Genomic DNA, 103,144 nt, shown 5'->3' on the forward strand with positions numbered 1-103,144 from the left:
GATAACCCCACTTGGGTATCCAATAGACATCTCAAACTTATCACGTCTCTAACAAAATTGCTGGGAAGAAGGATGTTGAATAACATCCTCTGAATTGAGAAGGAAGTTTAAGGCTGAAAAATGCAGCAAGCAACTCCAAAAGGTGCAACAATGAAGTCTATTGTGGGTAACTTACATACAGGCAGGACGGTGTGGACCACAGTCCAGACATTGATAGCTATGCTCCACACCATACTGTGGAGGGAGTACAGGAAGATTTAAAAGAGCCAAAGCTAAAAATAGAATCTGACTATCAAGTGGGAAGCATGTCAGCACCAAGGGAAACTGGGCATTTTTCATCTCCCCCAGGGATTTCATGACCATTAACCATCTGCATCAGCAAAAGGCATTCTTCCAGTTTTCATATGAGACGAAGGCAAGGGTAAAAGTTGACAGAGAATATATATGGCTTGTGCAATTCCTTATGAGTAGGTTAAATCTCAGTCATGCAGAAAGAGGAGGGGGTAGACTTCAGGCCTAAGATGAAGCTGATAAGATGGAGTCAGTGTGGTTCAGCCACACAAAACACTTCGTCTCATCCTCCTACCAGCTTCCCCACCATAGTAACCAGCAGCCCTGTTATCCAGTTGCCTAGACCTTAACTTATTTCTTCCATGCCCTATATCCAGTTCATCAGGAAATTCAGTCAGCTCTACCTTTAAAATGTGTCCATAAACCAACCACTTCTTACCACTTGGTCCAGATCACCATCATCTCTGTATTACAGCAGTAGCCTCTAAACTGCTTTTCTGCTTCTGCCCTTTCCCCTTTTATTCTGTTCTGAATATGCAAGCCAGAGTGACATTATTAAAACATTAAGTGGGATCATATAAACTCCCTTATCAAAATCTTCTAATAGCTCCCTAACTGACTTAGAATGAAATCCATAATCTCTTTGCATCAAACATTCTTCTACAGCCATACAAGTATCCTCACTGCTCCTCAAATGTGCAAACATGCTCCCACCTTGGGGAAAGTTTTAGAATCAAATATTGTAAATCTTACAACTTTGTTCTTCCTCAAAAAAAATTTTTACTATTATAGGTTTTTGCATTTTTATATATATTTTAGGATCAGCTTGTCAATTTTTATCCAAAAAAAAAAAGGCTGCTGGTATTTTTGCTTATGGCTGCATTGAATCTATAGACAAACTTAGGAATAACTGACATCTTAACAATGTTGTTGTTCAATCCATGAACATGATACATTTATTTATTTAGATCTTACTTTGGTCTCAGCAGTATTTTGTAGTTTTAGTGTACCGATTTTACACATAATTTGCTGAACTTATCCATAAATATTCCATGTTTTTAGGTCATTGTAAATGGTTCTAAGTTTTTATTTTCCAGTTGCTCAGTTCTAGGATACAAAAATACAAATAACTTTTGTACACTGACCTTTTACCTTGTGATTTTGCTAAATTAATATATTAGTTCTAATAGCTCTTTTATAGATTCTTTAGGACTTTTTACTTATATGATTATATTATCTGATCTGTATATAAAGACATTTTACTTCTTCATATCTAAATATGTGACCTCTTTTTCTTTTTTACTGTGGCAGTGATTAGGACCTCAGTACAGTGTTGAACAGAAATAATGAGAGCAGACATCCCTGTCCTGTTCTCAATGTGAAAGTATTCTCTTTCAGCATTAAGTATGATATTAGCTGTAGAACTTTCATAGATGCTCTTTACCACATTTTACTCTTAATTTTAATAGAGCTTTTCTCATAAATAGATGGTGAATGTTATCAATGCTCTTTTTTGTATATATTGTGATAAATTATGTTTTTCTCCTTTATTTTACAAGATGGTGATTTTCAAACGTTAAACTAATCCTGCATTTCTAAGATGAACCCCACTTGGTCATGATATACGCTTTTTATTTGGAGTTGGTTATTATTTGGTAACATTTGTTAAATGTTTTTATATCTATTTTCATAAGAGAAAGACAGTTAATTTTCTTTGTACTGTCTTGTTTTCCTTCTCTCAAGGATAATAGTTCTGCGCTAATTGTTGTCCAATGCCTAAAAAGTTCTTCCATATATTTGTACAGTTTTCTAGTTATTTATGGGCTTCCCCCCATGAGGCAGCAGTAAAGAATCCATCTGTAATTCAGGAGACTCAGGAGATACAGGTGTGATCCCTGGGCAGGGAATATCCGCTGGAGGAGGAAATGGCATCCCACTCCAGTATTCTTGCCTGAAAAATTCTCTCCAGGACAGAGAAGCCTGGTGAGCTACAGTTTGTGGGGTCACAAAAAATTGGACATGACTGAGTGTGCACACCCGTACATGCACTAGTTAGATATGCAGGACAGAAAGTCCAGCACAATTTTAATCACGTACAGAAGCTAAAATTCCTCTCCCTTGGATCTTTTTATTCAATTTTCACTTCAAAAGCTGTAATCACTACAACAGTACTCCTCCTTTACTGCTTCATCTTTCTCCTTAGTACTCATTATCCAACACAATGTATATTTATCACCTTATTTGTGAATTTTTTCCCTTCATTAGAATGTAAGTTCCATGCAGGCATGGATTTCTGTGTGTTTTATTCCTTGTTATAACTCCAGCACAAAGAATAGGGCTTAGAATACATTAAGTGTTCAATAAATATATGCTGGATGGATGGATGGATGATTGAATGGATGAAAGCTTACTTCATTTCAAAACCTTTCCCTAATGCCATCCCTACCCTTTCTGCATCTTGTATCATTCTGCTGATCACATCTTTACTGTTCATCTTTATTGTTCTCTGTCTCTGTCTGTTGATCTGTCTCTCTCACACACACACACACACTCACACACCAGACGGTCTTACACAGCAGGAGTATGATCTTGTCTATCTTGTGTTTCCCCATCTCCTGACACAGGAGAGTTACCATTTGTGGTAACAAGAGAAATTGTCCCCATTTAAAAGGTGCAGTCAAGGAGATCCAACCAGTCCATCCTAAAGGAGATCAGTCCTGGGTGTTCATTGGAAGGACTGATGCTAAAGCTAAAACTCCAGTACTTTGGCCACCTCATGAGAAGAGTTGACTCATTGGAAAAGACTCTGATGCTGGGAGGGATTGAAGGCAGGAAGAGAAGGGGACGACAGAGGATGAGATGGCTGGATGGCATCACTGACTCGATGGACGTGAGTTTGAGTGAACTCCGGGAGTTGGTGATGGACTGGGAGGCCTGGCATGCTGTAGTCCATCGGGTCGCAAAGAGTCGGACACGACTGAGCGACTGAACTGAACTGAATTGAACTGAACTGAACTGAAGAGGTGCAGTTCTGCAGGAAACCTGCAGAGGGCAGCATGAGGCAATATATGTCTATTGTCTCCTAGTGCCAGTCTTCTCGGTAAAACTGGTCTCAGATGGAGCTGAACTGTAGTCTCAGGCTGATTTAGACACACAAAGCCAGTGCTATTCCCTTACAAAAGAACTCAGGATGGTCCAGACAGCCTCTCCATGTTGTCCCCCACTCCCACACCTTGCTGATTCAGCATCACCTGTCATTTACTCCTTCATCCACCGCCAGCATTGGAGGGAGCACACACACACACACACACACACACACACACACACGCATACGCATACACACACACACATACACACATACACACACACACACAGCCCTTTCTCAGTTAGAAGAGCCTTCCCTTCACGATCCCATCACCTTCTTTCCCAGCCTGCACTAAGTCCCCTGCTCCAAATAGGTATCTCAGAGGTCTGTTTCCCAGTCTCCCTGTCCACTCAATGCATTTAACAGTTCCCTTGAAGCCCTCTAATGCCCACCATTTAAATTTAATCCTCAGGCACTGCCAGGAGGTGCACATAGTTAGTTCCAGTTTACAGACGAAAAAACAGACTCAGAGAGGAAAAGGAACTCATCTAAGATCACACACTCAGTAGGTGAAGAGGCTGAGACTCAAACCCGTACAATACTGTACCCAGACTCAGGGCTCCCTCCTGGTCCAGCTGCAAGTCCATTTCCAGTTCAAGCCCCTGGAAAGGCGGGCAAGAGCTGGTGGTCTGAAGGCCATTGTCCATTCTTTCCTCCCAGGATTATTGTTCTCATCCTAAAATAAACTCAATCATTCCAGGCTTTCTTTTTGTCCCCCAATATAAACCCTGGGGACCACTGCCTGCTTCCTGGGAACTCTGGCAGTTCAGAACCTGGATATTACTGGTGTATTCCAGGACCACACACAGGACTTGGCATGTGGAAGTAGCTTCCTTAGGGCAGGATTGTTGGATGGATGAGTAGATGGATGGAATGAATGGGTGGGATCACCAAAATGAAGAACAATGCCTAGAAATTCTTCCAATAGCTCTCTTCTGCTCTTCCAATAATTTAATTCAGCAAACACTGCCCAAGATCCTTCCAGCACTGGACGCTGTTCTGGGTGCTAGGATAATCAGTAGATGGGGAAACTGAGGCTACTACACAGCCAAGGGAACAAAGGTTGCAGCAACTCAGAGGAGACTGTGCCTAGAATAGAAGGATCCCAGTGGGGGCAGCCCTTATCCCTGCCCACAGTGATGCTGGGAACCAGTGCTGCTTCCTGCTGCTGGGGACCCACTGGGGGAAAATCATTGTTTAGCAAGAAAGCTTGGCCCCTCTCTTACCACCAGTCCTTCCTCTTCCCATTGTCTTTCAGGTGCCGGATGCAGCTGCCGGCACAGCAGCGAAAAGAATGGGGAAGGGGCTGGGAAAGCAGATGAAACCATCCCAGGAGAGGTAAGATGCTTCAGCTGGTGGTCCCTTTCCAGATGAGCTGCAGACAAAGGCCCAGGCAACAGGTCCGCCCCCATGGCGCCGGGCACCGGGTGCAGAACTCAGGCTTCCAAGGCTCAGATCCAGATTCAAGTCCCAGTTTCTGCCACTAATGTGCTGTGTCCCTGGGCAAGCCTCTTGCAATCCCTGGACATCCATTTTCTTCTCAGTTAGAGCAAGGATAAGATGCTTACCTTGGGAGGACTAATTTATCACAGTGATGATTAACACCAAAAATGCCTAATATATGAGTATTTTTAAATGTTCATTTCTCTTCCTTCCCTACAACTTTAACCATAGAAATACACCAAGAAAAATGATGGCAGAGCAGATTCTTACCTGAGTATTTTTAAATGTTCATTCCTGTTCCTTCCCTCCAACTTTAACCAACAAGAAAAATGATGGCAAAGGGAATTCTTGTAGCAGATGGAAGCAGCATTTTCTATTAGGTAAATGAAGATTAATTACCCAATGGGTCACCATGAAAATTATACTTAATAAATCTATAATAAATCACATTGAATAATTAATAATCACATTAATGGAACAGGTACATTTATTGAGCATTTACTGTGAGTCAGGCACATTGCTTCTTCACACAGCTACTCTGTGAGTTACATATTATCAGGGTCAGTTTCACAAGTATGTGACACAGAACCCCCGACTCAGAAGGGTGTGCCACAACTGGGGCTTAAGGCTCTGTGGTTACCATCTTGAAATTCTTAATCATTTTATTTTTGAATTTGTGTTTTGAAAGTGAAGTCTGATGGAGCAATGGAGCCTACACTGGGGACTTGGAGGCTCTGTTCACACATAGTCCTGCCTCGCCCCACCTTCCTCTCCCCTTCCCCAGGAGAGGTTCTCAGCTGCCTGTTCCCCTGTGCCATCTCATCCTTGGCCTGGGTACAGACACAGGGAGGGCTGGGTTGGGGTGCCTGAGGAAGGGCCCCTCACCCCTGTGAGTGTCCCCATGTCCAAGGAAGCACAGGGCTAACTAGTGAGCAATGAACAGCGTGACAAGCTAGGTAAGAAATCATGAGAGAAAGGGGAAAAAAAGCTTTTTTCCTGATTTTTGAACAAGGGATCTTGCATTTCCATTTGCACTGACCCCCACAAATTACATGACTAGTGCTAGGTACTATTATTACCACCACTTCACAAAAGTGGAGACTCAGAGAGGCTCAATCATTTGCCCAAGGTCATACAGCTGCCAACTGGCAGAGCTCAGATGTGGACTTAGACCCCAAAGAAGAGAAGATTATGAGATCTTAAAGCGCTTCAGCCTAGGAATCAGAAGTCCTGGATCACATTTCTGCTCATTGTCCCTGCGCCAGTTTGTCCCACTCTCTGCCTCAGTTTTCCCAAGTGAAAGCATTCTGTAGAGTCTTCTCAGGTAGCAAAGCATCTCAAGATGTGACTTCGCCACTCACACAAAATGGGATTTTGTGTTCTGGGAACTCAACTTTGCTTACCCTCCGCACATTGTTGTAGGAGAATTCAGCGGGTATCATTCGCCCTATATAAACACTATGATGTTGCTCCCTTCCCAAAAAAGCATGGAGCAAAAAACTGGGCAGGGAATATGCTTATTCCCATTGTACACACAGAAAAGCTAGAATACCAGAACTGGAAAGTGACTCCAGTTCAGTTCAGTTCAGTTCAGTCACTCAGTCGTGTCTGACTCTTTGTGACCCATGGACTGCAGCATGCCAGGCCTCCCTGTCCATCACCAACTCCCAGAGTTTACTCAAACTCATGTCCATTGAGTCAGTGATGCCATCCAACAATCTCATCCTCTATTGTCCCCTTCTCCTCCTGTCCTCAATCTTTTCCAGCATCAGTGTCTTCCAATGTGTCAGTTCTTCTCATTAGGTGGCCAAAGGATTGTTTCAGCTTCAGCATCAGTCCTTCCACTGAATATTCAGGAGTGATCTCCTTTAGGATGGACTGGTTTGATCTCCATGCAGTCCAAGGGACTCTCAAGAGTCTTCTCCAACACCACAGTTCAAAAGCATCAATTCTTCCACACTCAGCTTTCTTTATAGTCCAACTCTCACATCCATCCATGACTACTGGAAAAACCATAGCTTTGACTAGATGGATCTTTGTCAGCAAAGTAATGTCTCTGCTTTTTAATATGCTGTCTAGGTTGTTCGTAACTTTTTTTCCAAGGAGCAAGTGTCTTTTAATTTCATGGCTGCAGTCACCATCTGCAGTGATTTTGAAGCCCCCCCTCCCCCCCAAAAAAAGCCTGTCACTGTTTCCACTGTTTCCCCATCTATTTGCCATAAAGTGATGGGGCCAGATGCCATGATCTTAGTTTTCTGAAAGCTGAGTTTTAAGCCAACTTTTTCACCCTCCTCTTTCACTTTCATCAAGAAGCTCTTTAGTTCTTCTTCACTTTCTGCCATAAGGGTGGTGTCATCTGCAGGTCTGGGGTTATTGATATTTCTCTCGGCAATCTTGATTCCAGCTTGCACTTCATCCAGCCCAGCATTTCTCATGATGTACTCTGCATATAAGTTAATAAGTTAAATAAGGGTCGCTTGGGAAAGTTACTTACCCAAGATCTTAGTGCATTCCAAACAAGTTTTGAATGGGTAACAGGGCTGCACAGACACAGAATCATAATGTGAACATCCCCAAATGAACAGATGGGTCACAACCTTGAGAGGTCCTGGTGTGGGAAGGCACATGGCTCCTTAGTGCAGGAGCCCTTGCTCTGAAAGGGTTGGCTTAATTTCTGGCCTTGAGGGTCCAGGTTTGAGGGAGAAAGATAAAGAGTACCAAGAGCTTCTGAGAGAAGATAGACACCTGGCCAGTAGTTTTCAAAGTCTCAGTATTTCATGGGATGTTTGCCCAACACCGAAAGTCATGTTATCTAAAGAGCAATAGACAAAAAGGCGGACAGTGGGACTGAATCACAGATCCTCCTCCAACCTCCCCACCCATGACTGGTCCACTGCATGAGAGGGCAGGGCCTGGCTGACCAGATGTCATTGCAGCTGGGTGAAACAGCTTTGGCCCCACCTCACTCCCTTGGGTTCCTCAGCCCCAGGTTCCCTTGGTATATATGTAACATCTACAACACAGGAGGGCCATGGGAAGGGCCATCCTGAGCCAGTCACTCCTTGCTGCTGCTACTGCTGCTAAGTCGATTCAGTTGTGTCCGAGTCTGTGCGACCCCATGGACTGCAGCCTACCAGGCTCCTCCGTCCATGAGATTTTCCAGACAAGAGTACTGGAGTGGGGTGCCATTGCCTTCTCTGAGTCACTCCTTATGCCTGGGCTTCTCATGACCACAGCACGTGTTTGGGAAATGGTTCTAGAAGTCGAGACCTTTTCCTGTGCAGTACCACACCTTCAAGGAGATGCTAGTGCAGAGCTGTCCAACAAAACTTTCTGTAACGATGGAAATGTACTGTTCTGTTGCTGCCCAATAGCCAATAACCACATATGATTATGGAGCACAGTGGCCAGTGAGACTGGGGAACTAATTTAAACTTTTAATTTTAATTAAGCAAAATGTAAATTTAAATTGTCATAGGTGGCTAGTGACTACTGACTACCATATTGGGTAGCACAGCTCTAGAAACAAAAGGAAACGAAAAACCAAAATAACTGCATCACGTTTGGGGGACATCAAAAGCACTTTCACAAGTATCTTCTCATGTGTCTGTCCTGTGAAATAGACGTTAATCCTCACTTTGCAGAGGGGAAAACTGAAGCTCAGATTTAAATGGCTTCCATGTTGACAGAGCTAGTAAATATTCTAAATGATTTCATCCCAGATCTCTTGATTCCAAACCTCCACTCATACCTCTATATAACTCTGCCCACCTACATAGATGTCACATATATATCAGATCTTCTACCTCTGGACTTGACAGATAAAGATAAATAAGAAACAGGCCCAGACTTTGGGTGGGTATCCCTAGACAAAGGCAGTGTGATTGACACAGTAAGAAGTGTCAATATATAAAAAATTACTTTAGGGCTATACTTTAGGATATAAAAATTACTTTAGGGCTTCCTGGTGGCTCAGTGGTAAAGAATCTGCCTGCCAGTACAGAAAACATGGGTTCAACCCCGGATCCAGGAAGATCCCACATGCCACGGAGCAACTAAGCCCTGTGCAACAACTATTGAGCCTGTGCTCTAGAGCCCGGGAGCCGCAACTAGTAAGTCCACGTGCCACAGCTACAGAACTTGCAACAAGAGAAGCCTGCGTAACACAACAAGAGAGTAGCTCCCGCTTACCACACCTAGAGAAAAGCCCGCATAGCAACAAAAAACCCAGTACAGCCAAAATAAATTTTAAAACTGTATTTAAAAAATTACTTTAAATGACTTTTTTCCGAGTAGTTCAAAGCACTTTGCTTTAAATACTATCTACATGGGAGACTCTCAGATTTATATTTCAGGACCCAACCTCTACCCAGAATTCCAAATAGATGTACCAAACAGTCCATCTGAGTACTGAATTGGCTTCTCAAGTTTGCCGCAAATCTGTTCTTTCCTATCTCAGTAAACAGCAATTCCTTTGTTCCAGCTGTTCCAACCTGACTCTGGAGTCATCTATGACTCCTTGTTTTGCACACACCTGCTCTGTAAACCATCAGCAAATATTGTAAGCTCTATGGTCAAGAAGCATCCAGAATGCTCACCATCTCCACTATTGCCATCATATTTACTTGTCCTTTTCTCTCCTAATTCTCTTTTCCACACAGTAGCTAGAGTGATCTTTAAAAATAAATCTAAGCCAGAGCTTAAAGCACCAATGGTTTCCCAAAGTCCTCACAGTAGTCCCTCAAGCCCTACAAGATCTGCTCCTGATGCTTGTCTGACCTCATTTCTTATAGCTCTCCTCTGGCTCTTCAGTGGAGAAGGAAATGGCAACCCACTTCAGTCTTCTTGCCTGGAGAATCCTGTGGACAGAGGAGCCTGGTGGGCTGCCGTCTATGGGGTCGCACAGAATTGGACACGACTGAAGCAACTTAGCAGCAGCAGCAGCTGGCTCTTCAGGTCCAGCCACACCACGTTTTCCATGTCACTCCTTCCTTGGGGTCATTGCACAACTCGTTCCCTCACTGCCTCCCAATCTCTAACCAAAGGTTCCCTTATCGCAGAGGCACTCCCGGTCCCTTTATCATGTTTCCGTTTCCCCCATAATATTTATCACCTCCTTCCACTCAAGTATAAACTGCAGGAACAGGGTTGGCAGATAAAACACAGGACGTCCAGTTAAAATTGAACTTCAAATAAAATAACTTTTAAGTATGAAGATGTCCCAGACGTTACATGAGATAAACTTACATTTTTAAAAAAAAATCGTTGTTTATCTGAAATTTAAACTTTCCTAAGCGTCCTGTATTTTTATTCCCTAAATCGGGCAACCCTACCCTGGAAGGCAGGGACAGTGGTTACTTTGTTTATTGCTGTATCCTCAGCGGTAGAACTGTTTCTGACACATGGTAATCAATAAATATTTACAGAATGAATGAATGAATGTGTTCAACCCGGTCATTAACCTGTAACACGCCTAAACCTTTAATAAACAGCTGGAAAGTCAGAGGGTTGGCACCTCTAAACTGGGTTAGTCACAACTAGGGGCCCATGCGGTGATGAACTTCCCAAGCAAATTTATCCAGCTGGGTGCTTTGCCTGGCTCATCCCTGCTCCTCTGGAAACAACACACGGCCCAGAACAGGTGAGAGACAGGTCCCCTGGCACCCTCCTGGGGGCGGAGCCTCCTCGACAGGGGAGTCTGCCCGCGCCGGAGCCTGCGCCTTTTAACGCCCCGCCTCCCCTACCCTTGCGTGACGTCAGGGAACATCCGGCCAATGGGAGTGCGCCTTACTGGCAGGCCGTGCCGGCGGCCGCTGCCAAAGGGGAAGTGAGCTGGGGCTGAAGCGATGGCCCGGGTCTGGAGCCTGCGGCCACAGCCGCCGCCGCCACCAGCGACTTGGGAGCAGCTGCGGTCGCAGCCGGAGCGGGGGCCGGAGTCACGGCTGGAGTGGAGGCGGCGCGTGTGAGTTGCCGAGAGTCGCCGTACCGGAACACCTCAAACTCGGCGGGAGCGCTTCAGGTGGGCTGAGCCGCGGTCACCCCTCCTCACCGCGCCCCCAGGCCCAGACAGCAGGGCTGGGGTCTTCCCAGGCGCGGGACTGGCTCCTCTCAGGCCGAATCCTCCAGGCTGGGCTCTGGGTCTTCCTTGGCCTCTGACTCCCTTAAAACTTGGGACGGAGGCCGGAGGACGGTGATCTTCTCCGACTCGGGTATTTTCTCTGTCAGGGTTGTAGTGGCTGGGAGCCCCCTCCTGCTGCCATCTGGGGAGAGACCAGCGCGTTCCCACCGTCTTGCTTTGCATCTCCCTGTGTGTTCCCATTCAAGAACCAAGTTTCTTGTTTTTCTCTTCATTGGAAATCCTGCCCCGGAAGTCCAAAACACCTATCTGTGTGTCCTTTCCAGCTCCTGGAGTACCTTTAGAAATATTGTCTGCTTACCAGGGTTCAGAATCTCTTATTCTTGACTTGACTTTTTATCCTGAGAGACAAAAGTTGCTCCGCTCCCCAGTACCCTCTTAAGTAACTGGCACTCCATGCATAGGCCTTTACCCATTTGGATCACCAGCTCCCTGGCCGTCTCTATGTGACTTGCCCCATTCATCTGAGTTCCAGTTTCCTCTGGAGTCCAATCTCCAGCCCCTAGCGTATCTGGTCAGTCCCACCCCTGGGTGGGAGTGACCAGAGGGCTCTGGCCCAGGCTTCCTCACCCTGGAAGGCAGCTCCAAAGCAGGGAGAGAATTGGGTGTCGGGTACGAACCTGGCAGCTCAGGAGTGGGTGCTCCACTTACCCCACACAAGAAGATGAAAAAGCGCAAAGAGCTCAATGCATTGATCGGCTTGGCTGGGGACAGCCGTAGAAAGAAACCCAAGAAAGGCTCAGGCCACCGCCTGCTTCGCACGGAGCCTCCTGACTCAGACTCCGAGTCCAGCTCAGAAGAGGAAGAGGAATTTGGTGTAGCTGGAAATCGCTCTCGCTTTGTCAAGTGAGTAAAGTGCTGAGGCTGGGATGGGAAAAGGCATCTCCTTGCACCACCAAGGGGGTGAAGGAAAGGAGAGGAGAGGGGAGTTCTTAGGAAGAAAAAAGTGTATAGTCCCCGGAAGGCACAAGGAGGGAAAAATGTTAGGGAGAAGATGTGTTCAGGTTCTGAATGAAGTATAAGTTAGACATCTGTCTCTAAGTGTACAAAGAGCTCTGAATCTAGGGTGGAAATGTGGACTTGGGGATTGTGCCAAGAGCCCGGTGAGAGTAGCAAAGAGGCTAAGAATAGGGACGTAGGGAGAGAGAAATTTGAGAGACAAGGTCTTGTTAAATTTAGGAGACACAGGGACCTTAAGACTGCAGGGTTTTTTATTTGTTTGTTTGGGTTCCCCCCCCCCCCACCACTGTTGATGGGTCTGAATCTGGTAATGGGGGATATGATGAAGGACATTCTGTAAAAACTATGAACCTTGAGAGAAATGGAGGGTGGGAGACAGAAAGAAAAGGCAGCTTTTTTCAAACCACTTTTAGTTGGTAACACCCTCCAGTACTGAGCACAAGTAAAAGTGTTATTCACTCAGTGGTGTCCGACTCTTTGTAACTCCATCGACTGTAGCATGCCAGGCTCCTCTGTCCATAGGATTCTCCAGGGAAGAATATTGGAGCAGATTGCCATGCCCTCCTCTAGTAAACACAAAGACGTTGGGAATTGAGGGTTACAGTAGGAAGGGGGTGAAGGGAATCTTTAAAGTGCCCTTGGACTCTCTTAAGGAGCACATTAAAAGAGTATGCTGCTGAGGATGTGAAAGCAAGATCTAGGCTGAAGCTTAGGATGCTAAAAGAGATCAAATCCTTTGAGACTTGTTTGTTTGGAATGTCTTTGTCCTTTTATATTAAAGGGAGAGATTGGTTTCTAATGAGCTTTGCCAGGTGAAGTAATTCAGGGCAATCCTGGGCTTCAGCTATGAAGATCTGATGAAGTGGAATAGTTAACTGGAACAGGTACCCTGTTGGTTTAGTTTAGACCTTGAGTGCTGGTTGACATTTCATGTGAAATCTAACTCCTTCCTGTGTTTCCTTCTGAACCAATCAACTGGAGTGTATGAGGTGTCCACTTTAACCTACTGTTCTAGTTTTTTTCATTCCATTTTCAATAAAGCTTACTCAAAAGTTTATAAAGTTTCAATAAAGTGAAACAAGGTCCTCTTGAATGACTATATATTTGAGAGAGAGAACTAGATAGATAAGTGAATTCAGTACAGTAATAAATGGCAGAGAAAACTCTGATCTTTACACTTCCCTAACCTGAGTCAGTTTCCAAAGACCTGAATTGATGATGATGGCAGTGAGCTGCAGTGCCCACAGGTGCTTCCTGTAACTCAGAAACTCCCTCATTTCATGGGAAGTTTGTCCCCAATAGATGAACTCTTCCTGGATCATATTATCTTGACATATTCAACCTGCTGTTCAGATTTAAGTGTGTTACCCTATGTTCCCTGGTAAATGGGTTGGTTATTCATTAGAGATGCTAATTGCATGCCCACACATGTGCTATTTGAAATCAAACCGTATTCATAATCCCTTTCATACTCCTGGTTGAATTTGTTCTTATGATCAGGGGAGACTATTTACGATGCTGCAGGATCTGTTATCCCCTCTGTGCGTTTGTCATCCTTGCCGCCTGTGTCGTGGCCTGCGTTGGCCTGGTGTGGATGCAAGTCGCTCTGAAGGAGGATCTGGATTCCCTCAAGGAAAAGTTCCGAACTAGTAAGTGGTCACCTTTTCAAAATATAATTTTGGACTCTTTGCCAGGTTCTAGGACAAAGTGAACCACACTGAATTAAGATTTTTGCTCACTCTGATGAAGCAATTACATGTTCCTTTCAGCATTTTTTAAATTCTTTCTTAGCTATCGGCTTGAATGCAATGTTTATTTTTAAATGCACAAACAAAACACAGCGCTTATGCATCATTGAGACAAATAGCATCTGAAATAATGGCATTGCAGGCGGTGTTTATAGCATAGAAGGGAAGGGCCGAGATCCAGGATTCTAGAACCTTGGTTAATTTCCACCTGTTGCCACTTCATGTTTCCCAACTGTAAAGTGGCAGTAGCAACACTAGGCTGTTTCCTTCCTTTTCACAGGGCCATTTGAAAAAGAATGTGGGCGTGTCTATCAGACAATATCCTCCTTAAGAAAGACCTAGAGAAGCATAGTACTGAGCAGTAATAATAATACGCATTGTGTATGGCGTGCTTACTGTGTGCTGAGTCACAAATAAATATTTGTCTCATGAGTCAGTGTCTCTTAAGAAACTTTTGAAGTTGAAGAGTTTTATATATTCTAAATTGTTAAACTTGTATTTTGTATCCAACGTCCTTTTTCTGAGAGATGTGCTTACATGGCAGCTTCAGCCTATTTTAGCCTAAAGATCTTTAGCAACACTGAGATCTTTGGTTCTAGGTTACAAGGGTTAATTTTCTAAGCTAATAAAAATCTTAAAACAACAACAGCAAATTACAAAAAAAGGAAAGAAAGTTATACCCAAAAGATACTTTAGTCAGTCTTTGTTTTAACTGACAAATAATGCATAGCTATAATTACAACCTGAATTTTATTAAAAGTAATAAAATCAGTTTGTTTGCTTTTTTTAATTTCTAAGCTAAGGAACCAGTTTCAGGTTAATTACAAAATCACAAATACCCTAACTTTAGCAGTTTTAACATTCCAGCAAACTGACCACTAGGCTTTCTCAATAAAGAAATCTGTCCCTAGAACTAGAATTAGAGTTGTTTCCTTACTTCCTAGAAGTAAGCCCTAGGTGATCACAACACCCTAGCTTTCCTTCACCCCAGTTTCTCTTTGTTGCCTGCCGTTAGTTAAGTTCCAAACTTAACCTGCTGCTGCTGCTAAGTCACTTCAGTCGTGTCCAACTCTGTGCGACCCCATAGAAGGCAGCCCACCAGGCTCCCCTGTCCCTGGGATTCTCCAGGCAAGAACACTGGAGTGGGTTGCCATTTCCTTCTCCAGTGCATGAAAGTGAAATAGACCTAACAATCTATCAGGCAACGAATATGTTTTGAGCACTTGTTAATACCAATTCCTGGAAATACTCTGTTCAGGAGATGCCAGGAGTTGTGCCCTGGACTGTGAGACCTGCTTTCTACCACTGAGCAGCATTCCCCTGGGACCCTGGCTATACTTGCCAGCCAGCTGAATGAAGCAGATTTGGAATTGTCAGTCCAGCTGCTCTGCAGGCTTTGGTTTGCTGCAATAGATATGCTAGCACCTATACTATCTAAAGCAGAACTTCTCAGAGAGAATAGACGTGCGGCCTGGGGCTCTATAAGTCAGTCTGTAGGCTGAACCTTAGTGGACTACTTGGTAAGAGGCTTTTTGGGAAAACCATTCTCTTAGCTAAATGACGTTAGTCTTGTTAAACTGACATAATCTTTCTTTGAATTATGTTGCTACTTTAAATATATTTCAATAAGTTTATTTCTTGTTTTTCAAGAGGATAGTAGAAATAAGACTACCTGCTGGTCTGGCTTAAATATCTTTTTAAAAAATTCAGAGCACCTTGTCAGTTATTTCATTATCTTCCAAGACACTTGTGAGAAAAGGAGGCAGGATTGCTGAGATATCTGGAGCAGAAAGCAGAGCAGATAGGCTAGGTATTTTTTCCTTGAGGCCAACGAGTAATTTGATCCTTAAGCTAAAAGTGCTGTCTGGCCTTGAAACTCTTCACTCAGTTTTCTTTTTCTAGAACCAGGTACTCCAGAAGACCTCCTCAGTTATTCTAAGGAAGATTCTATTCCCAGCCATTCCACTCTTATCACTCAAAGCTAGACGGAGGGGAAAGAATTTGGAAGAGAAGGACAGTATTGATAAGTCAAACATGTCTGTTTCTGGTCATACAGAGTAGCAGGTTGGTCATTTCATGCAGAACTTAAAAATGGTCTTATGCTAATAAGGGTGCTAGGGTGTAAGCATCTGTGACAGCTGAAGTGTTCTAGGAAGAGTGCTGGTCCTTTCTAGCACTTTCCTTTCCAAACTTTCTAGAATCAGTTTGACTGTTGAATCCTGACTTACTTATTACAAGCTACGAAACACAGACAAGTCACTTATTCTTTCTGAGCCTACATTTTCCCATCCATAAAACATAAAGATAAATTTGTGCTACAAAAGCACCTTGGGCATTCCTGTGTCATAACATCTGTCACACTCTATAGTAATTCTGGGCTGATGCCTTGTTCCCCACCAGACTGAGAATTTCAGGTTCTTTTATATGTACCAGTGCCAGGTACATGGCTGGGCACATAGTAGGGGCTCAGTTACAAGATGAGTAATTACATAAAAGTATCTTGTAAACTGTAAAGATGCACAAATATAAAATATTACTATTGGCATTATGTGTTGTATCTAAATGTGCAGAAATCTTCATTTCCTCTTCTTAAAGATCAGGAAAAGAGTTAACTAAGTTCTTTTGAGTCGGATTATACTAAATTTTAAATGAGTTGCTTCTATGTTGAAAGAACATGAGTTAGTAATCGTAAGTTGTTTTATTATTAATCGTAAGTTTGTTTACTGTATTTCATTCCGTGTATGTAATCAGAGTGCCTTTATTTGTCTTTTCTCTCCTAAAAATCCCCAAATCAGATAATGAATATAATCCCTTCTTGGCTCACACAGTCCTCAGGATTTAAACCGTTTGCAGAGCTTGTCAGATTTATATGTTTATTAGTTAATAATTTTAATCCAAGTTACTTACTTGTTTGTCTTACTTCCTTTTCTACTTAATGCATATAGATTGCAGGAAAGAGAGACTTTCCCAGCCTTAGAGTGTTTTACCGTGTGACAATGGCAGATATGTGTGGGATAAGCTTTTCTTTATAACCTAACTGAATTCAAAATTCAGTTGGGTGCTAAGTGCTACGTTAATTTAGACTGGTAAAATATTCCTACTAAATGAGATGAATGTATTCCTAGAAACTGTGTAAATCAAATGTTACATTAAAAGCACTTAGCCAAGGCTACTATTTATAAAGAACTCCTTCACATATTTTTGAAAAGTGAATAAAAATGTCTAATTTCTTTTAATAATTCTAAATTTTCAGATAGTGGGTTTGTTTACAGTGAGGATACCACCACCACCCCCTGATTTTTGTGGGGACTTTTGTTTTATTTGTTGAGTTTTCCTTGTTTAACTTAATTAGGATAATATTAACTCCATTTTATACCCTATAATCATTTCACTGGACAAGCATTTAAATGCTTCCATGGACCTGGGACTGTGCTGGTCCCTGGGAATACGTGACTAAATAAGACCTGATCCCTGCCCTCAGGCAGCTCTTTTCAGTCTGATGGAGGAGACAGATAAGTAAATAATTACAGCACAGCATGTTCAGTGCTCAGTAGAGTTGGGAGTTGTAAAGAAGTACCAGTGGCCTCAGGTGGGGGCCAGCTATCTGTGCTGAATCTTGAAAGGAATCAACTAGGCTAAGGTGGAGGAAATGAAGGGGCAAAAGTCAGCTAGGCAGAGAGGCTAGGGTGTGCAGTCGCTGAGGCTTAAAGAGGTTGGTGTGTCAGGAAAATCAACTTAGCTGGAAAGTAGACCGAAGTGTAGCTAAGGTGATGAGAAATATGGTTGAGAGGTAAGCAAAGGCCAGATTTATCCAGTCATTAATACTTCCTGAGTGCCTGAAGTGTGCCGGGTGTATTCTCAATGCCAACCTACAGAAACAAAAAAAATTTGCGAACTTAAGATTTTAGTAAATAGTTTTATATCTGTCCCTTTATGCCAGTTTTTTATTTTAAAAAGAGCACATGATAACTAATCAAGCAGTCTGTGGCTTTGAAAGAAAGACATAGGTTTTATTCTGGAGGACCAGCGTTATCAATATTTTATTTTCCATGAAAATAAAGAATACTCTAAAGAATGAAGAGAAAGCACTCTTTCAGGCCTCTGCCTTCAGGCTGGCAAATCTCTAAACCATCCAGAAGACGCTGTTTCTCAAAAGAAAGGCCAAATTCACCTAACATTTTTCTTTATCTTCTATCTCACTTTGAGCTTTTGGGTTGATTTAAGATTTAAGAAAGCACTGTTTGCGGTTTATGAAAAAGATTTAAAATCTTAGTTGTCAAAGCAGCACTTGAAAGGTAATAAGAACCTACCTTGCATTTGACCAATTTGAGGTAGAAAAAATAAATTTAATCATTTAGAGATATAACTTAGGCTGTCACCTTGAGCATTAATGGAGTAAAGCTTATAAATCTTTGTTGACCAATTAGAAAGTTTCTTAACTGAGCAGGTCAATACTTAACATTTATTTATCACTTATTGTACGCCTGGCCAGCTGTGTTTAGTGCTTTACAGCCTTCTTTCACTTAAAATATTTTCACAGGATGGTTAGAATTATCACTGTATTACACATGAAGAAAGTGAGCTCAAAGAATTTGAATAATTTGCTCAAGATCCAAGTTGCAATTCAAATCTAACTGTTTCTGCTGATGTTGTTTGTTATCATTTTTAGCCACCTGGCTTTAAAAAAGTTGTACTGCCAGTAGTGAGATAGCCCCAGTTAAATAAGCTTTAGTGTTAAAGATACACATTTACAGAAATAAAAAGAACAGTGGAGTTGATAAATAAGATTTGTCATTATCCTCCCAGAATTAACTTTCATTAATCTGGCTTCTTTCCTGCTGTATGATCATTTTTTCATCTTGGAGCCATGAGGGAAATTTATGGCTATTTATGATTGTTCTTATGTTTGCTTTTAGTGGAATCTAATCAGAAAAGCTCATTCCAAGAAATTCCCAAACTTAATGAAGAACTACTCAGCAAACAAAAACAACTTGAGAAGATTGAATCTGGACAGCTCGGGTTGAACAATGTCTGGATAAACATCACAGAAATGAATAAGCAGGTAGCAAAAGTGTGATTGTCTTTCTGTATAAGCTGTGAATATTTCATTTTGTCTGTCTAGTATGTATCAGTAAGTGTAGGGAACTCACTTCAGATTGTTTTACTTTTTGAAATGGTGCTTTGCATACTGTGATCCCAACACCTTAAAGTCAGTTAAAATAGATAATAGTTATGCATTTACCAAATGGTTAAAATGTTAACCCTTTCTACAGAGGAGCAGAGATTTACCAAGTAGAGCAGCTTAGAAGGAGTTAGAAATTCATGAATCAGTTTTTCCTAAGGAGCAGAGTAGATATTAAATTTAACAATGTATTGTCTAACCACCCCCCCAGGAAAATTGGATAAATGGTTTTTATTAGATCATGAGAGCTTATTTTGCTTAATAGAATTTGAGTAATTTGCTCAAGATCACAGTAAGATACTGAGTTGCAATTCAAGTCTAACTCTTAAGAACTTACAGACAGCCTTGGGGTGTAGTGCTGTTTGCCACACTGGAAACTTATCAGCAGCTAATGATAATTATTATTCTAGGTTAAATACCTTGACCAGGCAAGTAGGCTTAGAGCCAAAACTTTTCTAGTCCCTAAATTGGCCAGATCTCACATTGATGCTGAAAGAGGGACTGCCAGAGGAAAAGAGGGTATTCAGAGGATGTTGATGGAGCATCTTATGTGAATAAGGTATGGCAGCTGCAACTTGGTGGCTCTAGCCCTTGTTCTCAGTTTGTGTGCTTTAGTTAAGAAAGACAAGCATTGACTGAAAAGAAAACTCAAGTGCCAAGTGAATGGTCCCCGCACAAAGTCCTTAAAAATAGCTTTGTCATTCCTGTTGTGGCTAAGAGGATGTTCTGTTCTTCAGAGTGGAGTCACAAAGTTCAGAATCAGTCAGGGCAGAGAGCACTGTGCTAGAATAAAGTGCTTGCCAATGTTTTTGAAGCTACCCGCTCCTTTCAGCAGTAGTTTGGGAGTAGCACAGGCCAGCACTTGTGACCGGAGATCAATGGCCTAGGGCAGTGGCTTTTAGACTTTTGCCTGGAACCTACAGTAAGATATATTTTCCATAATTATGCAGTAAACACATACATGTGTGTGTGCACACACACATTCACACACTTGGTCACATCCAACTCTTTGTGACCCCATGGACTGTGGCCCACCAGGCTCCTCTGAAAATGGGATTTCCCTGGCAAGAATACTGAACGGGTTGCCATTTCCTTCTCCAGGGGATCTTCCTTACTCAGAGATTGAAACCTTGTCTCCTGTATCTCCTGCATTGGCACTTGGATTCTTTACCACTAGCGCCACCTGGGCGTGACTGAAATAAAAGTTTCTGAAAACAATCGCTTGTCTTAATATAATGCTGCCTTATGATATTTTATTTTTTATTTAGTTGTCTTTCATTTTTATAAATACCATGAAATAATTGATGGGTTAGAGCACCTACTATTGACCATCATTTAGCCTTGGACTCTTAGTAATAAGGAAAAAGCAGGGATTCACTCCTTTTTTACAAGAAATATAGGATAGACTCTGGCCTTGCTTGTATTCACAGAACAAATGAGCAGTTTGGCCGGAGAGTACAAGTGAAAGTAAACCACCATGAAGCACTGAGAAATAATTAGCGTCTCTCTCTGGGGCAAACTGTGGGTTCTTTGGCAGTTCTGAGGCATCTAATTATACCAGAAGGTTGTCCATTGTGTTCTGAGCTTTGCTGCTCCTGCTGCTAAGTCGCTTCAGTCGTGTCCGACTCTGTGCGACCCCATAGACGGCAGCCCACCAGGCTCCGCTGTCCCTGGGATTCTCCAGGCAAGCACACTGGAGTCGGTTGCCATTTCCTTCTCCAGTGCAGGAAAGTGAAAAGTGAAAGGGAAGTCACTCAGTGTCCGACTCTTTGCGACCCCATGGACTGCCCCCCACCAGGCTCCTCCATCCATGGGACTCTCCAGGCAAGAGTACTGGAGTGGGGTGCCATTGCCTTCTCCGTCTGAGCTTTGAGCACAGAAATAATGATGATGGCACGTAAGATAGTAACTGCCACCCATTAAATTCCTTCTTTATGCAGGTCTCTATTAGATGCACTTATGAGATATCCTGTTTTGCTTCTGTAGCTCTATGAAGTAGGAGGTGCTGTCTCCATTTTACAGATAAGAATACCAAGGCTCACTGAGGTTAAGAGGTTTACCCAAGGTCAACTGCTGTGTAGCAGTGCTAACAAAATATTCAAGTTGTAGAAACCTATTTTCTTTCCAATTTTCTATTCTACCTTCCATCTTTATAGCTTCTAAAGGATGCAGTTGTGCTTAGTAGATAAAGCTGAAAGAATGTGAAGTCAAGTCCATATCAGGGCTTATAATCAATGATGATCTGTTTTAGTAACTTTTTTACTTACTATTTAAAGAGCACTTAATTTTAACCCCAAAGCAGAAAAGCAACATTTCAGACTTTATAGTATAAAATGGTCTAATAAGCAAATGGTCTACAGTAGCTATTTTTAATTTCGCTAATGAAAAGTCATGTAATATCCATGAAAGTCATGACTCATCTTTTGGCTGGAATGTAGAGGCTTTTTTTCTTAGTGGTTTGTATTTAATTCAACTTTTTAGACTCTTTGAATTGCATTGTGTGATGTTAGAGATAAGTTTTATAATGCTCAAATCCAACCTAACATTCTAGAATTCTTAGGTCTATCAGAGACCTAAGCAGCCTCTGATGTCAGTAATGGGAGAGTGTCCCTTGCCTTTCATTCTAGTTACACATACAGCTTTGCAGTAGTTTTCCACAGATGTGAGCATTAGTCCACCCAAGAGAGGAGTGCTGAAAAACAGAATCCAGGTTTGCGGTTTTTGGGACTCTAGTTGAATCCTGGTGACCAGTGTGTGATCCAGGTCATATAAGTGAGTATGAAGTCCTCTAAGTCCTCTAACACTTAGAGGAGTTGAATGGTCCTCTAAGAGAACACTTAGAGGAAAATGAATGGTCAGGTCTCCAGAGCATATTCTTTCTGTGAGTCAGCTGATAGCCCAGGCCTAGAGCACTTGGGGCATGGGGAGAAGTGGATAGCACCTCATCTTTCATTGCCTTGGCTTTCAGCTGTTCCTCTAGTTTTGGTGAAATGGTAGCTGCCAGTTAGCCACACTGGCCATTTGTGAGGCCATGACCATTGTCCAGATACTTGTGATCAGGATAGTTCAGTACCTGGGAGAGTAGCTCTACCCAGATCACTTCACCCAGAACACAGCTTGTTGTCTGTTTAAAATCTGGCCACTTGTCAATGAAAGGAGTTGTTCCCTCAGGTGGGAAAAAGGTAACCACACAATTGATACGGTATTTGGAATAATCATATCCTTGCTCGTCAAGACAGTATAGAGCCAGTTTTGTATGTGCTCTGGGACATTGAATAAAACAGACGTGGAAGAGACCCCTTCCCAGTACTTCAGGGTTGAGCATGTTAAGATAGTCTTGGAAGGCCCAGTGGAGGGCATGGGGAAAGGGCTAGCCAAGGAAATCTGTCATGCACCTCCCAAAGCTTTGTGATGTGTTTTTCCTATGTGTCTATTTCCTTCCCATCTTTTGTCTTTAAAATTTCACAAGTAATATGTGAACATATTCTTATATAAAATTTAATAGTAAGATACACATAAAACTCTTAAGAAAATTCTTCACTGCCATCTCTGTACGTGCCCCCATCATACACAGATACACACATTCCCTGTCCCCATAGTTGTTGTCAATAGTCTGGGCTACATTTTTACAGTTCACTTTATATGCATTTACAAAATCGTAATAACTTTTAATTGGAGACGGCAATGGCACCGCACTCCAGTACTCTTGCCTGGAAAATCCCATGGATGGAGGAGCCTGTTAGGCTACAGTCCATGGGGTCACAAAGAGTCGGACACTTACTGAGCGACTTCACTTTCACTTTTCCCTTTCATGCATTGAAGAAGGAAATGGCAACCCACTCCAGTGTTCTTGCCTGGAGAATCCCAGGGACGGGGGAGCCTGGTGGGCTGCCATCTGTGGGGTCACACAGTGTCAGACATGACTGAAGTGACTTAGCGGCAGCAGCAGCAATAGCTTTTAATATGAATTAGCTTATAGGTTTTTGTATACATGTGCACACGTATATGTGACTTTATAAATGGAGTCATTAGGTATATATTCTACAGCTTTCTCTGTTTACTCAATATATCTATATCCTTAGTAATAGACATTTAGATTGTCTTCTAGTGTTTTGCTGTTACAAATAAGAAACCAGTGAAAAGTCTTAAGCATACATCTTTATGCTTGTGAGCATAATCCTTTTTTAAATTTACGTTTTCTTCCAGTTTTATTGAGCTATAACACTAAGCACTGTATAAGTTGAAGGTGTACCGCATAATGATTTGATTTACATCATAAAATAATTATCACAGTACATTTACTGAGCATCCATCATCTCATACAGATACAAAATTAAAGGAGTAGGAAAAAATATTTCTCCTTGTGATGAGAACTCTTAGGATTTACCATTTTAACAACTTTCATGTATAACATACAGCAGTGTTAATTATCTTCATTATGTTGTACATGACATCTCTAGTACTTATTTATCTTATGACAAGAGGTTTTTATCTTTTGACGATCTTCCTCCAAATTTCCCTCCCCTCCCCACTACCACCACCATCTCCAACCCCCCCCCCCCTTATGGTAACCAACCACAAATTTGGTCTCTTTTTGTGACTTTGTTTTTGAAGTATAATTGACCTGTAACACTGTTAGTTTCTGTTACACAACAAATGATGTGATATTTATTTTCATTTCAAAGTGATCACCAGTGTTACTTATGTCACCATACAAAGATATTACATAGTTATTGACTGCCTTCCCCAGGCTGCCCATTTCATGCCTATAACTCATTTATTGTGCAACTAGAAGTTTGTACCTCTTTATCTCCCTCACTTAGTTCTTTCCTTCCCCCACACCCCTCCCCTCTGGCAGACACCTATTTGTCCTCTGTATCTGTTTCTGTTTTGTTATGTTTGTTTATTTGTTCTTTAGATTCCACATATAAGTGATTTCCTACAATGTCTTCTCTGATGTATTTCACATAGCATAATGTCCTTTGGGTTCATCTGTATTGTCACAAATGAGAAGATTTTATTCTTTTCTATGGCTGAGTAATATTCCTTTGTATGTATATGTGTGTGTGGATATAGTACACACCACAACTTCTTAACCCATTCATCTGTGATGGGTGCTTAGGTTGCTTGTATATCTTTTCTGTTGTAAATAATGCTACAGTGAACATAGAGGTGCATATTCTTTTTTTTTTTTTTTTCTCTTTTTGATGCGGACTAATTTAATTTTTTCAAAAATTAATTTCCTGACTTAAAGCAGGAACTTTTATTTAAGCTAAAGCCATTTCACGCATAGTCATTTTTTTTATCATTTTATACAGTGATTTGAAACTTATTAGGGTACTCTGGCTGCTTTTATCACTTTTATTTTTGATAGTGCGTCTCAACTTTATGTTTGCTTAAGAACTGTTTCAGGGAGTATTTGAAACATACGTCTTTTCTAATGTTTTCATTTTCATCAGATAAGTACCCAGGAATGAAACTGCTGGATGATAATGGTAGTTCTGTTTTTTATTTTTTGAGGAATCTCCATACTGCACCAGTTTACATTCCCATTAGCACTACAGGAAGGTTCCATTTTCTCCACATCTTCTCCAATACTTGTTATCTGTTGTTTTTTTTGACAGTAGCCATTCTGACAGGTGTGAGGCAATATATCATGTAGTTTTCATTTGCTTTTTCCCTGATGATCAGTGATGTTACATCTTTTCATGTGCCTGTCTTCATTGGAAAAAAGTCTGTTCAGATCTTCTGCCCATTTTTTAATCGGGTTTTTTTTAGGTGTTGAATTGTACGAGCTCTTTGTATATTTTGGGTATTGATTCCTTGTCAGATATATTGTTTGTGGATAACTTCTCCCATTCGGTAGAATCCCTTTTCATTTGGTTGGTAGTTTCCTTCACTGTGTAAAAGCATTTTAGTTTGATGAAGTCCCGTTTGTTTTTGCTTTTGTTTCTCTTGCCTAAGGAGATAGATTCAAAAAAATATTACTAAGACCAGTGTCAAAGAGCTTACTGCCTGTGTTTTCTTGTAGAAGTTTTACGGTTTCAGATCTTTTTTGTGCATGGTGTGAGAGAGTAGTCCAGTTCAATTCTTTTGCATGTAGCTGTCTAGTTTTCCCAACACCATTTGTCAAAGAGGCTATCTTTTCCCCACTGTATAGTCTTGCAGTATTTTTCTGTAGATTAATTGCCCCGATAAGTGTGGGTTCATTTCTAGGCTCTCTGGTCTGTTCCACTAATTTATGTGTCTGTTTTTGTACCAGTAGTCCCATACTGTTTGATTACTGTAGCTTTATAGTATAGTTTGAAATCAGGGAACATGATGCGTGTAGTTTTGTTCTTTCCCAAGAATGTTTTGACTTTTTGAGGTCTTTTGTGTTTCCATATAAAATTATTTGTTCTAATTCTGTGAAAAATGCCATTGGTATTTTGATACAGATTGGATTGAATCTATAGATTGCCTTGGGTAGTATGGTCATTTTAACAATGATTGATTTTTTTCCCAATCCATGAACACAATATATGTTTCCATCTGTTTATGTCATTTTCTGTTTCTTTTATTAGTGTCTGATAGTTTTCCAAGTACAGGTCCTTTACCTCCTTAGATTTATTCCTAGGTATTTTCTTCTTTTTGATTAAGCAAGTAACCTCTAGGATAGATATTTCTAGAAATGAAGTTGCTGGATTAAAGGGTATAAACATTTCAAGTTGTGACGGATACTGCTAGATAACCATCTAACAAGTGTCTCCAATTTACATTTCCATTAACAATGCATGAGAATACCTGTTTCCTTATTGCTTTTCAGACGTCAGTATTATTCATACCTTTTTAAAGGCATGGTTAAAACCTCCTTGATGTAATTGCTGCTCTTAAGAGTTTGTGGTTTGCTGCAAGTATCTCTCTGGGGCTGAGGTTTCTCACTCATTTTATTTTTAAATGGATAAAGTTGGAATGTTGATGATTTGTCTGAATATTTTGAAACACTTACAGAGAATTCCATGTTTAAGTGCTTATTAAATTTCATTATTAAAGAGCTAACATTTATTTGGTATTTTGTTTGTATCAGTTACTATGCTAAGAGTTCTAGTTATCTCATTTAATCCTCATAGCCTGTATTAGTTATCTGTTGCTGTGTTACATTTGTCTCAAAACTTGATGACTTAAAACAACACACGTTTATCATCTCACAGTTTTTCTGGGTCAGAAATTTGGAAGCAGCTTAGTTGAGTTGCTCTGGCAAGGATCTAAGGTTGCAGCTAAAATATAGTATCAAGGCTGCATCATCTGAAGGCTTGACTGGGACTGAAGGATCCTCAGTCACAGGGCTGTTGGCAAGAGTTCTCAGTTTGTCCCATCATGCCTTCTCCATGGGGCTGTTTGGGTGCTCTTACAACATGGCAGCTGGCTTGTCCAGAGCAAGTGGTCTAAGAGAGAACAAAAAGAAAGACTTATTGCTTTCTTATGACCTAGTTTCCAAAGTTGCCCATTGTCACGTGCACTTTATTCCATGGACCAAAAATGAGTCACGAGTGCAGGCCACACTCAAGGGGAAGGGAATTAGTGTCCACCTCTTGGAGGGAGGACCATCAAAGAATTTTTGGACGTATTTTAAAACCATCACACATCCCTATGAGATGGTTGTTGTTATACCATACTCCCAGTGAGGAAAATTAGTTCACACTTATGTAATTTTATCTCTGCTTCCTATCCTCCTCCCTCTGCTCTGCTCAGACTCGCCTTCTCAGTGTCCATCTCAGCCACAGAGTGTTCATTCTTAGCCATTCATTCATTTGGTAGATACTTATTGAAGGCCTATCTTTGTGCCAGGTGTGTTATGGAAAATAAAAAAGAGGTGGTCCTTGATGACATGGAGCTTACAGTCTAGTGGAGGAGAGAAATCTTAATTTAAAATCACACACGTAAAGAAATCATTGTTACTTTGAGAAATGCTGTGAAGGAAGAGTATTCTTGTTGTTGCTTCCTACTTACTCACTGATGCCACACTCACCCTTCTAACCTAGAAAGGAAAGCTGATTAATTCTATATATAAAACTCTTACTTCTCTGGCAGAGTCTGATTGAGTCCTGCTTCAGTGAAGCTTGTCCCTTTCAGCCCACAGTGATAGTCTTTTCTCAGACTTTATTTGGTATCACATTTAGTACTTGTTTCTTTAATGGTACCTTCATCTCCATCCCTCTCCCCTACCTCTGCCTCTCCATCCTCCCCTGTCTTCCCCTCCCCTCTCCCTCTCCTTTTCTCACTCATTTTTCGCTCCTGCCCCTAGGCCTTCTTTCTATCCTCCAAATATGCCAAGCTCTTCCCCACACCGGGACCTAGCAGTTCCCTCTGGCTGAAATGTACTTTTGATCTGGCTGGTTAATTCCTTATTATTTGTATCTCATCTTATATTTCATCTTCTAATAGAGGCCTTCTCTGATAGTCCAGTCTGAAGTAGCTACCCAGTCATTCATCAAGTCACCTTATTTTAATTTTCCTCTAATGCATCCCACTATCTAAATATTTTTCTTATATGAAATTCTGTGTCTCTTTGCACTAAAATGTAAACACCAATGATCACTGACATCTGTGTTGTTCACCACTGGAATAAAATAGGGCTCAATAAATATTTGTTGCAGGAATGAATGAATGAGAAGGCTTCCCTGGTGACTCAGTGGTGAAGAATCCACCTGCTAATGCAGAAAGCACAGGAGATCCAGGTTTGATCCCTGGGTCAGGAAGATCCCCTGGAGTAGGAAATGGCAACCTACTCCAGTATTCTTGCCTGGAAAAATCCCATGGATGGAGGAGCCTGGCAGGCTGCAGTCCATGGGGTCACAAATAGTTGGACATGACTGTAACTCAGGACGCATGAATGAATGAGAGAATGAATGAAAGCAAAATGGTCTGACACCCCTGAACATATCCCTCCTAAAAGGAAAGAGGGAGAAAAGTTCCAGGGCTCCCCACTGCACTCCCTTGTTCAGAACATGCTGCTGCTCACTGCAGGAGCTCTCTTTAAATACTTTACATAGTAGTTGTTATTATCTAATACTTTTTTTCTTTGTTCTTCTATCACCTTTCTACCAGGATGTAAGCTCCATGAGAGCAAAACCTCATGGTCTTGTTTGCTACTTTCTCCGCAGTGTTGGGCACAGAGAATGTGCCAGATATGTGTTGAAGAAAAGAATAAGGGGTCAGGTTTACGCCTACCACAGGGTTAGGCATGTCACAAGTGCCCAGAACCTTCCTTGATTACTCTGTGAGGCCACTCTGAATATAATTGCTATTGGTAGGTCTGTGTCCTCATCCTCGAATTTGGGACAGGAAAGCAGTGTGGAACTGCATCTTCAGCTACATTGCAGTTGTTGGAGTATGATCTCTGCAACCTGAAATGGCATATTACACAGGTTCCCCCAGTTCTCATTCAAGAGAGGAGTCCAGCTATTTAGAATTTTATCCCTAAATCACAGAAGGGAAGATACATTTTATTTTGATTCAATTCCTATTTTAATACATTCAGTCTTATCAGTCAGCCAGCAAGTTAGTGGGTATTTATTGAGCCCCTTCAGGGTCCAAAGTAGTGCTTTGGTTGAGCAATTGAGTCTGAAATATTAATCACAGTGTTAAACCAAAACTAAATCCCCAAGTAGTTGAAAGTGCCATTCAAGTTGTCAGGTTCAGTTCCTGTCGACTATATTTTGTGATGATGGGTTTTTACTTTATGTTCCCACTTGGGTAGGAACAAAAGTTCAGTAAGTAACTGAGGTGGTATTTTTTTATCAAAATGAAATCTTTCAGAGGTCCTTGATCATTAGCTTTCTTCCTGTACAGTTGTTTAAGGGTTGTATTATAATCACTGCATCTTTTGGGTAATTTAAGATTTTTGGATCTTGTAGCTGCCAAGAGTCGGGTAAAGAATAATACCTGCCTTTCCCTCTTTGGCCTGGCCAGGAGAGAAGGGGTATTATTGCTGCCTTCCACACCTCAGGTCTGTCCAAGGTACTCCACAGAGTTCCTCTGTTCCTGTGAGCTGACGGGGCGGAATGTCTGGATTGCAGAATCACGTGGCGTCCAAAGGTGCCTTGACAATCCTCATCAACTGCAGTGTGTGTGAAGCGATCATTTGTTCTACAGATTCTGTTTTCACTGTTTATTACTCACTTCCTTTCAGATTTCTCTGCTGACTTCTGCAGTAAACCACCTCAAAGCCAATGTCAAGTCAGCTGCAGACTTAATTAGCCTGCCTGCCACTGTAGAGGGACTTCAGAAGGTAAGTGCTGTGTATAGATACTGAAATTAACCAACTGTAATTCTACCTTCTTGCAAATTTCCTTTGAAAGGCTGGTATTTGAAATCAGCTACTCGAAGAAGAGTTCAAGACATCTCTATTTTGGTGTGGTTAGTTGGGCTTTTGATTTGCAACAGGTGACTTTAACTATGGTTTATATGTATTCACACCATTTTATTTGGCTTTCCAAATCCCAGGAGTGCTTTGCTGGGACTCTTAATGTTAACGTGTGTGGGTTTGCTTTTCATTACTTGCCTTTTCAGTTCATCAGCCACAGTGTCTTTATGAAAGTAGAGCAGTTGTACATGAGAGTTGCCCTAAATTGCTCTTATTTTCCATAATTGAGAAAGAGAGGTGTTTTTGGTGTCTGTGTTTTTATTGGTTTTGGTTTAAAAAAAAAGATTTAGAGAAGTACAAATAAAATTCCGGGATATGATAAATGTTGACAAAGATGTGGTGCAAAGAAAACTTTCGAACACTCCTGCTGAGAGTATAAATTGGTAAAAAAACATTTTAGAAAACAGTATATTTTATTTTATAAAGGTGAAGGGGCACACCCTCTAAGCAAGTCACTCTTCAGTATGTATGCTAGACTCTAGGCCCTAGGCAAACAGTACTTTAGAATTTCTGTTTACTTGATCCCTAGGATTCAGGCCGAGAGCAAGAGGCAGTGACCAACCAAATGAAGAATATGTGAGGATCTCTAGACCTGGGTGGGGAGAATGGGTTGGGAATGGAAGGAAAAGAGGGCACACAAGCGAAATGAGGCCCTAGGGCAGGAAATGAAAGAAGAGATTCTGGAGCAGAGAACCCCAGACAATGGTATCAAATCTAGAATCTTTGACTTTTAAAAGTCAACATGTGATGAGTTTGATTTAATTATGTACCAGGCTCCTGTTTTTGTTGCTGTTGATACTGTTTAGTCTCTAAGTTATATCTGACTCTTTTGCAACCCCATGGACTGTAGCCCACCAGGCTGCTCTGTCCATGGGATTTCCCAGGCAAGAATACTGGAATGAGTTGCCATTTTCTTCTCTAGGGGATCTTTCCGACCCAGGGATCGAACCTGTGTCTCCTGCGTTGGCAGGTGGATTCTTTACCACTGAGCCACCAGGGGAGCCCCACACCACCCTCTATAAATGTATAAATCGTTTGCAGCAAGGAATGAGAAATTCCTAAGCCAGAAACGAAACTTTTACAGCCACAACACTGTGTGTGCACAGTCTCTATAGTCTGCTATTTGTCCAATATGGTCATCTGCTTACAACTTAAAAAAAAAAATTAGGGACCAGATGAGACCAGATTCTTTTTGCCATTGTTCCAAAGGCCAAGTGGGGAAAAAGTAAGCCTCTGTAGCCTTCAATACAGAAGCAATTCTGGCAGTCTCGCATTCGAAGAGGAAATTGATTTATTCTCACATTCATTAATTCAATAAATATTTGTGGGGCTTCCTCCAGTATGTGCCAGGCACTTTGCAGTTGGTGAGAATACTAGGTTCAGGGTTTTACTGTGGAGTTCACATGGTGCTGTCAGCTGCTTCCTTAAAAAAAAAATCTTAAACAAGAGCTTACTATCTTTTTGCATCCTGATGGGCTCATACATCCAGTCAGTGAGGATTCTCTAACAGTGGATGTCTTTGAATGCTTGTAGCTTCTGTAACAACAGAGCTTGTATAGATAACATCCCTGCTTAGAGACTTCTGCCCAGCATTTTGTCTCCTTGCAATCCTGTGCATTTATAATGTCAGGCACTACTTTTATTACAAGTGGCTCAGTTTTGAAGTGGTAGGTCTTCTCAAAAACATAACTTCAATGTATCTCCTGTAATTTTTTTTTTTTTTTAATGTTGAAAATGACATTTCTTTTTCTCTTGGATTCCTGACTGGCTATCGGTATAATAAAAATACCCTTGGTTAAAAATACTAATGGGACACTATAAAATTGTCAGTATATCTTAATGAAAGGCCAAAACCTACCAAATTAGTAACACTCTTTGGTATGATCCCTTAGAACAAGCTGTTTTTAAAAAGACAGTTTCTGAATTACATTCCTAAGTCCCCAATCCACTTGGGCTCCTTACACATAATGAAAGCAAATAAGCTACTACCCATATCAAACTCTACTCAGTAGTTACTGATGGGATTCTAAAGCAGAAGAAAACATGCTGTCAAATGAAATTTTCCCTTCATCTCTGCGATGTTGGGTTTCCCAAAGCCAGAAATAGCTCCACCTATTTTTACTCAGAAGTCATCATTTTCTCCTGAGAGTGGCAATCTACCGTGTTACCTCTGGTCATCTGCCTGCAGGGCTTGATAGAGACAGTTTGTGGGAGAACTTTACCTACGAGTCCCAGGTTTATAAACTAGTGCTCTTTTTTTTTTTTTTTTTTTTTTTTAGGAAAGCTCTGGCTTTCCTCTATGAAAATTGTGTGTGTGTGTGTGTGTGTAGTTTCTGGTTAATTGTGTCAGCACAAGCTACATGGAATTCATAGTTGGAAGATATTTGAAATAATCCTCCATTAGGTCAGTGTTTAATGTAAAATCACAATGGTACACCACTGCACTCCCACTAGAGTGGCTAACAAAGAACAGACTGAGGATAGTAGTATTGATGAGGAGATGGAATAAACAAGTTAAGAATACATACCATATGATCAGACATTCACTCCTGAGTATTGTGATAACAAGAAGGCATATGATGAAGGGAAATGAAAACATATGCCCACATGAAGACTTGTATGTGTATGTTCATAGCAGCTTTATTTGTAATAATCAAATGTTGAAAACAACCTAAGTGGCCATCAACAGGTCAGGAGATAAACTGTGATGTATCCATACAGTGGAATGCTACTCAACAACATGCTGAGTAGCTACAGCGTATATAAATCCCAGAATAATTATACTGTGTGAAAGAAGCCATACCAGAACAACAACAAAAAAACTACATGCTCACTCACTGTTCTATTTATATAAAATTCTAGCAAATGCAAACTGACATATATAGATAAATAGATAGGTAGTGATAGAAAGTGGATCAGTGGTTGCCTGGCAGTGGGGAGGAGTGAATTACAAAGGGGTGTGAGGAAACTTGGTGGTGATTGATGTTTATTATCTTGATTGCAGTAATGGTTTCACAGATGTGTGTGTGCATGTGTGTCAAAATGTTAGCAAGTTATACATTTTAAATATGTTCAATTTATTGTTTATCGGTTGTGTCTTAATAAAGCTATTAAAAATTTCAAAAAGGGAAAAACGCGACCCTACTCCATGTTTCTATTCAGAGTGTAGCTTCCATTGGCAACACTTTAAATAGTGTCCATCTTGCTGTGGAAGCAATACAGAAGACTGTGGATGAACACAAGAAAACCGTGGAGCTGCTACAGAGTGACATGGTAAGGAAATCTACAAATGCTACGGAAAGTCAGCACACTCCCGCCTGCCCTTTTCTGTATTATCATGTGATACCAACTTTCCACTTACCTAAACAGACCACACTAGGCACCTTTTTAAAATAGACAATAGACAGTGTTTATTGATTTTTCTACAATCTGTAAACTAAGTTAGATAGGAAAAGCCGCATTTTTTGCAAATGTGGTGAAGGAGGTACAGCACTAAGATACCATTCTCAGAGTGGAATGTGTCAGAAATAAAATGGAAAAGAAGGAAAGAGGGTGAGGAAGTGTCTTATTTATCGCTACATTAGCAAATCACCCTAAAACTTGGTGGCTTAAAACAACACTGGATTATTTCTCACTCTTCTGTGGATCAGGAGTTGGGGCTGGGCTCTTAGACTGTGGAATGATTAGAGGTCAAGCAAAGAGGAGCTCCAGAGGGTGAAAGGCCAGCTTGGGTGTTCCAGCTTTAGCCAGTCTCCCAGTCAGATTACAGCTGCATGGATGACCTCAGCCTACAGCATGTGAAGCAGGATGCTGCCCCACCCCGTCTGAGCCCAGTCAACCCACAGAATCATGAGAAATAGTAAACTACTGTTTTAAGCCACCAAGTTTGGAGATGATTTTTTATGCAGCAACAGATAACCGAGACAAAGGCAAAACCCCTGCAGTGTTCAGGAATTGCTTTCAAATTTCTCTTAATGCTGTACCAATGTAAGCTGTCTCAGTCCTTCAGAAGCTTTAATTTATCTCCTAATGGATACTCAGCTCCACAAAAGGTTTATGAAGGATGAAAAAGGATGGCACAGCCCTCACTGTCCTGCCAGAGAGAAGAGTTATCCATACGTGAAATCAGGATGGTTCAAGGCACACAAAAATTCCCTAGCTTCTCCACCAATTTCTAGATCTCCCCTGCATGTTGTTTTCAAGCTTTGGAGTTTCAAGTTTAAACTGAGCAGTTTGTACCAAGGAGACCTGGACTATATTAGAGCTCTATAAAGGAGGGTTTTTCATTTTCTTTGGAACAAGTACTCGTCATTTTCATTTAGTGGGGCTGACCCAGAAGAAGAAGCCTTGATCTGGGTGTCCACACACCCTGGATTCTAATTCTAGCTCTACCCTGTAACTGTGTGATCCATAATAATAAAGACTTCTCTAACCCAACAGCTTTATTATTATTATTATTATCATTATTTTAATAGCTTGAGCATTTTCTCAGAGTAATTATTTTCTAAAATACTTTTTCCTAACTCAAAAATTCATACTTTATAGAACCATGGGATTTTTTTTTCTCCTCCTCTCCTTTTCTTTATTTTACCATTTGATTATTATAGAAGCAGAGTTGACAATGTCTAGGATTTCAGATTTCAAGGAAAACAATTTATTTTGGCCAGTTGCATACTCTTATCATTAAATTTGCATCTTTTAAACTTCCATGGTTGACAGTGGTAATCCTACTACTGAATAAGCCATACAGACATTTTCTGTTAGAGGGAGAAGTATAGATAAACATGTCATAGTTCAGTCTCTTCAGAAAGAGTCTTGAGCACTGGGAATGGGATGAGAAAGAAAGGGTAACCTTCAAACATAACTCTTGGCATGTGCTGTACAAACTGAAAAGTTAATGATGTGCATGCTTGATTATGTTGCTCAGTGCCCAAAGCCAGTGGTTCCATGACTGGCTGTTCTTTGAATATACAGATCTCTTTAGTCCTGGGAAAATGGTGACACTAACCAGGTTCAGACCAAGTTGGTCCTGGGAGATATAGTGGTTCTATAGTTTCTCTGAGAATAAAGGGAACTGGGAGAGAAGACCTAGTTGTTAGGGAGTTCATTCTTAGTTTCTCATTCTGAGGCTAAGAAACAGGACCTTAGTTCCCTGACGTAGTCTGGGTGCTGCTGGTCCAGTCCAGGCTTTAGGCCAGGCCTCCCCAGAAGTACCAGGTGCCCTCAGGCCTAGCACAGGACTGGTCACACTGAGGCTTTCAGGAAATAATTGTTGATTAATCTCTGAATGCCCCTGTGAGAAGCTGGAATGTTGCAGGGCCATCCCTGATGAATAAGTAGATGTAGTTATTATTAGTACTCATTGCCTATACCAACCTCTGTTCCTGTTAACAGAATCAGCACACCTTGAAGGAGAGCAATGGAAGCAACCAGATCATTCCATCACCTTCTGCTATATCTGAACTTGACAATAAAACCCACAGTGAGAATTTGAAACAGGTACTTTTGATTCTGTTTAACTCCCTTGTGACCACACTATAATCTGAAGGTGACCTGCGTAGTGTGGGCTCCATGTTGTGGTCCCTCAGCAGGCATCTCTTGCACACATTTGCCTGCCTGAGAGCTAAGCAGAGAGAGGATACGTGTGACTCTGTCAGGGATCCAACATGCTGCCTGTCTCCTCCTTGGCACACTGCATTTTTTTCCCCTACATGTCCATCAGTGGAGTAAATTCCTTTTTACATCTTGAAAGTCATAGAGTGATCAGATTATCCTGAAACTGTTTTTGAAAAATAGCAGTCTGGACAAATTAAAGATGGGTGAATAGTAGATTAAAATGATAGCTGTTTTGAGTCACAATTCAGAACAGTAGAAAGCATATCCTTGAAAATGAAGAGTTTCTAAAGACTGAAGACCAGAGGAGGGAAAAGGATATTGAGTTCAGAATCACATTAAAGAGAATAAAAGAAATCTTCCTTAAGAAGAATTCCTGTACTGAGTTTAATGCCCTGTAAAGCCTGTAGTCATCATTCCTTTTTAAATAGCAATCAGTACTGGAGAATGTCAATAAAAATAATTGAATCTTATACTAAATAATGCACTACCTGTTATGGTTTTGCTACATGAGCCAATTCAGTAATTGGTATTGTTCCGATGGTGGTTTCATTCTGACAAATTAGGTTAATGAGCATTTCAGTTAATAACCCAGCAAGCTTTCTCACCAGTAGGTGAGGTAAACATTGGGAAATCAATTCTCAAGCTCTCAGCTTTCTAGGACCAGAGAGTGAAGCATGTAGGTAGTCTCTTCCCTCTTTCCCCCTCCTGTCTAACTGAGGTCAGATAATTCCAGAGGGAGTCAACTGGGAGCAATTCTGAGTGGAGGGACAAAGCAGAGACAGATGATCAATGGTCTAGAGCAGGGAAAGGAGTTTACTTCAGTAACTTGGACAAAATAAGGGTTGTTCACTGCTGCTTCCCTGCTTGTTTAGTACATGTCTTTAGCCGGATTCCATAACTTGATTTATTTCCACTCTAGGATATCCTGTACCTTCACAGCTTTTTAGAGGAAGTAAACAGTGCCCGAGTGGGGTACCAGAGACAGAATGATCTTAAACTTGAGGGGATGAATGAGACCATCAGTAATCTTACCGAGAGAGTCAACTTGATAGAAAGAGATCTGGTTGCTATGAGCAAAGTAGAAAAGCAGGCGAACCTGTCCTCCAGCATGGTAAGCCTCTTCCCCTCTTTTTGACGTGTTCTCTGTTGCAATGTGTTTTGTCTGTACATGGATGACAGTCCACCACCTTTTCAGACACCAACCTCTGGCATACTTGAGAGGCTCCACGTTTGTGTTGTGCTTAATCCTGTCTCCTCTAATCCTTATACTAGCTCTGTGATGTGAATGGTACAGACAGTGTTAGTCCTGATTTGGAAGGGAGATGTGGAGAGGTCCAGTTGCTTGCCAAGGCCTCCCCACAAATTATTGGCAAAGATGACAAGCCTCCTTTTGTGTTGCCAGTGACTCATCTGATAGGGAAGCTCCAGCACATATTTCCAAGGAAAGTCTTCTTGATCTTTTCATTTTTAAGTTACTAAGATGGAAAAAGTCTGAAAAAAAAAATATGTACATGAAATGGAATCACTTTGTTGTACATTGAAAACTAATACAACACTGTAAATCAACTATACTTCAGTTTGGGACTTCCCTGGTGGCTAAGATGCCATGTTACCAATGCAGGGGGCCCCAGTTCAATCCCTGGTCAGGGAACTAGATCCCACGTGCCACAAGTAAGACTCGGCACAGCCAAATTAAAAAAAAAAAAAAAAATCAGGACTTAAAGAAAAAGTTATTAAGGGTGGGAACAATGACAGTGACAATAACTAGAGAATCTTGTTTTTTTAAGCCCAGACTAGGCTTTCAGACTTGTCCTGTTTCAGTCTTCATCTGACATTACAGAAAATGTCAGGAAAGCTGTTTAAGACACATCAGGTCAGACCACCTCCTCCCCTAAAGAGATCGTTGAGTCCATCCTCTCATTTTACACAAGAGGAGCCCAAATGATGTACTGAGTCACTGATGCTGACAGATTGTATGGTTTACTGGTTTTTATGTTATTGTAAATAAGATGTGGTGAGTTTTTTTTTTTTTTTTTTTTTCCTTTTTTAAAAAACCACCTTTCACATATGCACTGTTTGAAATCCATGTGGATTATCTTTTAATAGCTGCAAGTCCCACCCTTAAAAATTTCATACAGCAAAGACATAGGCATATGTAGAAATAGAAACCAAATACAGGACATTGTACTGTAAATCAAGTAACCGCCAAAGCTGGAAGCAAGCCCACAAGTAACGTCAAGCTCTGGCACATAGCAAACAACCTTTGAACTGGCTCTGCCATGGTGCAGCCTTGGCAAGTTGCCTGGCCTTGGCTTTGAGATTAGAGGAGGAGAACCCATTCCTCCTCCTCCTTTCCAGGGGTATGTAATTTACTACAAAGCTGCGAAGATTAAAGGAGCCTTCTTTCAAAAAGCCCTTTTGAACTTAGCTAAACTAAGGACGGGAGAAGGCAATGGCACCCCACTCCAGTACTCTTGCCTGGAAAATCCCATGGACGGAGGAGCCTGGTAGGCTGCAGTCCATGGGGTCGCTAAGAGTTGGACACGACTGAGCGACTGAGCGACTTCACTTTCACTTTTCACTTTCCTGCATTAGAGAAGGAAATGGCAACCCACTCCAGTGTTCTTGCCTGGAGAATCCCAGGGATGGGGGAGCCTGGTGGGCTGCCATCTCGGGTCGCACAGAGTCGGACACAACTGAAACGACTTAGCAGCAGCAGCAGCAAACTAAGGATGGTAGAGGCTAGGAATTTGGGGTGATTTGATAAGTATTAGGCCTTGAAGGTTGGTTTTCAAGGCTTATTGTGAAAACTCACCGGCCCTAAAGCTCCCCATACGGTGCCTCCCCTCCCCACTCTATTTTTCTCTAGAAGAGGAAATTACCAGTAGTACCATCTGTCCTACTGTTTTTTCCAACTGAATCATACCCAGCATGGTTTTGGGTTAAAGTGCTCTCACTTTTTGAAGTTTGTGATGGAAACAACTAGAAACACGAGTTTCAGCTTTGTCTCTCTAAAACCTTTCTCCCTCTCCTCTTATTCTCCTGCTGGTATTTCTGTTGAATGTTCTGAGACCCTTTAAATAAGTTTGGCAAGTTTGTTTAAAAAGTCCTAAACGTTGCTTAAGTTTTCATGTTTTCCTTTAATCTTCTCTCGTTTTGTTCCTTTCACCCTTTAAGGTGAATGATAGAGCTGCCACTCTGAAGAGAGAGTCTTTGCATCAAGTGACCAACAGAATAAAGTCAGTAAAATCCCAGGGCATAAAGGTAAATAATAAGAGGCTTTCTCTGAAGTAAGAGTAAATGCATAGGCATCTGCTTCTTTCTCAAAGGGAGCACTTCAGTCTTTTTTGCTGAAACTTCAAGACACAGTAATTAGCATATTAGTAAATAAGTAAATACTTTATCAGGCACCTGCCCCATGCCCAGCTCTCTGCTAGAAGCTGGGGTGACCACAGTGAGCAGGATAGACATGTGACCGTTCTTGTGGTGGAACTCATAAAGTCCATCAATCCAAAGATCAACACATAATTGAGTGAAATATAAGTGCTACAGAGGAAAAGTATAGGATATCACAGAGTGTTAACAGAACAGGAAGACTTCCCTAAGGAAGGGAGTTTTAAGCTAAGACAGTAAGTTCTCTGTACTGTTGATGGGGAACAGAGGCATAAGTTATCTAAAAATGGTATCTAAACCAAAAACTATTCCTTGTTGTTAAGATTACAGTCTTTGGGGGAATGGAAAGGGGAGAAAAGATTGTAGTCTCAGTGCATACAAAGTCCCTTTAAGCTTCAGTCAGTTCTCTTCACCTTGTACCTTCCCATTTTTCCTTTCTCCCAGATATATTGTCTAGATAAGACAACAATCTGATATGTTTTGATATCCCCAGAAGGAAAGGGTGTTTTCAGCATTCTCTGTGATTAGAGTATTGTGTAATATTATTAGTATTATAAGACCTGGGTTAAGATAAAGGAAAAGCCAGGAAGATCATGACTGAGTGACTGAAATATCATTTCATATGCACATTACATTTGATAAGCTCAAGGATGTGAGTTCACAGGAAATGAACCATATGTCAGACAGTTTTCAGTGTAATGCTTTCCATCTATACTTGTTCTTAACAGTTTTGTGTATTATCTAGATAAAAATCACATATATTAAGATTTTAGTGCTTTAAAAGCTAGGTTTTTGTTGAGTTTTCTAACTGCTACTACCAAAAAAAAAATTGAACTTCACCTAGAGAATAACAAGAGAAATTTAAGATCCACATAAAAATGTTGAGCACAAAAAAAGTAACAGATGGTTACTATTGGAAAATAGTAGTGATTTCAACAACAATTCAGATTTTAATAGTAAATATCAGAATAAAATAGAGCTAGTACACATTTTTGCCTGAATTTTTTGGCTTTACTTTCCAACACTTTGTGATTTTTAACTGTTACCCCAGTGTCTTAGTGCTGCCTCATCTAAGCATCCTAGCAAAATGCAATTTCTCCTTGCCATAAATTATTCAAGCATTTAGTACCTAGTTTTAGCTATATATATCCATATTTTGACTCCCTAAATAAACTAAGAGTGATCCATGATGGTGGTTTCGTCGCTAAGTTGTGTGTGACTCTTGTGACCCCATGGACTGTAGCCTGCCAGGCTCCTCTGTCCATGGGATTTCCCAGGCAAGATTACTTCTACTATACAGTAACCATTTCCTTCTACTATACAGTAACTGTTAGTGTAGAATAAGGATAAGAGAGGAATAAGTAAGTCTATGTTGAATGAAAGAAACATATAGTGGTCAATATTGTAATTAGACATAGGATCAGGACCTTTCAAACTAGCCTATGCCGTTAGAAACTGACCTCACAGAAACCAGACTTCTCTCTTTTTATAATTAATTGTATTTTTTATATGCCACTGTATCATCTAGGAATGAGACAGAGGTGGGGGGGGGATTTTTTTTAAAGATACAAGTAAGGCCTTGAATTAGAAATACTATAATTCTTTCATGTTCCTAACAATTCCTGCCACCAGTTAATAGTTATCATGGGGGACGAGAAGGCAGATCAAGGGAATACTTGTGGTCTGGTTGCTTTTTTCTTTTTTTTTTAAGGTGATAAGAGCATGAAACTCTGCCTAAAGTGGTATAGTCACAAGGTGAAGTAAGCTACTCAGAAAAATTATTTAGTTAGTATGAAATAGTTCCTAGACAACAGGATCCTGCCCATTTCGGAAATGGGTATCATGAAGGCACCTGAGCAAGTGTGCATTCCTTTACTGCTGGCATATGCATGCCTTCCCCAGCTGCCAAGTGCACACGGCGAATCAGATCATCTGTGGCATAATGTTCCCTGAATGGTGTAGGCTCAAATCCAGCCCAGCCCTCATCAACACTGAGTACTAAAGATGTCTCTAGTAATTATTGATTCATTCCTTCGTTGCCTTCAGAGGGAGCCTATTTGGGGTCAAGAGCTACAGGCTAACTAGGCTTTGGGAATATCATGAAGAATCAGATGAGGTCCTCCTCCTGCCTTAAATCTTCTATGATCTTTGTTTTGGACAGAAAGAAGATAGTTCAGATTCTCAGGTATCTAAGCTTAGAGAGAAGCTGCAGCTGATAAGTGCTCTCACAAACAAACCTGAGAGCAGCAGGCCTCCGAAGACTGCCAATGAAGGTAAGATATTCAGGATTGGCTTCTGAATATTTCACGCAGGCTTGGGCAGCTCGCCTCCCACACAGGGAATGGGGAAAGGTGTTCTGGCAGGACTGATGGCATGGAGTGAATGATGCCTGAGCGCACCGAGTTGAAGCTGCTACACTTTGCTTTCATTTAGAAAAAGCCCATTTTGCACATGATTTGTACTCCAGTCTATTAAGGGAAGAATGGGTAATGTTTAGCTGGAAATAGACTTCTCCATGCTGTCTGCATCCAATTATAGGCAGAAACATTACTGTCATAGTATGTATTAAACCAGCCCTAAATGTTGTTTACGGGAGTCTTCATTTCTGTAAGTGCATAAAATTTACTTAAAAATAAATATTAGTCCTCCTGAAAAGCCATTAACAAGTAATAACATGGGATCATTGGGTTGGAAGGGCCTTTGACTTTAGGCAGGGACATAACCTAATCGATATTAGCCGTTGCATCAACCTCTGCTGGTGCTGCTTCATAATGTAACCAAGGCACTAGATTATGTTCATTTTGACCTCTACCCACCCACAAGTATTTTTCATTTTGGGGAAAGCAATGCAACTTCCGTTACTCTTTTACATGGGAGACAAAAGTACAGTGGGAGGCCTTGCCCTGACATTGTGCTACGTAATTGTATGGTAGCGTTCTTTCAGCACAGCTGGTCTGGTGACACGTACCCTCAAATTAGGCTCTTAGCAGAGTTCCTACGATGTCAAATCCCCAATGCTTTTCTCATTGCAGCTTGAACTCTCAACTTCTAAACATGTGTAAAGCTAACTTGAACTGTAAGAGCATCCAGTTGGGACCACAGCTTCAAACTTAAATATTAAAGTTTGAAAGTGACCTTCAATATTGGTTTAATTTTATGTCAGACTGGTAATACTAAAACTGTATATTGTTTGTTACAGAGCAAGTACAGAATTTCACATCACAGCCATCAACATTGCCAAAATTCCCACAGTCTCTTGGAGACCAGATTGAGAAAGCTGTCCAGCTAAGACCTGTTTCCCTTCCAGGAATTTCTAGCATTGAAGGTAAAATTTTTATATTATGGAATGATAGAGGAAATAGCTCAAAGTTGTAACTTTCTAACTGTTTTAACTTGTAAGATAAAGATTGATATCTAACACTGTTGAGCACTTCCTGTGGGCCAGATACTTGATATGCATTATATTATATAATTCTAGTAAAATCCTGGGACCATCAGTAGTCGTGTATTATACCCATTTTACTGATAGGGAATTGCCTAAAGTCCACACAGCCATAACTGATGAGGCAAAATTCACACCAAGGCAGTTTGACAACGAAACTTTTACTCTTAACCACACTGCTGCTACTGCAGTCGTGTCCGGCTCTGTGCGACCCCAGAGACGGCAGCCCACCAGGCTCCCGCGTCCCTGGGATTCTCCAGGCAAGAACACTGGAGTGGGTTGCCATTTCCTTCTCCAATGCATGAAAGTGAAAAGTGAAAGGGAAGTCGCTCAGTCGCGTTCGACTCTTAGCGACCCCATGGACTGCAGCCCACCAGGCTCCTCCATCCATGGGATTTTTCAGGCAAGAGTACTAGAGTGGGGTGCCATTAACCACACTACACTATGTTATGTCTCTGTGAATGTTTTTTAGAGTCTTCAGTCATTCAGTGAGTACCTAGTTAGACCCAGTGTAAGCAGTAAGAATACAGTATAAGAAGATACAGTCTCACTTTCCCCACGGATATAACAGTCCAGTGAAGAAGACAAGCAAACATAATACTGTGAGACTAGCAGAGTAAAGTAAAAGTCGACCCTGTTTGTCAGAAGTCCTTCAGAAATGAGGGGTCTTTGGCTGAAAATCGGCAAGATAAATGTTAGTAGGAAGGATCTGATTCACAGAGAAATGTGTTTGTCTTGCTTCCAGCAGTGTATTCCATCCCTCTTTGTGATGTTTGGTTTCCTGATTTTGCACTTGCTAACTGCCTGGAAAATCACCCATTCCTATCACCCTCTCTGCCTGACTCTTCACCTCACTTTAGAAACCTTTCCACCAGGAAACATTTTCTTACCTCTCAGGACTGGACTAGGCTCCTCCTATGTGTGTACTCACAGTATCTTATGTTTGCACATGTCACACGGTTGTAATTTCCTAGGGAGCTATAACATTTAACTTCACTCCCAGCCCCTATCCTCGTGCCTGGGACATGTGAATATTTGTTAAGTGAATAAGTTATCTATAGGTTACAATTAATTCTTAAAGCATAGGAAACCTACATTGCCATTAAATGGCAATTTACAATGGCATTTACATTGCCATTTAATTTGAGTTCTAATGAGGTGGATGAACCTAGAGCCTATTGTACAGAGTGAAGTAAGTCAGAAAGAGAAAGATAAGTATTGTATACTAACGCATATATATGGAATCTAGAAAGATGGTATTGATGAATTTATTTGCAGGGCAGCAATGGAGAAGCAGACACAGAGAACAGACTTAAAGACATGGCGGGGGGAGGAAGGAGAGGGTGACAGGATGGAGAAAGTAACATGGAAACTTACATTACCATATGTAAAATAGATAGCCAGTGGGAATTTGCTCTATGACTCAGGAAACTCAAACCAGGGCTCTGTGACAACCTAGAGGGGTGGGAAGAGGTGAGAGGCGGGAGGGAGGTTCAGAGGGAGGGGACATATGTATACCTACAGCTGATTCATGTTGATATGTGACAGGAAACAACCTAATTCTGTAAAGCAATTATCATTCAATTAAAAATTGTTTTAAAAAATATGTATTGCCATTTAAATACTTTCTTCCCTATCCTCATTTTTTTTCTTTCTGTTTTCTGGGGAGACAGGAGCATGTTAAGTTGTGTTTGTTGGCAACACAAGTTGCCTCCTCCTGGTCTTCATTTTTACATCAAGAATTGATGAAATAAAAGGAGGAAAGACTGTTAGAGCAGATTAAGAAATAGCCATCTTAACATTTATACTTTAATCCCTAATATAGGTGGTGCACACTTTTGAATGACTACATTTTTTAAATGACCTGAGGCAACAATCTGATTTTTATTAGAATTCTCTTGCAGAGTGTGCAGCACATTCTATAAACTCATGCCCCGTGTGTACACACACGCACACACACAAAACATTTTCCAGTTGACCACTTGGTGGCAGGAATTGGGAACAGGTGTCTCATTGCTTTCCTGGTTTTCAGAGAGCTTTATATAGCTGCTTTGCTGGGGCTCTTAGGACTGAAAGTAGGGACTTACACAAGAGGTTGTCTACAAAATTGCTTGACAGTACCGTCCTCTGGTATTAGAGACTAAATCTATTTTTTTTTATTGTTTATGTTTAATTGAAGGAGAACTTCTTTACACTATTGTGTTGATTTCTGCCATACATCAACATGACTCACCCATAGGTATACATATGTCCCCTCCCTCTTGAACCTCCCTTCTGCCTCTCACCCCTTCCCACCCCTCTAGGTTGTCATAGAGCCCTGGTTGGAGTTTCCTGAGTCATACAGCAAATTCCCACTGGCCATCTACATGTTTCCATGCAACTATCTCCATTTGTCACCCTCTCTTTCCCCACTCCCCCATGTCCATAAGTCTGTTATAGAGACTGAATCATTAATACTAAGTCATTCAGTGGGGACACAGTCAATCCCTTGTTAAACATTATATAAACAGTTGGCCCTCCTAGGTGTTCATTATAGAGCCCACTCTTGGGCAGGGTGGGAGAGTGGGGAAGGTCAGTCTCAGAAAGAGAATAGTCACATCCTATTATCCCCCTTCCCCTAACCCCTGGCAACTACTAATCTCTCAACCACTTTCTCTTTGGATTTGCCAATTCTGGGTGTTTCATGTAAGTGGAATCATGTAATACATGGTCTTATGTGTGCTTCTTTCTTTCAATATGCTTCTTTCACTTAGCACAATGTTTTCAAGGTTTATCTATTTTGTGGCATGCAACAATACTGCATTCCTTTTTTGACTGAATAATATTCCATCCTATGGATATACTACATTTTGACTATTAGTAACAATGAAGCTATGAACACTCATTTACAGCTTTTTGTGTAGACACACATTTTTATTTCTCTTGAGTTTATACCCTAGGAATGGAACTACTGGATTATATAATAACTATTGAATTGACAATATGCCATAGTCTGTTCTATAGGCCATCAGAGCTCCTATCAGTTAACTCTTAAGGCTTCTGCAGTCCCTTCTACCCCTTCAACATAAGAATAAAATCTGGAAAATCTTAAAGAAAGACCCTGCATAGAGAGAAAGCTAGTCCATTCACTTCTCTTGTGATTATCTGTCACTGCTTCTATTTTGGGAGGATGGTGCCCTTCAGTATTCTCTCATCCTTAAAGGATCAAGAATTAGTCTTTCAGGGACTTCCCTGGTGACTCAGCAGATAGGAATCCACCTGCAGTGCTGGGGCACAGGTTTGATCCCTGGTCCAGGAAGATTCCACATGCCTCGGAGCAACTAATCCCCATGTGTCACAGCTACTGCAAGTACTGAAACCTGCACTCCACAAGAGAAGCCCCTCAGTGAGAAGCCCACACACCCCAGCAAAGAGTAGCCTCCACTTGCCGCAAGTGGAAAAGTCTGCACAAGGCAACAAAGACCCAGCACAGCCAAAAATAAATACATATACATTTAAAAAGCAAAAACAATTCCTCTTTGAGATTTAGTGAGACCTTAAACTTTACCTTTGGGGAACAAAGTCTGCAAAGTAGCTTTTCTTTTAGTGCTTTAAATTCAGTTGAGACTACTTTTTAAACTGTTAACTAAATTTAGCTATGCATATAGGTACATACATGTTTTTGTGATTCCTTTTTAACAGATCTTCAGGGCTTATTCCATAAGACTGGCCAGGATGTGGATGGGAAGCTGACCTACCAGCAAATCGAGGACACCTTAGAGTCTGTTGGGCCAGAACCAGAGCGTTTAAGAGAGTTTGATTCTGATGGAGATGGAAGATACTCATTCCTGGAGCTGAGAGCAGCTTTAGGTGTCTAGCCTCATCAGGTTCATTTCAGAAGTGGATGTATGCTGTGGACTACCTATTATCTGCTCAGCTAACAAAAACAACCCTTCTACCTACTGATCAATCCTCCAGTCCTCCAAACTACAGTAGCAGACACATTGTCACCTTTTAACTTGTTTGAAAAAGCTATATAAAAGTTATTTTTTTAAAAAAGACCATTTTACTTATTCAGAAATCTATGATTTCCTGGAACCAGTAAGATCTTAATTTTAAAATTGCCAGAAAAAAAGTCAAGCCCTCTTTTTTTCTCTTTCCTTTTTCTGAGGGGAGGAGACCTTATCTTTTAAAACTGGAAAATGTGTATATAGAGAGACTAAGCCACCTTTTATATTTCACATAAATTTGCCTTAAATTAGCTGCACTTTATACAGACTCAGAAAATGTCTTTCCTTTAACAGATAGACCTTTTCTGTTTGTAAATATTTAAAGTGAAGGAGTTGTGCATATTTTGTGAGAAGTGGGGAAAATGGTTTGAAACAGGATGTGAACAAATGACTTGTTATTAAAAATTGCTAATCTTACCTGGTAGCAGCTTGAAGCTATGTCCCCGTCTCCTTAAGACATCTTTAGGTGCTGCCATGGGGTGTGGCCTGGTGCTGGGGGAATTGATTAAGGGAGTGGACACTGAGGGAACAGGGCTGCCTCTAGACTCAGGAACGTAAGATCTGGCTATTTGTTCTGTCCTCCCATCCTGTGAACCAGAAGTCTTGTTGGGGATTTTCTCATTTTAATCCTGTTTCAGGGTTTATATGCATAAAAAGTTAATCCAGTAGGAGCCAGTAGTTTTCCCCCCTGAGTGAACTAGATTATCTTCCCCCACCCATCCACTCAAGTCTACCTTTAAGCTCTAATCGACTTTCACCTCTGATACTGTCTCCATTCTGAATGGCAGGGCTGCAGTCCCTTGGCCACTGTCTCAGCCTGGCTACTCAGGAACTATAGAGGAAAGCGCTGCCTCTAATTCTGATCCAGGAACCTTCTTGAGATTTTTACCTGGGGGCTAACCAAGAACCTAATGTGTTCCTCTGTGGGCTGACTAAGGCCAAAAATGTTGTAAAATGAAACACCTGAAATCATATTACGTTTCCTTACAATTGCAGCTCAGAAATAACTAGAGGCTTTCTGTCCAGAGGATTCTGTCCAGAGAACATGGCAGGCAGGCCTGGAGTAGGGGCTTCACATGATGGCAGCAAGTTTTTTCAAATCTAATACAAGCAAGTATAATCCTCCCGTTAAATACTTCTGTAGCCCTGGTACTAAAGGTCCCTGGACTAGAAGGAATTGTTTCTCCATGTCACCTACATTTGTGCTATGTTGATCTTCGAAGCAATCTTCAGGCTACACAAAAGGGAAACTGAAAAATTTAACTGTGCTGTCCGGCCAAGTCAGGGAGAAACTAGAGAAGCCTTGAGACTTCTTTGGTAGGGTTTGTTTCCATTTTCACTTTGTCCAAGTTTCCCTGTTAGCCATGGATACAGTTGAGCACCTTTAAATGTTTAAGGGCTGTTTTTTTCTTCATATGATGTTCAGCTTGGTGTTGGCTAACCTTTCTTTTTCCCTAGAGATATTAAAATTTAGAGTTAAGGCAGGATGAAGTCTTTTCCTATGAATGTGTCTGCTTACCTCATTATGGCTCATGCTTCTAATTCCTTTGCCTATCTGTGCTATTTTATGTTCTTGGAAAGGTTTAAGTATAGTATAAAATTAGTCTGGCACTTTAGGTAACTTGAAGATACTTACTCTTCTGGCTGCCTTTCATGCCCCCCCCCCCCACTTTTTTTAATATATATACCCTTGCAAATTTTGTAACAACCAAATAAAATTCTAGCAATAAATTATACTGCTATATTTGTATATATTGTACCATAAATAGTATGTCTGTACCTGGGGTATTTTTTTTTGAGATTTGATTTATAAGAAACATACTTGAGGGTAATGTAGCTTGTCCTTTTTAGTTTCAAATTCTTATTCATAGGCAAACACTTTGAGGACACTTTTACTCTTTGTATGTGCTTCTCTTTTGCATCACCTGTGCTTTTCAGTTTATCCTCTGTGCTTCCCACCTCAAGGTGGATGGTGCCATCCTCTCCCCTACCAAATTTGGCAGAGGTGTTCCTCTACACTCTCAGACCTGTGAATACCCTGTCACACCACCTGGGAAAATGCTGTATCTCCCAGGTAGAACTAGGACATCTTGAATGCCTTTGTTCTAAGTTAAGCATATTTGTCGGCTTAAAAGAATTCCCATAAGCCTATATTGTTCATTATTTTTTATTTTTAATTGGAGGATAATTGCTTTACAATATTGTGTTTGTTTTTACCATACATCAACATAAATCAGTATCATTCAGTATTAATTTGGGATTTTTTTTGAAAGTTGTCTTAACTTACCCAGCGTATGTTGATCTGTAATCAAGCCTAACCTGCCACACCTCAATCCTGAGAGGAAGACTGAGTAGAATTAGTAGTTTTGGTTTCAGTTTTCATTTCAAATGCTTTTTTATCTCTTCATTCTGGCAGCTCCTACTGCTTTCCTAACTTACCCAAGGCATGACTTCTTGGTCCTGTTTTTCTTTTGCCGTCTATCTGGTATAATGTTTACCTAGAGAGACTCCCCCATAAATCGAGGGGCAATATATTAAAGGAAGAGAAGACTCAAAGAGAGAAACTGGCTTGGATCCCTAAATAGTAGTGTTGTCTTACAAGCAGAGAAGGGCCTGGCTCTTAGGGTTGTGTCTGTTACAGCCCAGCTGAAGAGTGGACACCCTCCACCTGCTGCTAGCTGCTTTCCCTGCCCTCGGCATTCCCTCACTTTGTTGCTGGACAGAGCCCCATCTGCCCCCCTTCTCGCTCTGGTCTTGGCGGTCACAGTTGAAGATTTTGACTGAGATGGGCTCATACTCATAATGGCCTGTTGTTGAGTTGTTTTTAGTGACAGCTTTTGTTTGCTACACACCTCATTGGCTTGCTTACCAACACAACACCAGTAAGATGTGGGTCCTCTCATATCCAAACCAGAACACATTTGGGTATTCCTGAGACTTTATAGAGCGTATATCGTTTGTTATACGAACCTAACCTATCTTGTTCTTTTCTCATATTAAGAAATGTAAACCTACTTTGCTTTAGTGGAGCTATTTTGGTAATGTTTAAGCAGTTTTGATTCTGTTTAGGGAGTGAATTCAAGATTTCCATCACTTGATTTGGGCTTTGCTAATTTCATGTCAGTAATAAAACCATTTTAATTTATATAAATTAAACATTGCTTTTTTCTTCCACTGTGTCTATGATTAAAGGCTCATGTGCCGCCCCCCCATTACTAAGAAGAAAAATCTACTTTGATCCTTATTTTTATGGACTCCTTCCTCCTTTTGGATGCAAAGCCTAACAGATGGTGGACAGAAAGTAACATTGAAGAATCTGCAGATTTGCCCAATTTGGCCTGAAGAAATGAAGGCGTTTTGGCATCTGTGGCGATGTGGGCAGGGTGAGGGAAGAGTAAAGCCCCTGACTCTGCATCAACCAGGGAAGTTCCACTTAGACCTGCTTTTTATTTTGAGGTTCACTATAGGAGCATGTTTACAGGAAATATTCCATGTCTTCAGGAAAAATGAAGGAAGAAGGCTTGAAATCCATTGCAATATAAGGGTCATAGAGGAAGAGGCTGGGGCTTTTTTCACACATAAAATTTTTTTAATTAGCTCTACATGGTTGCTAGATTCTGGGATTACACACACACACAATCTGGGAGGCCTTTCCTCTCAGGAAAAAGCATACATAAAGACTAGCTCATAAGTACGGTAAGGGGATTTTCTCATTTCCAAAGTGAAGGAAAATTTTATATCCTGGAGCATATCTTGGAGCACAACTAGGTTTTCTTAGACTTGAACTGGGATCAAATAGCCAGTATTATCTTTGTCTCTCCTTTTAGAATAGTTTCCAGAAGATGCAAAAAATAATATTCACATGACGAGGAGCCTGGTAGGCCGCAGTCCATGGGGTCTCTAAGAGTCGGACACGACTGAGCGACTTCACTTTCACTTTTCACTTTCCTGCATTGGAGAAGGAAATGGCAACCCACTCCAGTATTCTTGCCTGGAGAATCCCAGGGACAGGGGACCCTGGTGGGCTGCCGTCTATGGGGTCGCATAGACTTGGATACGACTGAAGCAACTTAGCAGCAGTAGCAGCAGGATCTTAACTTTGGGAGAAGCCATGAGTCCCTTTAAGATTTAAAAAATTGGGTACTTTTAGGAGGTTCATTGGCCAGCCCTCTGCCAAGTCAATCTGTAAACCAAGTTAATCATGCCCTACACACAAATCATTTTCCAAGAGTTTTCAAAAAAGACATTAGGGAATGGGGACCATGGTGAATGGTGGAAAGATCAGGAACTTTGATGCCAGGCAGACAAATTTGAGACTTTGCAACATGATATGATGGACTTCCCTGGTGGTCCAATGGCTTAAGACTCTGTGCTCCCAATGCAGAGGGTCTGGGTTCGATCCCTGGTCAGGGAACTAGATACCACATGCCACTACTAAGAGTTCACATGCCTCAAATAAAGATCCAGTGTGCCGCAACCAAGACCCAGCGTAGCCAAAACAAATATTTTTTTAAATGATATGCGAAATGCCCTTGGAAACTCTTAATCTGTAAGAGAAAGATTGTGATATCTGTTTGACAGTGTTCCTGTATTAGAAATAATGTAGAGACAATACATCATAGATGTTAACAAAGAATGCGATTCAAGCAGCAGTGCAGTGTGGTTCATAGATTTCACACTGACTTGTTTTGGCCACTACGAATCACCATTGCTCATGCATCCTCCGTGACTGTCACTCTGTGGCTGTGCTCAGTGTCCCACAGAATAGCAGTGCCTTTGGGCACCTAACCCAGGGTCTGGCACATGGTTTTATTCTGAAATAACAGAGGGATGTTGAGCCCATCACAAGTACTGGCTCAGTGTGTCTCCCCACAGTCATTCCCACTGGTGTTGGTGAGACTCTGACCTTTAGCTTAGTTTGCAAAATGCCCTCCATCAGACACTGCCCTCCTAACGACAAATGAGACACATGGAGCCTTTGGACTTTTTAAATCTTTCATTAGGTGACATCCACATGGGCCCTGGCCTCGTGTCAATACCACCTCCCTGAGGTCAGCTCTATTTCCTGTTCTGCCCAGGATACCTCCAGCTCCCATCCTCAGTGAGCGGAGGCTACAGTTCTGAAGCAAAGGGCTTGGCATTCAAGCAGTGGTCCCCCTGGGCCATTGTGGGGAGGGAATTGAAGTGGACATTCCTTTGAGGACAGGTGGCCAAAGGGTAGGAAACCGAGTGGTTCAGCATCGGGGGTAGGTTACACAGGGAGAGGGCAAAGGGCACCTCCTGAAAGATGGGAATTGGGAGTGGGGAGCTGGCCTGGGGCCGCAGCACTGGGGAAGAAGGTAGGGGCTGCTGTGGTGCCAGCTGCACTGCAGGATGCAGGGGGCCGGGGGCCTCCACCTTGGGGCTGCTATCTTGAGCAGCATAGCTCCTGCTCTCGGGGACATCCAGCTCCGAGGGGCGATCTGAATTCTGGGTGTCAGTCGCAGTCTTGGTGGCAGCAGGGGGAGGGCCAGTATTAATGGCTGCATTCATGCCATAGTGCCGTCGCTTGTTAATCCAGTACAACAGCGGGCTGTAGGTGAATGTGGCTGCTCTCATCACCTCCACCCACTCCTGGGCACGCTCTTCCCGCCGCACGTTCTTCCTCCAGTGCAGAAAGAGAATGCAGCTGCCAGTTACCACAGAACACAGCCCCAGGAATCCAAAGTACAGTGACACCCACACTAAAGGCAATAAGAAAAAAGAATAAGCTGGCTGAAAGGTGTAGTTTGGGGAGTCTCAGCTGTTTCTCATTCCTCTCCTTAGCCCTTTCACCATTCGTCCCCTCTACTTATCAAACCAATCAATCCTAAAGGAAATCAATTCTGAATACTCAATGGAAGGGCTGATGCTAAAGCTGAAGCTCCAATACTTTGGCCACTTGATGCGAAGAGACCACACATTGGAAAAGACTCTGATGCTGGGAAAAATAGAAAGCAGGAGAAGGGGATGACTGAGGATGAGATGGTTGGATGGCATCATTGACTCAATGGACATGAGTTTGCGCAAACTCTGGGAGACAGTGAAGGACAGGAAAGTCTGGTGTGCTGCAATCCATGGGGTCACAAAGTCGGATGACTGAACACAACTTCTCCATTTAACCACTCTCTCAATTCCTTCCTTTCCTTCTCATTGACTTGCCTCATCATTCTTTTATTCAAAGCAGAATTTTCAGAGAGCTTAAGAGGCCACCTTTAGCCCTTCACAGATAAGGAAAGTAAGGTCTGGAGAAGCATGACTGCCCAGGCTTACTCAAGCCTCTGGATCCCAACCCTGGCCCATCCAAAACATCAGAATAAGAAGCCTCACTACAGGCAAAGACCATCAAGAAAATAGCAGTTTACCAGTGGATGGGACACCAGTATCCCATCCCATTTCACCAAACCCTAATCATTCAATTGAGATGGTCCTGGGATATTCTCTGGGTGGGCAGAGATACATGGCCTCTGCCCTCAAGAAATCCATAGTTTTCTAGAGTAAACCCTGTCCTAACTCTTTAATACTCTTCCATGCAGGCAGTCATCACTCCCATCCAGGCAAAAGGTCTTCCCTGAGTGCCCCCAAGCCTAAGGGCACAAAGCAAGCGGCAGGGGTTTGGGGAGGAACCACATTTACCACCAGGGAGGCTGAGGTCCTCCCTTTGGGAATCCATACAGTCAAATCTTGGTACCTTACTGGTGCCTCTGGGGAGAGGGAGCTCACCTACTCATCTGTTTAGCCAATAGGAGTCCCCAGAATGCCCAGACCCCATTGTTCCTTAAAGGCGGGTCACTGAGTTCCGAACACTGAGCATCCAGGGCTAGCATTTGTAAAGTCTAATGGAAGGAAGGGACTCCAGCAGGGGTGTTTCCTGGACATTGTGCACCTCTACTGCTTCTACCAGGGCCTGACCCACACTCTGAATTATTGGTCCTGTACCCCTGACCCACAGAGCAGCCTCCAGGACAGGGCCCTAGGTCCTTCAGCGGCTTGTTGTATCCCTAGGCTTTAAGGAAAAGTTGATGGATACCTGTCCCGAATGGGGCCTGGGACAGGGTACACCCAGAGCAGTGGGCAGCCCTGACCTCAGGTCTTCTGGCTTCCCTGGTGGCTCAGAGGGTAAAGCATCTGCCTGCAATGCGGGAGACCCTGGTTGGATCCCTGGGTTGGGAAGATCCCCTGGAGAAGGAAATGACAACCCACTCTGGTACTCTTGCCTGGAAAATCCCATGGATGGAGAAGCCTGTAGGCTAGAGTCTATGGTAGGCTACAGTCTATGGGGTTACGAAGAGTCAGACAGGACTGAGCGACTTCACTTTCACTTTCCTTGGCTCTTACAATCTCTTTTGTTTAATTACCTTCCTTCAGCCAAGTGTTGGCAAGTGTTTCTGGGGCATCTGGCACTATGGGAGCTTCCCACCATCTGTCCCTACATCTCTTTCCAGCCTCACCTTCCTCCCCATCCTTCATACACGTTTCCCTTCTGACCAGGTGACTCTTCAACAGACCCTGCTCATTCCCATCTCTGGAGCTTTGCTTACACTGCTGCTTCACCTAGGAGTGCCCCTCCCCACTTCCCCCCTCACCCCATCCTCAAACACCTGCTTATCCTTCAAGGCTCAGCCCAACACCCCATACTCTGTGACAGACAGTTGTTTCCATCAGCTCCCAGAATTTCACCACATCCAGTTTGAAGGCACTTTGAGAGTTGTCTAGTCCAACTCCCAGCAGATGCTTGAGTCCTAGAAGCAGATCTCCTCTATGCACGAGTAATCCCTAGGAACTGCTTGGGTCAGGGACTTGCTCACACCTCCTGAGGATACGGGCAGCTCAGAAAGCTAACTAAGCCCAAGTCAGCCTCCATGTAGGTTGCACAACTAAGCTTAGATTGGCTTCTTGGCACCATCTGATTACTTCCCTGTTTAAGCCTTCAGCATGGCATCTAGGGATAATGAGCATAGATTTCTCTCCTGGTTCCACTTAATCTGGGCTCTCCTTACTGGCTCCTGCTTTTCAGTCTCCTTTGCTAGTTTCTCTTCTTTTCTCTGATCTCTAAATGTCAGGTGCCCTAGGACTCAGTCCTTAGCCCTCTATCCACATTCATTCCCTCAGTGATCTCCCCCAGACTCATGGCTTTAAATATCATAGCTACACTGTCAACTCTCACTGTTATACCTCCAGCCCAGATCACTTCTCAGAATTTTAGACTCATATACCCAAAAGCCTGACTGACATCTCTCCTAGCCAGTCTATTAAGTTATCTCAAACTACCTCGTCCAAAACAAAACTCCTGATGGCCAATATCTACGCCAGCCTTCCTCCTGTGTGTAAATGGCAACTTCTTCCAGTCGTTCAGGCCAAAAACCTGACAGTCATCCTCGATGCTCTTGATTCTCTCACACCCACATTCACTCCAGTAGCAAAATCTTTAGGCTTTGCTTTCAAGACATGCCCAGAATCTGACCACTGTGCCATCACCATCACTTTAGTGCAAGGACCATCCTCTCTCACCTGGTCTCCCTATAGACAACCAGCTGTCCTTGATTGCCTGGGATTGAGGGAGTTTCCAGGACATAGGACTTTTGATGCTAAAATCAGGGAAATGCCAGGTAAACTAGGACAAATTAGTCACCCTTAGGAGAGCTTCCATCCTTGTCCCCCACGGCCTATATTCCACCAGCAGTCAGAATGATCCTTTTAAAAAGTGGCGCTTATAAACTACCCACCCCAGTATTCTTGGGCTTCCTTTGTGGCTCAGCTGGTAAAGAGCCCACCTGTAATGCAGGAGTCCTGGGTTCCATCCCTGGGTTGGTAAGATCCCCTGGAGAAGGGAAAGGTTACCCACTCCAGTATTCTGGCCTAGAGAATTCCATGGACTATACAGTCCCTGGAGTTGCAAAGATCAGAAACGGCTGAACTACTTTCACTTTCTATACTCAGAACCCATAGTGACTCCCCATCTCACTCAGATTTAAAACCAAAGTCCTCAACCAAAGCCTACAAAGCCCTGAAAAATCAAACTGCCTGTCCCCATGCCTCCTTCACACAGTCACTTCCTTGCTGTTCCACAAGCAGGGCAAGCATGCTCCTGCATCAGGGCCTTTCCACTTGCTGTTCCATCTGGAAGGCTCTTCCCCCAGATATCCATACAGACCATGCCTCATTTCCTTCAGGTCTCTGCTCACATGTCGCTTTATCTCTGTCTCTCTTAGCCTGTTGTTTTTTGCATAATGTGTTATTATCACCTAACATTATTTATTTATATTGCGCCTCACCCTACTAAGATGTAAGTTCCATGAATTACTGTAAACAAACACCTAAGAATTTCAGGCAGTCAACTACTCTGAAAATAAGATAGTGGAATAAAGAACATAAAGTGATGCGGGTGCATCAAGAAAAGTCCCTTTGAGGTGCTCTCTTGTGAACTGAGCCCTAAATGATGAAAAGACAGCCATGTGCAAAGGGAGCAGCCAGTGCAAAGATGCTAAGGCAGGTACAGGCCGGCACACTTAAAGGACTGCTCATCTCTGAGTTCACCACACTACTCCCAGCACAGGCCAGGGCCTGGTGCCCATCTCCAAAAGTGCAGGTTGGGCTGAGCAGAGTTGAAAGTTCTGTCCCTGCCCCTGAGAGGTCCACCATTCAAAAGGGGTTTCTATCAGGTAAGCCCCAGAAGGGAGGAATTTCTTGAAGACAGACTGGTGCCATCACAGGGGGCCTGCTCCAGGTGAGACACAGGTATTGATGTCACTGTCCAAGTCCAGGGGATGAAGAAGATGATGGCATTGGGTGGAGAGACAGCGTTCCAGGTATAAGGACTTGTCAAGGACAATCCCAGGTGTGTCTCTGGGGAGAAGAGTAGTTGAGTTTGGCTGGAGTTCACGGTAGGTGTCAGGAAGCAGAAGAAAACAAGACCTCAGAAACAGCTGGCATCTTGAAAAGAATTCAGCTTTTGGGCAAATCTCTTAATGATCCTCAGCTTCAGTTTCTTCGTCTGTAAAATGGGGACGAAACCTGCCTCATGTGCTATGAATCAGATAGCGTCCTGCATATAGAAACGCTCAGTGAAGACACGCTGCTGCTGTGATTAACAGCTGATGAAAGGGCCTTCGATGCTGAAGGACGACGACTCCAGCGTGTGCCTAAAGAATTTAAAAGGCAACAAGCACGGTGGGGACCAGCAGGTCTGAGCAGCTTTCAAGAGGAGACGGCGTGCAAGGGATGCTGGTCGCGGGCTCCTGGAGAAGGCGGGCGCTAAAGCTGCAGAATACGCGAGGCGGGGGCGGGGGCCCAGGCAGGAGCAGCGAATCCTCTGCCCTCTACCCGGCCTTTCCCCGGCACCCGGAACATTGAGAGCGCGGAACCTCGTTGCCGAAGCGCGGGCGCGGCGGACCCGGAGGACGATGGAGAGGGCGCGCGGGCCGCCGGCCGAGGCCCACGCGCCTGGGAAGGAGGAGGAGGAGGAGGTGGGAACGGCCATGGCTGCCGTGGTGGCGGCGGCGGGTGGCGCGGGCCCGGCAGTCTTGCAGGTGGCCGGCCTCTACCGCGGCCTATGCGCAGTGCGCAGCCGCGCCCTGGGCCTGGGGCTCGTGTCAGCCGCGCAGCTGCGCGTGTTCCCGGTGCGCCGCAGCTCGGGCCGGCCCGCCGGGGGAGCCGACGGCAGCGGGGTCGGGGACGAGCTCGAGGCCAACCCCTTCTACGACCGCTACCGCGACAAGATCCAGCAGTTGCGCAGGTGCGGGCCCGGCCGGCGGCGGGCGGGGAGGAGGGGCGGCGCGCGGCCCGCTCTTCTGGTGTATCTGTATCTGGCGCTCTCAGTCCTTCCAGCAGCCCTGCCAGAGGACCTCTGTTTCTGTCCCCACTGTAAGATCACACAGCTAGTGTGAGAGCCGGGAGTCTCTATTCCAGGTGTCTTTTTTTTTTTTTTTTTTTTCTGCTTTAGTTCTCAAAACGCTAAGGTCGACTCTTAGGACAGCCCTTAAGGGGCAAGCACCCCGGGAGACCTGTCCTCATTATGGAAATGGGAAAATAGAGCTCTGCAGAGAAGGGACTTGACTTGCTCAAGATCAAATACTGAGTCAGCTGAAGCTTGACCTAGAACTCGGGGTCCCAGGCTTCTAACTAAGGACCCTAACTACAAGGAAAGGAGATTGGGAAGGGAGAAGGACATCAAAAAGTGATAGTGTGGCAGTTAGTTCTCAGTTGGACCCTCATTAGGATGAGGAACTGAGGATCAGAGAGTTAGAGGCCTGCCAGAGGTCACGCAGCTGGTTGGGATTTGTCTGACTTGGAATCCCAGGTTCCTAAAACTACCCTCCACCTTCTAGAGAGAAGGTCCTGGACATTAGAGGTAGATATAAGGGGGCATAGTGGAGCCAAAGAGTTCAACTGGAAGAGCTGAAGGAGATCAAAAGTGAAAACTGAAGGGACTTGGGAGAGAACCCGGCAGGGTGGGCAGGCAGTTGTCTTAGGAGGGAAAACCTAAGACTGCTCCGGTAATTTCTCTGCTTCCATTTCTGCTTCCACAACCTTAATGTACTGCATCATCTTCACGTAGAGTACTGCAGTCATCCTCTGAGTAGTCTTCCCCTCTTCCAGTCTTGGACCTGTCTACCCCCAGTCCATGTCACTACTATAGTGATCTTTCTTTGAAAGAATAACAGAATAAATGAATATTTTTGCTTTCCTTCAACAGCATTTAGATATACTCAAGTGTTTGTCTTTTTCAAAATCTCTCCTTGAGCTTCATTCCCCTTCAGTCTTTTCTCACTGATCGCTTTCACAGACAAGCATCTCAAAAGAGTGGTCTACATGTACTCTCGAGTGCTTCACAGGTCCTGTTCATTCTTATTCATGAACAAATGAATGACTGGTTTTACTTTCCTTCCTCACTCAATTGTTTCTGTCAGTATTCACACTACTGTTATCTCCTGAAGAGTGACTTTCCAAGGCACCCCAGACTTTTGGATAATGTCCATATCCTTAGTGTTCCATACAAGGCCTTCGTGCTCTAGTACCTGCCAGTCTTCCTAGCTTTATCTCTTGCCAAACCTTCCTTTGAGCTCTGTGGCCTAGCAGAAAGGAATAAAGGACTGGTGTTTGGGGGCAGATGTTCCAGGTAAGGGGAGCAGCAGCATAAACAAAGGAACAGCGGCATAACACCACTTCAACCATTTGGGAATATTTGAGCAGATTTTCATCATAATACCTGTAGCACTCTAATGTACATATTTACTTGTCTTTCTGCCCTACTAGGTAGTACAGTCCTTGACGTAGGTACTCTTTCTTATGTATTTCTGTATCTCTAGAACCAACCCAGCAAGTTAACCAACAGGCAAGAGACAGCAAGTCAAGTTTGTTGAATGAGTGAAAGGGAGACAGGAAGGGATAAGTCCTAAAAGAAGTTGAGTGAGAGGGGAGGGAAACCTGTGTGCCTACAAAAAGAAAAAGAAAGCTTGAAGTAGAGGGAAAGGGAGGTATGAAATGAAAGCAGGACCAAAAAAAAGAGTCAGTAGAACCCGTGCCAGACTAAGGAAACGGGCAAGATAGAGCATAGCCATGAGGCCCAGGACCAAACAGGTAGTGTCTCTCCTGAGACATTTTAGAAGGGATTATAGTCCTGATTGGCTAGTGCTGGAGCACGCTCACTAAACCCAGGTTCTTGCAGCACCAGCCACAAGTTCATTGTGAGCCAAGGGCAGGACAAGCCTGTGTGCCCTGCTGACCCCACTCCAGTCTAGCCCCTGGGTTTTTGCATCACACTACACTGGTGAGCTCGGAGAAGGCAATGGCACCCCACTCCAGTACTTTTGCCTAGAAAATCCCATGGACGGAGGAGCCTAGTAGGCTGCAGTCCATGGGATTGCGAAGAGTTGGACACGACTGAGCAACTTCACTTTCACTTTTCCCTTTCATGCATTGGAGAAGGAAATGGCAACCCACTCCAGTGTTCTTGCCTGGAGAATCCCAGGGACGGGGAGGCCTGGTGGGCTGCCGTCTATGGGGTCGCACAGAGTCAGACACGACTGAAGCAACTTAGCAGTAGCACACTGGTGAGCTACAGGATTTCATCTAGCTTTAGGCCCAAGGTAGGTAGGACATGCACAAACAAGCATGTCCAGAAAGCAGGTCCACAGAAGGGAAAGATTTACAAATCACGTATGTGAAGAGGGGCTGAAAAAAAGCGAAGAATTTTAACCTAGAGAAGAAAAACTTAAGAGGTGACATAAGAGCAATTTTCATGTACTCATAAAAAAACTAGATTCCTGGTGAAAGATACAGAGGGGTAGACGAAGACCCGGAATGTTTTCGTCATAAAAGATGCCCAGGGTGGAGTACATGACAGGGCTCTGCTGCCTAGGCCACCCCTCATCCTCTCCAGCACTCACTGGCAACACTGACCTAGGCCCTGGTCAGGCAGATGCCACACCCTACCAGCTGGGGCCCCTGATGCAACTCTTCATCGAGGAGGAGTTGGCCCGCCCTGGACGGGAGGAAGATCTGCCAGAATACATGGCAGTGAAGGCAGTGGTGTTCGATGTCACCTCCAGAAAGTAGTTGTATGGAGGAGGAGCACTCAGTGGTGTCTTGACCAAGAAGAACTCCACCACAGGGGTGACCAGGTTGTCTTTAGATCCTGCAGACTTCACCCATGACACTATAGGCCTCATGGCCCAGGAGCTGGAGCCCCTGTATGACATTTTCACCAGAGTGTACACAGCCTGAAGAATTCTTAACAAATGGCAGCCCCAACCTGAACTTCAGGCCTGAAGACCAGCCCCATTTTGACACAGAGGACAAATTCTGATGTTCCATCAACATGTTCTTCGGAGAGGATCAGGGGAAACTCGGGTGCTAAATCTGCAAAACAGGCTGCCTGAAGCCTCTGTATCACAGAGCTCTGAATGGAGATTTGCCCTAGTGGGGGAGGGAAGGAAGATGGCTGAGAATTAGCTGTGTTCTAGTAAAAGCTTGACAGTGGGATTCCTGTCTGAGGAGGTGACTGAGAAAGATGCCCACGAAGTACCTTTCCCATCTTGAAGATTCAAATTCCAAGTACCTGAGAGACCAAGCCCTGTGGCAACCTAGGGAATATCCTGCAGGAGAAAAATGTTACACAGGCTCCATGAGGATTAAAAATAGTTGAATAAATGGATTTCTTTGTCCACTTGCTTGATTTGTAGGTCTGGGCTCAGGGTAATTAAATTAAGACAAATGATATCTGTGCCCTATCTCTGAAAGTGAAACATGGTGTTTTGTTATTTCAAAATCCAGAAAGGCCCAGGTGGTTTAACCTTTTGTTTACCTTTGATCAGGTCTGACCCAGCTGCTTTTGAGTCCAGACTGGAGAAGCGCAGTGAGTTGAGGAAGCAGCCAGTGGGGCACTCCAGGCAAGGTGACTTTATTAAATGTGTGGAACAGAAGGTAAGACCTGCCCCTTTGGGTGCTATTGGTGCACCAATACTCTGCACCACCATGCCTGACCCTTATCCTGGGAATGGACTCACTGAGGGGTCAGCTGGATAAACTGAACTCTATCTTTACTCAGCTCAGTCTCCATCTGTAAATGGTATTCTGCTCTTTTTGGCAAGGTGTTAGAGTCCTGGTGGAGATATAAGGAGATGCAAAAGATAATCTCTGCTTCCAAGGGGTATAGTCGAGTGGTCAAGGCAAGATACACATGACAGCAGCTGTGGGAATTAGGGAGGAAAAGGTGCTTAATGCATCTTAGCTTTTATTGTCCTTAAACAAGAATTAGAGCTGGGGAAAAGCATCTTGAAAGCTGTGTACAAGCAACACTACCTGTTTTCAGGTTCTGCATCCACAGATTTCAACCAACAGAGGATAGATTCAACCAACAGAGGATAAAAAATATTCAAGGGCAGGGTGGGGAATTCTAGAAAGTTCCAGAAAGCAGAACTCCAGTTTGCCACTTGCAGGCAGCTCTTTACTTAGTGTTTATTGTATTTATAACTATTTATATAGAGTTTACATCGTAGTAGGTATTATAAGAAATCTGCTGCTGCTGCTAAGTCATGTCAGTCTTGTCCAACTCTGTGTGACCCCACAGACGGAAGCCCATCAGGCTCCTCCGTCCCTGGGATTCTCCAGGCAAGAACACTGGAGTAGGTTGCCATTTCCTTCTCCAATGCATGAAAGTGAAAAGTGAAAGTGAAGTCGCTCAGTTGTGTCCAACCCTCAGCGACCCCATGGACTGCAGCCTTCCAGGCTCCTCTGTCCATGGGATTTTCCAGGCAAGAGTACTGGAGTGGGGTGCCATCGCCTTCTCCATACAAGTATTCTAGAGATGATTTAAAATGTATGGGAAGATGTGCATAGCTTATAAGCAAATACTATACTATTTTATACAAGAGAATTGAGCACCTACATATTCTGGTGTCTTTGGGGGTCCTGGAACCAATCCCTGACTGATACTAAAGGACACTTGTATAGGAAAATTAATCTAATGCAGTGCTTCCACACTTTTTGACCATGACCCACAGTAAAAAAATTTTACATTGCAGTTCTTTATACATATTTGTATATGATTATAACTGAAACAAAATTTTTACAAAACAATACTTACTTTTATTGCATGCAATGCACTCTTAATATTATTTTCATCTTTTAAAAAACCCTTGGCCACAGTCTACTAAATTTATTTCACAACCTACAATTTGAAAAATACTAATCTAGGCTGGTGCACAGAACAAATCCAAGTGGGAGAGACCAAAGCCAGGGAGAATATATCTAAATGTGGGCTGCATGGGCCTGAAATAAGGTAGTTACAATGCAAAATTGGGGTTCTACATTGTAAAAGGATAGGTGTTTCTTTTACTTGGAAGATAACTTTTTGCCTTACTTGCTCAGTTGTGAATGAATCTTTGAGGCCCCATAGACTACAGCCTGCCAGGCTCCTCTGTCCATGGAATTTTCCAGGCAAGAATACTGGAGTGGGTTGCCGTTTCCTATTCCAAGAGATCTTCCTGACCCAGAGTTCGAACCCTTGTAACTCTTGCATCTCCTACATTGGCAGGTGGATTCTTTACCACCAGCGCCACTTGTGAAGCACCCTTTTTTGCCTTGGTATCCCAGATTTTAAGAGTTCATTCAGTCTTAATGGTTGGTTGAGTTAATTAGAATCAGAATAGTTAATGGATTAATCATTACAAGGTTGAGGAGCAAATTCAACCTCTTATGACAAATCTAGTTTACAACTTTGAACAAACAACTCTACTACAAATATTTTGTCTAATGTAATTTCCTGAAACACCTATAGTGTCAAGATTACAAGTTAATAGCTATTGGAAATATTACTGTGTTATAAACTTTCAATATTATATGGGAAAGCTTTTTGCCCCCTTTTGAAATAAGACTTAGAAATTCACCTTTATGATGACAAGAGCAGAATAAAGATTTAATTTAAATTATGGCAATTCTTAAGTAAATATTCACTTACTGCCTTTCTTATCTTGCTGGAGGAAGGTTAATAACTAATGGCTCTATTTCTAAAGCCTTTTCTTTGAGTCATTGGTTCCCTACTACATAACACCAAACATCCCCTTTTTGTAATAAATTGTATTTAATTTATTATTCTATTCTCTCTATTCTACCCTGAAATGAAATGTAGACAGTAGAACCTACCTACCCATATAATGTCAAGGGGAAAAAAAATAATGCCTTAATTTTAATAAAGTTTTTTTTTTTTTTTTAATACAGGTAATAGTATGTAAGTTCTTAGGCACAACTGTGCTATGAGACCTAATGCAGTCATCAGGTACTTTTACCTCTATGTAAAATCGCCATAAATACTTAATGCAGCAAATGCCAACTGGTACAAGCTGTTATGCTGGTAATTATAAAAACTCCCAAACAATAACAGTATTGTTATCAGTGACTCATGAGATTCCACAATGTATTGGTACAGTCTTCTCTTAAGTTACATATAGCTGCATTTCTGAAAAATTCAATATTAAAACTGTTTAAAAAAAGGAAGAGGAAGGGATGGATGGAGGAAGAAAAGGAGAAAGGTAGGTCTGGCTAGACATTGAAAAGTTATATGAGATGAGGGAAAAAATTCTTCATTATGTAGAACTCACCTGCAAAATTGCGGTTCATCTGTCACTGCTGCCCCTCCAATATAAATGCAGGTGTAACCATCCAGTCAATTATTGTGATAACAACAAAAAACAAGTCCCCATAGATTTGTACTTTATGTACAATATGTACTCTATTTGTACTCAGATCTACTCCCCATCTGAAGTAGAGATGCTTTAAATGTTTCTTTAATTGCTCTTGAAACTTTGGCCCATAGGGTGTATCCGGTAGGTTTTTCTATACCAGGCTTTTGTCTAGTTTGTAGGTACTGGTTCTACAAACATTGTTTATGAAATATTTGAATTCATTAAAGCACAGAGTAATGAAAAGCACAGTTTAATGCAGAAAGTATGTTTCAGTTTCAGATTTCCAGGTGTGGATTATGCTCTCTGAAAGATAGTCATGAACTGAGAAATTGAATGGAAGACTCAGAATAACCCATCCCTACTATTGGAAACAACTCCAGATAGGATATCCTGCTGTGGCCTTTATCTGAGAGTGAGTTAGGAGAGAAAATAATCACTTTCAGTTCTTCTTGGCTTTTTGTGAGTGGGAGTCTAATTTGAGGGTGGGAATACATTATAATATGGATTACTGGAAAAGACTCGATAGCCTGCTGAGGATGCCTGCCTTCAGAAGTGCTGTTACAGATAAGAAGCAGCTTGGAAAAGACATCATTCCATTTCTCATCTCCTCTGTGGCTCACTGGGAAGTGGAGCACAGGAAACCTAAGCAGGCTTGTTCTGGGAAGGAGTCCCTCATCCAGGGATTGAATGGATTCTCAGTTCCAGTAGGTGGTGTTTACTAACAAAGAGGTTTCTCATCTCTGAATCTCAGAATCATTCAAAAGTTGTCTCACAAACAATAACTCTTAGAACACTTACTATATAGAGTGGAGAGAAGTGAGTTCTTAGGTGCAACATTACTAAATGAGGTATTGGCAGCTCACCTAGAGAGGGTGGTCTTTTAGAGCAATATCCTGTCCCCTCCTGTATTTCAGACACTGGGGAAACAGCCTGTGAGCAGAGGATTCACTAAGGACAAGGTAGGTTTCTAATTAAATAGCCAAGTCTGAAGTCATGTGGAACGCCTATAACAAGAGACTGCATATTTGAACGTATGTACTGTGGCTTAGTGTTTTTGTGCTTTTCTAACTGTGGAGATTAGAAATATTTTTATGAATTTTTGTTATGACTTTGTTACGGTTTTATTATGACTACTACATAGTGTGGGTCCTGGAGTGCTAGAGGAAGTGTAGTGATACCTTTCCTGTCTATAGGAAATAGTTTAAAAAAATCAAATAAATACATGTTTACTCTGTCATTTAACTTGCAAATAAGGAACCATTTCTGATAGAATAGCAGTTAAAGGTAACAACTGAACTTTCTTCTTACCAGCTGCAAGCTGCAGTGCTCATGAGTGAGTGAAACTTTTGGGAAATCCCTGCATATACTCCCTGAAAATAGAACTGTGAAACCTGCCTGACTCTGGTGGCTGCCTTCTCTGAGCTTGTGGGTTTTTAATACTCATTCTCCACTTACTGAAGATCTGCTTTACTATCCTAACATGATGCTTCCTATAAGGCTTACACATGCAGTTAAGTTGTTTTATTTTTTCAATTGTAGGTGTTAATTGCCTTTTATTTTTTTCCTTTCAGACTCTCAGTTCAATCTTCAACATTGAGATGGTGAAAGACAAAACTGCAGAAGAAATAAAACAGGTAATGAATGAAAATGAATTGGCATACTTTATGAAAATATGTACTTTGTGAACCAAATCCGAAAGTAGAAATGAACGTACATTTCCTGATACCTCTTCCTAGCCAAAATGAAAGGCAATCATTGAAAGCAAAAGTGATGAATTATATGAAAAATAGTGCATAAGAAAACTTGGTCTCCTATATGTTTAATCAACTCACATTTCCCCTTTCTTTTTCATTCCTGTTGTCCACATCTTATTTAAAACTATCCTTGCTCTCTCCCCGGGTGACTGTATTGCCTTTCTAAATAGGTTTCCCTATTCTTATTTCTCTTCTTCCCCTTCCCCTGTCATATCCTCCCTCATTCAATCCCCCTGGAGTTCTGCTCATAGTGTATTGCTGAAAAACAGACTCTAGAACCAGGCTGCCAGTTTTAAGTCCAGGCTCTGCCACTTACTAGCACATTGACTTTGATAAGTTAGTTAACCTTTCTGAGTCTCAGATTCCCTATCTGTAAAATGGACATAATAATAGTACTTACTTCATGGAGTCAAACGAGTTAATATTTACAAAGTACTTGCAACAGTGCCTGACACAGAATAAATGCTATATTTGTGCCTTTAAATAAAAGAATAAAAATAAATCTTATGAAGTAACCCGCTCTCAAAAACTCAGTGACTTCCCATGTTCCTTTGTTTGCCATTCAGAGTCCTCCATTATTTTAGGACCTTCTGCAGGAAGCCTTCTGGACACCTCCCATCAAAGCACTCGTGATCCGTTCACGTGTCTGGTCATTCCATATACCTTGATTTGCATTGCTACTTACATTTGCATGTCTGATTCTCTTTTCTATAATCAGAATATAACAAGCTATTGGCATTCCTTACAGTTCCATAATTGTATTTTAGGTAGATTGAGAGAATCAGTGATAAGAGTAGTATACTGTGTGTCAGGTGCTGCACCTAGTGCTTTATATGCACTGTTTCATTATATTCCTATAACCCCCTTATAAAGTGAGTAAGCAGGGAACTCTGCTCAATGTTATGTAACAACCTAAATGGGAAAATAACTTGAAAAAGAGTAAGTATATTTATATGTGTAACTGAATCACTTTGCTGTACACCTGAAACTAACACAGCATTGCTAATCAGCTATACTGCAATATAAATAAGCTAAGAAAAGAAAAAATCCATAAAATTTTTTTAAAAGCTAAAAAAATAAAATAGGTACTATTATTCCCAATTTACAACTGAGGAAATTAACTTAAAGAGATAAAGTAACTTACTTAGTGATAGAACTAGGATTCAAACCCATGTCTGTTTGAGTCTGCATCTTATTCCCTTACAAGAAGTTGTGCCAGTTGCTATGGGTGTCCTTTGGTACTGTATCATTCATTTCAGCAAGCATTTATTAAATATCAGCCTCTGTGCCAGATGTAGAAATAAATGAGGGACCTCTCCTCTCAAGGAATTTCAGCCTAGTGAAAAGACAGACACAAAAATAAAAAGAGAACAGCACAGGGTTCTAGCTTCTGCTAATTTAGGCTTAATACAAAGTCTCCAGGAAACTTCAACCTGCCTTTGGGAAGAAGTGCCAATAGAAAGTGGACACCAAGTATGTCCTTTAGGAGAGAGAGAAGCCAGGCCCAGGAAGCCTGACCATTACATGACAAATATCATTCTGACCTATATTTTTAGATACAAATTTGTGTTCATTAAAATAATTTTGAGTGGCCAAGCTCAACTATGTTAGGAAATATCTATCAGTCTCATAAATTCAGTGTTGATTCATAAACTGTCTGCTAATATAAATTAAAAAAAAACAAGCAGGACATGCTGTCCTTAAAATGAGGAGGCAGTATTTTGACATAAAAAAAGAAAGGCATAGCAATCTTAGGCTGCATTGATAAGGTGATTTGCCCAGGTCCTAGGAGGTAATATTCCTTCTGTGCTCTGAGACGGTGAGATCTCACTTTATGATTAGTGTCTTCTGTTGCCCCCATCCCATGTTCTTGGGGATGTTGACAAAGCAGAGCAGCTCTAAAGGAAGGCGACCCATTCTTTAGCACCAGCTCACTTAGGTATCACATTGACTCTGATGCCTTCCCTAACTTCTGTACCTTTGCTAATGCTTGTCATTCTCTGCTTAGAATATCTCTTATCATCTCTCCTACCTGTCTATCTTCCCAGACTCCCCGTTCATCTGGCTAACTCCTGATCATTCTTCAGGACATAGTTCAAGTGTCCCTTCCTTTGGTACTTGTACCCTAAATCGGGTTAAGTGCCTCTTTGTTGCCTTCAGAGGACATTGGCTATGGTTTGCATTGTAATTCTGTTGTGCTAAGTACAAACATTATTTCAAATAATGTTTCAAATTATTTTTTCAATAATATTGAAATTATTATTTCAAATAATTATTTCAAATTCACAATAATCCCATGAGGTTCGTGTTATTGGTATTTTATCAATGATTATATTTGCTGTTATTTAGTTATTTTCAGTAGTTTGCCCAAAGTAGCATAGCCAACAAATGACAGGAGCTGGGATTTGCACGCATATCTGTCTGACCTTGAGACTTTGGGTTCTCTGAGAGGGCCCACAGTTGGCTGGGCGTTGAGGGTTTGGGGAGAGAAAATATGGAAAAAAGAATGTGTCTGTTATACACAAAGCACGTCTTAGAAGAAATGATTAACAAGGTCATAGAATCTGTTTCTCTGACAGGAATTTGCTACTGAGAGTTACAGTTTAATCATCTAGAAGAGTAGATGCTATTAAATCTTTTTTGTAATCATGTACAAGTAATAAAAGTATTACGTTGGATTTTCTTCCCTGTTATCAAATAACATATTACTCTGAGCAATGAAAGCTGTCACTGCTTCTTGGTGCAGGTTGAAAAGATGACCGACGGGTCACAGACACTCTCTTTTTTGTACAGATTTGGCAGCAGTATTTTGCAGCAAAAGATACAGTCTATGCAGTTATTCCTGTAAGTAGTTTGGAAGGGAAAATGAAAGTGTTACAGCACGAGGGTCAGGGCTCTAACCTTAGTAGGCAGTTGCTTTTACTGTTCCTGGGTTTATTGCCTCTTGAGAACCTACATTTATAGCTCTGAGGGTTTTTATTATGCCCTGAGCACCAAAGATTGGGAGCTCCATATGGTATATTTATGGCTCTTGTTTTTCCTCTTTCTGGTTTAGAAATGTCTCTTTGAGTCAAGTCTCTGACAAGGGAGCATAGTATAAGTTTACGTTGCTGAGCAATTTCCAAGTGTCTTTTATTTCTTTTTCGTGTTTTCCAATCAAGCTGTTGGAATTTAGGACAGGTCCTCAAGCATACCTTCCTTCCCTTCCTGTCTATAAGTGGCCTATCCCTGAGCTGACTTGGAGCTTCCCAAGCTTTTGAGGCATCTCCCTCCTCAAAATTGCTGCCTTGGAGATAGTCACAGGCCACTGCTTGACTGTTGAAGATCTGTGACTTGGAAGGAAGGCTGCTGACTTCTGGTTTAGTGTCCTGCCGCCTTCTACCAGAAGAAAGCATTTAATGTTCTAGGTTATCAGCTAGTTCATTAATTGTTCTTCTCTGAAGAGGAAGTAGCTTTAGATTAAGTTTGTATCAAGTACACAGATATATACCTAGCTTACATGTGTTAAGTTTAAGAAGGAAAATATACAGATGGAAAAATAAAACCAGGCCTTTTGGTTGTTGTTGAGAGTATTGCTATCTTTTTTTCTCTTCCTCTTTTACATATATACCCTTTCCTTTCATGAGTTCAACAGCCAAAAGAATCTGTGCTTTTCATGTTCTTTTAAATCTAATACTGACTCATTGTTTGAGCAGGCCTTCTTAACTCTCCCTCATACAGACTCGGTGACTTATTGTCTCTGACACTTGGCAGAGTCCCGTGAAGAGTTTAGAGGATTTGGAGTATCCACTCCTCACACATAATTTTGATACTGAATAAGAAAGTGTACATCTGGTTTTTCCTCTCTGTTGTAAGAGGGGTTTGTAAATAATGCAACTTGAGATTGTTTTAGTTGTATTTTAGTTCTGGAGTTCAGTCTTGGTGACTTTAAATGTGCTTATGGCCTTTTTTATTTTCTTGTCTTTGAATTTTATTCTTTTCTAACCCTACAGAAAGAAAAGTTTGATTTGATTTGGAACCGGGCTCAGTCCTGCCCAACAGTAAGTTTCCCATGACCATATGAGGATTGCTTCTCAGTGCTGCCAGACAAGGATGTTTTCTGACCATTCTCGTCATGCGCCACGCTGTCATACATTTTATAGTCATTTAACAGAGGTGCTTACATGTTGATTGTACTGATAAATGAGAGTCTTAACCTTAACCCTAACTAACCTTGAGGATTTGCCCAATAAGTCTGTGGCTGTTTAGCTCTCTGAAACATCTCAGCCCTTTCTGATTTGGATCTTAATCTATTAATATAAGTGGAAAAAAAGAATATAAGTGAATGTTGGAAGCAACACCTGAGACGTTAATCTTTTCAACCTCCTCTAAGTTTCTCTTCTCTTGGCAGTTTCTTTTCAGTTTTGGCCATGCTGTTTTGATTATATATGTGTGAAAGGAATTATGAAATTGTTGCTGGAGTAGTGAGCTGCCAGAAGACAAGAGAAAGGGAATAGGTGAGGTGGGTCAGCTGACTTGGTGTCTGTACTGGTTTCTCAGATTCTCAAAAAATGCTTCTAAACATTGCTGAGAGAAAATAAAAGACATCTAAGTAAATGGAGAGATATACTGTGTTTGATGACTCAGTATTGTTGGCATTTCTCTCCAAATTGATCTCTAGATAAACTACAATCCAAATTAAAATCTTTATAAGCTTTTTTTTTTTTTTTTAAGAAATTGACACACACACACACACACACACACAATTGACAAGTTGATTTAAAAAAGTTGTTTGGATATCCAAAGGATCTAGAGTAGCAAAACAGTTTTGAAGAAAAAGAGCAAAGTTAGAGAACTTACATTACCTGATTTCAAGACTGTGATTTCATAAAACTACAGTAATGAAGACAGTGGAGTAATAACATAAAAACAGACACATAGATGAGTGGAGCAGAGTAGACAATTCAGAAATAAACCAATATATGCATGGTCAGTTGTTTTTCAGCAAAGGTGCCAAGGTAATTGGGAAAACAATGATCTTTTCAACACATGCCCAACAAATTGTGCAAAAAAATTTGAGTATCCATACACACACAAAAAATGAACCCTTACCTCACACAGTATCCAAAAATTAACTCAAGATCTAGGAAAAAATCTTAGGTTGAGTATTAGTCACAGTAGCCAAAGGGTACAAGTAACCCAAGAGTCCATTGATAGATGAATGGATAAATAAAATGTGGTATATACATGTAGCAGAACAGTATTCAGCCTTGTAAAGGAAGGAAATTCTGACAAATGCCACAGCATTCATGAACCGTAAAGACGTAATGTGAAGTGAAATAAGCCAGTCACAAAAGGACAAATACTGTATGATTCCACTTATGTGAGGTACCTGAGATAGAATGCAAATTAAAACCACAATGAGGGCTTCTCTGCTGGCTCAGTGACGAAGAGTCAGTCTGCCAATGCAGGGGACACAGGTTTGATCCCTGGTCCAGGAAGATCCCTGGGCTACAGGATAACTAAACCCCTGCGCCATAACTACTGAGCTTGTGCTCTGGAGCCTGGGAGCCACAACTGCTGAGCCCACCTGCCACAACTGCTGAAAGCTATGTGCCCTAGAGCCCATGCTCGGCAACAAGAGAAGCATGCAAATCGCGGCTAGAGAGTAGCCCCCACTCCCTGCAACTTGAGAAAGCCTACGCAGCAGGGAAGACCCAGCACAGCCAAAAATAAATAAATTAATTAAAAAACCACAGTGAGATACCACTAAGATGACTAAAATTAAAAAGACTGACAATACCAAGTGTTGGTGAGGATATGAAACAACTAGAACTCTAATATATTGCTGATAATAGTATAAAATGGTGCAACCACTTTAGAAAGCAGTCTGGCAGTTTCTTTGTGAGTTAAGCATGACCTGCCACACTACCCAGCCATTCTACTCCTACATATTTTCCCAAAGGAACTGAAAGCATACCTCCATTCAGTGACTTACACACATGTACAGGCTGTTCATGGCAGCTTTATTTGTAATAACAGAGGCTGAAGATACCCAAATCTACCACAGGTGAAAGAGTAAAGAAACTGTGTGTACAAAGAAGTATAGATTCTGTGGTTCCATTTATGTGAAATTCTGGAAAGCCTGACCAGTAGTGAAAGAAACCAAGTCAGTGGTTGCTTAGGAACAGTTGGAGAGAGGGAGGGATGAATTACAAAGGGATTTGGGGGCATGATAGATACCTTCATTATGTTGATTGTGGTAATCCTGTTAACTATGGTTTCACAGTATACATATGTCAAAACTATTTTAATTGTACACTTTAAATATGTGCAACTTACACCTCAAATATACCTCAAGAAAGCTTTAAAACATTTTTTTCTCCATTAGGTAGGCACTATGGTTATCTCATCTAATATTAGTAATAACAAAATGGAGCCTTAGTGGTTGGCAGTAAGGAGACAATTCCATGACTAATGTGTATGAGGCTGATTATACTTTGTTTTGTTCTGGCATCAGTCTCTACCAGTCCTCCCCAGTTCATCTTGAGCATGAAATTAATCATTTCAGTGATTAGAACCATACTTCAGTATCAGCCTCAGATAGTAGAATATGAAGTGATTATTATAATTGTAGCAAAAATTAATTCAGCAACATGAGGAAGTTTAGAAATTGAAAAGGACCAAAAAGTTCACCAAAAGAAGGATGGGTAAAATTGTGGTAAATATCTATTGTCAATTTCCATATAATAGTGAAAATAATGAATTAGTAATATTTATCAACATCAGTAAATCTCAGAAGTATGATATGAAGTAAAAAAAGCAAGTAGCAAAAGTATACATATAGTTTGGTAAGATTTAAGTTTTTAAACATGCAAACAGTACTCTTGTTTATGGGTGTATACTTACACACTAAAAGTATAAAAACCTGGAAGGGAATGACAGGTTAGCAAATGCGGGTTAGCTGTCATTGTAGAATGGAATTAGAATGGGTTTACATAGAGAGCTTCAGTGAATCTCTCATACTTTCTTAGGTGGGTTGGGAAGTGTAAGAGTGTTATATTATCACATATGAATTTCAAAATACAACAGAAGTTTTAAAAACCAAATGTTGGAGAAATGGAGTGAATGACACAGGTGGTTGTACATAGAGCAAGCGGTTTTATTTATCCACCTGTCTCCTTGTGTATTCATTTCCCACAGTTTCTCTGTGCACTACCAAGAAGGGAAGGTTATGAGTTTTTTGTCGGGCAATGGACAGGTACTGAACTCCACTTCACTGCACTTATAAATATTCAGGTAGGTGTCCTGTGTTCATCTCTTTGGTGAAAGAAGCCTCCTCTGGGACTACGAGCCCTTGCTAAGGCTTTAAGACACAGAATATATACTAACTTCCAGCAGCATTTGCTGTAGCATTGATGAATTGTCGTACTTCTTTGGGTTAGCTTTTTAGGCCCCACCCAATACCTTTGAGTTATAACCTTAAGGGAGGTTCTGTGTCTTAACATGTGTTTTATTAGCCAGCTCAGCACTGTCTAAGGTGCTAGATGCATATTTTTCATTTCATAGATGTTATTTTGTTTGCTTCCATCCTTCCTTCTTTTTCTTCGTTTTATTCCCAAATGCTAGATTAAGAAGTTTGATCCAAAGCATTTGAAGCTTTTAAAATAAAAGTATTTTAAATGAGATAATCACTAGGATTGTCAGTCTTTATTTGTAGGCTAGATCTGGCAAAAACAAGAATGGATTACAACAGCTTTGCAGTTGGGATGAAGGGAGCACACAACAGAATGAGGATTTTCTTATGACTTTATCCCTTGTGATTGTATCAAAAAACTGTATCATGTTTATTTTTTTTAAAAAGAAAGAAAAGGAAACAAAAAAGAATAGCAAGCTTAGAGCAGTTCACACTGCTAAGAAGTCGTAGAGCTAGGTTTGCTTGACTCCATGTTATTGATTCCAAAGTCTGTGAACTTAACCATTAGGCTGTTGTGTTGGAAACTATGCTAGGACTACCCTCCTGAAGTTCATATACAGGTATAGGAAAAAGATCCAGAAACATAATTATGATCAAAATGATAGTGTATCTATAGAAATATGTTCGGGAGAATTGAGAGGCTACAGTATTACTAAGAGAGCCCTAGCAGTAATTAGGTATCGATAATTAAAAGGACTTTTTCTGAAATCTTAAAGATGAAACCCAGAGATCTTTTGAATGTATGGTTGTTTCCTCCTACACTATATGAGGGCTTAGGCTTTGAATCCAGCCTCTCTTCTTAGTCTGAACTGAGGTCTGGTAACCACTGCCCTGTCCATTCTTCATGAAATTATGATGTTCCAATTCTTCTTTCCCCCCCTTTCTCCCACCCAGATTATATTTTAAAACTGCACATTACAAATCTGGCCCATGTGCAAACTCTCCAGCTGTTTGCTACAGCTTAAAAGAGCTCAGTCTTCAGAGCCAGCCAAGGGGAGTAGATTTCAACTGTGAAATGCACTAGTCCATAAAAGTGGCAATTACACAGGCATATTGCTTTCTTTAGAACTTGATTTGGTAGCTGCTCGTGTCGTTTTGTTTTTAAATATATGGCCATGATGAAGGATTCACTGCCTGCTGTAAACATTTTCTGGGAAAAAAGCCAAACCTTTTTCAATTGAAGACACAAATAACACTGTGCAAACTGTCAGTTTTGCTGTGACTTGGCAAACCTGACCATCCCCACGTACCAGTCCTCCAACTCACTAGCCACCCAAGGGACTGTTAAGAGCCAGAATTTCCTCCAGAATGTCTATTGCGGTGAAATTGCAGTTTTGTTGTGGTGGTACCTTACTGAGTCTTGATAAGTGTTCCTCCTTACAGACCCGAGGGGAAGCTGCGGCCAGCCAGCTGATTTTATATCACTACCCTGAACTTAAGGAAGAAAAGGGCATAGTGCTGATGACAGCAGAAATGGATTCCACATTTCTGGTAAGAATCAACTTTTACCTTTTTGCATGTATCTGGTGGCCCTGAAGATATTCTTCTGCCAAACCTCATGAGAAGTAAAATTCCAAAGACAAACATAAGAAACATACTTGTTTCTAACTTAAATTGACAGTAATTTTGTCTTACTCAAGCTCTTCCAAATTGCAGTTAGTACAGATTCTCATTCATTTATTCACAATTTGAAAGTCCAAAAGCTCTGACCACAAAATTTTTTCATAACTCCTTTGGTCACCAAACCTTATCTGATTTGAACTTACCTGATAGCTGTATCTTCATTGTAACTTCACTTTGATGTGAGGCCACTGATAGTCCTTATTAATCCTACTAAGTGTGGAATATTCATGCGTTTTACAAGGGAAATATTAATGGATTATGAGGGTTACGTAATACAGTTATATGGTATCTGCATTTGTTATCTTTCTAAAATCCAATAATTCTAACTCTAAAACACAGCTGGCCCATGGAGTTTCAGGTAAGAGGCTCTGGACAAATAAATGGCTTCTTAAGTGTACAAAAGAGTTCAAAGTTGAGAACAGTTCTTAATCTTTTCTCTTTCTCCACACTATTCTCATGTACAGCTTTCATTATGCATAGTGTTTTTCCTTCCTCTTTTCCCATTTCCCGGGATAGAGCATTGACCATGCGCCTGTAGGTAGTGATGTCTGTTGTGTGTGCTCTCTGTATATCCAGGACCACGAGCAGTTTTATGATTGCTGTTCAGCCTGTTTGTCTAGTCCTTGCTCATTTCAGTCTCATTTATCCAGCAGTGTTTAAGTTCAGGATGTCCTCAAGATAGTGGGCCCTTTAGTGCCTTTTCCTCCTGAGATTCTTTATTATAACACCCACTGATTTTTCCTCTCTCTTTTACCAGCTGCATACAAGGAAGGGAAAAGTGATGGCACTCAGCTAGTATCACATAGCAATAGTAAGCCCCAAGTCTAGGGCGTAACTGAGAGTCTCCTTCACTGTCTGTTAGTCCTGTCTATTATCAGTCTCATTTCTCCCATTCTTCCTTCTACTCATCACACTCACCTGGAAGTCACCCAAAATCCTATCCAGAAGAACGGAGTTGCCATTAATGAGACAGACAAGACTGCGGGCAGAACAGGTTTGGGAGGAAGATCAGGACCTGAATTTTGGACACATTAAGTTTGAGGTGCCTATTAGATAATCCAAGTAATAGGCAGTTAGGCATATGAGTCTGAAGTTCAGAGGAGAGGTCCAAGCTGGAGAGATGAAGATGGGAGTTGTCAACATACAGATTGCTATTTACAACCATGAGACTGAAATCACCAAGGAAGTTAATGAAGGTAGAAAAGAGAAGAGGTCTTAGAACTGAGCCCTGGAGCATGAGGAAGCATCAGCAAAGAAGATGAAAAAGAAGAGTCAGTGAGGTAGGAGGAAAACTAAGATGGTAGAATCCCCTGGAGGCTAAGATAAAATGTTTCAGGGAATAGGGGTGCTGAGCCAGCAGCTCACATACTGGTAGGGCAAGTGAGATGAGGACTGAGAATTTATTAGAAGTCACTGGGGACCTCTATGGGGGCAGTTTCAAAGGGATAGGACGACAGCATATTTGGAGTACATTTAGGAAAGGTTAGGGAGAGAAATTAGAAAAAGTAAGCATATTGAAGGAGTGTTTCTGAGAAAAAAAGGAAAGAATGGGGTGTAAGAAGTGGGGATGAGAGTGGGTTTTTTGTTTTGTTTTAAATGAGAGCCTTGTGTGTATATGCTGATGGAAAGGTCGGGTAACGAGGAAAATATTGAAAATGCAGGAGAAAGAGAGTTGTTTGGTGTTTCGAATGGGTAAATCTTGGGAATGAGGGGTTAATGTTTGCTAGAAATGTAGCAAGAGAGAAGCCAGGATATAAAGACACATTCAGCTAAGTGGATAGAGGTAATGGTAGCTTGTAAGATGTTCTCTCCAGATTGCTTAGTGAAAAGAAAAATCATTACCTGAGAGTGGGGATGGAAGAATAGATGTTGGACATTTGAGTAGAAAAGAGGAAGTATGAAATTTTTGTCTAGAACATGAAGTGAGAATGTGTTCTATATCTTTAAGTAGTTGAAGAAACAAAAACTAAAAAAGTAATATTTCATGGCCTGTGAAAATTATATGAGTTCAAATTTCAATGTGTATAAATACAATTTTATTGGAACACAGCCATGCTTATCTTTACATGTTATCTATGGCTGCGTTACATCTACAACAGAGAGCTGAGTAGCTGCAACAAGAGACTGTAGGGCCGTAAAACCCAAAACATTAATGGTCTCTCCCTTTCCAGAAGGTGTTTGCTGACGTGTGATCTAGGGAAAAGGAAGAGAGAATGTCTGTGTGGGAATGACAAGTGCAGAGATAAAGGACTGAGAGTTGGATTTACCTAGGGTTATGGTTTAGCCAAGTGATGTAATAAAGTAAGACAGGGACCGGGAAGTTAAAGGTGAATGCAAAGAAATGACTGTAATTATTGACAATGGATGCAAGTTGGGTAAAGAGAGAAGTGGAAACATAAGAAAGATAAAGAGACAGTAAGAACTGTGAGTCCTGCTTGAGGTAAAAGGTGTTTTTTATTTTGTTTGTTTTTTTACTTGCAAAATTTTTATTGCTGAATTTAGTTGTGATCTGTTCTCTTTTTTTAATTTATTGAAGTATAGGTATTTTACAGTGTTGTGTAGTTGAAGGATTTTTGAAGTTGGGAGTGAGTGTTAAATATAGGAAATAGTAGACAAAGTGTGAATTTTGAAATTGAGACTTGGAGAGGATGTAGTTACCAATAATGATAAAATGTAAAACTTGACCACAGACAGAAGTGAGTGACACAGAGATGGTTTTGTATTTTCTGATCTTCAACAAACCATAACATCTAACCATATTAGATGTGGACTCTAGAGGTCAGAGGAGAGACTGTTTTTTGCTTTAGCATTTATACCACCTCTAGTGGTCTCAAACATGGTTCCCATAATTATTAAATTTGCTTCCTAGTCTTATAACATTCAACAGCATACTAGATAACATACATTTGCCTTGTATAAATCAACCTGTGAGTTTCCAGTGTAGTACAGAATTAAACATGTTAAAATTTAGTGTAGAGATACATGATTCAAAAATGGGAAACCTAGAAATGTAATATAAATATATGATCCCCTACATACTCATGCATACATTTATATTTTGGGCATTGTGTTTCCAAATACAGTAAAGCAAATAGATAGAAATACATGGAACCTATAGGTTTCTTCTAAACTGATTCATTTTAATGATGAAAATTTAGTATAGTATTTAAAAACCTTATTTGGTTCCACATGTGTGTCAGCAGATGATTTCATTGGAATGTAGTAAGTGCTAGGATAAAGACATGCACAGCTTTGGAGGGATCAGGGGGAGTGTCCCTGACCCAGAAGAAGGAAGAAATGATACCTGAACTGAACCTCAAAGATTAGCAGGAGTTTAGCAGTATAAAGTGGGGAGGGCAAAGGGGGAGGGGAATGTTCCAGACAGTGGGAATGGAATACAGAAAAGCTAGGAAGCACAAAATGACTTGGGATATTACAGTTTGCTGTCACTGATATATTAAAAAAGGGAATTTGGTGGATTATGTTCAGAAGATTGACTTTATCCTGTGAGCACAGAAAGATGAGGAGTTGACCCATAGAGAGTTGGATTTTGAGACCATTAACCTTAAGTATTTGCTTCCTAAACATTTTTTAGTTCTAGCCTGGTCAGTGTGATCATTGAAAATGCAGTTGTAGTAGTCTGGGCAAGAGGTGATAAAGACCTTACCCAGAGCAGAGTAGGGAAGGAGGAGAGAGAATGACCTCGGAAACGTATAGTGAATAAAATGGGCAAGACTTGGTACTTTGATTGTAGCCATTAAGATTGAAAGAGAGGAAGGAATCAGGTCTGTTAATGTACCTCCTTGTTGAGCAGCATAGGGAATTAATATGTTTATCTTCTTGGGTCTTGGAAGGGCAAGAGACTACTGTTTCATGTCGAGAATTAAGGGAATAAAAGACAAGGGGCGAATGAGTCGGCAGCGGCTGGGGTGCAGGAGAGCTTTCCATAATCCTCCATGAGAGACATTTCTCCATGTCTTAACTCTCTTCCCCTCATTCTAGTGGTCTTCAAACAAGTGGTCAGAGTCCTTTATCCACACAAAATCTTATGTAAAACACCAGGATATAACAGCTGAAAGAGAGTGAAGGGACTGAGGCGCCTCCACAGAGCCCTAGGACTCTGCAGCTTGAACAGCACTGTTCTAGGGTGAACACAACTGAAACTACCCTTACCTCCACCGTCCTAAGCCTCAAATAAAAGTTACCTGTCACAGTCCCTACAGTTCAGAGCCTCAGAGTGGTGACATCTGCCTCAGATTATGCACTTGCTTAAGAAATGGTTTGTCCTTGAGACATGTTTGAATTTAAAAGGTAAAAATGATGAGGTAGAGTTATCGACCTTAATTATTTTGCCCCACCAGAAATAGTATCAGGGTGACGTGGAGGGAGTACCAGCCTGGGAGTCCAGAGATCTAGTCCTTGCTCTGCCACTTACGTGCCACGTGACCTTGAGTCCATCCTTGACCCTCATCTGCTCTGGTTTCCTGGTCCATTAAATGAGGACTGGATGATCTCTAAGGCCCCTTCCTGGTCTAAAATTCTATTAATTTGAAATAGCCAGAGATTTGGAAAGTGGCTTTTGATTGAAGATCCAGTCTCAGAGATGAGTGCCTGCTTATGAGAAATGACCTGCAACCCATGGGAGGGAATGGAGGTGAAGCAGCCTGTGGTATTTATAAACCCATTTTCATCACTCTGTAGCTAGACATAGCACACTTTTGACAGTTTTCGTAGGAATTTTCCATTGTTATTTGGGGTTGGATTCTGGCTGTGTGAACATTATAATGTTAAATAAATGCCTCTGATCAGCTAGCACTAGAGAATGCATAGGAAGCAAAGTAAGAGTTTTTGAGGTAATTCTTTTGTAAGATTTCAAGAGTGTAGCCTGTATCTTGATCCCACTTCTGTTACAGAGTGGTCAGGTCACCATTTTTCCTGCTCCTGAGCTTTAGAGAAGGTGGCCTCTCCTTTCCTGAGGATTTGCTGGGGATTAGTTAGAAAAGACTGCATAGCAAATTACTACTCCAAAACTATGTGACATAAAACAATAAATATCTATTACCTCACGGTTTCTTTGTATCAGGAGTTCAGGAGCAGCATAGCTGAGTGGTTCTGGCTCAGAGTCTCATGAAGTTGCTGTCAAGATACTGGAAGGGGCTACTGGCATTTGAAGGTTGATTGGGCTTGACGATCCACCTCACCCCACTTGCATGGCAGTTGGCAGGAGACCTCATTTCCTTGCCACATTGACTTCTCTGTAGGCTCCTTGAATGTCCTCATGACATGGAAACTGATTTTCTGCAAAGCAAGTGGTTTGAGATAGCAAGACAGAAACCATGGTGTCTTCTGTGACTGAATACCGGAAGTCATTTTTCATCATTCCACTTTAGTCCATTTGTTAGAAAGCAAGTCATTAAGTGTAGCCATCACTCAAGGAAAGAGAAACAAGGCTCTATCACAGGGAAGAAAAAGTGTCATGGTGAATTCCTTGGCGGTCCAGTGGTTAAGACTCCATGCTGTCACTGCTGATGGCTTGGATTCATTCCCTGCTTGGGGAACTAATCCCACAAGTTGTGTGGCCCAAGAGAAAAAAAAGGATGTCATAGACTTTGTGGACAATTTGTTAAACTGCAGCTGGCTTTGGCACCACTTATTTAACTGAGGTGGTATGAGGAATAGGTTTTATTCAAGAGTATGTGTAGTTAGTCAAAACCTTAATACCAACTCACAAACTTAGTTCTTAGAGCTGGAGAGCTGGTTAACTATTGCTCTTTTTTTCCCCCTTGAGGTATACTTAACAGTTACTAAGGAACTGAATGAAGACGGAATCTTTTTTCTTAAGAGGGAAATTTTTAACATCTGCATTAATTTATCAGCAAGCATTCACCAGATTTCACTATATGCAGGGATGTAAAACAGGCTCATACTATGAGGAATTCACATAAGGGTAGACAGACAGAAAAAGAGGAGACGAAGGTAAGATTAAATATAGTATGATGCATACAATGCTAGAGGAAGAGGAGACTAATTTGGGTACACAGAAAAGGGGCACCTCACCAAGACTTGGGATGTCAGGGAGTCAGGAAGCTTTCTGGAAGCAGTGACTCCTGGGCGAGGGCCCCACCTGCCGCAGGCGTTAGACACAGAGCTGTGTGGCCCTGTGCTGGAAGGGACCTCACTGTTCTTTCTACCTTTCAGAGTGTTGCTGAGGCACAGTGCATGGCCAACCAAGTGCAGCTCTTCTATGCCACTGATCGAAAAGAGACCTACGGGTTAGTGGAGACCTTTAACTTCAGACCGAATGAGTTCAAGTATATGTCTGTCATCGCTGAGTTGGAGCAAAGCGGACTTGGAGCCGAACTGAAATGTTCTCAGAACCAGAATAAGACTTAGGGATGTCAGGTTGGCTTACAGAGTTTTCTGCTCAGCCCTGGATAGTACTGAGCCTACCCACCCCTTGAACTCTTGGAGGCTTGGTATCTATAATGAGCTGTCTCTAAGGAGTCGTCCTGTGTGCTTGTTGCAAGAAGTAACGTGGAGGTGAGCCCTGTTACTTGATATTCAGGAAGAAAGATACCCAGACATTCTGGTAACTGTCTCCCAGCGTACTTGAAGTTTCCTTTTCAAGTGTTTGAGGTCACATCCAGAGACAATCAGGGATCCACAAGATGGTTGACTTAATTATATGCACTGTAAGAGTATATTTGTTCTCTGGCCACTTTGACTGCACAGCTCCTAATAATTAATTCCTCACCTTTATAAACTGTGATGGGATAATAAGCTTGAAGACCTCATGTAGTTAGACATGGTCTTTGCGTACTCTTCCCACTTGGCTAGCCAAAGGCATAACCCAGTTAGACCCTCGAACAACCACATATTGCCATCAGGATTAAGAGTCTGTCTAGATGCTCCCAGAATTGCTGTTAGTGTAGCTGGTTTGGAGTATCAGCAGATTTCAGGTATATTAAAAGTACAGGTACAGTGCCTGCTGCCTGCATATTTTTAAACTATAATTTGTGACACCTGCGTCTCTTAACTATTCTGCCTTTTGGAAGCTGTGTATTTGGAGGGGCCGAATTGGTGCAGTATAAATAAATCAACTATTTTGTAAACAAAGGATCAATCCAGATTTGCTTTTTGTTTTTTAAACAACTCTAAACCATGCCAGTATTATATTAATAGAAAAGGTAAGTGGAAGCAAATGTACCCTATTATGTGTGTGGGAAAATGTAGCAATAAAATAAAGTCTGGCTTATAATCTTTGTTACACTAAATAATGAAGTCTAAGCTGTGTGCTGTCCATTGTGTCTGTACTGTGGGCTGATCTCATCAAAACTCACCTTGGACTCAGCAGTTGCTTAAAATAACAGGAAAAAAAAAGAAAGAAGCTCTCCAGCACTGGAAACTCAGGTTTGGCTTATAGTGTCCCTGTGTGGCTCCAAGCTCAGTGATAGAAGAGGGTGGCAGTAACACACCGGGCTTCTGAACACGAGGCCTCAGAGCACCCCCTGCCCCAGCATTGTCGTCAGCCACCTTTATTATAACGTCTTTCCTTTTCTTCATCTAACATGTTCCACTTGGCTGCTCCTGCCTATGGTCTGGTGAACAATGCTGAGCATGGTGTGTGGGAATATAACCAGGATTTGCAGTTTGTGTGTTTCATTTATTACTGGAGACTTTTTATAGGTTGAGCTCGTCCCCAAGTCCTTTAAATGGGATTGGACTTCCCATTATTTTCTGAGCTGTGTTTCTTTTGTTGTACTTCTGAATCTGTCTGTAGAAAGAGAGAGCGTTTGTTTAACCTGGAAAAATTACTGGTCTTTCACAATTTCTCTAAAGGTTGAGCTATTTCCTAATGCAGATTCAGGCCTCTTGTCCTGACATTTCTTTGTTCTTTTTTTTTTTTTTTTGAGAAACGAGTCTGGTTGTTTTGAGTCCCAAGAATGTTTGCTGTCCAGTGGAATTACTTTCATAGATATGTTTCCTTTTCCCCTCCAGATGGCCCCAGTCTTTAGCCTTAGTACCTTTCATAACATCTCTACCAGAGGATAAGAAAATGACCATGAAATAAGTTGGAACTGACTTCTCATTTTACATTGCTCCCAGCTTTGCCCTAAATCCCTGGTTGCCAGAGAAGAGCTGGTCCATGGCCAGTTACATCAGATGTGATCAAAGTACCATCTGGTTGTTCTTTATATTTACCTAGCAAGATCTGGCAAAGAATGACAAGAAAATTGTCAAATTAATCAATCCCCTGGTATAGTGTGGTGGTATAAACGTGGACAGGCTTTATAGTTAAGTGAATCTGGGTTCAGTATTGGGATTCGTTAGCTCTAAATGTTGAACAAATTATTTAAACTCTCTAATTCTGTTTCTGCATCTACCTCATGGGATCATTTTGAGAATTACATTAACTTATATAAAGATTGTAGTAGAGCTTAATGTCAACTCCCTTCTTCCCTACTTCACCTCTCACTAAAGACCCACAAATTAGTATATCCGATGTGCAGATCATTCTTTATTCCAGCCTTATCTCACAGGTTCTCAAACTTTAAGTTGCAGTGGAATTACCTAGAGCACTTTAGAATGTAGACTCCCAGGTCCCAAACTCCAACCTGCTGAAGTGCTGGGAATCTCCATTTTAATATGTGCTCCAGATGATTCTGACAAAGATAATTAGCCAGTCACACTTTGAGAACCACTGCCTTATCTATTCTTCACAAAAAATCCACATTAGCCAGGTCTCTCTTTGCTGTGGACGTTAACCATAAAATCAGCTTCCTTGGCTCTTTGCCTCCTATAATGGTCCCCTTGGCATACTCTACGTTATATTTATTTATGTATGTGTCTTTTCCCCTCTAGACTGTGAGCTCCTTGAGGGCTAGGGGTTTAATCTCCATTTCCAGCACCAAGGACATGGCTTGATGGCTTGGAACATTGAAGATACTCAGATTTTTGTTAAATAAATACATGACATGGATTTTAGCCAAAACATTATCTTCTGCGTGTATGTGCCTTATATTTAAATAGTTTGCACTTAAGAGATTCTCTTGACACACATAAGTGAAAAATTTACTGAGTAGGAATATTTGCTAATCAAGACAGCAAGGTAAACAAACATTCTCTGTATCTCAGCTAAATCTCCTGCACTTCTGTGGTGGGCTGTCTGCTCAGTGCAATTCGAAGTCATTTCAGAGGACATCCTCTACAACCTCCTACTTAGGTGCTGACACAGGAGGGTGAGCACGGTGATCCCTGCACTCAAGCTGTGTTCCAGCCACCAGCTGCGTCCTGCCTTTGACTCTGCCTCAATCTAGCGCCTGGTCAGAGTTTGCCTTGTCTTATTCTTAGCGTGGGTGCTTTCTTCCTCAAGCAGTTGGGAAGCTGGAGCCACAGACTCTGTTTTCTGTAGTCTCGGCAACACTGACCTGCTATTCAGTCTTGAAGAAGAGGTACAAATGCACAGTCCGCCTGTCATTTGACTTAGAATTGATTCAGCATTCATTAATAGTTACGGAACACCTATTATGTCCCAAACACAGTTATAGGAAACTTGGGAATACAGCAATGAAGGGGACAAATAAGGCCTCTGTTCTCATGGAGCTTAGAATATTGTGGAGAAGACAAATGAATAAAGCAATAAGATTATTTCAAATACTGTTAGTGCTGAGAAATTTTTAAAATGTGATAAAACATAAGAGTGGAGGCAATGATGTAATGGTCAGGAATACCATCTCTGCAGAGGTGACAGCTGCTGCTTGGCCTGTGGAAAGTACCAGGTAGAGATCACCAACTGCTGAGGCCTGGAAGTGGGGCCAAGCTGCTGCTGCTGCTGCTGCTGCTAAGTCACTTCAGTCATGTCTGACTCTCTGCGACCCCGTAGACAGCAGCCCACCAGGCTCCCCTGTCCTTGGGATTCTCCAGGCAAGAACACTGGAGTGGGTTGCCATTTCCTTCTCCAATGCATGAAAGTGAAAAGTGAAAGTGAAGTCGCTCAGTCATATCCGACTCTAGCAACCCCATGGACTGCAGCCCACCAGGCTCCTCCATGGGAGGATTTTCCAGGCAAAAGTACTGGAGTGGGGTGCCATTGCCTTCTCCAGGGGCCAAGCTAAGCATGCTTAAAGGCTCAGTTCAACCACTGAGGAGCTCAGAGTTCAGCAAGGCAAGATGCTGACGTGAATACTAATTGCAAGACCAGTGCTGTCTTACAAGAGGGGCAGGGAGGGTTACCGTCAGATCCTGTGGGGAATGCAGATCTTGCCCTGAAGCACCTATGACTTAATAAGGAATGAAAGACTATTAAGAGTCTCAAAGAATGTGTGTTCCATGCAAGAGACAGGAGGTGCTATGAGTTCACAGTTGGTCTCAAAATATATACATGTTAACAATACCACTAACATCTATTATTGGTGGTTTACCAACCATGTGCCAGGCACGATGCTGAGCCCTTTACGTAGATTGTATCAGTCCTTCCTACAACCCAGTGAGGTCACAGGAACCTGCTGATTGGTGGGATGTGCCACTGCTCCCCTTGTGCTCGCTGCCTTCCCTCACCTCCAGCTCAGAAAACAGGGCAGCCTCCCAGTCACCCTTAACCCTAACTTCAGTAACCAACTCAAACCTTTAGAAGCCATGGGTGTCTTGAACCAGCCTTTGCTCTGAGAAACAGATGTGCCAATTTTCCTACCAACCCCTTAAGAACAAAATGCACTTGTTATGTATTTCTGATTCATCCAAACTTTATTTCTAAAGACATCATATTCTACGTAAAAGAGGACTTTTTGTGCTGTTTCATCCTGTATGGAGCATTTTGGTCTTGGCAGTTCTCTTAATGTGGCAGGTTGATGGCAGCATTTTTATCCCTATTCTGATAAAGGAGACTTGGTGCACGAAAAGGAAAGAGATGACTTGAAGGTCGCTGCATCAGGAACCAAGCCAGGAATAGAAGGCCATGCTCAGACTTAATGATATCATTTGTAACGTCCATTGAGCGGTCTCATCCCTCACATTCACAAGGCTACTTCTGAGCTCTCTGGGCCTCAGGTACTGGAAGAGCCACAAGAAAAATCACTTCATATCACTTATGAATCCTCCCAAGCTGTCCAGAGCTTTCAGAACAAAGTCCCTTTGGATCAGCTCACAAGAGCTTTCAGAACTAGTCTCCGGTGACTTCTCCAGGCTCATCTCTTGGTAGGCCCCACCCACTCCCTTAGCCCCCATCAGTCTGGATGACTGGCAGTTTCCTGAATATACTGTTCTTCTTCCCTCTACTCTGATCTTTGCATAGGATTTGCAAGCTTTGAATGCCTGTTCCCCCTTCATCAAGTTAATTCTGATTCGTCTCTCAAAGGTCCGCTGAAGCATCTCTCCCAGAGCCTTCCCTGGCCTCACCCGCTCCAGCTGTCCCTGCCCACTTGTGTGCTCCTTTATGCTTCCCCAGCATTTTGTGCTCTGCCTTTTCAAGGCTCTCTTTCCCATAGACTGGACACTCCTCGGAGACACACATCATGTCTTACTGGACATCGTGTTCCCAGTGTCCAGCAAGAAGCTCAGCACAGACAGAGAAGGTACCAATGACTCGTATAAATTCCTCTTGGATGACTGCTCACCTCAGACTACCTGTGTCTACAAGCATCCCTTGCATAGTGAGACCCAGCCCTGGCAAACACTGTGACTGGGTCTCAGCCTGAGGCAGTGGCCACTTTGTTTGCCCTTCCTACAGAGGCTGCAATGTGAAAACAAAGCCAGGGGCCATCAGAGGAGGCAGCTGGTCCAAGGTTTGTAAGCAGAAGGAACTGAGACAGTGAACAAACTTGGGGAACAGCACGATTATTTTTACCAGCTGGACACATTTCAAGTTCCCATCTTGGCTTACCAAGCCTCAGCACTAAAAAGATCTCAGACACTGTCCAGTCACTAGTTTTCAACTGTGCTTCAAGAAATCCTTACAGGGGGACTTCCCCGGTGGTCCAGTGGTTGAGAATCCACCTTGCGACACAGGGGATGTGGGTTTGATCCCTGTTCAGGGAGCTAAGATCTCACATGCTGCAGAGCAACCAAACCCACATGCCACGACTACTGAGCCCATGCTCTGCAAACGACATCCCCTGTGATACAATGAAGATCTCTTGAGCAGCAACGAACATCTGATGCAGCCAAAAAATTTTTTTTAATATTTTTTAAATATTTTTTTAAAAAAAGAAATCCCAACATGGACTTCCCTGGTAGTCCAGGCTAAGACTGCACTCCCAGTGCAGGGGGCCTGGGTTCAATCCCTGGTCAGGGAACTAGATCCTACATGCAGCAACTAAATATCCCGCTTGCCGCAATGAAGATTGGAGATCCCATGTGCTGCTACTAAGACCCAGACAGCCAAATAAATATTTAAAAAAGAAACAAAGAAATCCCAACAGTTCCGAGGGGTGGGAGCCTGGTCCTTATCCCTAAGTCAACCAGAGAGAAGCACACTTTATTTACTGGGCTTTCCCTAAGCTGTCATTTGAAGAAACAGTTTCCAAGAAATACTGAAGAAAAAAAAAAAAGAAGCTGGTCTAGTTTAACCTCCTACCCACCACAGCAGCCCTACCTACACCATCTCCAAGTCATTGGGCAACTGTTTGCAAACTTCCAGGGACTGGAAACTCTCCACCTGCCAGCTGACCTGGCCCCTGCAGGGACAGCTCTGAGTGATTGCAAGTTTGTCCCCACCCTACGCTGAAATCTCACCACTTCTCTCCACCCTCGCTGGACTTTGCTCTGCCCACCGTAGCTACAGCCTCCTAGAGAAGTCTCTTGGCTTTTCTATCCCCATAGCATCTCCTGCTGATGTGTGAAGATAGCGCTCACGTTACTTTGGAGGCTTTTCGGCAGAGGAAACAAACTCTGTCTTTCCTTATATGAACCAAAACCCCAGCCTCTGCTTCTGGACAAACTTACCAGTGTCTGCCTCACGGTTGGGGACTGGAGTTAAGCCAAAGATAGCCTTGTGGGATGACCAGAGTGGATTTCAGATGGAAGTCCTTTGGTAGTTGGCCTGGCTCACTTGGCAGTGACCTCTCCACATCACCTCTCACTTAGGTCACCTTGCTGACTCACCCACCTTGTCTTCCCTCATCCTCATCCTCACTGCCACTTTCAGCTGTCTTCCCATGATCTGTCAAACATGGCTTTTCCTACCGAGAACTCTTTGCATTTACTCCTATTTCATTTCATCTGGCTGGTTTCAGCCCAGCATTCCATCACATCTTGACTTGAATTTTGCCTGATGCCCAGAGTCCATGTCCCTCTCTACAGATGTGATACTTGCTTTTCCTTGGTGCTCTTCTGCATCTGCCCTGGCAGTAATCAGAGGTAAGTGATGTCCCCTCGAGCATTTCACTTACCTCCCCCCTCCACCCCACCCACACACACATACAAATTCTTGCCTTGGTTGAAATATCACTACTGAGTCACACTTAACTTTTGGTTCACTGTGATTCCCCAGATCACTTTTGTTGTTATTGTTCTAACATCCATGATTTGGGATGAATCTCCACCTTGCATTCTTATTTCTTCAGTCTACATGTATTCTCCCCTTTTGGCCTTGCCTCTGGTCAGGAGGGAAGTAGCTGACAGATCTTGCATTTGGACACTGATTTTGCAGGGAAGAAAGGAAGCATGGAGGAGTTTTCCTGAGCCCTGCAGGGGTCAGGTCAGCTGGCAGGTGGAGAGTTCCCAGTCTCTGGAAATTTTCAAACAGTTGCCCAATGACTTGGGAATGCTGTAGGCAGGGCTGCTGTGGTGGGTAGGAGGTTAAACTAGACCAAGTTCTTTTTATTTTTTTCAGTATTTCTTGGAAAGGTCCACAATTCCCAACAGACTCTGAGACATTTGCTTCCGCTATCTGTTTCTTCCATTTGATCTTTTTCAACAGTGCTATAAGGATAACATTACTCCCATCTTACAAATGACGACACTGGGGAGATAGCATTGTAGATGTTAAGAGTAAGGACTAAATTAGACTCTCAGCTCTGCCTTTGGACAAGTTAATCTCTCTGAGCCTTTGTATTCTCATCTGTAAATTAAAAAATAATGATCGTATCTCAAAAGGATTAAATGATATATAGAGAGTACATAGCACTATAGTTCACACACAAATAAGTGCAGAGTAGTGGCTGTTAGATTAAGTTACTTGACCTTTTCAAGGCTCATGTCTCCTATATAGAAGAGGTGGGAAACTCTGCTTCTGGAACATAGATCTTCTACTTCTGGAACACAAGTTGTTGGGTTTTTTTTTTTAATCAGAGGTTAATTGCTTTACAATATTGTGTTAGTTATAAGTTTCTATTGTGCTATTTTTCCTGCACTATGTTTCCATTTTTAGACATTCTCTTCCAACATTTTAAAGAGACTTGAGCAATATTAAGCATACCAGAAAGCATGACATTGGGAACTGGGGAATCTCAAGGCTGGATTCAGAAATTGGCAGGTAGGAGCAAAGATGGGAAGGCTGGGCTAACCCCAAACAGAGCATACAGGTTGGAGAGATCACTGTTTCCCTCTCCTTAACCACCAGGTGGCTAGACGCAGTGCCCGCAAGTGGGCAAAGGAAGGGAGGTGTGAAGGCAGGACCCAGAGCCTGGGAGCGGACCTCTGGGTCAGGAGCCAGGTGGCACTTGAAGTTCCAGGCCAAGGTGCAGGGCCTACCTAATTATTTGGGGATGACTTATCAGACCAAGTTACTTCTGATTGCAGACTGCTACTGATTTAATTCCTTGACAACTCACTACACATAACAGTTTACAGTGTAAAGAGACCAAAGCCTGTAATTTAACCCTCTGGCTGGACATCAGAAACTCCAAAAGAACTCGTCAAAGATGTTGATTCTTAGGGCCCATCACTGAAATATGGATTATTTTGGTCTGGACGAGGTCTGGGAAACTTTATTTAAAAAAAAAAAATCTCCAGGTAATTCTGAGGCTCAGCCTAGTTTGGGAACCCCTATGATAAATTAGTGATTTTATATCTGAGGAAAAAGGCCCCAAACCAGGCAAGATGACTGCCCCTACATCATACATTGTTTTGGTGGCAACGTTCCTTCCATCCCTTTGTTGTAATTTTTCTCTGCACTTTCGTGCCAGGCAACACAACTGGAAAACATCTGAAAAATACGTATTTGATTATTGTCTGCTTCTAGGGAAGATTTCTGGGAAAACGCTAGCTGTTCCTAGCATGTCTCAGTTGAGCACCTCAAGGGACAGCTGAGGAAACCAGAGACCCCCAAGACTCTTTAAGTCCAGATGGCTTCCTCATTTGATTGTTGACAGCTGAGAATTCTGCAGGCCCATGGCCCCTGGAGCCCAGTGCTGGATGATCTGTTGCACTGGGTTACTGTGCCTGGCCCCTGCAACTGCACGGAGAATTGTGTGTTGCTTGTGTAGACTGAAGCTCTCCATCCATCGTGTGTGCATTCGCTCTTGCCTGTGATGAGGGAGCAGACGGAGATGATGTATAGACAGCTGGGCAGGCAGCAAGGATGGAGAATGGTCTGGAACTCAGGCACAAAGCTCAGCTGGGGGACTCTTACCCCATTGAAGCTGGGATTGATTGGCTGGAACTTTCTCACCCTTCTCAGTTTGTCTCAGAGACAGCAGCCTGCATTGTGTCCTCTGGGAAAAGGAATTGCTGTCAAGGTCGGGAAAGCTCTGGCTATCTCAGAGATGTTCTGCCATATACCTTATTCCCAGAGGCAGGTGATTCTCCACTCTAGAAACCAAGTGAGGACTTCCCTAATGGTCCAGTGGTTAAGAATTCGCCAGCCAATGCTGGGGACATGAGTTTGATCCCTGGTCCGGGAAGATCCCACATACCTCAGGGCAAGTAAGCCTGTGCATCACAACTATTGAAACCCACATGCTTAGAGCCTATGCTTCACAACAAGAGAAGTCACCACAGTGAGAAGCCCACACATCACAAATAGTAGTAGCAAAAAGAAAAAAAAGTAGCCCCCACTCTCTGCAACTAGAGAAAGCCCTCACACAGGAAGACCCAGAAAAAAAAAAACAAGTGACTCTCCAGTAGCCTTGTTTCCTGAACCCCTTCGGTCTGTACTTGGTCCCCTTCCTATCTCCTTCTGCTTTTCTACCTTTGGCTCACACTAAATGATATCTTTTCTTGGGTACCAGACACAGGTCTTATCCCCATATGTGTGGGATATGACCTGTCTAAGCAGATTTTGCAGGGGTATCAAAAAAGTAAGCAAAAAATCTAAGGTGGTGTCAAGGTTACTGAGGATGGTTGAGGATCTTAATGATATTAATTGCATTAATACGGATCCAGGTATAAATGTCTATGTTCATCTACTTTCCCAGGAGAACATCTTCAGAAAAGTGTCTAGCCCCTTTCAAATAAGTTCTCCTAACTTACTGGATAGGTCATGTGAGTACACCTGCTAAGGCCTTAGGCTGTGTGGGGCAGGGAGCTGGTGCACGAATGGAGTTGGGAGGCCTGGGTTTGAGTCCTGACTCTGCCACTTTCAGGCTGTGCCCCTTGGCCAAGTCATTTCACTCTTTGCTATCAATACTCACCTCCCAGAGTTGTTGCAGGACTCAAAAATGTCTGGCATGGTGAAAGCACTTTGTCAGTTAGAAAAATCCTTATAAATGTCAGTTGTTGCTACAGGGTTCCATGGGAGAAGGTAAAATAAGAACCCACTATCCAGGGTTTGTGATCCAAGCAGAAGGCAGAATCTCACAGCTTAAACAAGCAAAGTTGAAATGAAAAGTGTTAGTCATTCAGTCATATCCGACTCTTTGTGACCTCCGCGGACTGTAGCCCACTAGGCTCCTCTGTCCGTGGAATTCTCCTGGCAAGAATACTGTAGTGGGTTGCCATTCCCTTCTCCAGGGGATCTTCCTGACCCAAGGATCTCCCACACTGCAAGCAGATTCTTTACCATCTGAACTACCAAGTGTATCTGCAAATCACGAAGAACTTTCTGTGCCAAGGGCTCCCCCCTGAGGAAGGTTGGTTCCAGGCAGCTGCGTAAGACTGGCAGACTTTCTGGAAGTAGAGAGCACACACCCTTGGTTCCCTTAGCCTTGGGCAATTCTGCACTCTTAGAGCTGCTTCTGAAAAAGGCCCAAATGTAGCCATGACCAGCTGGAAAACAACTTTGGAAAGTCACAAGCGGTACTTGGCATGGAATCCAGACTCCACAGGGTGCGGTGTGGGTCTCCACCAAGAAGTAGTTGCTGCTCACTGCCTGAATTTCAGCTTCCTGGAAGTGGGAGGACACAATTTTACCACTTCCAGGAAATGAAACCAGGATGTTTCACCAAGGGGTTCTCCCAGACAGAGCCCCAGGGCAGAGTTTGGGGTGTCACCCTAACACGTCCATTGCTTTCTTCCCCATTTAGGGGAATTGTGTCTTTCTATTTCATGCCCCTCCCTCCCTCTGGAGGGAAGGACAAAACCGCTACAAAAAGACAAATCTTCCTCCTTCCCAGAGTTGATGAGAGGAAATGAGAAAAAGCATCTCCAGAACAGGTATAGAGAAGGTTCATGAATGTTCACATCCTCAGCCGGTCCCTTTTGCTCCCTGCATCTCAGTTTTCTCATGCACTCTGTGGAGATTAGACTGATAGCCAAGGCCCCTCCCCCTTTAAGAGCCACCCTCTCTGTGACCTGCTGCTTGCTGAGCATCTTCGGCAGCCTCAGTCTTATGAGCTATGAAGTAGGACCCCTGGGCTTTGTGGAAGTTCCTCAGGAGACTGAGGCTTCGGCATCACCCACAAATCAAGAGCAAGATCTGCACCTGACCCCAGTACAGTGCCTGCCATCTAATGCACCCCCAGTAAATATTTATGGAAAGAATGAATAAATGAAACAGATGTACTATCTCCACCCCTTCATGCTGTCTCTATAAGATGTTAAAACTATACTAATTTACCACTGTTATTACTAGAAGTCATTGCCTCAGCTGTCTTGAAGTTCCCCCATTTTTACCCCACCCCACAAGTAGTATGAGAAACAGGAAGAGGTTGTCTTAGCCCATCAGGCTAATAGAATAGAATACCATAGACTGAGTGGTTTATTTGAAAGTGAAAGTTGCTCAGACATGTCTGACTTATTGCCACTCCATGGACTATACAGTCCATGGAATTCTCTAAGCCAGAATATTGGAATGGGTAGCTGTTCCCTTCTTCAGAGGATCTTCCCAACCCAAGGATCGAACCTAGGTCTCCCACATTGCAGGCAGACTGCTGGGTGGCTTATAAGCAACAGAAATTTATTTTTCATAGTTCTGGAGGGAAGTCCAAAAGAAAGGCATCCACAGATTCAGCGTCTGGTGAGGACCTGCTTCCCGGTTCATAAACAGTTGTCATCTCACTATGTCCTCACACGGTGGAAGGGACAAGGGAATTCTCTGGAGTCTCTTATATGGGCGCTAATCCCATTCATGAGGGCTCCAACCTTATGGCCTCATCACTTCGCAAAGGCCTCATCTCCAAATATCATCGCATTGTGGGTTAGGTCTGTCAACACATGAATTTGAGGGGACACAAGCATTCAGTCCATAGCAGAGGTTCTCAAACCTTCAGTTCAGTTGAGTCACTCAGTCGTGTCCAACTCTTTGTGACCCCATGAGCTGCAGCACACCAGGCCTCCTTATCCAACACCAACTCCCAGAGCCCACTCAAACTCATGTGTATTGATTCGGTGATGCCATCCAACCATCTCATCCTCTGTTGTCCCCATCTCCTCCTGCCCTCAGTCTTTCCCAGCATCAGGGTCTTTTCCAATGAGTCAGCTCTTCGCATCAGGCGGCCAAAGGATTGGAGTTTCAGCTTCAAAATCAGTCCCTCCAATGAACACCCAGGACTGATCTCCTTTAGGATGGACTGGTTGGATCTCCTTGCAGTCCAAGGGACTCTCAAGAGTCTTCTCCAACACCACAGTTCAAAAGCATCAATTCTTCAGCACTCAGCTTTCTTCATAGTCCAACTCTCACATCCACACATGACTACTGGAAAAACCATAGTTTTGACTAGATGGACCTTTGTCGGCAAAGTAATGTCTCTGCTTTTGAATATGCTATCTAGGTTGGTCATAACTTTCCTTCCAAGGAGTAAGCATCTTTTAATTTCATGGCTGCAGTCACCATCTGCAGTGATTTTGGAGCCCCCCAGAAATAAAGTCTGACACTGTTTCCACTGTTTCCCCATCTATTTCCCATGAAGTGATGGGACCAGAGGCCATGATCTTAGTTTTCTGAATGTTGAGGTTTAAGTCAACTTTTTCACTCTCCTCTTTCACTTTCATCAAGAGGTTTTTTAGTTCCTCTTCACTGTCTGCCATAAGGCTGGTGTCATCTGTATATCTGAGGTTGTTCATATTTCTCCCAGCAATCTTGATTCCAGCTTGTGCTTCCTCCAGCCCAGTGTTTCTCATAATGTGCTCTGCATAAGTTAAATAAGCAGGGTGACAATATACGCATTGACATACTTCTTTTCCTATTTGGAACCAGTCTGTTGTTCCATGTTCAGTTCTAACTGTTGCTTCCTGACCTGCATACAGGTTTTTCAAGAGGCAGGCAGACTCAAACCTTAGTCTTCAATATAAATATCAATAGGGAGCTTGCTAAACCTCAGATTCATGGGCCCATCCCAGAGACACTTAAACAAAATCTCTAGGAGAAGGACCCAGATATTTACTTTTAGTGTGGTTCATCTTTTTTTTAATTTAATGGATTATATTGCTCTCTGTGGTTTATGCACAAAGACACATGCATGCTCATGTGAAGAGAAACCACCCTGTATTTTACCCAGGACATGGAACAGAAAGTGTCAGACCTACCCAGGAACATGTTCTTTTGCCTTTTTTTATTCTAAGGATTTTATAAATTTATCTCTTAGATTTATATGAGGTTTTATGAGCATCCCAGTCAGACTGCAGGATGTCTGAAGAAACAGAAAAGCTGTGATTTTCTTAAGAATAAACAGGCGGAAACTCACCAACCTGACAGGGCCAGCAAACTTAACCAGCAGTAGCTAATGAGATGATGTCATTCAAACAGTGATGAAACAAATACATTTCAACTCTCATTTCCTTAATCTGATGATGTTTTGCCTCGAAGTGATGATAGAAATGATTGTCCGATCTCTTACAATGTTAGTTTCCTCATCATCTCTGGTTTTGTAGACTCGGAATGTATTGCATTCCTTTGCAATTTAGCTTTGAAAGTCTTGAGGTTGGGCTGGTCAGACACACTCTTTCTTCAGTCTCTCTAACTTCTGGTGCTCAACTCAACAAACTTGAGTTGACTGCAGAATTTTACCATTGTGTTTTATATTTTCATATGTTTTCATGAAAAGGACACTAATTAGTGTCCTTTTCAGCTTGAAGATCTCCTTTTAGAATGTCTCGTAAGGCTGGTTTAGTGGCGATGAGCACCCTTGGCTTTTGTTTGTTCACTTCATTTCAGAGAAACAACTTTTCTGAGTAAAGATTCTTGGTTGGAAGTTTTTCTTCTATCATCCCACTCTCTCCTGGCCTGCTGAGTTTCTGTCAAGAAATCTAGTGTGGTTCATTTTTAAACATTTTATTGTTGAAATGTCAAACATTGAGCCAGCCAATAGTATCATGAACCCAAGTTCCTGTGACCCAACATTAAAAAATTTCAACACATGGCATCTGGTTTTGTTTATATCCCCACCCATTTTCCCTCTAAATCCTGGACATCATACTGTTTCATCCATACTGCTTATGTTTATATTTCTAAAATGTAAGTACTTTTTAAAATTCCTAAAATAACAATAATTCCTTAATATTATCAAAAGTGCAATTATATTCAAATTTCCCCAATTGTCTCATAACATTTTTTAACACTATAGGAATATTTATTGAAATCAGATTAAATTTATTCATTCAGTTCAGTTCAGTTCAGTCACTCAGTCATGTCTGACTTTTTGCAACCCCATGAATCGCAGCACATCAGACCTCCCTGTCCAACACCAGCTCCTGGAGTTCACCCAAACTCATATACATTGAGTCAGTGATGTCATCCAGCCATCTCATCCTCGTCCCCTTCTCCTCCTGCCCCCAATCCCTCCCAGCATCAAGGTCTTTTCCGAAGAGTCAACTCTTCACATGAGGTGACCAAAGTATTGGAGTTTCAGCCTCAGCATCAGTCCTTCCAATGAACACCCAGAACTGGTTGCCTTTAGGATGGACTGGTTGGATCTCCTTGCAGTCCAAGGGACTTGCAAGAGTCTTCTCCAGCACCACAGTTCAAAAGCATCAATTCTTCGGCACTCAGCTTTCTTCACAGTCCAACTCTCACATCCATACATGACCACTGGAAAAACCATAGCCTTGACTAGACGGACCTTTGTTGGCAAAGTAATGTCTCTGCTTTTGAATATGCTATCTAGGTTGGTCATAACTTTCCTTCCAAGGAGTAAGTGTCTTTTAATTTCATGGCTGCAATCACCATCTGCAGTGATTAACATAGGGGAAATCAGCATCTTTAATAAAGACAAATATTTCTATCTGAAAATGCATATCTTTCCATTTACTCATCTTATTTTGTATCCATCATGCAAGTGTGCTCAGTCACTCAATCTCGTCTGACTCTTTGTGACCCCATAGACTGTAGCCCACCATGTTGCTCTGTCCATGGGATTTTTCATGCAAGAACAGTGGAGCTGGTTGCCATTTCCTCCTCCAGGGCATCTTCTCAATTCAAACCCGTGTTTCCTGAGTCTCCTGCTTTGGCAGGCAGATTCTTAACTGCTGAACATCAGTGTTGTCTTAAAGTTTTTTCATATAGGTTTGCATCTCTTGTTAGAATTATTACTAGTTATTTTATCATTTTTGTTGACATTGTAAGTGGGACTTTTCTTTTTCCATTATTCTAGCTAGCTATCTTTTTAATATAAAAAAGCTATTAATTTATGTATGTTTTTGTACTCTTCTGCCTTACTGACTTCTCCTACTGTTTATAGCAAAAATTTTAGTTGACTTCTTGGGTTTTCTAGAGAGACAACCATATTGTCTGCAAATAATAGATGTTTCCCTTCTTCCTTGTCAACTTTTAAACTTCTAATGCCTTTCTCTTACCTAATTGCATTGGCTATTACCTCCAATATAATGTTAAATAACAGTGATGACATGGGCATCCTTGTCTTGTTTGTGACTTTAGTAGAAATAATGCCTGAATTCCCACTTCACAATTAGCAGTGTTGAAAAAAATAAATATTAGTTCCCTAACTATTCCATTTGGATCTGAAAAAGATATATTTTTTCACATTAGGAAAAGTGAACTTGACTTCTATCTTATAGAGTTACTTTTAAAAATCAAGAGTGTTGATTTTATCAAATGTTTTTCTAACATCTATGGAGATGATAATTTGATTTTCACCCTAGATCCATTAATGATAAATTTTATTATACATTTCCTACTTTTTGGTGGTTTTTAAAAAATTTAAGTACAGTTAATTTACCATGTTGTGCCAGTTTCAGGCATATAGCAAAGTGATTCAGAGATATATATATATATATTTTTTTTTTTTCTGGCTTCTTTTGCATTATAGGTTATTCAAAGATATTGAATACAGTTCCCTGTGCTATACAGTAGGTCCTTGATGTTTATCTATTTTATGTATAATAGTTTGTATCTGTTAATCCTATAACTTTTCTATTTATAGTTGGCTTGTTCAAATCAGGCTCCAAATAAGATCCATACCTTGTAACTGGATATGTCTTTTAAGTCTGTTTTATTTAACCTTTTATTTTTTAATAATTTTAGACACACATAGAAGTTGCAAAACTGATACAAAATTCCTGTGTACCTTTGCCCAGCTTCCTTTAATGATAACATGTTACATAACCATAGTAGAATGATCAAAACCAGGAAATTAGCATTAGAACAATACTATTAAGTGACTTAGCAGCAGCTGCATTAAAACTATAGACTTTATTTGGATTTTATCAGTTTTCATATGCACTGATTTTTCATTTGTTTCCTTTTGTGTATATAGGTCTGTGAAATTTTATTACATGCATAGGTTTGTGGAACCATTGTCTGGATACAGAACTGTCACCCAGAGAAAGTTCTTCATGCTACATCTTTTTTTTAATTTACTTTATTAAAGTATAGTGATTTACAATGCAGTGTTGTGTTAATTTCTACTGCACAGCAAAGTGATTCAGTCATATATATATATATATATATATATATATATATATACACACATACACACACACACACACACACACTTTCTTTTTCATATTGTTTTTCATATGGTCTATATGCTATGTCTTTATAATCACATGCTTCTCCCCAACTCTAATTCCTGGCAACCGCTGATCTGATCTCCACCACTATAATTTTGTTATTTCGAGAATACATATAAATTAAATAATATAGTATGTTACCTTTAAAGAGTGAAGTTTTTTTTTAGAATGCTTTTAGGGGGAGTGGGCAGTGCTGTGCAGCTTTGGGGATTTTAGTTCCCGGACCAAGGATTGAACCCAGGTGGCAGTGAAAGTGCCAAGTCCTAACCATTGTACCACAAGAGAATTCCCTAAGATTGAATCTTTCACTCAGCATAATGCCCTTGAAAACATCCAAGTTGTCACAAGAATCAGTAGTTGATTTATTTTTACTGCTGAGTAGTACTCCATAGTGTCACTTTTAACTAAGAGGTTCCCCACTCATCTCTTGTTCTCTTACCACTTATTTATTGAGAATCTGTCTTACAGAATTTTCCTCATTCTGGATTTTGCTGATTTCATTCCCCCCCCCCCCCCCCCCCAGTGTCATTTCACTTGTTCTTCTATTCCCAGTCCTTCCTATAACTGACAGTTAGATTCCTAGTCAGAATCAGATGGGTTTTTTGTAAGGAACCCCCATCCCCACTGGCAACTCTGAGGTAGGTGTTATTGAACACACTTGGAGAAAGGATGCTGCAGAGGAAGGAAGAAAGTGCCATGGGGACTGGGGCAGGCAGAGGAGGCTTTCCTGTAGAAGAAGGGCCTTGAACTGGTATCGTATTCCAGGAAGGCAGCCTTGGAGGCTCAATGTGAGGCTCCACTGTGGCAGAGGATCGGATCAGGTTAGACAACTTCCTGTGCTGGCTTCATGGTGGGCTCTATGGAAGACTGAGCCTGGAATACTGGTGAACCTCCCCCCAACCCCCAACTGTCACCTCCACTCCTGAAACACTCCTGAGCTGAGAACTAACCCAAGTGACTGGAGGGTGTGAGTCGGAGGATGGGGCAATGCCTAGTAGGGCCATGTTGGGAGTCAGGTTCAGGGGGCCAGGGAGGGAGCTGTAAAATTGTCCTAAGGCCCTTATGCACCCTAGGCTTCTGCCACAGCCTCTAGAGGTCTCCTTCCCAAGATGAAAGACCTGAAATCCAGAGAGGCGAGGGCAATGCCTCCAACTCAAGAGGTGGGTGGAAAGCTGGGAAGGAGGAGGACCTTTGAGCACAGAAGAAGGTTCTCAAGACTCAAGAAGGCCCTCCTGCTCTTCTAAGGGACTGGAGCCCTCTGAAGCCCGTGTCACATGGTGGGGGTGGTGGGTGTGCTATGCCACTTTTGCTTACACACGTCCCTCCAGAGAAGTCAGTGCAGCCATCTAGGCAGCATGGTTGGACCGCTCTGATGTGCCAAATGTCTCTCTATTGTCCTGGCCGCTGCCCCGCCTTCCAGGATCACAGAAACGAGTGCAATCCCTCTTCTGCACAAAGGCCTGCAGGGTACTTGAAGACAGCACTCCCAGAAAGACTGGCTAAAGTGTGCTGCTGTTTATAAGGACTAGCACGTCTGATCCTCACAGCTCTTCTGTGGGAGGTATATTTTTATTACTGTTGTTGTAAGTCACTAAGTCATGTCCAACTCTTTTGCAACCCCATGGACTTGTACCTCACCAGGCTCCTCTGTCCATGGGATTTCCCAGGCAAGAATTCTGGACTGGTTTCCCATTTCCTTCTCCAACCCAGGGACTGAACCCACATCTCCTGCACTGCAGGCAGATTCTTTACCACGGAGCCACCAGGGAAGCAGAAATAGGCTTAGAGAGGTCACACAGAATTTTGATGTACATGCTTCTCAACCTTGTCTTCCCTGTCACATTCCCTTGAACCCTGTCTTTCTCAAACTAAAGGAAGTCCAACCATAATTCCTCTTACTGCCATGAGAGGTGGGCTTCCCAAGGGGCACTGGTGGTAAAGAACCTGCCTTCCAGTGCAGGTAGACATAAGAGACGTGGGTTCGATCCCTGGGTTGGGAAGATCCCCTGGAGGAGGGCATGGTAATCCACTCCATTATTTTTAGCTGGAGAATCCCATGGATAGAGGAGCCTGGAAGACCATAGGTCCATAGGTTCACAAAAAGTCGGACACAACTGTAGCGACTTAGCATGCACACACACCGTAAGAATGTCCTTTGCTTTTCCCTCAATGTGTCAGGAGGAAAGACCCAGGATGGGAGATTCTGCCTTCTGGGCAGAGAGGGACTTAAACTGAAATAGAAACATTTTCTTGGGCTAGTGAGGAGAAGGAAATGGCAACCCACTCCAGTACTCTTGCCTGGAAAATCCCATGGACAGAGGAGACTGGTAGGCTACAGTCCATGGGGTAGCAAAGAGTCGGGCAGGACTGAGCGACTTTACTTTCACTTTTATGTGTTGGAGAAGGAAATGGCAACCCACTCCAGTGTTCTTGCCTGGAGAATCCCAGGGACGGGGGAGCCTGGTGGGCTGCCGTCTATGGGGTCGTACAGAGTTGGACATGACTGAAGTGACTTAGCAGCAGCAGCAGCAGTGAGGAGAAGGTGAGCTCCATCAGGCTATATGCCGGGGTCCAGCCCCGGTGGATCCAGGGAATTCGAAGCGGGGACGGTGTCGGCGAGGATCAGGAAACAACTGCTTAATTAAACTTTAATTAAGGATATAAAGAGTAATAGAATGATAGCTCAGTAGGAAAATTCAGTGAAGAAAAGAGGCTGAAATAAGGATAGCTCAGTGAGGAAATTCAGTGGAGAAAAGAGGCTGAATAATTCAGCCAGAAGGTGAAAGAACGACATGGGGAGACCAAGTTTCGGTGAACAAGGCCCGCACTTTATTTTCCAAAGTAGTTTTTATACCTTAAGTTATGCATAGAGGATAATGGGGGAAGGGGTAGAGTCATGCAGCAAGCCAGGCTTTCTCCCTGCAAACTTATCATATGCAAAAGTTTAGGTGATTTGCATCATCTTCTGGCCCGGAGGCCTGTTAACATTTTAAGACCCTTTCTTCAGAAAACTTATTTTTCTCTAAAGGTGACTAGTCAGGCGCCACCCTCCAAAAGCATTAAAGTTGCATTCCTAAAGGGCTAAGGTGTGGTGGGCTACAAAAAGAAAAAGAATTAACTCAAGGGTCCCAGGTTACAAACGTTAAAGCTACTACTTACACCAATTATATTAATCAATACACTGCCAGGGACACAGCAGGTAAGGGATATGGAGACTTAGCAGCAAACATTGGCCCAACAAGTGAAAAACCCTTCACCAATACAATTTCTAATCAATCTTTTAACTCCTCAAAGGAATCTGTATTTAGGCAGTTTAGAACATCTCATGCCTCTCACAGTTGGGAGGCTCTGAGCAATCACATGTGGCTGGAAAAACCTATTCAGGCAGGCTAGAGGACTTCCAAAGGAGTTTGTAGGTTGAAACACTGTCACACCCAGGAATTATTAACTGGAGCTGTAAGTTAACTCTTTTTTCAGAGAGAGGTAGTGGGGGACAGCCCCCCGTAAAGTCAGAGGTGTAGGTGAGAGCACAAAGCAGAAAGTAGGCAGACTCTGGTTTGGGGGTAGATGCTTGAGAATTTCCAGGGGGATTCCTGAGGCTCGAACCCGCCTTTGCGTATGCCGAGCCTCCTTCCTCATGACCTTTGACATGGGCGGAGCTCCTGTTCCCGGCAGCTATAGAAACAGCCAGATGCCTGGTGGGGTGAACTGGGGATACTATTGCTCATTATTGGAGGAGTGTGGTGTTGGAGGGGGTGACCATTTCCTGGCATAGGACAGGCTGGGGATTCCCATGAAGAGGTCACTCCGTATCAACAGAGTCAGTGGGTACAGGCCTACAGAGGCAGGAACGGGAAGCTGGTCTTGATAAGGCTTGGTCGTGATAAGGAAAGGTATGGCTGGAAGATAGGGGAGAGCTGACGCCCAGAAAGAGGCAGAGGCTTTCCCAGAGAGACACAGCAGGGCAGGAGTCCAGGTCTGAATACCACTCCACTGCCACTTGACTCTCTCTTTGAGAAGCCTGGGCTGTGCAGTGGAAGAGGATATTTCCTCAACTAGGTCCTTGCCGACTCCTGCCAAGCTTCAGAGATGGCCTTACGTGAGGACTTGTCATACTCAGGACACAGTGTCAGGAAACCATGCCTGTCCTGTGTCAATATGCAGTGCTGTGGTGTTTTAGCATGCCATCAAAGAGGGCTGGAGCACCCCAAGGACACACAGCTAATACACGGTAAAGCCATGACTTTGTTCTCCAAGGTCTGAGTTTTCTCAGCCCCAACAGGGTCTCCTAGAAGAACAGAGTGTCTTGAGCCCAGACTGAGAGCAACAGGAAGGGTGTACAGGTGTTTGCAGGATCTGGGCTGTCTCTGGCTTCTCCCAATCCTTCCACGTGCCTCCCATCCCACATGCCAGCCTGTTGGTTTGTATTGAGGCGGACACCCAGGGGCTCTGTGGATAAGCTAGGAGCCTCTGAAGTTTCTTCAAAATGCATCATCTAAATTTCCCACAATTTAAGATTCTGTGCTTTTCACTCTTTACCAGCAAACTCCTGCCTATCTCATAAAACCCAGCTCAGAGGTACAGCAAATGACCATGTATAAAGCCACAGAGGGAGTCACATCACATTCCAAAGAATCTTACAGACCATGATCTCTGACCACGGTGAAATATAATTAGAAGTCAACAAGAAAAATACAAACCTCCCATAGGTTAAGAAGCTAAAAAACACACTTCTAAATCATCCATGGATTAAACAGGAAATGACAATGAAATTATGAAATATTTAGAACTGAATGATAAAGGAAAGCACAAGCAGTTTCTATTTCCTTTGTAAAGTCAAAGTCCCTGGGCCCACATGCCAAGAATCTTCTGCATTCCCCACCCTCCTCCTCCCAGCTCTGGGTCCCAGGAGGCTGACCTCTATGGGCTACATCAACTGGTTCCCTTGTCCTTGGCTTCTGGTAGGATTTGGCCAATGGGGAAACCTTCCCAGAAATCAGATGGAGGGAAGTGAGGCCCCTTTTCACTCCCAGTCCTTCGAGGTATGATTTGCTGTAGGCAGGATATGCAGGTGGAGCTCAGGCCACAAATCTGGTCAGTAGTACCATCCTCAGGGCTCCCACTTTTACCTCTCCCTCCCAGCACCCCTCCAGCCTTGGACAGATAGCAAATGGCTGCTAGTCCTTTTGTGATACGCAATCCTTGTGGTTTTCCTACACCCTGACTATGGCTCTAAATATTGCCTTCTTTAAACTCTCCTCAGAGCACCCACTTCTTTGGGTATTCCATGTGTTTCCTGCTGGTAACGCCACGCTTACCAAGTGCTCACTGTCAGTCCATAACCAAGTTCTCACATCTGGATGGCTGAGCTCTGACCTTGTATTATCTCTGTGTGTTGGTCTCCCACCCCACCCCGGACTGACCCATCAGCACCTAAGGTCACCACTGGGTCAGCTCCATCACCTGATCTCCCCATTCTCAGTGCACAAAGTCACATTCAGTAAAGGGTATTAATCATGATATCAAACAAATGAAGGACTAGGTTTGAATTCCTTCTGCATACACTAGAACATGCAAATGTTTGCTTATAGAGGATCTGGGGCAGAGTTAAGACTCAGATGTTGGGGAAAAAAGAAAGAGAGTGGCAGCTTTAGACTGGGGCAAAAATAGGTATCAAACCAAAAAAATGAATCTTTAGTTTATTTTTAAGAATCCAGTGTGTTCTCATGCCATCCAGCAAGCAGACGTTCCAGACACAAGAGGAACCCAGTGGGGTATCTGTGCCATGTAAATGCCTCCTGCCCCTCTTCCCACTTGCTCACCTCCAGCACCCCTCCAGAGTAGTTTCTGCAGCCCATCTGTCTGCCTTGGCCTTCCTACTGTAGGAGGCCCCCACCCTTCCCTCCCTCCCAGGGCAGAGCCTGCCAACTGGTCCCTGGGCCTGGGACCCACAGAGTGCATTCTGTGCTTCTGCAGGGTATGTGTTTGCCCTCAAGGGGAAAGAACCCAGGTAGAAAAGTAGGGAGTGCAAAACAGCTCTTGAAGGGTTTGGATCTGATTAGAAGAAAGGAAGGAAAAAA

At 42.2% G+C, this 103,144-nt stretch overlaps 3 protein-coding genes across 7 annotated transcripts; 2 read left to right on the plus strand and 1 right to left on the minus strand.

The window, feature by feature from the left end:
* Positions 1 to 10,672: 10,672 nt before the first annotated feature.
* Positions 10,673 to 48,906, plus strand: EFCAB14 (EF-hand calcium binding domain 14). Its single transcript, XM_070786598.1, has 12 exons — positions 10,673 to 10,898; positions 11,105 to 11,861; positions 13,476 to 13,624; positions 18,640 to 18,785; positions 29,077 to 29,175; positions 32,473 to 32,583; positions 34,705 to 34,809; positions 35,846 to 36,037; positions 38,104 to 38,190; positions 40,481 to 40,592; positions 41,519 to 41,644; positions 45,443 to 48,906. Exons 2-12 carry the CDS (start codon positions 11,680 to 11,682, stop codon positions 45,616 to 45,618), a joined length of 1,485 nt encoding a protein of 494 aa, XP_070642699.1. The 5' UTR covers positions 10,673 to 10,898; positions 11,105 to 11,679; the 3' UTR covers positions 45,619 to 48,906.
* A 1,799-nt stretch (positions 48,907 to 50,705) lies between these two features.
* TEX38 (testis expressed 38) lies at positions 50,706 to 53,332 on the minus strand. Its single transcript, XM_019958423.2, has 2 exons — positions 52,405 to 53,332; positions 50,706 to 51,473 (listed from the first exon to the last, which is right to left on the minus strand). Exons 1-2 carry the CDS (start codon positions 52,439 to 52,441, stop codon positions 50,863 to 50,865), a joined length of 648 nt encoding a protein of 215 aa, XP_019813982.2. The 5' UTR covers positions 52,442 to 53,332; the 3' UTR covers positions 50,706 to 50,862.
* A 2,764-nt stretch (positions 53,333 to 56,096) lies between these two features.
* Positions 56,097 to 81,061, plus strand: ATPAF1 (ATP synthase mitochondrial F1 complex assembly factor 1). Of its 5 annotated transcripts, XM_019957532.2 has the most exons (9): positions 56,157 to 56,503; positions 60,084 to 60,192; positions 63,866 to 63,910; positions 64,523 to 64,585; positions 67,499 to 67,549; positions 68,698 to 68,745; positions 71,888 to 71,983; positions 73,545 to 73,652; positions 79,983 to 81,061. In XM_019957532.2, exons 1-9 carry the CDS (start codon positions 56,172 to 56,174, stop codon positions 80,175 to 80,177), a joined length of 1,047 nt encoding a protein of 348 aa, XP_019813091.2. In that variant the 5' UTR covers positions 56,157 to 56,171; the 3' UTR covers positions 80,178 to 81,061. The 5 variants fall into 5 exon arrangements, with proteins under 5 accessions (XP_070642702.1, XP_070642701.1, XP_070642700.1 ...); XM_070786600.1 differs by lacking the exon at positions 71,888 to 71,983 and having other exon boundaries at positions 56,104 to 56,503; XM_070786599.1 differs by lacking the exon at positions 67,499 to 67,549 and having other exon boundaries at positions 56,113 to 56,503.
* The last annotated feature ends 22,083 nt before the right edge of the window (positions 81,062 to 103,144 follow it).

This window comes from Bos indicus, chromosome 3 (assembly GCF_029378745.1).
Source record: "Bos indicus isolate NIAB-ARS_2022 breed Sahiwal x Tharparkar chromosome 3, NIAB-ARS_B.indTharparkar_mat_pri_1.0, whole genome shotgun sequence".
Classification (NCBI taxonomy): domain Eukaryota; kingdom Metazoa; phylum Chordata; class Mammalia; order Artiodactyla; family Bovidae; genus Bos; species Bos indicus.

Bases quoted from the DNA above. Each gene is read 5' to 3' on its own strand.
- EFCAB14 (XM_070786598.1), top strand. From the start codon at position 11,680: ATGAAAAAGCGCAAAGAGCTCAATGCATTGATCGGCTTGGCTGGGGAC. The intron at 18,786-29,076 runs GTAGCAAAAGTG...ACTTCCTTTCAG, and splicing joins TCACAGAAATGAATAAGCAG to ATTTCTCTGCTGACTTCTGC. The intron at 41,645-45,442 runs GTAAAATTTTTA...CCTTTTTAACAG, and splicing joins AGGAATTTCTAGCATTGAAG to ATCTTCAGGGCTTATTCCAT.
- TEX38 (XM_019958423.2), bottom strand. From the start codon at position 52,441: ATGGATTCCCAAAGGGAGGACCTCAGCCTCCCTGGTG. The intron at 51,474-52,404 runs GTAAATGTGGTT...TATTGCCTTTAG, and splicing joins GGACCTCAGCCTCCCTGGTG to TGTGGGTGTCACTGTACTTT.
- ATPAF1 (XM_019957532.2), top strand. From the start codon at position 56,172: ATGGAGAGGGCGCGCGGGCCGCCGGCCGAGGCCCACGCGCCTGGGAAG. The intron at 67,550-68,697 runs GTAAGTAGTTTG...CTAACCCTACAG, and splicing joins CAGTCTATGCAGTTATTCCT to AAAGAAAAGTTTGATTTGAT. The intron at 71,984-73,544 runs GTAGGTGTCCTG...TCCTCCTTACAG, and splicing joins CTGCACTTATAAATATTCAG to ACCCGAGGGGAAGCTGCGGC.